Source organism: Ornithodoros turicata, chromosome 5, assembly GCF_037126465.1.
Source record: "Ornithodoros turicata isolate Travis chromosome 5, ASM3712646v1, whole genome shotgun sequence".
Classification (NCBI taxonomy): domain Eukaryota; kingdom Metazoa; phylum Arthropoda; class Arachnida; order Ixodida; family Argasidae; genus Ornithodoros; species Ornithodoros turicata.
The window spans coordinates 45913459-46057637 of NC_088205.1; the positions used below are offsets into that span (position 1 = coordinate 45913459).

At 47.0% G+C, this 144179-nt stretch overlaps 3 protein-coding genes and 1 long non-coding RNA gene across 4 annotated transcripts; all 4 read left to right on the forward strand.

The window, feature by feature from the left end:
* Positions 1-16898: 16898 nt before the first annotated feature.
* LOC135395974 (caspase-7-like) lies at positions 16899-80708 on the forward strand. Its single transcript, XM_064627054.1, has 7 exons — positions 16899-16939; positions 17135-17163; positions 46837-46925; positions 51595-51745; positions 68517-68686; positions 72838-72934; positions 80292-80708. Exons 2-7 carry the CDS (start codon positions 17160-17162, stop codon positions 80543-80545), a joined length of 765 nt encoding a protein of 254 aa, XP_064483124.1. The 5' UTR covers positions 16899-16939; positions 17135-17159; the 3' UTR covers positions 80546-80708.
* Positions 80709-89156: 8448 nt separating this feature from the next.
* LOC135395975 (uncharacterized) lies at positions 89157-94463 on the forward strand. Its single transcript, XR_010423227.1, has 3 exons — positions 89157-89297; positions 92676-92909; positions 94177-94463. It is a non-coding gene; the product is annotated as an uncharacterized LOC135395975 (long non-coding RNA).
* A 27993-nt stretch (positions 94464-122456) lies between these two features.
* On the forward strand, positions 122457-123367 carry LOC135395809 (uncharacterized). The gene is made up of 4 exons (XM_064626898.1): positions 122457-122824; positions 122911-123117; positions 123200-123292; positions 123352-123367. Exons 1-4 carry the CDS (start codon positions 122457-122459, stop codon positions 123365-123367), a joined length of 684 nt encoding a protein of 227 aa, XP_064482968.1.
* Positions 123326-124586, forward strand: LOC135395976 (uncharacterized). The gene is made up of 3 exons (XM_064627055.1): positions 123326-123653; positions 123736-123911; positions 124069-124586. Exons 1-3 carry the CDS (start codon positions 123369-123371, stop codon positions 124547-124549), a joined length of 942 nt encoding a protein of 313 aa, XP_064483125.1. The 5' UTR covers positions 123326-123368; the 3' UTR covers positions 124550-124586.
* Positions 124587-144179: the final 19593 nt, after the last annotated feature.

A 144179-nucleotide genomic window follows, 5' to 3' on the forward strand; every position in this document is an offset into this window, starting at 1 on the left:
AAAACAACGGGATTAGGCAGTGAGGCAACTGTAGCAAAGATAGAGAAAGAGGAGATGGAACACAGCCATTAGAAATTGGTAAATGCATATATTGTTTTTGATAACATCCGGCTCGAGCTGAACCGCATCACATCGTACGCCTGTCTCTTGGATAGCCGCAAGTGAATGTGTAATGATCTGTGGTAATCAGAAAAAAAGCAAAATTCACAAAAACCGGGCAATGCTCTCATGGGCAGAAATGAAATATCGAAGTGAGATACACAGCAGAAGAGAGCTGTTCCAAACCTAGAAAACACTGTCCATTCTCACGTACCATTTTACTCCTGTGCTGTACCTCAGACTATATTTGAAAAAAATCATCGGGGGAAAGTCGTAATACAGGTGCTTCTCAGTCTTGTCCCCAGAGTCAAGGCAATGATTCTAGACTAAGACCACTGATGCCTGAGACCATACAAGGGGGGCAACGACCACAGCTTCGATTGCCTACGGGGGAGAACAAATAAATAAGCGCAAGCGCACTGAACCAGTACAAAGTTACCAAGTTACAACTTACCGTTTCTCTCTCGCGAGCCGCCGACGCAGCTTACGGACCGATTTCCGACCGCAACTCCGCGGTTTCCGAGGATTCTTGCACGGCCGTGTCATTGCCGCGCGGTTCCAGTTTGTGCGAAGCAGCGGCAACAACGATACTATGAACAGGCAGCCTACCGCAATATCAACAGTTCAAAGCAGAACACGAGAGTCAGCAGCACTGCAGCAGTCAACACGGCGTGGATGAATCCGTCCGCCGCAGCACAGCAGTACCAGTGAGGTGAACGTGTAGTATATTTCTATTGTCGGGAAAAACTAACGTGACCTCTAGCGTTGGGCCAATCGTTGGACGACGGTTGAGTAGCTTTTTTGCTTTGCTTTTTTCTGTCTCCCTGGGTGACCTCTGGGGCTGGAGGTGCTTTCCCCTTTCCCTCTCTCATCTGTTCTCTACCCTCTCTCCCGCTTTGGCGTTTCTGGGTGGTTGTGGATTTTCGTTCGCTTCGAGTGAAATAAATAACAAAATGCGGAAGCGTTGGCCGTTTCTGTTACACAAACTGCTTTATTTTTCGAGGTAGATATTTCCAAATTACAAACTGCGGTCTGCTGTGGCTGTGCAAAACATGAACATGATATGAACATTGTTTCTCAAGTTCGAATGATATGCCGAAGCAACTTTGCATTCACTGATAGCTGATGTCTCACGTGAAAGATTTCACAGTTGACCAACAGTATATTGGCTGCTCATGCACACACATTCAGAGACCCGGCATCACAGAGAACATGTCCGTATCCCTTTGCTGCTTGTGTAGGCGCCTGGTTGACCCGTCACAAAGGAAATTTTGAAGCTGCCATGCCGAAAGATGATGTTCCAACCACTCTGAATGTCTTATCCATTCTACTGTATCCATGCAGATGCTATTCTGAAGCAGATATGAGGTGAGTGCTTATACCTGAACAAGAAAGATAGGGATCAGAAACGTGAAAACCAATAATTCTACCTGCCAAAATGATGCGTATATGCCACAGGTGCGGCGCTATGTTATGCTAAGCCGCAAAATGGAATAGGAACTGACTTGCCTGTCATCGAGTGAGTAGCGGAAAAACACAGTGTTCGTCCTTCTTGAATCGTTGTCGCACCAAGCAAGCGAAGCAGACCTGCATGCCCTCCCCTTATTTACCACTCAATTGACTTGCAGAAGTATCCATGAGGCACCCAGTTTTTCAGAGTCGGTATCGACAACATGTTAGGGAAGGACACTCAAAACCATTCAAAGCCGTACCGGCATAGATGCTTTGCTTGCGTCCCTGCTGCACCCAACACATTCCGAAACTTTGCGGCGAGTTGCTCTGGCACCGCCAACACGGTGTCCAGTGTCGTGTCGCCGGCTTGAGCGCGGCAAGAAAAGTTCATAATTTCAAACCAACCACTGAGCGCTCGCATACCGGGAGAGCGGCCTCAGGAGCCAATGGGCCCGTGACGGTTGAGAACTCGCGCTTCGACGTAAAGATTCTGACGTTTCATGACGTTTGATCACGCGAAAAGCTCGCAGCGCCTCACTTTAGTCCGCAAGTGAACTCGCGAGTTTCATCCCCTTGGCAGTACGCAATCAACGTGACATAACAAACAGAGGTGACGCAAGCACCACCTTCCGCAGAATACTGGAGTTGATCACACGGTAGTTGCATGCTCAGCCACGATGTGGCCACTGGAAATCTTGTATAGTTTCGGTTTGGTCTGAATATTTTGGAATGGCTTCGGAACAAAATAACCTGCTCTATGCTCTTCCAATCATGCTGAAATTTTAAACAATTGTTTTGCGCATAATTGTCCATGCACTGCCACTTTTAGGCTTGTGTGGTGACATTAGAACACATCGAAACAGGGCCAAAGAAAGGCATTTTTTCATGTTTTTCTGAAGGCGCTGTCGGATTATCGGCGTCATATACCAATAAGAGCGAGACGGTTCACCCTCCACGTATCATAGAACAACACAACGCAACAAATTGTGCGCCGCTATCTGCTCTCCCTTTTGCGCCAGATTCGTAAAAAGACCACCCATAATCGGATATATTTGCATGTTCCGGGACTTGTGGCGCCGCAACCGCATGCCTGGCCGCAAATCGGAAGACGGTTCCCCCAAGTCAAGGATCATAGCTTCCGAATGGCACACGTTTCACGACCAACAGATGAAAATGAGAGCTACAGGTCTGGTACAAAGTTGCCTCTTTTTAAGAGGGGAGTGAGGCCGTAGCCTTTGCAGGACCAAACAAGTTTTGAGCGCCCAAATTTTAACATCGTTGGACAAGGACACATGTGACTTACTTGTGAATATAGTCGATCATAGATTCACGCTGCCCACGGAGTTCAAAATATGCCACCTTCAGGACAGTCATATTGAAGCATAGAAGTTGGAAATCTTCTTGGGTTTTAATGCAGTCATTCGGCAGTGTTTTCGAGCTCCTTGCAGCACAAGCACTCTATCTCATTCGGCATTATGACACACCAGCCCCACCGGCACCATAAACAGCAAGTGCGCATTAAATATGAGGACACGAAATTTCAGAGAACGTGTCACACTGGCACACGTGTCATCACAGTGTGCGTTAAAAAGCTCATCGCTTACCTGTCTGTTGCAGACAGGCGACTGATGCTATTTGCTTCATCTGTGACTGATGTTCGTACAGCTTTGACTTCGGCTCGCATTCGCGGCATCGGCGACGCTTCGAATGCAAGGCTGGTCAGCACACAGAATTTCCTTCTCCATCGCAGAAAGGTCAGAAAAATGCTCTGGGCTCGAAGTCTCCACATTTCTTGCTTCGACGTCCATATTGAAGATCGCTTTCCGCGGACGGATGCCGCCGCTCTCACAAACTCACTAATAACAGAACTGAAATCCGTCTAATAAATCTCTCCCACACACACATAACAGAACTTCCGGTCCGGGCGCCCAATGAAACATGGACTTCGTGCTTTCGTCAGTCATACGGAAATTGGAGGATGCCCGCTACAAAGAGGCTACATTTCGGCGCCGATTGCGCGAGTTTAGGAGGAAAAGCGAAGCCGGTTTTCAGCTCCCCGTTTGGCAAACTTTGCTGCCGCGCACAGCCAAAATATTTCGCGTGTGGCTTGGAGGCATATTATAGCTTCGTAATAGATGCAAACGAAAGATTTGTCGAGCTTCTGGTCAGAGTCCCTTGAAAATTTGGGCGCTCAAAATTGGTTTGGTCCTGCATTAAAGTCGCTAAAAACTACAGTACAGGGTGCAGCACCTAAAAGACGACACAGTACAGAACTGTGAATTGGAGAAAAGCAATACAGGCAACTGTGTAATTGTCAGTGTGCTCTGAAAGCCATCTCAAAAATTTTCCGTTCCGAACACGTTGTGGAAGCAGGCAACTTAACTTGATGATTAACATGAAACTTTTCTCTGTACGCGATGTTGTTCGTAAAAAAGACAGTTGAACATTGCCGAGCGTGTTCCCACTCGACTCGCTCCTCCGGGTCAAACGAGGAGGAGAATGAAAAAAACGTCATTGGTGACGTAATAAAAGTTGAAAGCGGTGACCGCACTTCTATCGGGGTCAGTGCTGACTGGATTTCTTTTCTTTCTTTGGGTTTTCTTTCCCCCTGCTTTCTCCCTGTCAAGGGATGAATAAGGGAGGACCTCGATATTCCTGGCCGTGAAACCCCCGTTCTCGAAATTCATGTTCTGGAAACATGGAAAAACAGGGGAAATGCTGCTTCGTAAGATGATATGCCGCGATTAAGAAGATAACATTTCTATTTAACCACTCAAATTCAGGGGTTTTCTATATGTGCCCAAGTCGTCTTAGCGAACGAAAGACACATTTTAGCAGCCATTTGGCTTAGCAAGGCGGCATGTTGATTAGTTGTGTGCTTGCAATATTACGGCTGGGTTAGTCACAGTTTGCCGTTGGCAGTTTTCCGCGCGCGACATGTGCATTTTATAGTCAGCTAAAATTTACGCTAGTCACGTGTTGTTTCAGTGCATTTGTAGTCTGCGTCTGAATATTGATACAGTGACATAGCAAACTGAATTAGTGGTCATAGCGATGCAGCGATCATTTTGAGGCTTGAACTGAAGCAGCGCTTAGTGGTGCACTGTGTTTATGCGTATTGCCACCAACAACACAACAAGAAACAGTCACCACGATAACGAACAACATACACCGTACAATCGTACCGTTTCCGTTTTTTTGGGGGTAGCAGAATTCGCTTGCGCGAATTCAACCTCCCCTTGTTATTTTACCAACCACCAACCAACCAACCAGCATACAAAACACAGACACGGACAGAACAGCGTTAACTGGTACCTGAAGTTTATTTTTATAATCCACCTACTCCGGAAGGTCGCTTTAAGGAAAGCAAGGTCAAGCATGGAGAGGTTGACCGATTTTTGGTTGACTTCGCTCGAGGAGTTCAATGAGGATGGCGTCTACAATCTCACGGCCTAACCTTGAACAGTGTCTCTAGACCAATCTTCGTTTACTGTATCTGATAAACCAAAGAGAAAGCAAAAAGAAACCTCTTCCAGCGTTGCGGGGGGTTACGAGTGAAAAATAGCAGACGACATTCTTTGAAACCAATTAGCCGCTCCACTTTTCTGACGTCAAAATGACGCAAGCGGCTCGACGGCTCGTTTCGGGTATTGCCACCGTTGCGCACGGTCGCGATTTTCAAAATCGAATTCTGCGATATTTGTGCATCTGTTGATAGAATTACTTCGCATGGTGCATTTTAATAAGCTTACGAACCGCTTGGTTCAGAAAAATGGTAGTGATTAAAGTGCTTTCCGAGCTCCTTTAAGACACCATTTATGTATTGCCCTGTGCTTAGGTCTTTAGCGTAAGCTTTTAGCGATATTGAGTGTTCTTACTTTCGATTCACTGAAAAGTAAAAAAAAAAAAATGTTGGTTTCTAAGAGAATACAGCATGTGTTGTAATATGCAGGGTGTGTGCAGATAAATTGCAGTCGCTCTCAAGTACATGTGGAAATGGCACGACACACACCCTGTACGTGACCCGTTACCTATTTGCCTAAAATATATTTTATGTACAGTCTGTGTAGACGACACGGATATACTGCGTATCGCCAAGGTGCTTTTACCACAAGCTTTGGAAAGAAACAAGAGCATGGTCATCCCAGCCTCTGCAGTGAACATGATCTGGCAAGCCTTCCACACAGAAACTGCCACAGGCTTCAAGTACCCAACATCCTAACAAGAGGTACCTCTTCGTACAGCTCGTCTAGGCGCACTTAAAATTATTCAGCATCTGTATTTAGGATGATTTATAGCTCTCAGGAGGATGCATGGTACATGAGTTCAATATGTTGTGTTGAAAAATGTAATGTTCCTTCCCGAAGGAACCCAACACTAAAATTGTCCCATTTTGTGACACTCATGCCGTTCATAATTGTCACAAAAAAGGCGTACGCCTACCGTTTTCAACAAATCAGGGCAGATAACGATAGCATTCGAGATAGTGGTTGGCTAGGAGCGTGCTATGCGGTGAAGTTCATTTTTAAGAGTGTGGCTCGTGGACAGAGGTGCGGCACCCGGCCGCATAGGAAACAAGGGGAAGCGATCCTTAGCAGTCAGTGTGCTGATGTATTCCAACCGTGCTTCAGCGGTGTTCCTGTAGTCTTTAATGGTAATTGCTTTCTGTTTCTTCTCCGCTGCCTGTACTCCGAATGTGGAATTGTTAGTGTCGTGCACGGGAAGCATACGCATGAAGAAATTCGATAAATGCAAGCCTATAAAATTAATTAGTTGTTAAAGGGTTTACACTGTTTGTTCTTGCAGTTCCATTTTCCTTTTTTTCTTTTTTTTGTGTGTGCGGTTTTTGTCTGTTGTTCTGTTCACGTGCGGTGTTCTGCGTTTTTCGTTCGTTATGTGGTTTTCCTGTGGTGTTCTGTAGTTTTCGTTCATTATTGTGTGGTTTTCCTGTGGTGTCACGTGGTTTTCGTTCGATATTGTGTGGTTTTCGTTTGGTGCTGTGTGTTTCCCGTTTGTCTTTTTCCATAATCGTATGATGCTCTACGAGTGTATGTGTGTTCTACTGTAAGCACTTCGATATTTACTGTGAAGGGGATCATTATTGCATTCACCACATCACCACCAGCAATCGGGTAGAGATACCGCTCGTGGCGATGAAACTCGCCATCCCTCATCTTCGAATATGGTTGTTGTCACGAGTGCGTTGCAGCTGTTCAGCTGTCAGCGTATTTAGTTACAGAAATTCGAAGCGTTCTGCAAGAAGAGCATGCACACGCGTGACTTCTCACACACGCTGTAGGAGCGACTGCACATACGAGGTTAACACAGCAGTTTATTTACTTCCATCATACCTCACAAATTAAAAGAACACTGGAACAAATTGACATATTGGCGCAGGTTCTGCATCCGCTTCTTCGGCATGGCTGGGCGACTGTGAAGGGAACGTGTAAAGCACAAGTGCATTGTTGATAGAAAATACATGGTTTTGAGATTTATAGGAGCAGCCACACATACTTTCTTAGTACGTAATGGCGCCAGCGAAGTAGCAATGCAGCCAAGTCCGAGTTGCCAGATGCACGCGATACGAATAAACACGATTTTCCCTCAAAATGGAAAGCTTACCAGCGAAAAATTATCCTTCTTTCCGTGTCCGTGAGTGAAGTGTACTCAAAACTGAACAAACTGGCATGACATGCTCGTTAATTTTAAGGAAATTCAAACGAAAAAAAAAAAAAAGAGCAGGCAGCCCTCCTTGACCTAAACGCACACGACAGGATATGCGATGGGGCCACAGGTATGACCGCCGGCGACCACTCAGTGGCGCACCCCATGAGCGGTCCAGCCTATACTATATAGAGATCAGTGGTTTCGATGTCGTCTGACAGTGCCGCGCTCGTCCGTTTCGCCATCTGACGGGAAGGAGCTGAAGCAGAGGTATGGCCGATTAGCTGGGTGTAGTTTCTCTTTCCTTTCTCAATAATGCGTCCTGGAGTAGCCATCCCCGAGTAGCTCGAGACTAACATCTCAATTTTTTCCTTTTAAAAATCAAATCAAATAATGTTGGCTTTTTTTTCCATTTTCACCACATATCCGCAGATAAAGATACTACGTGGCATTATCGACATGAAATTTTGTGGCCTAACACGTCCTCTAACATCTACTGACAGTGTTCCTATTTGCTCTATCATTGTTACAAGTTTATCTTGGCGAACCCTGTAAAGGGAAAGAGATCCGCTTGTGCTGCGGGTCGGGGGATCCGCCTTGCTATGAGCTGTTGAGACGTCATCGCATTACCGTCAGCTGTTACCATGGCGACGTTTGTTTGGTTTTGCGGAGATTATGTAAGAGGTGTAGGCTAGCCGGCATCGCGAGGATGTACTGGTAAAGCAATGTTGAGTCCACAGTCCATGGCAAGGCGGACACACCAGCAAGACATGTGCAAAGAACTATTTCCCTGTAACCGCGGGTAGGGTGGTTCTCTCCCCGCTCCGCAGGTCCGAGGCGTGTTCAAGTTAACTCTGCTTCGAGCTGCACTGAAAGTCGGATGCGATGGTAGTGGTCGACGCGTAGGTGGAAGGCCATGAACGGGCTCTTGAAGCTAAAGAACACCGATAAGACGCATACCGTCCACTCCCATTGCACGCGACTTTTAGTACATGGCTCTTCCTGCGGATATTGCGTGTAAACAGGAATGGTCCTACTATCAGATACTTTATTGCTATATTGCTCGGGGGAGAGAGATAACAGAAGCTAGTGGTGCGGCCACATGGTACGTTTCATTTCATACATTTCATTATCTGACTCATGACTCACGCATCTACAGATGCAGCGTGTGTCTACACACGTTTTTTGTTCAATGTAGATGAGGAGACACAGTAAGGCATCCAGGTAGAGGTAATACATAAGATAACCAAGGGTGACCCTAGTAAAAATTCCAGCTGGAAATGCAGTGGGAATTCCAGCTGGATTATTGGCCTGCAATTTGACTGGATCTAGCCTGTAAACGGGCTTGTACCAGGCTAGAAACAGGCTGCATCCAGCCGGAGAAAGACTGATCTAGAACGTGTTACACAGTGGACGCAGGCTGGAACAAGGCTGGATATGCAGCATGTCTCCAGCTGGATTATCGGGTCCCGATGTAGGAGTGCTTCCACTTCAGCCTACCTTCTGCTGGAACCCATGTTCCAAGGCAGAAGGTTCCGCTCAAGTAGAAGTTGCTGCACAAAGCAAAGCTGGAAGCACGCTAACAAATGAATATAGTGACAATCAGCAATAAATTCAAATATTCATTTTAACAAGAATAACTAACACCCCAGTATGATAACAGATATACCAGAAGTAGTGTACAGGTCCCGAAAAAAGTTTACGGAACACGCGAGCGGTGTATTTTCTCCTCGGTACGACACCCTAGCGGCAAGCGGAAGATGGCGAAATCAGGCCAGTTCACTGCCTCAGAGGGGTGGACGACTGCGCTCTGAGCGACACACAGCGGTAGTTTCGGTATGATTTCTGTTGTATGTGCCCGCGAAGTGAGTTGGATTTTACTGTCGTGCTCGCCAACAACACGTGATTCAACGATTGTTGAGACAGGGAGTCGCCGCTATCATCGTGATAACAAGGATCAATCATAGTGGCAACACCTTACGGTGTATTGATTTTATTGGAAAGCCATGATATGTAGACAAGTGAAAGAAATGTATCTGGTAAACAGTTGCTTTATTATGCACGACGCGTGACGAGCTGATAAACAATTGACGCGACATTGATAACTGATTGATTGATAAACAACTGACTATGAGTCAAGAATTCTTGACGAGCACAACAGTTAAATCCAACTCGCTTCGCGGGCACATACAACAGTAATCATTCCGAAACTACCGCTGTGTGTCGCTAAGAGCGCAGTCGTCCACCCCTCTGAGGCAGTGAACTGGCCTGATTTCGGCAGCTTTTGCCAGCTACAGTGGCAACACTATGAGACGATAATGTGATATCACACAATTTGATGCATGTGCGAACTCACAAAGGTCACTTCTCAGTCGCTTGTTCTCATTTAACTGTCCGACAAAGTAAGTCCGCCCCGTGCAAGCCGGAGAATGACACATCATGTAGGCAGTTAAGATAACTATAGATAAGTATCGGGTCACTACTGCACCTCATGGTTCAGATTTCGGACTTGAGGATCAACCGTAGAGCACCCGCAACTTACCCTTTGTCGTAATGGAGCTCGTGCACGAGTTCAGGAACAAAATGCATAACAGAGCACACCACTACACAAATGCAAAGACGCTCACACTTCTATACTGTCGGCGAAGGTGAAACGCAGGAGGAAACATCTAAGTTACATGGCTGCGCCTTCGACGCCAACGCGACAACCGACGTTTCCCAGTTCGAAGCAGATTCCACTGATCTCTATAGTATAGGCTGGACCGCACATACACTCTTAAAACTGAACTTCACCGCATAGCACGTTCCTAGCCAACCATCATCTGGAATGATATCGTTATCTGCACTTTGTTGAAAACGGGAGGCGTACGCCTCTTTTGTGACAGTTATGAACAACATCGTTCAACAACGAGATGGCGCCTCAGGCGCCTCGGCTAGGCAAGTCTGTCCCAATAGTGACAAGCAAAGGGGTCTACTCAGCTGCCTAGTCAGGCGGCTTCGCGGGCGCGAGGTATTGGAACGCAGCCATAGGCGTTACGAGAACGAGCAATAGGCTGCGTTCCAATGTCTCGCGCCCGCGAAGCCGCCTGACAAGGCTGCTGAGTAGACCCCTTTGCTTGTCAGTATTGGAACAGGCTTGCATAGCCGAGGCGCCTCTGGCGCCATCTCGTTGCTCACGCAAGAAATGCGTACGGCGCAAGCGCAGCAGGACTCTAATGCGCTAAGTTTGTAGGACATCGTGCATAAAATGTCACCTTCACAACTAAACATGTGTTGCAACTCTCTAAGCAGTTTTAAAAAACATACACTATGTGCAACTTTACATTTAAAGCCAGCAGAAACAGCGGGCACGCTGGTACCGTCAACGCGAGTCTCCATCCCGGCTGTCAGATGGTCAGGCGTATAACTAGACTGCATCGACGAGCGTCAGACGGTAGCCGACTGAATAGCGGACTTGGCGAGATTTGGAACGAGACTTAAAGGCACTGTAAAGCAACACCGATCAAATGTCATTTAGTGTTGCCATTCGATAGTCCAAGCCACCAGGACAAAAACTGCGCAAGTTTCGTTCCAATCGACGGTGCAATTAATTAGAAAATTATAATTAAAGATTACGGGCAACACTGTACTAGGTATTCGAAATGAATCCGTACTCCTGACACATACGGCGGCAACCACATTGCATGCGTATAACACTGGGCCCGACATAACAATCCACCAGAATCCACCATAAAATCCGCCCCTGCAATCCACACAACGATCCACATCTGAGGATAAACGGATAAGCGAACTGAAATGAAATGCTGAGCAGTTGAAAAAACAATGTGTCAGACGTTCAAGAAGCCAGACAGCGTCGGGACTTGTTTGTTCAAAGAGGTTCACAGAGAGAGTTTGTTCGTTCGAAAGAGGCCGCGAACAGAAGGAGCGCGCAGGCGCAGCAGAGAAGTAGGGAGGTAGGGAGAGCCTCCATCGAACAGCGGCCAGCGCTGGGTTACTTCGCAAAAACAGGGGTTAACAGGTTAAACTGTTAACAGGGGTTTCCGAATGCATAGGTAAACAGGAAAACTAATAATATGGTTACAAATATAATGTAGTTTCGATGTAATAGTGTGTAATACCAATTTTCAGTGTTGCCCGCTGTACAGGGGGTTGTTTGACACCAGGCGTCGCACCGCTCCACTATGCCGCATCTTTCATGGCAAATTAAAAATATTTATAGCGCGTTGTCGGTCGTATGGTTCCGCATATGGTATTTAGAAGCAATAAAGTCTCTAGCCAGATCACCGGCATATCATGCCTGTCTACTGCTTTACAGTACCTTGAACATGGCGGCACTTCCGGTTAGACCGCTAGGCAGCCCTACAGTCGACTAACCTGGGTATTGGAACGCAGCCATAGAGATCAGTTGCAGATTCTGAGTTGATGCCGATGGCGGTTGGTCGCATGTTACGATGGGAGCATTGTGGCTATAGTTTCAGTATGACAGACCGGGAAAACTCATGTCTCGCAGCGTAAAGCCAATCAACAATACATATATATATATATATATATTCTTGAAGGTCTTGAAGATTCAGACGGCGCCGTATTAATACACAGAAGAAATAAGTTCGCACAGAGCACCACCAAAGGAATATTTTCAGATGACTTCATTTAATTCATTTTGAAATTACACAGACACGACGTTTCGAACGGTGGACCGTTCTTTTTCAAGTGAAAAGATATAATGAGTTGGTCAAACATGTGGGAAGCTGTCTTACATGATGCGTCGCTCGCCCTTCTCTCTATTGCATCACGCCACTGCGAAGATCAACTCATCGACCTACGAAAAAAGCAACACGAAATGACCTCACTTCTGACGTCTACGCGCTCTCGCTGATTTTCAGACAAAAAAATCCAATGCCTTGCGGACAGTAAAGGACAGAAAAATGGAACGCGATCTTCCGTCGGCACACCAGGGAACTGTGCAGTCGCCTCAGGACCCGACGAAGGTCATTATTGAACCACCTTTGGCAGGACGTTCTTACAGTCCCCCCAAATCCATGGTAAATCTCTCATCAGTAACGCTAACAGACATCGAGGAACGCCTTCTATCAAAAGGACTCTCCTAAAAGGACTGTCCAAGTACAACAGGATTGAACGAATTCCAACTGCACACAGATCTTGAAAACTTTGCCCGTAAACTGCGCCTGAGGGAATTTTTCCACGATAAAGAGAACTCCAGACAGACGGCTTCCCCTTTCAAAACAGGTTCCAGCTGGTCACCCCCTGAACACAGGGACCGCCATCTCGATGATTACATCCAAGCTGTGCAAAAGGATATCCTCAAAGTAACGTCCAAAAAAGGACCCCCACGACAAAATCTGTCAAGTGAAGAACGCAAAGCACTCAGCCATCTTGAGAAACGAAAGGACATTGTCATCAAACCCGCGGACAAGGGAGGTGCTATTGTGGTCATGGACACTGACGCATATATTCGCGAGGGAGCCCGCCAACTGGAAGACACAACGTTTTATGAGAGGCTTGATCGCGATCCCACACCAGACTATGCGTCAAAGATCGAGAGGACCCTAACCGACCTCCGTGATAACAAAAAAATCACGCCTGATACACATAACCAACTCCCTCCACAATCTCCGAAAGCTGGTCGCTTTTATCTGTTACCCAAGATTCACAAGCCGGGCAATCCAGGCAGACCCATCATATCTGGCAAAAACACAGTGACAGAGAACTTGTCAACGCTTGTGGACTACCTCATCAAGGACATCCCCCCACCCTTCAGTCATATGTGAAAGAAACCAACCATTTTCCAACCAAACCAACCAAACCAACCAACCAAGACCATTCGCAACCTCAAACTACCTGAGAACTGTTCCTTGTCACCCTTGATGTAGCGTCCCTCTACACTAATATTCCCCACTCTAACGGCATCGAGGCGGTCGTGGAAGCCTACACGAAATCACCGTCGGACAGTCCCTACCACGTGGACAGCGCCACACTGAAGGTACTATTGGAAATGATACTAACGCTGAACAACTTCGAATTTAATGGCCAACACTACGTCCAGATAAATGGCACAGCTATGGGTACAAACCCCAAGCTACGCGAACATCTTCATGGGTAAATTGGAAACATGTTTTCTGTCGCGGTGCCACATCAGACCATTTCTCTATAAGAGGTATATCGATGACATATTCATAATCTGGGACAACACTGAGAGTTCACTACTGGAATTCATTCGGGACTTCAACAACGCGCACCCCAGCATCAATTTCACCCACCACTATTCGACCACAACTACGAACTTTCTGGACGTCACAGTAAGAGTCAGGGACCAATCACTGGAAACTAAGGTGTGCCGAAAACCAACTGACAGTCAGCAATACTTACACTTTAATAGCTCACACCCCCGTCGCTGCAAACTCTCTCTACCTTATAGTCAAGCATGCAGATACCGGCGTATCTGCACAGAGGACAGCGACCTCGAGCAAAACCTAGGTGATCTACGGCACGCATTCACCGATCGCAACTACCCTCCCGATGTCGTTAATGACGCAATTGAAAAAGCTCGGCGTTTAGGTCCCAACCAGCCCACAGCTTCCTCAAAAACCGATGAGTACTGCGCGCCGAGCTTAACTTTAACCTACAATCAAAATGTAGCTGGCATCGGATCCATTCTGAAACGCCATCTCAATATTCTGCACCAATCTGAACATCTTCGGGAAGTCTTCCCAGAGGCTCCCAAGATTGTTTATAGACGACCGCGAAACCTACGGGACGTACTGGTGAACTCAAAAGTCACGAGGGAACAAAAAGAATTCCTTGGCTGCAGCCCTTGCAAAAAACCCCGCTGCAAAATTTGTCCCCTCATGTTGTCAGCACGGGATGTTACCAGCACCACCACAAACTTCAAATTCCATATCAATGGCACTTTTGACTGTGGGACTCAAAATGTAATATACCTTCTACATTGCACCATATGCCAAGCTCAATACATTGGACAAACCTGCACATCATTCAGAATTCGCTTCAACAACCACAAGTCCCACACCAAAACAAAACCGGAACTCCCGCTGTCTAGGCATATGGCCCTTCCAGAACATGCGATTGAGAAACTCTCTATTGCCATATTACAATCCAGATTCAAGAGCGATAGGGATCGTGAAATAAAGGAATCATTTTTAATACATAAATTCAATCCGGCACTAAACGAACGCCCGGGATCGCTGTCCACTGTGAAAAACATGAAGAAATAATAACGCCTACAACACAACAAAAAGCTACACCCGTTTACGCGACGCAAACGAGTCCTTTCCACACAAATGCGTCTTAGGGAAAGACCCCCCCCCCCCAAAAAAAAAAAAAACCTCCACCCACGTGCGAAACACACTCGACAGGACCCCGCCCACAGAATTTATGACCTCCCTTCGGCAACCTCAACGCACTGCGATTTCCCTTCCCCCACCACTGTCGAAGCACACGAAAGTCAGTGTTTTCTGTTTGACCAACTCATTACATCTTTTTACTTGAAAAAGAACGGTCCACCGTTCGAAAAGTCGTGTCTGTGTAATTTCAAAATGAATTAAATGAAGTCATCTGAAAATATTCCTTTGGTGGTGCTCTGTGCGAACTTATTTCTTCTGTGTGTATATATACATATATATATTGCAATCTACTCATGTATGTGGAGTTCTCTGCATAGCCTTCCACACTTTTGGGTATTTATTTATTTATTTTTCTTTTATTTATTAATTTTATTATTTTATTTATTTTTTATACGTGGGCATAAATTGTTTGCACACATTTTTAAAATTAATTTCGGCTTTTTTTTTTTTTTTCGTATATAAGCCAACATTATCTTCACAGCGTTCGCAGCGAAGAATCTCGCACAATCCAGCGTACTCGCTGGAGTATCCCATTTCCAGCTCGGCTCCAGCACGGAACCATCCTGGTTTCCGAATGGAAGTTGGATGGTTTCAGAATGGAAATTCGAACAGCACTAGACCCAGCATGGAAACAGCCTTTGCCAGCCCAGCTCCAGCCTGGGATGGCTTTTCAAGGCTGCTTCCACACTGGATACAGGCTGTTTTTTCTTTTTTTACTAGGGGAACACTTCTTTAATGAACACACCTGAAGGAATGTCGTCTGCTACATGAAAGCTGGGAGTGTTCGCCGTTGATTCTCTTATGTATTTTGTTCTTAAGCGAAATCTGTTACTGGAAGCCGCGGATTTTACGGGGATCCAAAATATATAATTCTTCCTAATTTCACGCGCGTGATGTTGCAACGCGGGAAAGCTGAATACTTCGCCAATGAAAAAGCAACATTGTGTGAAATTACGCCTCGTATATGCAGCCAGGGGCCCTATCCTCGTCAAAAGTAATCGACCTCGATTACTTTACGTCGCAAGCTGTAGGGCGGGGCTGCCACGAAATACTCCGCCCTTAAATCCCGCCCGTTTCAATTGAAATTTATACCTACACTCTTAAAAATGAACTTCACCGCATAGCACGCTCCTAGCCAACCATTGTCTCGAATGATATCGTTATCTGCCCTGATTTGTTGAAAACACGGGGCGTACGCCTTTTCTGTGACAATTATGAACAGCATAAGTGTCACAGAAATGGCGTACGCCCCCCGTTTTCAACAAATCAGGGCAGATAACGATATCATTCGAGATAATGGTTGGCTAGGAGCGTGCTATGAGGTGAAGTTCATTTTTAAGAGTGTAGTTTTCCTTCGCAGCCTCTCGGCCCTAATCTCGGACCGTGACCCTACGTCATTTTGACGTAACAATGACGTAAAAGATTATTTCAAAGCTGAAAAGTAGCGTAGCGAAAGAGGGTCGATTACTTTGAGCGGCGATGGGTTTCGTGATGGGTCCGCATGTGCATTTCCGTTTATTGTGTTGTATAAAGTCTGTATGCGTTCGCCACAACAAAAAATTCATATCTTTCTTCGTTTTTGTTTAATAATGATAGAAAAGCACCGCGTAACACCGTTTCTCTGCGCCGATCGCGGCATCGTATGCGTGAAAGTGGCGGGCTTTTCGAAGCGTTGTCCGAGCCGTACGTCGTACAATCAATGTTATTGCAACGTAGCGGTGTGCACACAAAAAAACTCATCGATCACAGTTCACTGTTTGTTGAGTAAAACTATCTCATTTGCGGTATCATTACCACCCCCACAGCTCACGAGCAAAAGAAGCATATTGAAATGCGAATTTCGCATATCGAGCACACGAACACACAGAAAAATATAAAGAAAAGCTCATAAATAAAGCTCAAGATTTGAAGCACGAACCGATTTCTCATAAACGCGTTAACGGCTCGCGCCACACTGTCCGTTCGACCCTTTGCAATGATACTTCGCGCTTTCATCGTTTTGTTGCCTGCCATCAGCGCCATCTCACGGGCACATACCGAATTATAAATGCAAAGTACAATCACGGTGTCACACAAACATTGCAGTCTTGCACACCTGTACGTCAAGAAAAATGACAAACAGCAAAAAAGGAAATTACGAGCGTGCTTTTCCGCGCATTTTCCACGCAATTCAGTTTTACGCCGGCAGAGTTTTCTGTTTCCGACACCTAAGAACCGAAGTACACCGAAGCAACAAGGCAGGGCGGGCAGATCACAGGTGTGGCCTTCGGATTCTCAGAAGGAAACACCGATAAGGCGGGTCGCTTTCCAAGGTAACACGTGGGGCGATTGGTTGATAGAAGGTGACAACCACTTTTAATATTCCCGCATTTTTCGATTGTGCACCAATGACAGAAAAAATTTCATGTAATCGAGGTAGATTACTTTGATCAGGATAGGGCCCCAGGAGTTTTTTTATCTGATGTTTTACTTATTGTCTGCTTTGTGTGCCATCTGCATCAGTGATAGAATACGATTTTTTTCCCTTTGCGTTACAGGAGCCAAAACGCAGTTCCAACCGAAATGAGTGAGTATAAAGTGTATTCTTTTTGTGAAAGTGAAAATGTGTGTGGCAAACACATTTGACTCCAACCAACAGTCATGCGAGACGTTTCAGTAGAAACCCTTTTGTGCTTTCAAACTTATCTGCATTTTCGAGTAAAGAGATATTTGTATCACGTTCTACATTATCTGGATTTTACACAAAGACTCGCGCACCCATCAATCGACCTTTTCCGAGTAGTAAGCATGTGCGGATACTCAGCTCCCAGCAGGCGACTGCCATATTTTGGGGTAGGTTATCGGTGTCAAGGTTTTGCGGATACTGGAGGCCGACACCTGACGCTTTGTAGTACAGGCCCCGACAAAAGTTTCTGGAACATGCGAGAGGTGTATTTTCTCCCCGGTACGATAACCTAGCGGCATGCGGAACCTGGCGAAATCGTGCCAGTTCACTGCCTCAGAGGCGTGGACGACTGCGCTCTTAGCATAGGTCGGCGAATTCATTCATGATGGCCTTCACCGACTTCATTCACCATCACCTCATAGAGAATGATGTGATGTTGAATGAAGGGCATGATGTGATGTGAAGTTGAAGTTGAATGAACCGCATGATGTGAAGTGAAGTTGAAGTTGAAGTTGAATGAAGGGCTATGATGGGATTTGAAGTTGAAGTCCGCGTGATGGGTTTTGAAGTTGAAGTCTGCGTGATGGGATTTGAAGTTGAAGTCTGTGTGATGGGATTTGAAGTTGAAGTCACCGTGATGGGTTTTGAAGTTGAAGACAGTGTGGTGGGATTTGAAGTTGAAGTCCGCGTTATGGGATTTGAAGTTCAAGTCCGCGTTATGGGATTTGAAGTTCAAGTCCGAGTGATGGGTTTTGAAGTTGAAGTCTGTGCGATGGATTTTGAAGATGACGGATAGGTTTCGGAGTCCTCATAATAGGTTTTGAAGTCAATAATGTTTAGTCGATGTCTGACGTTCTCGTGTCTTGACTGTTACTTGTGCGAACGCGTGCGGAGTGAATGGCAAATGTGTATTGAAATGCACCGAGCGAACATAAACGCTTCGCGTTTCGTGTCTGGTGTAGGCGTATGGGCCTGACACTGGAGATGCCTGCGGACTCCCCCCCCCCCCCCCTCTCCCGTCGTTGTGTATCGGCGGACGCAGAGAGGGAAAGTGTTTGGAACGCGGTACTCTTTCGCGTAGTGGGGCGCGGGGGGCAATGTCATGTAATCGGAGGCAACTGTATGTTGCAAGCGTAAGCGGTAGATTAGATCGAGAGGCGATTTGGCGTTCTGCGGTCGCGCGGTCTGCACGTTGCGGTTGTTCTGTTTGACTTATTTGCTCGCCTACAGCTATATAATGTGCGTATATATGTATATTGGATGGGTTTGGATTTGAGCCTTCGCCTTCGGTTGCGTATGCGCGTTTTGCTAGACGACAGTAGATTGTTGTCGTGCTGACGACGTGTGTTTTACTAGACTTATTTTGTGTTTTCTGAGATTGTTTTTTTTTCTTTGTGTGATTGGGATCCAAATAGGACAAGATCGGACTGGCATTGTTTTTGTGGAAACCTTTTATTTTAAATGTAATACACAGAGGTCACTATAGGTCTCTTATATACCTGAGGCGCATAGGTCATGTTTTGGGGAATTATCTGTTCCGCATGCGTGTAACATCCATCGGACACAAGTGTTCCATCAGAGGACGCAGCTGCTATTTCCTAGATATTCATCAGCAATAAAGTACATTTCAGCAGAGATGGGGAGGTTAATTACCACCCAAAAGTTGCTAGTTACGAGTTACGTGATTTACCTAAATATGTAATGAAGTTACAACCTTCAAGTTCTGAAAATGAAATTAAGTGAGAAATGGAAGTTCTTGCTACTGTGCCGAAATGAAGTTGGGAGCGGAGGTCCGAATATACCTTGTCAATTGGGCACCCCCCCAAAGTGAGAATTGGAATTCCAAGTTCTACGAGTTCCCATTTTCCGCGCACATTTCATAGAACATTGCCAAGTGTGGCCTTATCACCTTCCCCGTTAAAAAATGCACTCCACGAACTGCAAACGCTCTGCTGCGACAGAAGCACGTCGGAATTGTAGTAGCGTACATCCAGTACATCGTGCTGCAACAAGGCGGAGCAGACAGGGTGCTGGCGCCGCGCACGTGCAAGGGGCGGGGTTACTGTCGTCGGATTTTTCAGCAGCAAAATACAAAGAAAGGAGCCCGCGTCGCGCGTTCTGCCTGTTTGGACATGAAGCGGAACAGAAATTTTTAACTTTGCTCATAATACTTTGGCGAAGTTACTTCAAAAAGTGACTAACACTACAGTCAAGTGATTATGAAAAGAGGTTGTTTCAAACATCAAATAAAAACAGGCAAGAGTGGGAATTGTTGTAAACTGTGTCCACACATATTTATTCACAGATTGTGAGAGAGGAAAAGAAACTATTTCACGGACTGTAAATTGGTGGTCTTCCGGGCTCCTTGCACTCTTCACTTCAATTTGCGCCTCAAATTCTCTATGTATTACATGGGTCCAAATGTCTCGGTCGTTAAGAATTCACTTCGTCCGTATATACCCTCCTTGGAGGAAAAAGAGTACAATGGGTTACACTTTTCCGAGGGCGGATTCTCAGTTTTTGGTGTCAGTGATTTATCCAGACCCTCCTACATCCCTGTGACACCACCCACCCCAAAGAAAAAAAGTTTGGCGACACCCCCTGCAAAAAAGGGGGCTTGCTATTTCAGCTGTAATGACATATCGGTAATTATACCTGTAAAGCTGTTATCACGTAGCTGTAATAATGACCACGCCCCTGCTTGGGATTCCGGATAAACCACTGCAGTGGTGTATTGCATGAAAGAATGAGAGTAAAAACATATGTCCAGCGAAGGTGATCACAGGTCGCTGAATTCTTCATGGCGGCTATTTCCAGTGTCAGTATGCATCATGTCACAAGAACCCATGTAATGCTGAGTGACAGGTCACGATGTATTGCGATGTCGAAGCGAATACCCCCGCGTCACGAGTGAAAAATGGCACGGCGGAGAAGCCAGTCGTACGAAGCCACATGAACCTTGCAATGTACCGGCAGACACAGCGGTCGTACGAAGTCACATGAACGTGCAGTGTGCCGGCAGGCAAGGATGTCGTACAGCCACATGAACCTGCAATGTGCTATGCGCTCACTTAGCTGTCAACAACTGGCGCAACATTGTGCACCAACGCTACCGCGTACGCAACATACCTCCCACCGCCGTTCCCATGCGACAGCGGCGGTCAAACGTTGCACCCCTCCATTTCCTCCTTTCTTGGTGCACCCTGCTTCCAAACCCAACCTAGAGCAAGGCGACCGCACCTTCCAAACAGCATAGCCCTCCTCCGCTTACGCTTTCGCCGCCACTACCGGGAAATCCACGCTATCAGGGGCGAGGACGACGCCAACGTCGTAATCCTCCAGCAGCGGGCAGCCGGGCACACCAACGTAGGCCTTTGTTGGTATTCAACCGTCCCATCAGCCGTCTCCTGAAGCCACATGAACGCGCAATGTGCTATGCGCTCACATATCTGTCAACAACGGGCGCAGCATTGTGCAACAACCCTACCGCGCAAGCAACACACCTTCCGCCGTTCACATGCGACAGCGGAGGTCAAACGTGACAGCTATCCTTTTCCTCCTTCATTAGTACGCCCTGCTTCCATGTCCAACCGAGTGCAGAGTGACCGCACCCTCCAAACAGAATACCCCCCTTCGCTTACGCTTTTGCCGCCACTACCAGGAAACCCACGCAAACACAGGCGAGCAGGACGCTAGCGTCGTAATCCTGCAGCCGGGCACACCCCACGTAGGCCTTTGTTGGAGTTCAACTTCAAAACCCCATCACCGACTTCAGAACCCATCATAAGAATTCAACTTCAAAACCCCATCACAAACTTCAACTTCAAAATCCATCACCGACTTCAGAACCCATCATAGGAATTCAACTTCAAAACCGCGATGGGATCTGAAGTTGAATTCTGGTGATGGGCTCTGAAGTCGGTGATGGTTTCTGAAGTTGAAGTCGATGATGGGTTCTGAAGTTGAATGATGGGTTATGATGTGATGGATTCTGAATTTGAAGTTGAATGATGTGATGTGATGTGACGGGTTCTGAATTTGAAGTTGAATGATGGGTTATGACGTGATGAATTCTGAAGTTGAAGTTGAGTGATGGGCTCGTGATGTGATGGTTTATGACGGTGATGTGATGTGATGGGCTTAGCATAAAAATGACCATGATGTGATGTTGAATGAATTCTTAGGAAAATGCCGACCTATGGCTCTTAGCGACACACTGCGGTAGTTTCGGTATGATTACTTAATGATAATAATTGGGTATTTACAACAACTGTTGTAAATACCAAATGAGACAACTGAGATCATGAGCGACGCCACAGCGGCCTGTCTATGGATTGCTTTTGCCCACCTGAGGGTTCCCTAGAAACACATATTGTTGCCACAACGTTGCAGCAACGTTGCGAATGTTGTAAATAGTGGAGCAATGTTTTACAATATTCAACAATATTGTGGCAACATTGCTGGATGTTGGTCAACATTTTTCTACGCGCGGCAACGTCACCAAAACGCCTACGTCTACCGAATATTGCTGCCAGTAACATCGCAGCAACGTTGGAACAATGTTGAAAATATGTTGTCATTATGTGGCAGTATCATTGCAGCAACATTTTAAAGCTAATTTAAACATTGTGGCAATGTTGGAGCAATGTTCGCATGTAACGTTACTGGGATGTGGCTTCAAAAGGACATTAGCCACGTTTTGACAACGTTTGGGGGCAACCTTGCAATAATGTTCCGGCAACATTTTGTGTTACTATGGTTCTTTAACGTGCGATGAAAGCTCATCACACGGCACCCCGTATTTAACGTCCATCGCGGAAGACGGCGTGCCTAAGGCACTTGTACTCTGCCACCAAGTTGCTGGCGTCCTCGGAGGGGTTCGAACCCGCGATCTCGGGATCAGAAGGCGAAGTATGATTACTCTTGTATGTGCCCACGAAGTGAGTTGGATCTAACTGTTGCGCAGGCCAACAACACGTGACTCAACGTGAATTGTTTATCAATCAATCAATTATCAATGTCAGTGTCAGTTGTCCATGAGCTGGTCACCACTGAGTTCCATAATAAGGCTATTGTTTACAAGATATCTTTCTTTCTTTTGTCTACAGGGTGTCCCACAAAACGTGTCATTGAATTATAATAAAAAACTACACCACCTAGAGTCATGCGGTCAACGGCATTTGTTCTTACTGGGTTTTTGCCACCTCCTCATGTGAATGTCGTGTAACGTAAGTTTAATTATGTAAATTTTTGCGAACTGAACTCGGAAATTTGCCTAGTAAATGTCACTTTTTTACCCCACCAATGTGAAGAGCGTGTCTAATTTAGTCAAATTAATGATAATTGACAGGGATATTCAGGGGCTATCCCATCGGAAAAAATAGCCGAACATCATGCTCTACGGAGGTCGCACAGAATAGCGCACGATGAATTTTTCAGCGCAATCTTTGTCAGTCCGACGAAAGGAGGTTGGAAACCCAGCCCTCCCCGACATCGCAGAAAGAGATAAAACAGGCACGGCTTATCACGTCCGACTTTCGCTGGGATAATGCTTTCCCTCTCCCAATTTTAGGAACTGTTACTTTTTCTACTATCACTCTGTCGGCTGGCTTCGGAACCTCCTTTCGTCGCACTGAGAGCGATTGCGCTTAAAAAGTCATCGCGCGCTATGGTCCGGTGCTCTGAAAAGCATGATATTCGGCTATTTTTTCCGATGGGATAGCTCGTGAATATCACTGTGAATTATCATGAATTTGAGTGAATTCGGCACGCTCTTCATATTGGTGGGGTAAAAAAGTGACCTTTACTTGGCAAATTTCCGAGTTCAGTTCGCAAATATTTACATAATTAAACTTGGAGTACATGACATTCACATTAGGAGGTGGCAAAAACCTAATAAGAACAAATGCTGTTGACCGCATGATTCTAGGTGGCGTTGTTTTTTTTATTATAATTCAGTGACACGTTTTCTGGGACACCCTGTATATGTCAGGGCTTCCCAGTAAAACAATACACCATAAAGTGTTGCCACCATGATTCATCCTTGTTATCACTATGATAGCGACAAGCTCCACGTGAGTCAGTCATACCGAAACTACCGCGGTGCGTCGCCAGGAGCGCAGTCGTCCACCCCTCTGAGGCAGTGAACTGGCCTGATTTCGCCAGCTTCCGCTAGGGTGTCGTACCGAGGAGAAAACACACCGCTCGCGTGTTCCGTAAACTTTTGTCGGGACCTGTAGTCTTAATCAGAACAATATACAAGGTGTCCCAGAAAACGTGTCTTGAATAATAATAAGAAAACTACGCAACCTAGAATCATGCTGTTAACGGCATTTGTTATTAGGATTTTGACACCTCCTCATGTGATTGTCACGTATTGTAAGTTTAATTATGTAAATATTTGAGAACTGAACTCGGAAATTTGCCAAGTAAAGGTCACTTCTTTACCCCACCAATATGAAGAGCGAGCGGAATTCACTCAAATTCATGACAATTGACAGTAATATTCATGAGCTATCCCATCGAAAAAAATAGCCGAACATCATGCTTTTCTGAGTACCGGACCATAACGCGCGATAACTTTTTGAACGCAATCGCTCACAGTCGGACGAAAGGAGGTTTTCAAAGCCAGCCCACAAGTGATAGTAGAAAAAAAAAAAGCAGTTCCTAAACTCGGCAGAGGGCAAGCATTATCCCAGCGAAAGTCGGACGCGACAAGCCGTGCCTGCGTTATCTCTTTCTGCGATGCCGCGGTGGGCTGTGTTTCTCACCTCCTTTCGTCGGACCGACAAAGATTGCCCTGAAGAATTCGCTTTGCGCTATCGTGTGGGAGCTGCATAGAGCATGATGTTCGGCTATTTTTTCCGTTTGTATAGCTCCTGAATATCCCTGCCAATTATTATTAATTTGAGTGAATGAGACACGCTCTTCACATTGGTGAGGTAAAAAAGCGACCTTTATTTTGCAAATTTAAGACTTAAGCTCTCAAAAATTTACATAATTAAAATTAGGTTACGTGACATGCACATCATGGGGTGGCAAAAACCCAGTAAGAACAAATGCCGTTGACCGCATGACTCTAGGTGGTGTAGTTGTTTTATTATAATTCAATGACACGTTTTCTGGGACACCCTGTATACCTTCACTCTTTGCGTATACTGTTTTTTGCAATCTTCTCCGGCTCCTTTCCCACACGACGTACCTGTCTGAAAAGCACCCCTCGCTGGTTTGGGAATAAAATTACGACTTCCATTCCAACGCAAGGCGCGACACACGTACACGGAAATGGTTCATTCTGAACACCCCTTTTCTCTGCATATTTGGGTGTAAATCCTTTCGCACACTCCTGTTACGCCCTTCTGAGGGAAAAGTCCGATTGTAAGGGTGTATCGAGGCTCCTAGTGTGAAGGGGGGGGGGGGTATATTTATTAGATCAAAGGAAAAAGGACACGGTGGAAAGGTCAGCCAAACGGGACGTCGGCTTGCCATTCCCCAAAGGAAAAAAAATGACAGAAGAATAAAATTACTGAAAAAGACAAGGAAAGAATTAGGGGTGAGAGGGGTGTAACTGAGCAAAATGTTTAGCATTGTCTTGCAAAGAGTACATCGCATCAGTGTTTTTGTGTACCATACGCAAATTGCTGAGAAATTGCTTCGAGTATCAACTCACCACCAAGATACCGTCTCTGTTTCTTACTGGTTTTGGTATAACTGAAAATTAGTACTCAGTGTACAGGGCGTTCGTATTCTTTACAAGACTGTGCTAAACGTTTTGCTCATTTACACCCTTTTCACACCAGCGAAAACGAAGGCGCCTCTGTTTAATTCGACGAATACAGCATGTAATCGAATGTAAACTGAGGCACCTTGGTTTTCACTCGAAGGCGAGCAGGGCACTCGAATTTGCGGACGCTCGCATAACGAGCAATGCGCCCCATAGTATCTTTTTTCCCAGAGGAAGGAAATTCCACTGCCTTTCTAAGTGAGCTTTTGCTTCACTATCCAGTTTATGTTATGTTTCAAACCTGTTACTATATTTAAACGCGTAGGGCAATGTGGGGAAAGATGAGCAAATTTGCAGTTGAATATGCAATATTTATTTTTCTTGTTTTTTCAAAAAACGACTACCCATAGGCACATTCTCAATAATCTAGAGCTTCTGACCTGTAAATGTAGAACGGTTGTACCCGGTTTAAAATAAAGACAGAACCAGAAATTCAAACCACACAGAACCCGGTGCTGTTTTGCTCAGTCCCCCGCCCTTTGCAAACAAGGCACCGCCAGTCTCATGTGCCGCTGGTCGCTCCCTCTTGCGTGCGCTTCTACCTTGCTGGAAATATCTTAGGAAACAGATTGCTGGAAAATCTCAGACAACATCAAAGAAAGAAATCTGAGGAACAAGCATAGAGTCACGTAATAGCTGCCTTATGTAAGGTGTATGTCAACTAAGGTGTGAAGTAGCAGTTCTTATTCCGTTCTTCAGTTTAAATGAATTTTCCTTTAACAGCTGCCTTATCCGTTTCTAAATTACATTTAATTGTCACGCCTTGCCACGTGCATATAATCGGATGCTCTGTTTTTCCTGTTTAAGACTGGGTAACCAAGGGTGCCCGTATTTTGCATATATCTATATGAGTGAATAAATAAATAGGATATGGACAGAGAGACGAACCCAGCGAAACGCTGCTACACAGATGACAAAAAAAAAAGGACAACAGAAAGTCGCGCCTTTTTGATGGGTTCTTAAATTGCAGGCAGAAGTGACCGATTTTTTTTCTCTCTCTCTCCCTTGAACGCATTCAACAATCCGGAAAATTCTCACGTGCGATAAAGCCACAGGGGTGCCATCTAATGTATTGCTCCGTAGAGGAAAGCGTGCTGGGCGAACGCAGTGCATCCTGGACAGGTCCTGGTCGCACGTCACAGCAAACGTCAAGGCACACGTGACCTTAAAGATGGCGGCGCCCGTGATCGGCGGCCAAACCGTATGTAAACAATGCGGTTGTTGTTTCTGCATAACGTTTTGGATGTCTTTCAATCACGGTAGTTATTTTTATCCGATAATCTCGCACGAAAACGCGCAGTTTTGCACATAAGGCCTCGTATTGTTGATGACTTCCAAAGATGTGATGACGACCGCGCGTTAAGACTCACTGAGCCGATGCGATGCACTTAAACTAACTAGAAATGGGCTACCATGTTGCGGAAGAAGCACCGCATAGTTTACGCTGGCAAAATACGTTCATCTCTTCGCGTTATGATGACGGAAATATGTCGGTGAGCGGCAAAACGACATGTAAGCAAACTCACATGACCTCAAAATGACGTTTTTTATTACGTGCGACAAGGACAAGATGACAGTTTTGCAAAAAGCACCCGCTTGAGGGTAGTTACAACAACGGCGGGTTTGTGTCATCCCTGTGGATAAAGCGGACACGCAGAGCGGACAGAGCCGCAGTGACTTCCATCTTTCAACGCAGGGCCACCTAGGGGTAAAGTTTTAAGCACATATAGCAACGTCTCCCTCCCTCCCCTATGCTCTGGTCTCCCTTCAAATCCGCGTATTGATCTTTCGCCTTTGGGCCAGGATCTTTCGCGGTGGAGGGAGGCGAAAGGGAGCCGGTCCTTCATATTTGGAGAAGGGCACCTTGATAACGCGGTCCGCCCCTGGGTGGGCCGTGTCTTTGAACGCGCGGCCGATAACAAGGTCGTCGGGGCAGTACCGCTTGCGATGCTGTTCCGATAAGATCATTTCCTGATCTATAGCAACGTGTCTCTGAGACAGGTGGCGTCGAGCAAAAAATGTCGCGTCTTGCCCCAAGTGTCATCTTCCCCCACTCCTCACCCGATATCCTTATCCAGACGTATATCCCCATATGAGACCGCATATTAGTGAGCCCATCCTCTTTATCGTTTTAGCTAGAGATGGGACGAATCCAGGAATCTTACGAGTCTCGAATCTTTCGAATCCCTTCTTTAAAAACAGTTTGAAAAGCCAAGAAAAAAACGTCTACCGAAAACTGTTTTGAAGCAGAATATGACACATTTGTTTAATAAAAAAAACATAATAGTTCAGTTTCCTGAGAAAGTATACCCACATGATTCTTAATTCATTTAACATATTGTTCATCAACTACAAGAAATACAGAAATTCTCGAGTCTGAATTATTTCGATAAAGCTCAAGCAGCATTGAAAACTAAAACCACGTTACTTTTAAACTTGTAATGTAACAGTTCCCGCCTGAACTCTTTCAGTCCAGAGCAATGTAAACAAAGAAACAAACAAGAAAACACCCGTCGGCCAATGATGCTTTCGGCGGACTCCGGAGGCGCCAATTTGAAAAGAAACGAACAAACGTGGCCGGTGGACTCGAAAGATTCGATTCGCCGTTTTGGGCACTAGGATTCAGATTCCCGAATCTCGAATCCTTGCCTAGGATTCGTGGATTCCAGGATTCGCGGATTCGGTTGGCACATCCCTAGTTTTAGCTACAGTCACTAAATAAGCTTATTTAGTGACTCTAGTTTTAGCCTACCACTACCTATGTCCTTAATTTACTGCTTTGCTTTATTTTCCCCAACCAAGTCAACAAGTGATTTTATTGTTACGCATTTACTTTGTATTGTTGACTCTCTGAGATGAGCCACAGAAGATTGTGTACTCATCTTCCTAAACGTTCCCTACCATTCCAACTGTAGGATGGGACAAGCGTAAGCCATTTATTTTGACCATGTACTGTCATCACGCAGGAGAGCTACCATTACTTTGACTGACGGGCATAATATAAACACCGTGCAAACACCGCTACACACGTTGCGCCTGGATCATTGAGGGTATCATTGAATTACACCTCAGATGGTGTTGAACTATGACCCCTCCTGGAAAGCGTACTTCCATCTCAGGGTGTTGTCCTACACTGGAAGGTGAATCGAGTATAATTAGGGAGTGTCTTTTTCGTCTTGAATGCCTTTCTCAAATTCGGGGGGTAAAAATCGGGCGCTATTTTTAAATCTGTAATTAGGCGAGAAATCGGGCGATCACTTCGGGTGTCCTTTCCTAATCTCTTCTTTTTTTGCGAGATGGTGACCTTCCATGGGTAATCGCCGACGGCATAGACAGTGTAGACGCACCTGGGTGAGCTTGGAAAGTAAGGGATCCATTCTTACATGTGTTACACGAGACGATCTTTGTTCGTCTCTGATGGAAACGTAACTTGAGGATTTCATAGTGATTGGAATTCGGGGAGAAATCGGGTTTAACCCGAATTGGTCGGAGGTCATTTCGGGGGGAATAGCTGGGCGGAATCGGGTTTAACCCAAAAAACTCCTTCTCTAGGCATAATCCGATTACGACCAATAAGGTGTATGAAACGACGAGCTGATGTAGGAGGGCTAAAGTAGGACGTGTCTCTTCCACTGGTCTGACGTTGGATGCGGTTGACTGCGAAGATGACAGCCAATAGGAGGCCCCAAGGCCGCTTACCGGCTTCCGCTGGTCAGGTGATGGATGGAGATACCTTGGAAACGCCAGTGTGTCTCTCTCGACCATAGAAATCTTAAGGAGCATGCTAGTAGGAAACCTCCGAAACTGGGACGTACGGGCGAGGGCAGAGCCATATTGAATTAGCTAGCGTTGCGGCGGCGCATGCAATAAAAGAAAAAGAAACCGATAAGCATACACGAAACATAACGCAAAAAAGGTAAACTCCATGTAACCCTCAGATTTGAAAGAAAGAAAAAGACACGAAGAAACGGACACGACGAGGACGCGGTCTCCACTGTTGCACCGCTGCCCGACCAGCCTTGGATCCATCCCTAGTTACAGAAATGTCTTGGATCTAGCATGGCACGAGCTTGGTTGCCCAAGGTTACCTTGCTTGGCATGAGGTTGGCCAACAAGCTCGTTCAGTAGTGCGTATCTCTTCCTTGGCCATCCATTGGCCACCCAAGCGTACCTGTTGCCTCCCTCATGTTCATGCTCAATTGTCTCACTGCTTGGTAACGTTTTATGGACAATGGACAATGTGCACGGCGTTCAAAGTGCAAAACGTAAACAAACTAAAATGGAGAGGGCGAAGCATAAAAGCTCGCCAGATGCCCGAGGCCACCAGGACGGAACAGCTCGCAATTACATTTCTTTCCCGAGGAAGAACGGATACTGCACATAGGTTGTCTCGGGAGCGTCCACAAATTTGAGTGTCCTGCTCTCCTGTTAGTCAAAATGAAGGGTGGACGTGTCCAAGTTTAATTCGATGCGTGTACAAACAACACTCAAATGATAAATTGCTTGGCATATTAACTCACCATAAAGATAATGTATCTGTTTCTTGCTGCTTTTGGCCTCGGACTTCGAAAATCGAACTTATGGACTAGTACACCATACCAAGCGAACAATCCAAACACAGGGGGGGGGGGGGGGTCGCTGCGGAGGGCAATAGAGTCCTAGCGAGCTGGATAGAACATGATTTGCCACTCACCCTGGACGTGGCAGAAAAGACGAGTAGACGTCAGCCAGCGGCGAGAGCACTCCCCAAGACCGTACAGTGCTTCCTCATGAACAATGTGGTTACGCAGCCCTGCCCTGACAGCTTTTCTTCGAAGTCTGGGCCACCGAAAGCCAGCCGGCAACGACGGATCCAAATTTGAAAGGGTATGTCGGTAATGAGTAAAACCAATTGTTTATGTTGAGCGCGCGGAACAGGTAACGGTTCCAGGAACTGTACGGTGGACCAGGCGGCAGTCGACAGTTGAAATACCTGTGGGTTAATCTGCGCCACAGCAAAAGAGAAACACGACAGCGCCTGAAACAGTACTCTGCGGTTTCACACTATCACCCAAGACGGGCAACCGCCAGAGCGAGAGGTGTGAAATCGGACCCGTGAAACCGAATTCCACTTCCACTGATGCACGCGCGTCTAGCCATCCCGCAGTAATTCGACGCCAAGAAAGCTTCTTCGGCACCTAAGAAACTCCGGGATCGGACTGCAACTCCCTGGTAGCCGTATAAAAATCGCTTGCAGCTCACAACGGAATGTCAGCGTCAGGAAGCTGAAACCTCAAACGCCTCACAACATCAAGACAGCGTATTCATGAGGAAGGGATTCCGACCTAGATCGAAATGCGGGACTCTCAATGAAATAACTGGTGGTCAATCCTAGAAAGTACTGCACTAATGCCCTCGCTGTGTGACCGGGAGAGTGCAGTGCCTCGAAATAAACGCGCGATTGAAGTGCAAGGCACTTCTCTTCTCGAGCACTACTGACAGTGCTAAGCAGGAGCGGATTTAATGGGGGAGGGGGGGCGACCGCCCCCCATACGGCTGTATTCCCCATGTAAAAACCCAATCTTCTGGGTGCCACAAAGAACGAAATTTCCTTAAGACCGCCCCCCTCCCGTGCCATACCCTTAAATCCGCCCCTGCGGCTAAGCCACTCTGGTAACGCATACGCTGCAAGCGGAATCTTCCGACCCACTCCGCTGAACCGCTCCAGAGAAAACAGAACGCGTGTCTAGTGATGGCAATACGTATCAATAGTGGTGGCGTGTTAAAGACTCCTATAGGAACCACAAGCGACTGTAGTACAAGGCCACCAGCAGGTGCGTCCGAAAAATGACGGGCAATTCAGCGAACCTGAGCTTCTGGAAGACAACTGTGCAACGATTCAACACACGGGGTCAATTTACACTACGTAACCCAGTGCAATCGAAATCAGACCAAGAATATTGATCTCCGTAACCTCACTGGAAAACCCCGAAAGGAGTCTCGCAGGAAGGCCGGAGGTTCAAAAACACTGCTGCAGTTTCTGTCTGTTCAGTCTTGCCCCTGAAACAGCTCCGTAATCTTCAAACGCCTTCAGTATAATTCCTAGGGAACACTCTCGAGAAAGGATCACAAAGACGTCATCCGCGAACGCGAAACCAGGTGGTGGGCATCCATTGGGCAGTGCAAAGGTTACAAGTTACAAGTTACATCAAAGGGGGATGACAGGCCGCCAGCAACAGAGACAGCGCCTTCTAGAGCCCCTATACAAAGTTTCCACATACCTGACCCGAGCAACGGCGGGCCCAAGGGCCCTCAGCCTAGAGAACAGATATGCGTGTCGCACACGATCAAATGCCTTGGACTGATCGAAGGAGGCCAGCACAGCGCGGACATGGCCGCTGTTAATCCAGTGGATGGCATTGCGAACAGCTATTCTATGAAAGTCTGAGGACCTGCCGGGGACAAAAACATGCTTTGCAAGGATGTAGCACCTTCTCCAACAGAGGAAAAACACGCAATAGAAGAGTATTAGCCAAGATCATATAATCGCTCGTCAGTAAAGTAATGGGATGTTAGAAGAAGTCGAGATGCTAACCTCGTTGCGTGCGCACCCATTCTGGTGCACCTACCCCACTTTTCGGAATAAACCCGTCCCATTCACACGCACTGTTGCTGCCTCCGAGGTTTACTGCTTTCTCACAGGTTATGGGCCCAGAACACTAGAGCTGTGGATATGGGAGACAGCAGCAAGTTTACGGTTGCAAAGCTCACAGACGGCAATTATCAGGTCTGGAAGTTCAAAATGAAGATGTTGCTGACCCGGGAAGGAACGTGGACGTACGCGGACGGACCAACTCCACGGCCTACTCGTGTGATTGTCGACGAAAGCCTGATCATGGAAGCGTTCTGTGGAGAATCACCCGCTTTCCGGCGTCCGGGCACACAGCGTTCGGAGCGGTCGGCTTCTGGTGAAGTTAAAGTGGAGCTGCCTAGCTTTCGCCCTCCTAGCTTGCCCTTGCGCGGTGACAGCGTTGGAGATGTTCCGGTGACTGACAGAGTTGTACCAGAGTCCGGTGCGGATGTTCAGGTGGCAGATGGAGTTGCTCTCGCAGCTGATGGGGACGGTCCTGTTCAACCACGGCGCTCGAGTCGGAGCTACAAAGGAGTACCTCCGGATCGTCTTTCTTATATAGCCTGCGCGGCATCCGTGCCCGATCCGGTTAGCTGGAAGGACATGCAGAAGTTACCAGCTGCTGACAAGGACAAATGGATAAAGGCTACTGTCGATGAGATCGATTCGCTTCACCAGCTCAACACTTGGATTCTTGCAGAGTTACCGGAGGGCAAGCAGCCCTTCGGCTGCAAGTGAATTTTTAAAACTAAACGGGACACAGATGGCAACGTTGAGCGTTACAAGGCAAGACTGGTCGATCAGGGGTTCTCCTAGCAGTTTGGAGAGGACTATGATGCCACGTTTGCTCCAGTCGCGAAGCTCACCACACTGCAGATTCTTTTATCAGTGGCAGCTGCCGAGAACCTGAGGGCTCGTCATTTCGACGTAAAAACCTCATTTTTGAATGGCGAAATTGAAGAAGACATTTATATGAAGCAACCGGAAGGGTTTGTCGCTCTAGGGGAAGAACATCTCGTGCGTATATGCTTCCGAAGTCGTTGTATGGACTTAAGCAGGCTGCCAGGGCATGGAACATCAAAGCCAATCAAGTACTACTTGGAGCGGGCTTCACGCGGAACCAGGCAGACCCCTGTTTGCACACCCAAGTAGTGAACGGATCCCGGCTATACGTACTTGTATACGTGGACGACATGTTAATTTGCCATCGAGACAGTCCTACCGTAACGGGAATTTGGCGTCAGTTGAAGAGGCACTTTGAGCTGAAGGACCCTGGACATGTCTGCCACTACCTTCGTATCGAGATAGTGAGACCACGTCACGGCTATTTCCTGCTACATCAGAAGAACAAAATAGGTGCATTGCTCGAGAAATATGACCTCAGTACGCTGTAAACTTTTTCACACCTTTAAAGGTGTGCGCTATGCACATTCAACCTGGTTGCGTAACATTGCATCTCCAGGATGATATTTTACAAAATTCGGAAAGCATTACTAAAGATCAAGTGTCGGTGCAAATCTTGCTTTCATTATGTCTTGGATATCGTAGGTACGTGCTAATGCATATATGCATCGCTATCGATAATCGAGCACGCGCAAGTGTCTACAATACTGCTGAACAATGTTGAGATGTTGCAAGACTGAATTTTTGGAGGACAGACAACACTCGAGCAAAGAAAATTTGTGCGACACCGTGCTGCATTATGATGTTACCAAAATTACACCTAAAAAGGCGTGCGCCATGCAGTTTATTACACCTTTAAAGGTGTAAAAAGATTTAGAGTGTACTGCTAAGATCAGCTTCACACCAATGGACACAGACTATCTGAAGTTTACGGGGGAAGAAGATCTACTGCCCAGCAATGATCTGCATCGGAAAGCAGTCGGAGAGCTGCTGTATCTGAGCACGACGACACGGCCTGATATCGCCTGCGCAACTGGCATACTTTGTCGTCGAATGAGCAATCCGCGTCAACATGAATGGGGAGCCGTGAAGAAGCTGTTCAGGTACCTGATGCATACTCGGGACTTTAAGGTGACCCTCACAGAACGACAAAGCTTGGATTTGACAGGATACGTCGACGCAGACTGCGCCGGCAACGTCGCTGACCGCAAGTCAACAAGTGGCTACATCATCCTGCTTGGAGACAGCCCGGTCACTTGGTCTAGCAGAAAACAGTCATCTGTTGCTCTGTTGAGCACCGAAGCAGGGTACATTTCCGCGGCTTATGCTTCACAGGAAGTTTTGTGGCTGCGTCATTGTTGGAAGATTTCGGACTAGTCATTGGTCAACCAACACCTATGTTCGAGGATAACCAGGGCTGCATTAAGCTTGCCCTTAGTGAAGAGATCAACGCCAGGATAAAGCACATCGATGTCCGTCACCATCACTTACGTGATCTACTAGCACGCAACATCATCAACTTTCAGTACCGCGAGTCCGCTGACAACATCGCGGACGCTTTGACGAAACCTTTACCACGACCGAGACTGGAAGCGTTAAGGCAACAGATGGGGCACATCAAGGGATAACCTGTCGGGGGGGTGTTAGAAGAAGTCGACATGCTAACCTGGTTGCGTGCGCACCCATTCTGGTGGTCTGCCCCCCTTTTCGGAATGAACCCGTCCCGTGCACACGCACTGTTGCTGCCTTCGAGGTTTACTGCTTCCTCACATGGAACGTTAAGCATATGGGTCCAGTTTTCGAGACTTACCTTTGCACAGAACAACAACTCCATTCTGCATGCTGAGGCACAGCAACCCTGGGTTAAGCAAATGTTAAAAGGCCGAGTCAGGCAAGAAGCAATCACGCTCCTGAAGCGCTTGTGGGACTCAACTGGGAGGCCATCAACGACTGGGCACTTTCCACTGGTCTTTGAGGAGACAGACGCAAAAGCTTTATTTTACGTGAGTGGCCCTGAGTCAACGTGCTCTATTTCTTTCGACGACACTGGGCACTCTCGTCTGACAATAGGCTCGTCGTGAAGTGACTCATGATAAGAGGCCGCGCAAGGCTCACGCATTGCTTCCTGAATGCCACGGGGATCAGTCAGTCGCCCGTTTCAATACCTTCTAGCTCCTTCTGAGGGAAGATCTCGCGGGCTACTTTGGTGACGGGACCGTACTCAGTAGGAACGGCCTCCACGGCCACATCAGGGATGTCATCTGGCACCGAGATGACTGAAACTGTGACTCTAACGTTGCCCTTCACTGTGAGCGAGCCCAGGGGCTTGACCTCCTCAGCACCAGACCTGGTCATCACAATCAGGAAGCATGCTCCACCACCAATGTGGCACATGCTTTCTTTCCCTACCTTCTTCGCAAGAGGAAGTAGGAAGTCCACTCGTGAAATCCCCGGAGCTCTGTGCGAGACACGGATGAAAAGCGTGCTGCGCAGTTTCATGTCTAGAACAGAAAGGACATCGAGACGAGGCGAGACCATAACGATGCAAACGATCCCTGAGTGGCAGGACATCGGGCGGAAGCCTCCACTGCAAACTTGCACGACGAGAGTCCAACCATCCTGTAGTAGCGTAGCGCCAAGCGATCTGACACGGAACAGATAGCTCCGGTGCACTCGTGGGTGCCAGAAGTCAGCCCAGCAGCAATACATAGAAGCGCCTCATGGCCCACGTAGAAAGATCAGCGTCCACGAAACTCCCGCGGAGGCGACGGACTGATGGCACGTGCTCTGTGGAGTGGGAGCTGTAAACTCTGAGCGCGGCCTATTCTGCTGAAAGGAACAAAGGAAACCACCTCAATCTCCTGCCCTTTCACAATGACCGAACTGAGGGCCTTTATTGTTTGAGCCGCCCGCTTCGATTTCACTAGGGATTTCCCTACACCCCCCCTTCCTGCATTTTTGCAACCCCCCTGAAATTTCTCAGGTGGCCCCCTCCAGCTCGGCCACCAGCACATTCTAGCTGGTAGTGAGTCTGGCGCAGCGAATTACATCCTGTACTGTCAAACTTGGGCTAGGACCACAGTCACGCAGATGATCGTACCATGCATTTGTCCAAAATCATTTGAAAGTGACCGTTGAATGCATAGATTGCGCGCATATACGAGCAAAAATGCGTGCGGGCACGCAAACTGAATGTGGATCATCAAGAAACATTTGCGCCCAACCCAATCAAGCGAGGTATCCTGCTTTTTTCGTCGATGGTTTTCACCGTTGGTTGCTAAGCATTCATTGAGGTCCGTGCTAGGCTTTTTTCTTTGTCGTTCATGCATCTTAATGCATCTTAATGTTGAAATGTCGTTCATAATGAATCTGGATTCTAATGTACTGTGCTTCAACGTAATAACGTGTACAAATAAAACTCGGAAGCTGTGCAGATGTGTCACCATTGTGCCACGATTATTTCCGCGTCTAAGAAAAATTCCTTAAATGGAACGTTCACCAAGCATGACCCCCTCCTCCCCTCTCGAAAGCTTGGCACCCCCCAGCTGTGAATTTCTGGGGGGATCACTGGTGCAAAGGTCGTGTGTAGGATGGTTAGTCTCACTCAGGGCGTCAAAAATGGCCTTTGTACCTAAAGCAAGGCGCTTCACTCTTACATGTGGCACTCGCAAGCCACCAACCTCCCGCGACTGGTACACACACGCGCGTGACACCCATTCCGCACTGTTAATCCACATGAACTGAAAAGCTGCACGGGTCACGGTAAGAAAGATCTGACGTGGCGGTCTCATGGTACCAGTACTCGCTTGAGAATCACGACGCCTCTAGACGGGCCTTACTAAATAAGTGGAAGAACCGGACCCTTCAGTTGACGGAGAACAGGAATGCTACGCTATGCTAATGCAATTCGATGCAATATCGATGTGTGCATTGTCATCAAGCAGGAGAGCTACCTATGGAGCTTCAATGTCGATGCGTGTATTGGCATCGAGGCGGAAGACCAGTCGCGAAGACTGGCTACCATATAACTATCTCAACAAGCTAGGATATAAACTAGAACTAGTGCATTACCAACTCCTGCTTGTGAAATCACGTCACGTTAAGGATTGCTGTTCGTGCTTGACTATGGAGCTAGGGAGTTTGTATTGCCAACTGTAGGATGGGACAAGCTGTGGAGTTACCATATCGATGCGGACGAACAGTTAGTTATACATTCTGTACATGTTCACAGCAGCATGGATGATTCATCCTTCCCCTCAAATGAACGCATGCAGCACCAAAGCGATGGTGTCTTACGAATCCTGTGTTTTGAAGATAGTCTCATTGATGGAGGAAGACGGGGGATGGGGGGGGGGGGGGTGCGACGAACCGAGCTCGCGCTGAGCAATAAACGAGGCATTCTCTGTCTGCTTCTCAACCTGAACGGGGGCTAGTTTAATTTCTTCTTACTCAACATAATTTTGGTGCCGAAACCCGGGAGTAAACTGGCCTCCACAACTGGAATGGAGAAGCTGCGTAGGAACCGCTCTTTCGTACGCAGCGTAACGATCCGACGGGTCTCATCTGCAACCGACGCCCTGAAACAAGAGATACATTCTACCGAAGAGTTGCAAGTGGACCTCCATGACCTTTTGGACAAAAACGCGACGCTTGTGGGCTTAACCGAAAATATTGCAGACCTCGTCGACGACGACAGTTAGGGCGGGTTACATGGAGCGAATATGCGACGAACAGTCGGCGAACTTCGCCCGGCGTCGTTCGCTCGACGTCAAAAATATGCCGCCGGCAGTCAATCTAGACAGGCCAGAAAATTCCGCTGGACGTCCGACGCTCCTGGAAGCGGCCAGCTGGAAGTGCCGGGAAAACAGCTAATGGGCGCGTTAGGTAGGCTCCCGAGCGCTATATCCCGGGTTCTCAGGGGAACGTACCCTTGGTGTGTCCACCAATGGTGTTTGTCAGGCTATCCGGAAGCCGAATTCCCGAGGCGCTGAGCGCGCGCCACCTATCGAGCTTTCTTCTGTCGTCTGCTTCAAAGTAAACATAGCAGTAAACCATATAAGTCCTCTGGAATCGTATCACTACGTACCGCCGACATCCGACGATTCCGGAAACACAAAAAGCGGGCGGTTTCAACGTGTTGCAACCGTTACGCCATTTCGAAAGGCGGCACACCGGAACATGCGTCACGTCCCGGAACTGGCTCCGCTCTTCCCCAGTGTTCTCCGGCTCCGAAGAAGGGGTGCGCAGGGTGCACCGGAAGTCACTTTGGAGGTGTTAAGTGACCCCCTGAAAGAGGGAACGTTCCCGGAGCACAAACCTAACGCGCCCAATTAGGGCTCCATACTGCTCCGGACTTCCGTCTTCTGCTCGCCGTACGTAGACGTCATCGTCTTCGCGCGTTCTTCACCCGTTGTACCAGGCCCAGCTCCAACAAGGGGCGCGTTAGGTTCGTGCTCCGGGAACATTCCCTCTTTCAGGGGATCACTTAACACCTCCAAAGTGACTTCCGGTGCACGTTACCGGGTGCACCCTGCGCACCCCTTCTTCGGAGCCGGGGAGCCGGAGAACGCTGGGGAACGCTGGGGGCCAGTTCCGGAGCGTGACGCATGTTCCGGCGTACTGCCTTTCGAAATGGCGCAACCGTTGGAACACGTTGCAACCGCCTGATAATCCTGCACCTGGGAGGGTCCCACGAACCTCGACCTTCCGAAGTGACAGGTGCACGTCTTCCCCAAAGACCTCTGTAAGCGGCACGGATTTTGGGAGCGCTTTGAAGCTACGATCGATACGCATCCTGACCTCCCGGCAATCGAGAAGTTCAATGACCTACGGTCCGATTTGACCGGACTAGCAAAGCACGCCGTGGAATGAATCAGGCTTACTGAAGACAATTAAAGCAACTGCAGTCAGTGTCCTAATCCAGCGCTTCGGTCGTCCGGACGCCCTTGCAGACGAGCACATGCACAGTCTGCTCGCGATCACGCCGATCCAGAGCTCTTCCCAACTGGCACGACTCCGCGAGCTCTATGAGCAGATTCTCTTGCGTACCAGTTGCCGCAAAACCCTCGCCTCCGCCCTTAACGTCGCCTACATTCCGTCACTCCTGCACACGATGGGCAGACGCGGCAACGCAAACTGCGATGCCTGCGGCGCCATCGCTGACGTAGCCCACCTCCTGCTAACGTGCCCGACGTTCTCGGCGCCCCGTGCCGCCCTCGCCCGGGCCTTGGGCCACCACCCCCTCTCGCTCGCTGCACTCCTCGGGCCTGTCCCGCGCCCTGGGCAACGGAATGTTACCAAGGCACTCTTCGAGTACGTCAAGGCCACCGTAGTGATGACCGCCCTCTGAAGCACAAGCGGCAAGCCTCGCCGCCCGCAGCACATCGTTGCCATCGCGGCTTCTCCCGCACCTGTTTTTTTCTTTCTTTATTTTTTTAAGGAGTAGCAAGCCGGCACTTGCCTGGCTGACATCTCCTTTTGTGTGGATAAACATATACCCCCCCCCCTCGGCGTGTCCTCCGCAGAGCATGCTGTCGTGCTGCATAGGGTGCTCATGCGCCCTTTGCCGGAGGATATATAGCAGTGCTCTACCGTCAGCGCCTGAAGGAAGACGTTACAGCTGCTGAACCTGCTGCGCCCCGGGTGGAGCAGGTGAAGACCATCATGAAATTCTTATGACTACACGTTCATGGTTCATGGTACACTCTAAACCAAGTAACGCACATGTAACGGGTAAGTACCGCTTGGCCAAGAGGTACATTTTTTAAAAAATGTACCTCTTAAATTTAAGAGGTACACGCGCCTTCACATGCGGTACATGTAACGGATATCGCGCAGCGATTTAGGCCTACCCGTCGGGGTGGTTCCCCTCTTCTACGATATATTAACAGCCCCAGGAAGCTACGCTGTACACATAAATATCACAAACAAATACCTTTATTCGAAAATTACATCCATTTCAGGGGTGATGCTTGTCCATCGCGAGCGTGCATTGTCATGATGCACAAGCGCCGAACACACGGGGCACAACGTACATGGATGAACGCTGACCACTGCATCTCTCCTTTACCATTGCAGCTGCTCCGTGGTCACGCTTCTTTATCTCTTCCACACCTTTGGATGGCTGTTCTTCTCCAACTTCCGTTTCTTCCGCAGAACGTAACACCAATCACAGGATGATGATTGACTCACCCATTTACGACATCGCCTGGACGTGAAGGAGAAAATACAATGTAAAAAATCCAACAACCGAAATACCTTGCCTGAAAAACATGCCTAGTTGCTTGTGTAATCCAGGTATAAAGTGCAATCTAGGCTTCTCTAATTCACGCATCAACATTCGTGCATGAAGCGCAAAGTTCGTTGTCTCCGTCCCTCAGTCGTTGTGTCCAGCAAGCCGGTGATCAGGACCACTGGGAATCAGAGCGAAGATGAACGAAAAAGCGTCGTGCGGACGAATAATTACTTCATAGATATAATTAGGGCCTGACTTTTTAGGGTTAAACCCGTATTCGCCCGATATTTACCCCCCGAACGAAATCTGTAAAATTCGGGTTTAACCTGAATCTACCCGAAAACATCCGGGTCGCGTGGCACACTCATAAGCGTGCATTAAAATAAAGTTTGAAAACATTTCTAAACATTAGTTCCATGTTAAGACAAATTTTTATTAAACAAAAAAAATCACCCGAATACACCCGAATTCCAGACGACAGAATATGCCGTAACGGGATTTAACCCGAATACACCCGAATTTTGGAATGAAAAGTATCACCCGATATTTACCCCCGAATTTGGCCAAAAATAAAACCCGAAAAAGTCAGGCCCTAGATATAATACGCACCTTATATGACTCCAATCTTGAAAGCGTCGAACGAATTTCTTCGAAGACCGAGCAGACTCGTCCTCGCTCCCCGACGTTTCAAAACAAACTGATTTGCCAGCGCTTGCAAGAAACGCATTCTTCGCAAACGTGCGATCCCTCACGGGTTCTAGTTATTGCACTTCTTTGATGGAATGATAGTGCTGATCCATTACGGCACTGCTGCATAAGGGAATTTATTGACTGGTATTCGGAATCACGCGAAATATGTTTGCAGCGCATGGAGATCGTGAGAAGGCGTTCGTACTCATGCGCCGGAAACACGCGGTACACATGAGGTACAGCTGTTATAGGCCGCGCGTGAAAGGTACCTAGCCGGTACGGATGGGTCTCGGAGCCCTTGTACCGCTTGAAATCCGCAGCGGTCGCGAACTGTACCTGCTGGTTGAGGACTGTACCTCATGTGTACCGCTTGGCCCAGGTGCGGGTCTTCTTTCACGCGGTACATATCGGGTGCCGGATTTAGAGTGTAGGGAAGAGACACACGCGGGTCGTGCAACGCATGCTTGGAAGGCTACTCCTACTATGGATCCTTCCTCCCGAGCTCCCGGAGCATCGTTCAGCCTATACTGACAGCACTGCCTTTGGCCACATCATCGCAGCAGCGCCCCTCTTCTCTGCTCCGCGTCTAGACAAGTCACACTGTTCGGGAATTCAATGCTGCCATTTCATCGAATGATAAGAGGACAAAACTGGCGGCCGAGAACGGTTGTTGAAAGTGCGGCAAGCACGGTCACGTCGCTCGCTGCGTGCTGCTTGGTTGATGCGCCGCCACTGTTGAGGACGTCACCTCTCTGCGATGACCACCCGAATTCCACATTACACACACCGCCAGCTGTTGTCTAAGTGCAACCTGCACAAGTAGTTCAAAATGCCTTTGAGAATAACTTAGAGGAAAGGTTTTTGAACAATAGAGTCCTTGTTTTGTGCCATTTTGGAAAGTAAATGTGAAATAACTCAGTTACTTATACAGTAACTTAACTTATATTGTTATATAAGTTGTTATAGCGAACGGACGTGCCTTCACTGCTCTCTTCTACGATTAAGAATTTCCTGGGGCTCGACTTCCTACTGTGTGGGTCTGCCCCCGGTCCGTTTCACGATGTCAGCTGAGGCGACGCCCACCGCTCCCACGGCTACTGTCTCGGCAGCTCTTTGTACCGTAAGGTATCCTAAAGACCATGCCTTCGATTTCACTGTGCCCGACGGGGCTTCCGTAGGTGGTGTCCTCGACGCTATCTGTCAGCAGGTCGACGACCAGGTTCATTCCATTCAGCATCGGGGTGGCTTGAACTTCCAAGTTGTTGTTTCGAATAAGAGAGCACGCGATCTGGTCTTCGGAGTTGGAAAGGTAACCTTTGAGGAGGTTGACGTTCTTCTTACCCCAGTTTCTTCGACAAGAACTGCCTATTTCACTATCAAGCGACTTCCGGAGTATGTTCCCGATGACGTCCTGGTGCGTGCCTTGGCGCCTTACGGCACTGTACTGGCGTTTTCGTTTCCGGTATACAAGGACCGCCCTACCATCCGCAACGGGACTCGCATAGTCAAGTTCGAGATGAAGAAGCCGGTACCCAACTTCCTCACTGTTGGGTCTGATCGTGCATTGGTAGACTATAAGGGCATCAAGAAGGTTTGCGGAAGGTGCGGGTCGGAGGGGCACATCCGCGGTGACTGCAAGGCACTTCGCTGTGAAAGATGCGCCGTATTTGGTCACCACACCGTCGGCTGCAGATCCCCATGTCTCCGCTGCGGCCAAGGTCACGCTACGGTGGATTGTGTCATGCGCAGGTCATACTCGTCAGCTGCAAAGGGAGAGCGTCACGGATCGAGGACGGCTGCTTTTCCTGTGTCTGCTGCTGCACCCACTCAGCAAGTAGTCCCCGTGAATTCTGATGCGGAATTTCCCGCCTTGAGTGAACCCGCTAGCAATGAGCCTATTTCTTCCGAGGCGACATCGCCTGCTGAGGCCGCGCCGGCAATGGACGCCGTGGAGAAGGTTCTGTTTTCTTCGTGTGACGAACCAGCAAGTGAACTTCCATACGGGTCTAATAACTTGGAGGGCCCCGATGGTCTGCACGAGCTCAGTCATGTGCAGGGAGCTGGCCTTGCCACCAGCGGTGATGAAGTGAGCCCTTTAGTTTCATCTCCTGGTTCATCAACGTCACTCTACTCTCTGGCGGGATCTCATGGTGAAGCCGCAGAGTTGTGTGATCTAGTCGTTGACGACCCTGCTGTTGGAGTCTCCGGGAAACACTGCCGCCACTCTTCACCCAGTGATAGCGACCCCGCTGCGCGGAAGACAATGCCCACACACAAAAAAGCCAAAACCGTTTCGTGTGGCGACGACGTGGACATGTTTGATATCTAGCCTACCATGGGAACTGGAACACAGTGGTTTGCCCTAATCTCTTACATGGTGCTACGCATACTGACTCTTAATGTGCAGGGGTTTCGAACTGCAGCAAAGCAGGAAGAAGTAATACAGTTCGCTCGTAGCGTAAGGTGTGATCTGCTCCTTCTGCAGGAGGTTCACTTTACCTGCTTCTCCGACGTAGTCAAGTTCACAGAGCATTGCAATGTTCGCGGCTTCTTTAGTTTTGGTACTACTCGTCAGTGTGGAGTGGGTGTGGTAGTGCTCAACAGTGCCTTACTGCCACACTGCACAGCGCGACATGATACAGATGGCAGAGCACTGTGCTTTGAATTTTTCGTCGGCCGCACAAAATTCCGAATTGTGAACATTTATGCCCCGGCACGAGCTTCCGCAGCCAACGGTTTCTTCCAAGATTTGAATACGAGCTTCATACCCCTCTCCGGGGCTATTCTCGGTGGGGACTTCAACTGTGTGCTGGATTCTAACCGCGACGTACGTGGACCCGGCCGGGGAAGACCAACGTGGAGTGCCCGCGAGTTGAGACGTCTCCTGGTGCACCATAACCTTAGCGACGCTTGGACAGCCCTGCGCGGGTCTCAATACTCGGCGACTTGGTCACGGGCGGGGTCGTCGAGCAGGATCGACCGCTTTTATATACCCTCAAGTCTTCGCTCTTGTCTTGTGGACTGTGTTGTTGTCCCCACCAACCAGCTCGGTGTTCATGTGAGCGACCACAGCGCGGTCCTGCTATCCCTGGACATGGCGCACTTTGAAGCTGCCCAGGGCACGCGCTGGAGACTGGACACTTCGCTTCTCTACGATGACGCCATTGTGGCTGAGGCCCGATCCAGAATAGCTGACTACCTCTCTCGTCATTCTCCTTCCCCGGAGTCGTGGGAAGCTTTCAAGATATGGACACGGCGCCTGTTTCAGTCGCTGGGCCAACAGCGGGCCAGGAGGCGGAACGCTCTTCTGAGACGGCTTGCTATAAAGATACGTGCAGTGCGCAGGGGGCGCCCGTTAACCCCTTTGATGGAGGAATACCTTCAGAGTCTCCAGGAGCGATATAGGCTCCTCCTTCGGTCGTCAGCTGGGGCTGCTCGTATGCGTCACACCCAGTCTGAGGCGCTTGCTGGTCCCGGTGTCGTGCGCTACCTTCACTATGCTCGCCGTTCGCACAGCAGCCAGCCGCCACCTAACAGCTTTCGTGACGCCGCCGGCACTATTACTGAGGACCCACAAGAGGTAGTAGGCGGCTTTGAAGCTTTCTTCCGCTCTCTTTACACCAGCACACAAGTTGCGAGTACCGAGGACAGTGAATTTCTTGACGCGTTGCCGTCCCTTTCACCTGCAGATCAACGTTCCGTTGAGGCTCCGCTGACTATTGAAGAACTGAACTACGCTGTATCCAGGGCAGCTTCTGGTACTAGCCCGGGCCCTGATGGCCTGCCTTTTACGCAGCTTTCTGGCCTACCATCCGCCTTTTCGTCTTTGAGCTTATGCGACTTTGCCTGGGTGGGGTGGCATTCCCTGAGTCCTTTGGCTTCGGGCACATTATTGTGCTCCCCAAGAACAGCGGTGACCTTGCGTACCCAGAAAACTGGCGTCCTGTTACGCTTTTGAATTGTGATTATAAACTTTTGTCATATATATTAGCCCAGCGCATCCAGAGTGTCCTGCCGGAAATAATACATCCCTCCCAAACGTGCAGCGTTCCGGGCCGGAACATGTACGACACGCTCAATGGATTACGCGATGCCCTGCATTACGCTGCCGCCACCGGAGTTGACGGTTGCCTCTTGTCTCTCGATCAAGCAAAGGCCTTCGATCGTGTGGAACACTCATACCTGCTTGCTGTACTACGAGCGTATCAGTTCCCTCAGTGGATTCGAGACATCATCGCTCGGCTGTATAGCAACCACCGTAGCTGCCTGTACATGCTGCGTCACTTTTCTGGGGAGTTCCGGGTCTCCAGGGGAGTCCGGCAAGGATGTCCGCTGTCACCTGCTCTGTTTGTATTGTCCATCGACCCTTTTCTGTGGAGCATTGATACGGCCACCAGTATACGCGGACTGCCCCTTCCTTCGTCTGGATCTTGGAAAGTCGCAGCTTATGCAGATGACGTCACCCTTCTTCTGCGAGACCCGTCTTCGGTGTCTGAGGTGCGTCGCGTTTACGACATCTACGCTGCTTACTCAGGTGGAGCTCTAAACCTCCGGAAGACCCATCTGCTGCCGCTGGGTCACCGTATGTCCACCGCGTGTCTACCCTTCTCGTGCACTACTTCCTTAAAAATTCTCGGCGTCTTCTTTGACAGCACCGGGCCCACGCCTGCGAACTGGTCGAGCGCTTTGCAAGAACTTTGCGCGAACTGCGAGGCTGCCAGCGCATTCAACTTGACGTACCTCGAGCGCGCATATCTCGTGCGGAGCGTCTTCTGTGGACGCGTGTGGCATCTGAGTCATGTGCTGATCGCACCGCGCTCAGTTGTCTCGCGGATCCACACTACCATCTTAGCCTTCATTTGGCAGAAGAGGCGCAATAGGCCTGTGGCCCGCATTTTCCTTAGTCTTCCAGTGTTTCGAGGGGGCCTAGCCCTTCCGGAAGTGGGCCTCATGAATCGTGGAATCGCACTCAAGACCCTTCTGCGAATCATCTGTGGAGAGCCATCGCCCACGCAAGTTCTTCTAATGTACTGGATGGGGCCTCTGGTGCGCACTCTTTCACCGGAGTCGTTTGCACCGTCACGCCCGGCAGCGCGATCACCACGGCGGTTCCATGCTGTCATTCACGCTTACCATCGCATGCTAGCTCAGATCACTCCCCCTGTGAACCCGAACTCCACCAGCCCCGCTCATATGTCGCAGGCAGTTTTGTGGGACGAGGCGTGCAGCAGCACAATCTGGGCCCACCGTCGTCGGCAAGTGGACACCATCGCGTGGAGCAGGGTTGTGTGCTCGTGGCTCCCTCCTTCCTTGTTCGACACACTGTGGAGTTTTGCGTGGAGCATACAGCCGACGCGTGATCGCCTCCACGTGTGGAACATCACTCCGACGAATATCTGCCCGTACTGCGCCAGTGTAGAGACCAACTGTCATGTGCTCTTCGAATGCCGCACAGCCCGCATATTCTGGCAGCTAGTCAGGCGGCATACAAACATTATGTGCCCAATACCCCTTGACCGGAGATGTGCCAGCCAGCGGTACAGTGTGCTTGTGACGGCTTGTGGGGCCCAGGTCTTGTGGGGTGCCAGATGTAAGGCTGTGGCGCAGCGTAGGCGCGACGTCCCGATCTTCCTGCTTGTGAGATCTTTGCGGGTTCGCGTCGTCAGCGTCCTCCAGAGGGAACTGTTTGCGCTAGGGGAGGATGGTTTTGTGCGCTGTTGGGGCCATCACCCTTCTGTTCGCGCTGTCGGCGGTCTCGTCACCATCGCCGGCGTCCCGTCATAAGCGAATTCATATTTTGTACATATTTTTTTCACCATCCATATTTTTTCCCATCCATGATCATTTATCATTCATTGACTCTCATATGTTAATATCCGCAATTTGCATCGCCCTGTATCGTTGATCTTGTGTTGTGTATGTTACGTGTGTGTTGTGCTTGTTGTATAGTACCATGTGAAATCCGTCTAGTAAATCTCTCCCACACAACTTAACTCGTTACTATTTGTGCAGGCAGACTAATTGTACCTGTAACTAGAAGTAACTCTAAGTAACTCGGTTACTTTTTGAAGTAACTTTTCCCGAGATTGGTGACAGCTTGCTTCATCGTAACATTTTCGTAAACTGTTAAACGGTATACTAATGTGTCCTAATTGGCGGATTACCTTAAAGTTGGACGGATAGTAAACAAAGGAAAACTGAAAAAAAAAAAAGAAACGAGGCATAATATGGTAAAGCCATGCACCGTGGCGCGCTAATATTCACTGCCTTATTTATACTTTTTCCGCGCACATTGCGCGTTTCGTTCTAGCGCTGTTATAAAATATGATGTGTCTTTGTATCCCTTACGTGTAGCCGATGCAGATGGCCGTTCTTCCCAGTGCAGTGTAGACGGATCCAGAAGAAAAAATTGCGTCATATTCAACGTTGTGGACATAAAAGATGTAAGTACAGCGCCAAATTTATTATTTCATAGGGTAACACGCATGTTTGAAACGGTACTAGAAATATCTGGAAGACTATACCGTACAGATTCTGTACTGTACTGTGGCGTGTTTGTGGTCAACAACATTTTAATCAGAGGGCAGTACTGATGTCCTATTTGCGGGCGTGTTGCGCGGCCAGACAGACATTGTGTATTAGGGAAGGGCATGTAACGACTGGACTAGCAATTACCTACATTTATTACATTATTTAACCTTTAATTATATGTTTTGACGGGAAATGCGAGACAACCGGAATTTTAGGCGTTCAGCATTAATTGAATCTCTTTCTCATAGATCTTGAAACTAGTACACGTACTTTGAGATGTAAATCGCCAAACTTTGGCATTCCAATCAGGAGAGATCACAACTACGTGCTTCTCGAGCGCAGAAACAAGGAAAGGGCGTTCGCGTCGGAAGGTCACGTGTTTTGTAGCGATCGAGCTTTATTGGAATAAAAACTGATTTGTTGCCCAGATACGCCGAAGCGATGTCGCTTCTGCGCTCGAGAAGTGGTATATTTGTCGTTCGTCCAAAGTACGGTTGGGGACACGGTTGTCTAAAATCTCCAGCCCGTGGCCGAGCAGTCCCTATTGGCGATGTCGCGCGCGAAGGAACTATACCATTACAGTCTCTGAGGTAAGGCCACGCAGCGTCGCCTGAAGGGGAGAGAGTACCATCGCATTCTCAGCGTCGTCTGCTAGGGAGAGCAGTTCAGCCCGGCCTCCCCTCGGGGAGGGTATTGGTGTAGTCCCTTCGTGCGACGACATCGCCACTTGTCTGTCAACGACACATTGCCTGTCAACAGAGCGACAGACATTTTCGCGAGAACGAACGGCAACGAATCAGTGCCGCGGCTGCCTCCAAATCAGCGGGGGATACAACTGGACCTGGGTTCCGCCTGACTTGACGGTCCCTGTCGTCGAAATATACATGCTCTTCTTTGGTGTCAGCTGGGTAGATGTATTGGGAGGTGGGGGGACTTAGACCCTATGGTACAAGACAGATCTAAGGTAGTCGACATGCTTCTCTCAGAACAGGTTGGGATCAAGGATGACACCCAGAAATCTGTGGTGTTTAACTTGTCTGAGCGGCGTATGACCAATGGAAAGCTGCCACTGGCGCATATCCTTCTTAGTAAAGGCCAGCGCTGCTGCTTTTTCAGTTGAGCAGGCATGAAGCTCAGTGAACTACCGCCAAATCTTGTCCACCGAAAGCTGAAGACGACGGTGTATGGATGGCTTCAATTTCCCAATAGTCGAAACACAAATGACATTGGCATAGATGGAAATTTTCACTCTTCGGCTAACGCAGGACCTTAGGCCTGCCATTACCAGATTGAAGAAAATTAGGCTTGAGACACTCCCTTGTGGTACATCATGAGCTAAACCAATCTTCGCTGTGGACCCCTTATGCGTGCGCACATAGAGTGCTCTGTCGCACGGAAAATCCGCCAGCCACAAGAACATTCTGTCAGAGGCCTGGGCTTGCAGCAGTGCGTGCAGCACAAATGGGTAACTGACCGTATCGTAAGCTATTTTGACGTCCAGGAAAACTGCCACGACAGTTTTATTCTGGTTCTTGGCTTGTTCGCCGGAGGTGACAAGGTCGAGGACCTAATCCATGGCGCTGACGGAAACCTGTCATCTCTCCAGGAGAAATCTCCGTCCCCCTCAAGACACCATTCTAGCCTATGCAGCACGATTCGCTCCAAAACTTTACCGAGGCAGCTTGTGAGTGACCATCAGAGGCTGACAGGACGCAATGAGGAGAGATCAAGAGGTTGCTCGCTCGGCTTTAATAGAGGGACAACTAAAGCATCTTTCCAGCTCGCCGGCACTTCCCCGCATGAGGTGTTCTTGTAGACATGGAGCAGAGAGGGAATACCCGCATCGTTAAGATTCCGGATGACCGTATAAGTGATGCCGTCTGCACCTGGCGAGGAGTTTGCACGTGAGAGGCGCACTGAAGCCCAGAATTCGGCAACTGAAAAATCCATGTCCATCACGTCGTTGATCACCGGCTTTCAACCAGCAATGGCTTCTTGGATCGCAGAAGTATGGTCATGAAATATTTCAGTGTGCGCAGTCTGCGACCTTGCAGAGATGCTCTTGCCAAAGTCGTGTGCCATGTCGCCCTCAGATTTCTTCAGAGACAAAGCGAGCGCACCCAAATGATATCTAGGTAAAAGGGTCCCTTTCAGACTTCCGCCCACATGCCAAACCTTGGAGACACGAGCAAAAGACGAGAGACCGGCGTAGAACTTGCACCAGCGCCCTCTATACACAGCCAGTAGTCCCTTCTGGACAAGTCGTGCTATACGCCGTGCTGCTGAAATGTCTTGAAGCAGACCTGTTCGCCGGGCTTTGCGTTCCGCCCTCCTCCTAGACGCCCTCCTCAGCTGTTCAACGCTAGGATTGGTGCTCATATTACCCGTCGGGACCTTCACAGTTCGGGATGAGGATCGAGGGAAGCACTGGGCACATCAGTGAGTTGTTCAGCTGATACGTATATGACATTATGGTCTCTGGTAAGCTGAACTGGGCGAGGCACAGACTCCTGGATGCACTGTATCACAATACTCGTATACGAGCAATAAGAATGCAACAGAACGCGAGGGCCACCGCAGTTAGCGCACTTCGGTTGCCGCCGAGTCGTGCAGTCTCTCAAGTTCTGTGGACCGGCACAAATTCTGCTGCGTTGAGGCCCGCGGCAGCTACGCGCAAGATGATCAAACTGTTGGCAATGAAAACATTGCACTGGGTCGCCCACGTACTCGTTGACCTTGTAGCAAAAAGGACACTTCTCAAGAGCATGTGGTGATCCGAGCAGTGATTGTGGGATATCGTGGGATATCGTACTTGTCGACGAGCCGAAACGATACCCCTCACATTTCAAATAAGAAGCCAGGTCCTCGTTGGTATAGGCGAGAGGAATGACGTTAACTTTCACCCGGACTACGACGGACCCATGCAGTCGACGCCCGCGACCGTGCGAAGGAACGAAAAGTTGGACACTAGCTGCACTCTCCGTCTTCGCGAAAATGCACAAGGATCCGTCGTCGTTCACACCCAATTTTGACGTTGGTCGAAGACTGTGACTTTCATACGTTCGCAGATCTGAGATGCAGGATGTATTCTTTTGACCACTTGCTCCAAAATAAATCCGTAAACCGCTCCCGGTAATTCCAACGTCTCCTGCGCTGATCTCAAGTTGATCGCAACTCGGCGGAAGGTTCACCTAATGGAAGAGCCGTTATCCGTTTCCCAACGAGAAAGTGGGCTGGTGTGAGCGCGTAATTGTCATTTGGGTCCTCAGAAACAAAGGTTAAAGGCCGGGAGTTCAAAACGGCTTCCACTTCTGTGACCACAGTGAATAGCTCGTCGAATGTGAGTGTGGTTGTGCCGAATATCTTCCTCAAGCAAGGCTTGACGCTGCGGACGAGCCGCTCCCAAAAGCCACCCCACCAGGCGGCACGTTCCGCAATGAATTTCCATACGATGCGATGTGACGCAAGGGACCCGTGTACAGATGAATCCTGCGATAGCTGCGCGAGAGAGAGATCACGAGACACAGGCTTGAGAGTGCGAAAATTGTCCTAATAAATGGTTCCCGGCACACGTCGCCTCGATATGAACCGCTTGAAAGCTTTTAAGAAATCTTCGACTGTCATAGAGTCGGTGAGCTCTAGATGTATGTATGAGCCCTCTCCGTCTTCGCCAAAATGCACAAGGGTCCGTCGTTGTTCACACGGCGGTGCACGACTTGCTCTCGTTCAACAGACCGTATGTCTTTTGCAACCACGTTTGGATTCAACTTCCAAAAATACCTCTCGGGTTCTATGGGTTTGGACGGCACTGGAATACCTTGCGGCTTGTTCTTCCCTTAGTTTAAAAGGGTAAAGGGATCTCCGACGACCGGGACTTGCTCACGATGCTTCCCGGAAGAGACGACGCCATTAATTAAGACAGATTTCAGCTTCCTAGGACCAACCATGATGCAAAGAGTGCTCATCTAAGGCCATCATGCTGCATAGCCGTTCTTCACCAGAGTTCTGAAGGTCCTTTGTCAATCTCACCATAATTCATCCTCTCATATTAACCACTGTGAAGTGGGGTAGTGTCCTGTGGCTACCACGAGGAAACATCCCATGTCATCATCACTTCTTCATTATTGTTGTCGTTGTTGTTGTCAATAGGGGAGCGGCTACGGTGACTTAAAGGCGGCTGGTGAATTTTGTGGCAGTCGGAGACCGGTGTCCGGCCGTTCCGTCCTCGCTCCATTCGAACGAAGCCAGCACAGAGCTCAGCCGACAGGATACCGCCAACAAAATTTACCAACAATGGATTTAGGTTTCGCAGGAACAGCAGAACAAACGACCGTGCTGGGCAAGTGCGTGGAAAGAATCCGTATGCACGTATGAGGTATGCGTACGGCCCCTTTTTGTGTGAAAAAGGAATTTGGAAAGGCGACAAAAGAAACAAAAACTTGAAAACGAAGTCAAAAGTAAACGTGTCCTCTTGAACGGGTTTGCGTTACAACTTCTGACGTTACAACATCATAACCATGTGTCTCACTGTACAGCCGACCTTTTCTACGAACGAAGATGCACTTTCACTTAATCGTGCAGGCGTCCAGCGATGCATCTGTCACCAACCAAATGGAAGGTTCGACAAGAGACGTGGAGAAGATCAAAGCTGTCTTCGGCAGTCTGCTAGAGTTCGACGTACGCAACCACTCCGACCCGCGTGCATCAGAAATTCTCAGCGTCCTCGAGCAAGGTATTACTTTCTCGTTTTCAAGCTATATGATGGTTGCAATCAGCGAAGGCACGTGTATTAAAACACTCAGATCCTTGTCGAAAGGAGGAAGTTCTACACAGGACGACTTAAACTGCCACTTCGAACTGAACCTTGTGTCTTCAGGAGCCTGCCAAATTTATCTCACATTCATCTAGGTCTCTCTCAGTGTATTCTCGAAAAATAATACTGGCACCGGTGCCTCACTCGATGACAATACACACATTTGCGATTATATGGGGAAGGGGGGGGGGGGGAATCTGCACTACCTTTCGGTGAACACCTGTGCTTTGCGCGTGCGACCTTGCGCACGAAGTTTGCATATTTGTAATCACGATTGATTTTTGTTTACGTCTTTCACCGGTCTCGCCCTCACCCGCCTTTCAAGACTCTAGTGCTGAGTGCCTTAAACGCATAGTCGAGGCATACGGTTTTAGGGACGCTGCTGAGTTCAGTACACACGCAACGATCAAGTACACACACATTCAAGGCAGCTCACATGCAAGGTTGGATCGGATATATTTTTCCCCAGGCCAAAATCAGCGCAAAGATGTGTCTTGGTATGAAGTTCATCAGGTGTACTTTACTGATCACTGCCTCGTGATCGTCACCGTCGGAAATCGAGCTCGCGGCATAGGCGATTCATGGTCTTGGAAGTTGTGGAAAATGAATGCAAAGCTCCTTGATGACGTGCCGTTTGTGGAATATGTTGTGGATAGGCTCGCCGATATCAGCTCTGACACGAGATGTGGGGCGGCGCAGTGGGAGTACTTTAAGCAGGAGGTCAGAAAGATCATTTGCAGTTGATCGAAGTAACGTTGCAACAAGAAGAGAGGCCGTCTGCTCAAGGGAACTGCAAAACGTTTAATGAATATGAAGATGGCGGAAGAATCTCAAGTCACGAGATCCGTGTCCTTAATTTTACGTGTTATGATGTCATCTTTCGTTACACTCCTACGCCCCAATTGGGGACTTTGTCTTGAACGAATGAGCATTGAAGGATGGTTACTTGGTGAAATCAAGCTTCATCTGCTTCTAGTTTAAACATGAGCTGAATCGATCTCTGAATCACCTTTCCTCCTGCTATCTTGATCTGGCAGGATCGTACACAGCCACCGCGCTTGCCTTAGTCTTCTCTACGCGTCCCAGCGGCCGAGATAACAGAGGCAAATTTTCCTTGCGGATGAGTACAGTGTCCCCAATTTTGACGTTGGTCGAAGACTGTGGCTTTCGTACGTTCGCAGATCTGAGATGCAGGATGTATTCGTTTGACCACTTGCTCCAAAATAAATCCGTCAACCGCTCCCGGTAATTCCAACGTCTCCCGCGCTGATCTGAAGTTGATCGCAACTCGGCGGAAGGTTCACTTAATGGAAGAGCCGTTATCCGTTTCCCAACGAGAAAGTGGGCTGGTGTGAGCGCGTAATTGTCATTTGGGTCCTCAGAAACAAAGGTTAAAGGCCGGGAGTTCAAAACGGCTTCCACTTCTGTGACCACAGTGAATAGCTCGTCGAATGTGAGTGTGGTTGTGCCGAATATCTTCCTCAAGCAAGGCTTGACGCTGCGGACGAGCCGCTCCCAAAAGCCACCCCACCAGGCGGCATGTTCTGCAATGAACTTCCATACGATGCGATGTGACGCAAGGAACCCGTGTACAGATGAATCCTGCGATAGCTGTGCGAGAAAGAGATCGCGAGACACAGGCTTGAGAGTGCGAAAATTGTCCGAATAAACGGTTCCCGGCACGCGTCGCCTCGATATGAACCGCTTGAAAGCTTTTCAGAAATCTTCGACTGTCATAGAGTCGGTGAGCTCTAGATGTATAGCTCTGGTGGCAGCACACGTGAAGATGAGGATATAACATTTCTTATTCGTCCGGGCTCCTTCTGAAGATGGCCTGTAATACGAAGGTCCGGCATAATCTGTTCCTGTAACCTCGAATGGTGGAGCTGGGGATATCCGATCTAGTGGTAAAGGAGCAGTAATTTCTGTACAGGCTCGTGCTTTGGCGTGGCGACAAGCTCTGCACTGATGCAAAACACTCTTGACCACCTGACGCCCTCGAATAACCCAATCCTCCTCTTGTAAGTCTCCCAAGGTATCCTGAACGCCAGCGTGTAGCAACCGTACATGCGAACGCATAACAAGCAGATTCGTTACTGGATGGTCTGGTGGCATAACAAGTTGTTTTATCGAGTCCCGAAAAGGGTCATATGTTAGCGACTCTGCGTGTGAAGAATTCCTTCATCATCGTAAAACAGGGAGGTGTTCTGAATGGACTTGTGAGCTGTCGGATGCGAGCCAAAAGACTGCCGGTGCAACTGTTATCCAACAGCATTCCGCTGCCTTCATCTCATCTGAAGTCGGCATCCCTGTGATCTTCTGCAAGGCGTTCCTGCTGTTGTGCACAAACCGCTTCACCCATGCGGTTTCCCTGAGCAGCCGCGAAAACGAGCTGAAATGGCTGAACTGCAGTATGGGAGCTTCGCTGATAGACAAAGCGGAGAGAACATGCGGTGGTGTCCTCTCTAAGCAGACCTCTTGCGGCAACATTTCTGTAGCATGCCATTCTGGAGGCCAAGAGTCCGGATTGCGGATTGCGTCTAATAGGCGGGCACATGACATCCCTCTTGTCAGAAAGTCGGCTGGATTGTCTGTTCCTGGACAATGACTCCAATGGTACGCCTGTGGGGTGGTTCGAATCTCAGTCACGCGGTTCTGCACGAACGGTTTCCAACCCATAGGAGATCCGTGAATCCAATACAAGGCAATAGTTGAATCAGTCCACAAAATCGTCTTCACATGCATCAGGGACAACTTCGTCCTAACGAACTTGACTAATCGTGAAGCCAGAACGGCAGCCATCAGCTCGAGGCGTGGCAAGGACAAGGTCCCCAAGGGGGCGACTCTGGTTTTTACCAAACCAAGACTTATTTCAATGTTCCCGTTGTCACTCTGCAAGACTAAATAAACAGCAGCTCCATAAGCATTGGTGCTTGCATCGCTGAAGACATGCAAACTCTGTGTACTCTCCTGGAGAGGAGCTGAAGCGCCAGAGAGTCTTCGAGGTTCGCGGAAGTCGGAAAGCGACACCTCTTGACACCACCTATGCCATGTGCCCATCAGACCCAGGCAGAAATCAGGACTGGTTCCCAAATGGTCCCCAAGTGGTTCCATTTCCAGTTGAATGGTCCCAGATAGGTCCCCAAGTGGTATTAATGGTCCCACTCTGGCTTTAAGCGGGTTCCATTCTGGTCCCAGATGGGTCCCCAAGTGGCGTTAGTGGTCCCATTCTGGCTTTAACCGGGTTCCATTCTGGGCCCAGATGGGTCCCAAAGTGGTGCAGTGTTCCCACTCTGGCTTTAAGCGGGTTCCATTCTGGGCCCAGATGGGTGCCAAAGTGGTGTGTGGTTCCCACTCTGGCTTTAAGTGGGTTCCATTCTGGGCCCAGAAGGGTGCCAAAGTGGTGTGTGGTTCCCACTCTGGCTTTAAGCGGGTTCCATTTTGGGCTCAGATGGTTCCAGCACTTCCAGCTGGAGCCTCACAGGTACCATTTTGTTCCCAGAATGGTCACTTGAGACTCCAAGTTGGGCAGCTTCCCAGCTTTCCCCTTTGAGATTTCATCTTGTCCACACTCGCCATATATCCTTCTGGTTTTGTTTGGTCTATTACTCTGATCTATTTTAGCACATGCATGATCTCTTTTTATTGCTGTTTATCCAGGTGCGTGCGTCTGCGATCAAATATATGCTGTATCCCTGTAACTCCAATTCGAGCACATATTCTCATCTGAAGGTGCATATCATAACACATTAAGTACCAGAGAAAGGTAAAAAATACATCTCAACAACAACAAAAATTAAGCTAAATAACTAGAAGAAAGACAACGAAAAAAAAAAAGAAGAGGTAACTGCAGAGGCTGATGCAATGTGGAGACGCTACGGCGGCTACAAATTAAAACTTCAAACAGCGAGAGCCGAGAGGGAGAGGAGAGGGCGAGAGAGGCGAGAGTGGCAGGTGGCATGGCAGTTGGAGAGCTTGAACGCTTGAACGCGTCGCAGCAAGTTGGTTTAGTCTTCAGTTGCCGTCGCAAGGATGGTGTATCTCCTGTGCAGTATTTACGTGTGTTTTAGTGGGCTTTGTAAGAGAATGCGATGACAATGGTTCCTGTGCAACACATTGTCGATTTCCCGGAAGAGTTTTGACGCCAAGAAGACCTAAACGGCGTAGGGGCAAAACGCACTGTGAAACGCCAGTCGGACTGCACGTCGCGAATGTTTGCAGGTATGAGTGATGACCGTGATGTTTTGATTGCTATTAAATACATGTTTCATTTTAGAAACTTAGGTGGAACTTGGAAGAGAAACAGGATAAGAAGATTCCGAACGTACGGTGAAGAGGAAGGGGGTGTCGCGACCTGCATGGAAAACAGGAGTGTCATGTGTCATCTTCTCTAAGAAAATACAAGATGTGAGGTGGCCAACGAACGAAAGCTCCCTGTGGTCCGTGAGTGCATCGCACAGTCAGGCATATGCTTTGTCAAGACACAGTGAGTGATCAGACTTATACTACGTGGTATGTACATGTAGAGATGTATTGATTATTTCTTTCTGCTCAGTGTATGCTTTTAGCAGAATAAACGGTATTTAATTGAGCACATTTCTACGCATTATTTTCAGTCATGCATTCAGTGGCCCCTGCTGCGAAGTGGTCGGATCCCGGACCACTTAGCAGAGGGGACCACTGGATCAATTCCACTGGTTCCAGTTCAAGTGGGACCATCGTGAAGCTGGTTCCACTTTCAAGTGGTCCCAGTCAGTAAGTGGGACACACTCAAAGTGGGACCTGTCCAATAAACCACTTTGAAGTGGTCCCACTCCAGAGTGGTCCCATTCTGAAGTGGTTTAACGAACTGGTCCCCCATGGGACCACTTGGCAAGTGGGACCAGAGTGGGACCATTACTAGGGTGGGACCAGAGTGGGACCATTACCAGAGTGGGACCAGTTCGTTAAACCATTTTGAAATGGTCCCATTCCAGATTTCTGCCTGGGGAGCTTCAGGCAGCTGGTCGTCCCATTGCAACTTAGCCAACCAGATGCGTTGCAGTAATATCTTAGCCGTTATGACGTATGGCGCTATGTAGCCCAGCGGATGGTAAATGCGCGAAACAGCTTGCAGTACGTAGCGTTTCGTGTCGACTCGTCGTCAGCGACTTCACCGACAGTTGAATCTCATCGGAGTCGATATTCCAATTAAGTCCGGGCACTTTCCTCACAAGAGTAGTAGACGTCGAAGCCGTAACTGTGGGACTTCCTTCTGTGGTCATTGAAATCCTACAAGTATACAAGAAAGAAAGCTCACATGGCCACTATGTCGTCTTCCAGTGGGTCGCTGGTCATGTTGGTTCACATCAACCGAAAAGAGCACGCAGATTGAACAGCAACAGGCGCGCACCAGTACACCCGCCGTCTCCCCATCATCTTGTCTCGGGGGGGGGGGGAGGTCGCCATTACCTCGTCTGAAGCCTCACTGACCCAATGATGCAGTCTCAATGGCAACATGACATCACCACCCACTCTTTGCTTTACTCCGTTGACCCCGCATTGTCCCTTACTCTCCCCTGCCGAATGCCTCGTTCATTTACCACAGTTTTCCACCGCATTAGACTTAATGTGGCTTTTACACCGGCTTTCCAACACCTCCTTCGTGTCGGCGCGTCCAGCCTATGTTCCACGTGTGGTGTGCGCAGTGACCTTCATGACGTCCTCCTGGTACCACACAGTATGATAGTTAAGTGGACGCAATCTCTCATCCCCAGGTGGCACAGATAACTAGAAAAAAAAATTCCTTTCAGTTATTCGGCGCTCCTCCACGAAAGAGTGGTCTAGCAACACTGGGCTTCACTGGTAACCTTCATATGCACCATTCAGCAGGCTCTGTTATACCAGTGGCGAGTACTTTACAACGAAATCGAGAAATCGAAAGACTCGTCATCCATGTCGCACGAAGAAGTTACCAAGCGCGTGCCGGAAACCGGGCCATCACTACGTGCCACTTCCTCTTGGCACTCACTCACCTTGGGCGTGCTTCTTATTCAACCCGAGTAACCCGCGAGTTGGGTGTGATGTTATATCACGTGACCACACATATCCACGTGACGTTATATCACGTGTATCACGTGAGCAGCCACCCTTCCGTGGAAATGTTCGAAATAATAATGATATTACACTGGTAATTAGACTAATAATAACAATAGACTTACCAGCATGCTGCGCAGGCGTGTCCGGCCTGCTAAGCGTAACGGCCTCTAAAATGTGGATGTCTTTCACTAAAGCGACTTCGACAGATATCGAAGACTCTCGATGCTATGAGGTTAGTCAACGATAACTGCGTCCTAAACAGGGAATAGCATATTACAAAGCAATCGAGCATTACCTTTGTTTAAAGGCCGTAAATTTCAGTAAGCCTAGGAATTTCGAAACCAGGAATATCGAGGCCCTCTCAAGTGATCATGAATAATATCCACGTGCTGTACAACGCAGCCTGCAGTGTTACAAAATGCTTACTATCCCAGTTGAATAAAAAAAACACGCCCTATTTAATGCAGACGCGGGTACTCTGTGCACGTCCCGCACGACACTACCTGTGACGTCACGCAAGGTCCAGGAGGTTGTAAAAAGAGGAACCTCCAGCAGTCTCTGTCTCGATATAAACATCCCAGCTCTTTTAGCAATTAACGAGTTCCCGATCGTCAAACCAACATTGTTTCTCATTTTTTGAAGAATCTAGCGAACACATTTACACAATCATTATATGAAACTCCGTACTCCACACACATAGCAAGATAACCGTTCTTCGAAAGTTCTTCATACTGCAAGAACCTTTCTCTGAACCTTTCCTATCTTCTAAGACGAAAGAATGGTTAATAATCTCCGAGGGTCCTGTTTCTGAAGAACCTTTTCAAGGCGAAAAATATGAACATGCCGAAGAACTTTAAAAAGTTCTTCCTGGAACGGTTATTTTTCTGTGTCAAGACGCTTTAGTTCTTTTATGTGTTTTCAACAGTAGTATGGGATCAGCTCAAGAAGCCGGCAAGTCACACAGTCACCTGGACGCCATTAATTAGCAATTAGAGCAATTTGGAACCCTCCACAGTAATTAGAATCATTCAGGGAGTCATTACACTAATTGGGGAGCATCTAAGACGTGTCCAGACCACTGTGTGAGTTGCCGGCTATTTGAGCTGATAAAAAATAAAAAATAGGTAGAAAATAACATAAAAAAGATAGAGATAGAGTGGAGAGAAGGAGTTTAGTTGTAGATCAACGACGCCATCTTGAAGAAAGCGGTCCGGAACGGCCGCTGACCGTCGCTGGGCGAAGGAGCACAGAGGCAGGTTGCAAATCATCGCAGCTATGACCACCAGTTCCGGACATCCTGTGACGTCAGCTGTGACGTCATCATGGCATGTCTGGGCAAGTTAGGACAGCTCTGGACATGCAAGGAGAAAAACACTCGTAATACAGAGGCTGGGAAAGCAAGAGTAAATATGCAAACCATCAATAGCTAACAAGAAAATAGAACTAGTTACACAACAAATGATCCCACCGCAACAGGAGCGCAGAACGATGCGACTGCTCTATTCGACAGCCAGGCAGAGAACTGACTCGTAATTGTTTTTTTCTCCTGTATAAAGCCCCACAGCTGCACCCCCTAGTGGTTACTTTCTCAACTAATCTCACAACAAAATTACTAAGAATCACGCCAGCGCTACTCCCGTTCCCAAGGCAGAAGAAGATAGAAAATGGCGGGGATGCCCGGACAACAGCAACCAGCACCCGACGTGCAGTGGCACGAAAATCGCAAACAAAGCGGGAACAAAGTTGACGAAAGCATTAGTTACACAACAAATCAGCTCACCACAGCAGGAGCGCAGACCGATGCGACTGCTCTCCGCGACAGCCAGCGAGAAACTGACTGGGATGCCGCTCCGCGGCCGCTACGCATGTGCGCTCCTAGCGCCCTCTGGGGCGACCACCTCCGAGAGGCTAAGAGAGAAGAGCATTCCTGCGCCCTCTGCTGGCCGTTCTCATTGGTCGTGACGTCGTCCTATTGTGTCAGGGCTACCCTGTTTTTTTCCACTAATGCTCCTCTAGACAAGGTCAATCTGCAATGAAGCCACAGTATGACGTCATCATCCACCTGCGTGGCTCAAGGACGTGTGTGCTCTAGACAGGGAACCTATTATTTATTGAATCACTATCCCAAGATTATTTCCTTTATTCTTCTATAACGATTGAATAGGAAACTATTGCAGAAGAGCACCATGCATGAAAGGTGATCGTAGGAATTCCAAAGTCTTACTAAATGAGACTTGCAAAAGAACAAAATATCCTAACACGTAACTCCATCAATGGCAAATAAGAGGACTAGGCACTCAACAAATCAACACAGAGTACGGGTAACCAGGAGCGCAGAACTGAGGGCAGCACTATCGTCAAGACAACAATGTTCCTTGTCAAAAGAGAAAAAATACAAAGCGTCAACAAAGGAAAGCATGCATATCGGGGCATGTCAGGACACATCAGGACAAATCGTACGACTACTGGGCAACAGAGAAAAACAAACAAACACTTGAACAGAGTGAAAAAGACACTCACCATCATTTTTCCCATTCACAGCATTCCCTCATTGTAAATCCGCTCGTCACAAAATCCACCTGCATCGTCGAACACCATTCACCAGTGACGAACCACACATCCGCACCCCATCAGAGGCAGACAGAACCCCGCCGAAGCTACGCTCTTCCACTGACGGCCAACACAATTACCAGGAGCACAATTTGCGTGTCCAGACCCGTCAGTGTCCAAGAGAGAAGTGAATCCTTGCGCCCCCTGCAGGCCGTTCTCATTGGCCGTGACGTCATCCTATTGTCTCAGGGCTAGACTGTTTTTTTCCCACTAATGCTCCTCTAGACAAGGTCAACCTGAAACAATAGTCTCGCGGTATGACGTCATCATGCAGGTGCGTGGCTCAAGGACGCGTACGCTCTAGACAGGGGACCTGTTATTTATTGAATCACTATCCCTAGATTATTTCCTTTATTCTACTATAATGATTGCATAGGGAACTATTGCAGAAAAACACCATAGACAAGAGGAGATTGTAGCATTCCATTCCCAAAGTCTTACTGTACACGAAAAAAAAATGGTTCAGCAAGACATGTCCATCCAAGCCAAGAGCCATGCACCTAACTGAATAATGACGCTTTGTTCCTCCTGAATAAAGTCACACACCTGTCCCCCTCGCGGTTACTCTCTGAACTAAATGAATCGCAAAATTATTAAGAATAGCTCTACTCCCATTCAAGGCAGCACTATCGTCATCATCAAGAATATTCCTTGTACAAAAAGAAAAAAACTACATGTAGAAGGAAAGCATGTCAGAACAGGTCGGAGCATGTCAGCGCATGTTTGTCAGACAACAAGGGGGGAAAAAGCGAAAAGAAACAAAGAAGAAAACCAGCATCAAACTATTTCTAAGCACACGCACTCCTCTTATTCAAAAACAGTGCTCATCATAAATCCGTCCAGGACAATACACACCATTTTTCTATTGCTACACTTTTTTCCAGTAACGGTCAATGCATTGCTACAGACTGCGTGACGTCATCACATCCTGTCTGAAGAAGACAGCGGCAAAGGCTCCTAATATTTATTGAAACAAGATTATTTCCTTTGTCCTACTCTTAATGACATTCATTCTGTCATTAAAATTCAACAAAAAAGCACCCTGCATATTAACGATTTTCACCCCAAAGGCTCATCATGGTCATTAGAACTACAGTAAACTACTACTGCTCTTTAAAATAATAAGTGAGTCCACTTCACATCACCTCCAGGCTTATGTAATACATGCCCCTTTCTATGCTCATACATTCGCTGTCTGAGGCTACACCTGCGAGCAAAAAGGCGCAAAAGCCGAGTGGGCAAAGTTCCTTCGCGCATTGCGAGCAAAAAGGCGTGAAAGCCGGGGAGCAAAGTTCCATTCGCGCACGCCCAAAGCACAAGACAGAACGCCTTGACGGGAACATGGTGGCATTCCCACCATATTAATGATATTCTACCTTGCATTGCATTCCACGCAATAGTGCATAAATGCATCACTCGTGTCACATGAAAAGGCACACACAAAGAACTTACTTGTCAAGTGGGATCCCTGGTTCAGAAAAGCCCGCACGCACACACAGACACGCACTTACATTTTCACACTCACGAACACAAAGTCTATTCTCACAACCACATAAATCCATATTATTCCTCAGGTCAATAATTATCCTATCATCGTCAAAAGATGCCTCACTCTTGTATGCGATCGCAAAGCGATAGGTCCTCGTTCCGGATGTAATAGGATATCGCCACTCGACCGACGCAAACCAAAAAAGAAAGAAAGGAATGCACGTTCGCTATACCTCGACGAAGAAAGAATGTATTCAGAAAAGGCTTCGGGTGTGTAAGGTCAGCCCAAGGTGTGTTGATAGGTGCGCACTGCTCTGTTGGCTCTCTATAGTATTCTTGCAAAATATATGGGTGCAAGAAAATAAAAGGAAAACGAAGAAGACAATTCACTCCTGTATGATGATCGCTGCGTAGAAGCACGGCACCGTTTTCTTCGTCGAGGTATAGCAAACGTGCATTCCTTTCTTTCTTTTTTGGTTCGCGTCGGTCGAGTGGCGATATCCTATTACATCCGGAACGAGGACCTATCGCTTTGCGATCGCATACAAGAGTGAGCCATCTTTTGACGATGGTAGGATAATTATTGACCTGAGGAATAATATGGATTTATGTGGTTGTGAGAATAGACTTTGTGTTCGTGAGTGTGAAAATGTAAGTGCGTGTCTGTGTGTGCGCGCGGGCTTTTCTGAACCAGGGATCCCACTTGACAAGTAAGTTCTTTGTGTGTGCCTTTTCATGTGACACGAGTGATACATTTATGCACTATTGCGTGGAATAGTGGTTTAAAAAATAAGGGTAGCAGCGCTTGCATTGCTATCTGTAGGATAGACCGAGAGCGTTTTTAATGGAATTGCCTCGCGAACCTGGTGAAGTCTTCGTTTTGGGCAGGCTATTTTATGAGAGCCGGTCCTGTTGCGATGCATTTGATACCCTTTCCTGAAGCAGTGTGCTTTGTTCTTGTAGTGTGGTTTACACCTTTATCAATAGAAATGAATAGAAGTGTTTGTTTGTTTGTTGGTTAGTATGTGTCTGTCACCTTCGTAGCGCTGTTCAAGCTTTATTTTCTTTGCAAAAATTCATACTTTATGGTATTAAGCTGTTCGAGTAGAAGTGACTTTCCCTGCTCGCTTAAGATAAGTTGTGTATCCCTGTCCTGTGCTTTCTTCACGCAGGGACAATGCAAATGAGTATTTAGCATTAAGCAATAATTATCTGATAGCAGAAATGGGTGTCTTTGTCACAGTTTATTAGCGTGTGCGTCGATATTTTATTTTATTTTTTCTCTCTTATAGCTATGCGACCAAAAGTGCGTGTAATTTTTCGCTGCTCTTTTCTTATTTTCTCTATTTTTATGTAGAAGAAAGCCTCCTGCGTAAAAGCTGAATAGTGTTCTATCGGTGGAAGTGGGGTTGTTTGTTTGATTTTGTTGGGTGTTCGATATCTTGACGAAGTAAGCAGTGCTTAATTTTGCAGGTTTTTGAGCAGAAATGCTGGTATCTGAGCACGGAGTAGAAATTTCTATATTTCTCTGCTCTCTAAGAAAATTTGTACGTCGTTTTCCAAGCAGACCGCGCTTAGTTTACGCAAAATAGAAAAAATGAAGTTGTGTATGCTCTATGATGATCCGCCGCAGGCTTAGCCCTTTCCCCGATGAGCAGTGTTTTGTATGCAATGTCGCATGACTGGACTTGTTCGGTAGTGTTGCAATTTTTACCCTTCGCTAATATCTTGTTGCTGTCGTCTTGTGTTAGACGTTGAGCTTCGTAGCGATGTGCGGTAACGCTACGATTATTCCTGAGCGCTCCGTGTGTTTAATGCGTTGTCCTGTGTGCGTGCGTGCGTGTGCTTTTTTCCTGATTTGTGACGTCATCATGGCATGTCTGGTCTTGTTTAGCAGTGTTGCAGTTCTCCACGCTGGTAGTATCTTGTTGGTGTCATGTTGTGCTAGCCGCGTGGCGATGTGTGGTGACCTGAGGTCTTAAGCCTTTTCCCTGCTCACCTAAGGAAATTTGTGTATCCCTGTCCTGTGCCTTCTTTGCGCAAGGGCAATGCGTCTGTGTATGTGGCACTATCAGATACCAGACATGAGTGTCTTTCTCTTAGTTTATTAGCATATGCTTCAAGTTTTTTAAGTCAAGCACAAGTGCGCGCAATTTTTCGCTGCTCTCTTCCTCAAATCACCGATTTTACGCAGAAGAAAGTCGCATGGTGCAGCTGAGAAGAGGGTTTCTGTAATTGTTTGTTAGATGTTGTTAGGAGCTCGGTATGTTGAGGAAGTCAGCTGTTAGAGGTATCCGTGAAGAAATGCTTGCATTTGAGCGCAGGATAGGAATTCCTGAAGCACGGCACCCTCAGTGTAAATTAATTATTTTGGATGTCAGTCTGCTTCACTGCATGACAAGGCTGAAATGGGAGGAGAGAAAAAATTGGAGCGCTTCATTAATAGCGATCCAAGTAATAGGGCAATTATAGTTTCCATAGAAAGTAGAATTTTAATGCGCTCCTAAAATTATAGTTTTGTAGTAGTTTTTCTAAACTGCAATGCAAGGTAGAAAATCATTAATATGGTGGGAATGCCATCATGTTCCCGTAAAGGCGTTCTGTCTTGTGCTTTGGGCGTGCGCGAATGGAACTTTGCTCCCCGGCTTTCACGCCTTTTTGCTCGCAATGCGCGAAGGAACTTTGCCCACTCGGCTTTTGCCCCTTTTTGCTCGCAGGTGTAGCCTCAGACAGCGAGTGTATGAGCATAGAAAGGGTCATGTATTACATAAGCCTGGAGGTGATGTGAAGTGGACTCACTTATTATTTTAAAGAGCAGTGGTAGTCTACTGTAATTCTAATGACCATGATGAGCCTTTGGGGTGAAAATCGTTAATATGCAGGGTGCTTTTTTGTTGAATTTTAATGACAGAATGAATGTCATTAAGAGTAGGACAAAGGAAATAATCTTGCGATTCAATAAATATTAGGAGTCTTTGCCGCTGTCTTCTTCAGACAGGATGTGATGACGTCACGCAGTCTGTAGCAATGCATTGACCGTTACTGGAAAAAAGTGTAGCAATAGAAAAGTGGTCTGTATTGTCCTGGACGGATTTATTATGAGCACTGTTTTTGAATAAGAGGAGTGCGTGTGCTTAGAAATAGTTTGATGCTGGTTTTCTTCTTTGTTTCTTTTCGCTTTTCCCCCCCTTGTTGTCTGACAAACATGCGCTGACATGCTCCGACCTGTTCTGACATGCTTTCCTTCTACATGTAGTTTTTTCTTTTTGTACAAGGAATATTCTTGACGATGACGATAGTGCTGCCTTGAATGGGAGTAGAGCTATTCTTAATAATTTTGCGATTCATTTAGTTCAGAGAGTAACCGCTAGGGGGACAGGTGTGTGACTTTATTCAGGAGGAACAAAGCGTCATTATTCAGTTAGGTGCATGGCTCTTGGCTGGGATGGACATGTCTTGCTGAACCATTTTTTTTTTCGTGTACAGTAAGACTTTGGGAATGGAATGCTACAGTCTCCTCTTGTCTATGGTGTTTTTCTGCAATAGTTCCCTATGCAATCATTATAGTAGAATAAAGGAAATAATCTAGGGATAGTGATTCAATAAATAACAGGTCCCCTGTCTAGAGCGTACGCGTCCTTGAGCCACGCACCTGCATGATGACGTCATACCGCGAGACTATTGTTTCAGGTTGACCTTGTCTAGAGGAGCATTAGTGGAAAAAAACAGTGTAGCCCTGAGACAATAGGATGACGTCACGGCCAATGAGAACGGGCGCAAGGATTCACTTCTCTCTTGGACACTGACAGGTCTGGACACGCAAATTCTGCTCCTGGTAATTGCGTTGGCCGTCAGTGGAAGAGCGTAGCTTCGGTGGGGTTCTGTCTGCCTCTGATGGGGTGCGGATGTGTGGTTCGTCACTGGTGAATGGTGTTCGACGATGCAGGTGGATTTTGTGACGAGCGGATTTACAATGAGGGAATGCTCTGAACGGGAAAAATGATGGTGAGTGTCTTTGTCACTCTGTTCAAGTGTTTGTTTGTTTTCGTCTGTTGCCCAGCAGTCGTACGATTTGTCCTGACGTGTCCTGACATGCCCCGATATGCATGCTTTCCTTTGTTGACGCTTTGTATTTTTTCTCTTTTGACAAGGAACATTGTTGTCTTGACGATAGTGCTGCCCTCAGTTCTGCGCTCCTGGTTACCTGTACTCTGTGTTGATTTGTTGAGTGCCTTGTCCTCTTATTTGCCGTTGATGGAGTTACGTATTAGGATATTTTGTTCTTTTGCAAGTCTCATTTAGTAAGACTTTGGAATTCCTACGATCAGCTTTCATGCATGGTGCTCTTCTGCAATAGTTTCCTATTCAATTGTTATAGAAGAATAAAGGAAATAATCTTGGGATAGTGATTCAATAAATATTAGGTCCCCTGTCTAGAGCACACACGTCCTTGAGCCACGCAGGTGCATGATGACGTCATACCGTGGCTTCATTGCAGATTGACCTTGTCTAGAGTAGCATTAGTGAAAAAAAAAAAGGGTAGCCCTGAGACAATAGGATGACGTCACGACCAATGAGAACGGCCAGCAGGAGGCGCAGGAATGCTCTTCTCTCTTAGCCTCTCGGAGGTGGTCGCCCCAGAGGGCGCTAGGAGCGCGCATTCGTAGCGGCCGCGGAGCGGCGTCCCAGTCAGTTTCTCTCTGGCTGTCGCGGAGAGCAGTCGCATCGGTCTGCGCTCCTGCTGTGGTGAGCTGATTTGTTGTGTAACTAATGCTTTCGTTAACTTTGTTCCCGCTTTGTTTGCGATTTTCGTTCCAGTGCACGTCAGGTGCTGGTTGCTGTTGTCCGGGCATCCCCGCCATTTTCTATCTTCTTCTGCCTTGGGAACGGGTGTAGTGCTGGTGTGATTCTTAATAATTTTGTTGTGAGATTAGTTGAGAAAGTAACCGCTAGGGGGTGCAGCTGTGGGGCTTTATACAGGAGAAAAAAAACATTACGAGTCAGTGCCTGGCTGTCGGATAGAGCAGTCGCATCGTTCTGCGCTCCTGTTGTGGTGAGATCATTTGTTATGTGGCTAGTTCTATTTTCTTTTTAGCTATTCATGGTTTGCATATTTACTCTTGCTTTCCCAGCCTCTGTATTACGAGTGTTTTTCTCCTTGCATGTCCGGAGCTGTCCTAACTTGCCCAGACATGCCATGATGGCGTCACAGCTGACGTCACAGGATGCCCGGAACTGGTGGTCATAGCTGCGATGATTTGCAACCTGCCTCTGTGCTCCGTCGCCCAGCGACGGTCAGCGGCCGTTCCGGACCGCTTTCTTCAAGATGGCGTCGTTGATCTTCAACTAAACTCCTTCTCTCCACTCTATCTCTATCTTTTTTATTTTATTTTCTACCTATTTTTTATGTTTTATCAGCTCAAGTAGCCGGCAACTCACACAGTGGTCTGGACACGTCTTAGATGCTCCCCAATTAGTGTAATGACTCCCTGAATGATTCTAATTACTGTGGCGGGTTCGAAATTGCTCTAATTGCTAATTAATGGCGTCCAGATGACTGTGTGACTTGCCGGCTTCTTGAGCTGATCCCATACTACTTTCAACCCTCCTTCATCTTCACATAACGTTCGACGTGCAATTGGGTAGGGTACCGCACCACCGCGGTTAAACACCCCATCTCATTGTCATTTATTGATTGTTGTTGTTGGCCCTATTCGTCATCTCACAATAAAGTTGTTGTTCTCGTTGTCGTATGAGACTGTTCTGCGCGCACGAGGTGTAAGTGAAAAGCTGAGTGGCTGTGCGAAAGGCTGAACTGCTTGCATTTAGGGTTGGCACCAGGCCGGTATTATACCGGCACGGCCGGTTATTTGTTCGCTCTACCGGTTGCCGGTAGGAAGGTAATACCGGCAGCCTTTTGCCGGTATTTGTGGCTCAAGACGTTTCATAGGGGCTTTTGCGGGGTTTTCCCTTCAACCATTCCACTACAGCTTGAATAAATCTGGAGCACAGACCCAACTCCGCAGTCGCCAGTAGTTTTCTTAGTTATTCATTATTATTATTTTTATCAGTGTTATTCATTAAGTCTTGTGTTCGGAGGGGACAGATCAGTGATTGTGCAAAGCTGTTGGTGGTTGTGTCGAGCCAGCAAGAACTTAGGCCATATACAACCATCATGAAATCTCCGCCCGCAAAGAAGGGTTTGTCTGCGTCGATGTGTTTTTCAAAGTAAGTGGCAGTCCAATCCGGTTGCTCCAATACGATCCAGTGTAGCGTTCATGCCTGTTTATAGCAATTTCTAGCATCAATGTTACAGCCAGACCAAGGAACATATGTTTCCTCGTATTTTCTTTAGCGATCTGTGAGAGTCCACCCCTCACCCACTTCCCTCTCCCGCGAGCCTTCCCTCCTTTCTCTCTATTCCTCCTCCTCTCCCTCAGCCGGTATCTTTCACTACGAAAGGTGGCAACCCTACTTGCATTGCGTATTCATTCATCTCACTATCTATACCCAGAAGCAAATGAAAGTGAAAGAGACATCAGCTGCTTGGTGTGCTGGATCATGACCCACGGCGGCAACGGAGCTATCAAAGGAGCTGACGGAAACGAAATCAACCTAAATCAGTTACCAGGCGTGCTGAATACTTCTCGCCTCAAGGGGAAGCCCAAACTTTTCTTCATACAGGTAAGCGTGCACTACTCGTATGTCTCCTTTGTATCTGCTCGTTTGTATCTGTCTCCGCTTACATGTGCTTTATTATTCTTTCTTTGTCGCTGTAAGTCCATTATCCGATCATTCTAATTAGAGAGAAATGAGGAAAAAAATCAAAGTGCCATTCATTACGTCATTCTCCGTATATCGATGCATGAAATGAAGCACGAATCCACAGGAATGCACTTTGTAAAGTCATTTAATAATTCGCTTCGCTCATAACTATTTTTTTTTATGATTCAGTAGCAGTATCACTCTAGTGTCGCCGAAAGCTGCCACCATGGAGGAAGGAAACACAGGAGCGGCCGTTTCCAACAGATTTCCGTGGGACACCTCTGGGCCGTCGCTAATATCAAAACCGCCATTACTTCCTGTCCACCACGTGATCCTCTCTAAAGGTTTTTATTTAGCAACACTTTGTTGCTCGCGCTGCTTTCCGGGCTTTTATGCTTTTCCAAGGTCATTTACTCTAAAGATGTGAGCACCATTGCGGAAATAACGTTTTGTTAACGTGTTCTTAGAGCGCTTGCGGCTGTCGTTCAACAGAAAGCTCTGTCACGGGAACAACGTTTCATTCGTAAGCATGTAACTTGATCGGTTCTTTCGTGCCCCTGTGTGTGAGAAAGTCATCCTGGATCATTCGTTTGCAAGCTGTAGCTGTGTTGCAGCTGCAGATTCATTCGATTTCCTCCACTGTTGTACAAGTTTGATTAGTGGCATGCTTTACCACTTCAGCAACACACAAAACGTGGCCACGTCGTATCGCAAAGGTCGTTGCCAATGATGTGTCTGGTCCTGCGTGCTTGTCCTGCAGGACGTCACCGGTCTTGTAGTAGAAGGGTAAACCGAGTGTAAGCTCCCGAGCACACACAAATAAAACTGGACGCGCGGCGTTTATCACAGTACAGATATCTGAAATGCAAGACAATCAGGACTCCCGTCGTCTGCTTTGGCAGCTGGCCTGCGCCAAACAACTTGTGTCGCACCGACACAGAATCCTGTCTCCGTTGTGACTGCGTCTGAAAATGCGACGGCGCTCAAAAGTGTTCCTGAGGCGTCAGCTCATCACTACATTCCAGAGCCCAGGCGCAGCTGAGGTGTTCTGTGGTGAGACTTGTGGACAAACATCAGGTCATTCCCAAGAAATCAGTGACAGGGGTTGTGACAACATCATCCCACATATACATAAAAGAAGCTTCGTCGCACCAATGTGTGTCACCAATGTTCGAATAGAAGAAGTAGAAAATGGAGAAAGTAGAAAACTCATGCAGCTCTGACGTCACACCCCTTACGGCAATCGATGGAATTTGCTGTAATGCTGAGGTCTGTGACACTTGGGCAGACCTTTTATATCTCTTATGACACATGAAAAATATTTTTGGTCAGTATTATGGTGTGGAGTGCCTGATGCACCCATCATGTAACTAACCACATCTATGAAAGCGCCCCAGCCACTTTAATTTCTCCCTGACGCTTCATGTAGTTCAAATGGCTATAAACCTGGAGTAGCATTTACTCTGCGCACAGAAAAGCTCGTGTTGGTTTCCGCATCCCTACACTTCTACAGAAACCACCGCGATTTATGATGAATGAAACACCGGAAACCGAATGTTCTCACAGTAGTATAAGGCCTAGGTCAGTTGCGCGCAACCCCGTCAGGGCTGCGCCACCGTCGTGTCTTTTTTATACGCGCGCGGTGGGTGGTGCGTGAGTGGAAGCCTGTCCACGCGCTTACCGGTGGGCGACATGTGGGCGGAGGGCTACTGTCCGCTTATCGTCGCATATTTTCCCGCATGGGCCGACTTCGTTCGCAAATTTTCTCGCTGCGCCGTGGGTTGCGCGTGGGCAGTCTATATGCAAGTATGCACATACACGCTGGCAACCCTGCTAGGGCAGGGACACCATCGCGTCTGGGCCGATTTCTCTTCGAATTTTTTCCATGCGCGGTGGGTGGCGCGTGAGCGGAGGGCTGGCATAAAGCAGTTGTTAATTTAGGAACTTTGGGAATCGACACGCCGACAGCGCCACAGAAGCAGCTCTCTCGTCTCGGAGACTGACGCATATTACGCTGCTGAGAGGACATCGTCGTTCCGTGCTTCGTGAGCACCTCGTGAGTTTCCTTCACTTCGTGACCTCTCTGGCTTCCCGCCATTGGACACCCTGACATTCTCCCTCCTGCCATGCTGAGTACAGTTGATCCAGCGCTCACTTTCCGCATGCCTAGACATATCTCTTGTCAAGATGTCACATTAGTTCATCGTATGCGCCTCAATGTGGTTTTTGCAGGGCAGTGGCGTTACTGCTTGAGGCAAGTTCACTCTCCCCAAAGCAGTCACTGTAGCGCTGTAGAGGATCCAGAGCACATTCTTCTTTGTTATCCGAACTGTCAACCTTCCCGAACCGTACTCTCCGGATCTCTCAACAAGCTAGACTCTTCTCCTTTTGACAACAAGCTAGACTCTTCTCTTCTACTTTTGTCTGGCCATTCAGCTTGGCCGAATACGACATCGCACACAGCAGTCTGTGACCAGAGCAGTTTTGACTTTCTTCAGCGATTCAGGTCTTATGAGCAGCTTGTGAACTCCAGTCGTGCAATATCATTCTTCAGTGCCCCACTCTCACGCTCAATGCATTAACCTCATGCTTTTCTTGTAAATTCGTCATCTGTAATCCACCTCATCATTCTTTCACCGTTTGTTACACTTTTTTGTCATCTTTGTCTTTAATCTACCTCATCCTTCTTTCATTGTATTGTTAGTTTATCGTTTATTTCCGAATTCTTTCCTTTTCTTTTTTCTATATCTTATTCTTCTTTCATTTATTTTCTTTCTTTGTGGAATAGCAAGCCTGCGTCCCGTTTGGCTGAACCTTCCCTCGTCTTTTCTTTTTCTTTGGTCTAATAAATATATAACTCCCTTTCTATCATTGCACCTCTACTGTTTCACAGTAGCATTAATGGGCGTTATGGGGGGAAGAACATGGAGGTTAATTCCCCCAGGCTGCGACCTCTTACTCCTGCATGGATGACAAGACCCTTCGGGCTTCGTCATTTACTTCAGACGTCACCGTGAAGAACTTTACAGGTACCATTATCACTCTGAAAGTGATCTGGAAATTGCACTTGACAGGGCGTATTCAGAGAGAACCGTTGCAGCAGTCCCTCTTCTAATAAACGTATGGTGCTTATGGAAACGGGACGACAGGTGTTTTCTATACGAACACTGTGTTCTCCATAAGCTTGCTCTCTGTGCTCCTTGTAGAAACAGCGTATAGTATACTCTATCTTAAAGGGAGACTTCGGATGGATTCGAAAAAGATTAGGTTAGCATAATACCGAACACGGATCGCTCCCTTGATACGAAATACAACATTCGCATTCATTTTTTGCGAGCAGTTAATTCGTAAATGATGACAATACCAAACCGAAACCAATATGCAAAGCGCAGAGCAAGTTCGCCTGGAGGAAGATACTGTGACGTCACCCGGCATTGTCGTCTGCTACGAAGCTTGCATTCTTCCATGCAGAATGACGTCGGAAGTGTTGCTTTCAGCGCCCTCTTGCTTCACAGGGGCGCTTACTTCGCAAAAATTCGTTCGAATGAAATCTGCGCACTCTGGGAATGGGATATTTCGTATGTACGTTCCTGACACGCCCCGAGGGTGCTAGGGTGTCATATATCTTCTCATTTTTCGAAGATTTCCTTTCTTTGACTTTTTCAGATAATTTCCCTTTTGTTGCAGTGCGATGTCATGTGTTTCTCACATTACAATGTGCGTGTGCTCTTTTCTCGTTTTCAGTTCAAGTTATGTATTTTTTTTTCTTTGCTTCATGTACAGTCTCTTTTGCTTTTGTTTTTGTGTGTGACCACGTAGATCGAGTCTTGTTGTTAGTGCATATTGTATTACCGTGTATGTATGTTAATTGTGTCTATTTGTAGTGCATTGTATTGTATTTGTGTGCGCCAACATTAGGGTAGTCACGACCGTTCTTGGGCACCAATAAAACATTATTATTATTATTATTATGAAGATGGTGATGTCAGAATCGTTGTGATGCTTTTGTTGCGGACTCCCACCTTAAAATACTGTGCATGATCCTTACATCTTGTTCATCTATTCCGAAGGCGTGTCAAGCGGACGAGAGTGAAACGTTTACGAGGAACTGGGGTTGCTATATACCAACCTATCCGGACTTCTTATTCAGCTTTGCGACAACTCCAGGTAAGGAAAAATAAACTTCAGTTAAGCAGGGCAGAATTTTGTCGGCATTTATTTGGTTGCGTGTTAAAGGCTACTGCCAAACATCACATGATTAGATAATACACAATGCCTCATTTCAACGTTCTGTCCCTTCTCTGGGCAATTCGGAAAGGAAGTAACAAAAGGAAGAGCAGACGCCAGGCGATCATTGCTCGGGAGTCTCTAAACGAAGGCGTCCAGCATTCTGCCGGATAAATCACTGCCGCCTGCAAGGTTTTGAAATTTTTCAACCTTGAGTCAGATTAGCGACTTTATCTGACGATCGTGGTGCCGAAATTTGGGCAATCTCGACTTGGGCGTCCTCTGGCTAACTTTTGTGGATACTGTGTGTGAATACCGTACCTGGTAAGCACGCCTTATGTAAGCCGCGATACGAACATGGAGTTGCACCTATAGAAAGGACACGTAACTCTACGAAAGGCCGGTTCATATTGCTGCATTTATGCTTGTATGCTGTAGACTGCGTTCACGTTTGTTTGCTCACAGAACCGTCTGTCGTTTTCGGCCGTTTTTAGCACACGTCGACCGGTTCACATTTCTTCCCGTCCTGGTCATGGCATTACTCCTTTTTGCTAGCGCGTTAGAGCGCATTTCTCGGATGCGATTGAGCTATGAGCCCTGTGTAGGGACACTATCTTCCTTTTCCTGCGTCCCATCCCTACGCCGGGCTGAACAGACCTAAGCAGGACGGAACGGCCGCCCTCAGCTGGGAGTGTACGATCAACTTGTAAGCATACGTATTCCCCACGTGACGCCACAGAGCTTCGGTTAGTTTTCCTTTGTATATGAACTTTCTGGCTTGAACTGCGGCGTCCACAGGTGGCGCTGTCATCGTGGAACACTGATGTCTCGCTGAGACGCACTGTTTGTGGCGACCGCAGATCGTGTAACTTCCCTGCTTCCAGGCGGATGCGTCCCAAGTCGGACGCAATGGCCGCCCCCGGGTGGGAGTGTATGATGAACTCATAGACATATTCTCCACCATGCCACAAACTTTCCCTTTCCTATACTACTATCCCTTTGTACACGCCGTGTGTTTGCAGGAAGGTTCCCTGGCTCAGTAATTTGCGAACAGGTGGCGGCATCAAAGAAACTTTCTTTTTGGTAAAGATCCTTGGGACATCGTCAACGAACTGATTAATGAGCAGCTCTTTTACATATGCTGACTAATTAGGTAAATATCCTGACTTAAATTTTACCAGTCGGGAATACCAAAACATCTCTTGCGGCTGTTCCGCTTCATCAAAATGGCAGAATGGGCCTGTTGGTACATGACTGAATGAAACCGGAGCACAAAACACGGACAAGAACACACAAGACGACACTTGCTCCACTATCAACAGATTCTGTAATGGCAGCAATCCTTAAATAGGGGTTTCCGAGGGGAAAGGGGGAAAAGAAAATAAGTCACTTTTCATGTTCTACATCTGCCTTCTAGATATTTAAATTCTTCACGCGTCAGTGCCACAGACGCTTCGCTGACACAATTACCTTTGCCCAATCTCTCGATTAGAAAGGCTTCAAACACTTCCCTTTCAGTTTTTGTTTTGAACCTACCCTTTATCTGTGTTTGTGTGAAATCGGGTGAGCAACCACACTTCATTACATGCACCCCAAGTGTACCACTATCTGTGCGTTTGGTGTTGTAGCCATGCTCTTTAAGACGTTGATTGATGCATCTTCCCGATTGTCCTATACACACTTTTTTACAAGATAAGGGAATTTCATACACCACTGAAGAGTCACACTTTACATACTGGTTCTTGTGACTCACATCACACAGCTGCAATGGTTTTTCATTTGTCATGGGAATTAATGATGACAACTTGGGCAATGAACTGAAAACTACTGGTACGCCGAACCTGCCTGCCATTTTTTTTATATGGGGAGATGTTTTGTGTATATATGGCACAACTACTGGCAGTACTGAGGGCCTATTCCGGTCTTTTTGAACACCTTTCATCTCTTTTTGTAACCTAAGCAATATTGAAGCTATCACATGATGAGGAAACGCAGCCTCAGTCAAGCGGGACACCTGGGTTAAAACACTTTCCTGGACCTGATGAAGGCATGATTTCATTATAGCTTTTCTGATGCAGGATATGCCTATTCCATTCTTTACGGTTTTCGAATGGTTTGAACAGAATGGGCATTAAATAAATTAGTTGTTAACTTTCGTGTAATCTGTCGCCCACGTCTTATTATTTTACCTTTATACAGGGTGTCCCAGAAAACGTGTCATTGAATTATAATAAAAAAACTACGCCACCTAGAATCATGCGGTCAACGGCATTTGTTCTTATTACGTTTTTGCCACCTTGTAAGGTTAATGTCACGTACCCCACACTCTTAAAAATGAACTGCACCGCATAGCACGCTGTTAGCCAACCATCATCTCGAATGATATCATTATCTGCTCTGATTTGTTGAAAACGGGAGGCATACGCCTTTTTGTGACAATTATGCTGTTCATAATTGTCACAAAAAGGCGTGCAAGTTTTAATTATGTAAATATTTGCAAATTAAACTTGGAAATTTGCCAAGGAAAGGTCACTTTTTTACCCCACCAATATGAAGTGCCGAATTCACTCATATTCATCATAATTGATGTGATATTCACGATCTATCCTATCGGAAAAAATAGCCGAATATCATGCTTTTCGGAGCACCGGATCATAACGCGCGATGTCTTTTTCAGCGCAATCGCTCGCAGTCCGACCAAGGGAAGTTCCGAAGCCAGCCCACAGAGTGATAGTAGAAAAAGTAACAGTTCCTAAAATTGGGAGAGGGAAGGCATTATCCCAGTCGGACGTGATAACCCATGCCTGCGTTATCTCTTTCTGCGATGCTGGGGTGGGCTGGGTTTCCAACCTCCTTTCGTCGGACTGACAAAGATTGCGCTGAAAAATTCATCGTGCGCTACTCTGCGCTAGAGTACTGCAGGGGCCCGGGCTTACCCGAAAGCCCGCGCCCGAACCCGGCTTGTGGGCCGTGCCGGGCCAGGCTTGGCGTTTTTTAGGCGGGCCTGGGCCCTGCTTCAGCTACCGGGCCCGGGCCGGGTACGAGCTTGACAACGCCAGACATCGCCGGGCATGTACGCGAACATATTTCACTTCACGGCACCGGACAGCTGAATTTTCACGTTACTTTTTTTCCCCATTGGGTATGGGATATCATGGTATTCTCATCTGAGAACTATAACTTTTTTACATGTGATCATGCTTATTTCGTGAATGGGTCTGGAGTTCACGCGTGCACTCACACACATTTGGGGACGATTGGTGTGGGGTCCTGCACGAGCGTCAGTTAGGTTAGGTGTTGGGACATATTTCGTTCTAGTGGGGGTCTGGCACGAGGGTCTGTTAGGTTAGGTGTTCTGACATATATTTCGTTCGCGTGAGAGTTCAAGAAAGAGGAACTAACACCGGAGCATGTGCAATAGCGTGACGATGAGTCTCTCTTGAACCGCAATGTACATACGCCCACGCACCGCTGCACCGTGCGTTCCGAAGCAAGCAACCACCAAGCACAGAGCGGCTTGCCGGCAGAGAAACACAGCCGCTGCTGCGTGCGTCTGTACCTCCTGACTCTCCACCAATTAGCTGCGTCCTTTTCCTTGCTGCGTTGTGCTCTTTAGTAAATCTAAATACGCCTCCGAACCTCGAGAACAAATAGAGCAGGGGCGGCCTTGGACCGGGCCTGAGCAGGGAAACAGTCGGGTATGGGCTGGGCCCGGGCTGGTGAAGTCGACCTCGGGCAGGGCCCGGGCTGGAAATATATAGAAGACGTCGGGCCCGGGCCGTAGCAGCCGGGCCTGGGCCGGGCCTGAAAATTAGGCCCGTGCAGTGCTCTACTCTGTGCCACCTCCGCAAAGCATGACGTTCGACTATTTTTTCCGATGGGACAGCTCCTGAATATCCCTGTCAATTATCATTAATTTGAGTACATTAGACACGCTCTTCACATTGGTGGGGTAAAAATGTGACCTTTACCAGGCAAATTTGCGACCTAAGCTCGTAAAAATTTACATAATTAAACTTAGGTTACACGACATTCGCATCAGGAGGTGGCAAAAACCCAGTAAGAACAAATGCTATTGACCGCATGACTCTAGGTGGTGTAGTTTTTTTTTATTATAATTCAGTGACACGTTTTCTGGTCCACCCTGTATACAGGGTGGTCCACCAACCATGATAGAAATTCATAGTAAAAAACGTAGGCCCCAGAGAGACATGCGGTCAAGGGATTTTTTCAGCCAATAACTTTTGCCACATATTGGTAACATTTTTATTTCATTTCAATTGACGGAAAGTTAATTTCTTGAATTGAACTCCGAAATCTCCCCAGGCACCCTAACGTTTTCTTTGCGGAAATGGGTTCCCCGTGGTACCCAGTATAGCACTTAATCCCACTCGTAATGCAATGGCAATTGCCGAAATAAATTCGCCGAAAATCCGTGGACATGAGCCCTTGGCTCCGCCTCTTTACGGCTGGTAGTTTGAGCGCAAAGCTGGGAAGAAAGGAGATCCCATTAACACGCCACACGAAGGGGGAAAGGGTTACAAGCCGTCGGGTGACCTCATTTTTGATAAGATAGCTCCGATTCCCGTACTCACTGCCCGTCTTTGGTCCGTGGGTAAGGCTTGTATACCTTTCCCCTCTCGTGTGGCGTGTCAATGTAAACCCCTCTCTTCGCAGTTTTGCGCTCAAACTACGAGCCGTCAAAAAAGAGGCGGAGCCAAGGGCTCATTTCCACGGATTTTCGGCGAATTTATTTCGGCAATTGCCATTGCATTACGAGTGGGATTATCGGCTATACTGAGTAAAATGACCACGGGGAACCCATTTCCGCAAAGAAAACATTACGTTGCCTTGGGAAATTTCCAAGTTCAATTCAAGAAATTAACTTTCCGTGAATTGAAATGAAATAAAAATGTTAACAATATGTGGCAAAAGTTATTGGCAGAAAAAAATCCCTTGATCACATGTCTCTCCAGGGCCTACGTTTTTTACTATGAATTTCTATCATGGTTGGTGGACCACCCTGTATGTAGGAACATGTTTTCAGTCTTCAGTCGCTCAGGGTCCACCAAGATGGGCGTAACTTTCATACAATGTCGCATTCATAAGCGGACGCTCTCAATAGTAAATAATACTGCCATGGCCACAGTGAAAAGAAAAAAAAATGTACAAAATAAGTAACTAAAAATCATAGGCTGGCATACTCGTGCTATGGTAGAGTATAGTCATGCGTTGATGTCATGGAGTTATGAGGACTGAGGCATGGTAAATGAGGGATGCACCCTCGAGATCCAATTAGCGCTTTCTTTCTATGCTCTCGTGTAGTATATAGGGCATCACAGGGAATGGAGTCATCAAAATACAATACAAACAGACGTCGCGCGCACGCCGTGGCATTGCACGCGCAGCTGAAAAGCGTCCACGGGACGACCACCAGAAACGCACGGGGCGCGTTCAGAGCGAGTGACGCGCTGCAGTGCTGACATGTTCGTCGACCGCAGGCGTTTGTTAGAGTGTGCCAATACATTGTACTCTATGTTTCTGCGTTAATTCGTTCAAGGTAGCGTTGAAATGCAGAATAGCATTCGGGTGTAGATACTGTCACAACATTTTGTGCGGGCTACTCATATGGCGCGGTTGCCATTCACTGTGTCCACTCGTCGGAAAATCCGTCCAACGTGCGCGATATCTGTTACAAAGTCCTGTGTACACTCGCTGCACGCGTTGGAAAACTGTTTTTGACTCGTGAGCTCGTCGGCAAAATGCTCCATGCATTTCGCTTTTAGGTACGGTGAGCTTACTAACTAAAAACAAATCACTTACTTGTCACACCAATTACTAAGATCTTAGTAACCGAAGGTAGTAAAAGTGACGGTAGTAACATTTACTAACTGGGTACTTACTATATAGCTGTGATGTACGATGATGCCCAAACAGTTGAGATGTGCGTACAAGAGAAGTACTTTGTAAGTCACGGGAGTTGCCTCAGGACAGAAGCCGCCGGCGGCTTCTGTCCTGCTCCTGTCCTTCCTACATCTCTACCGGTTCGCTGGATTTCTACCCATCTACTTTGTAAGTCACGGTTGCTATCAGTTTCGATACCGGATAAATAAACCATTGCCGGGCATTCCTCTCGTGTACAAAGCTATGATACTGCGTTATTCAGGTCAGTTCAGTTCATTCATGGTCATCTTGCATATACGGGGGGATGGTTCTTTCAGAGAAACGAGGGCGAGCTACGAGGACATGCACATTTACACTGCTAGTGTACTGGGGTAGCCAGGTTGACTTCGTCGAAACTCACATTCACATATACTGCTCGCCATGTGAGGACACCTTAGTGGGTAAGCAAGATCTTAAAAATGACTTGAGGGAGGCGTCGGGGGGGGGGATATGTTTAATGCAAAGTAAGAAAAAAGGGAAGGGAAAGGTTAGCCACGGACTTTTTGCCTTGTTCCTTTATAGCATGATCACTGCCATGAAACAACGGTAACGATGGATTAAGTTAGCGGTTTTTCTTTTTCCTTTTTTTTTAGTGTGTGTGTTGAACTGCGAAAGTCAAGATCTAAGCGATGTCACGGCCATAGCTTTGTACATAACAGAAATACCCGGAAATAGCTTATCGTGCATGGAAAGTGATAGCCACCCGTGACTTAGAATATATTTTTTTCTCTTATACGTACATCTCAACTGTTTGCGCATCATCCTACGTCACAGCTATTAAGTAAGCTTACAGTTACAGTTTTAGGAGGTAATAGTTGTCGCTTATGTTATGACCCCAGCAGCGCCCTCAGACATTCCCACACTCACGATCACGTCCAGCAGCGTCATCACCACTTCGATCATTCCCGTCATCTCTCATCGTCATCACTCATCATTGTCATCACTCATATTAGACCCCTAGCTATGGGGTAGCGTTCCACTCCGAGAGTGGAAAACCTCCCCACTTCATCATCACAATATATATGTTGTTGTTGTTGTTATGTTGTGCCTAAAAGGTTACAAAGTTCCATGCCTGCTGTACCTCTCTCAAAACAGAACATCACCGCATAGCACGTTGTCCGCCAACCATTGCCACAAATGTCAGGGTTGTCGCTTTTAATTTGGTGAGCGAGGGGGGCGTACACCTTTCTGTATCAATTTATATATAAGATCATCATTTTTACCACCATTTTACACCCTCGATCAGGCGTTATGTTGACCTAGGTGGTAACTATAGATGTTACCACCTTTAAACACCCTTTTTTTTTCTTAGAGTGTGACGTATGACACCGGTATGTTTTTGTGCTTGTTTCAGGATACATGGCTTGGAGGTCAACAGAGAAGGGGTCAATCTACGTGGAAGCCATTTGTAACGCCTTCGAAAAGAGCTTCAATGCTGTCGACAAGGTGGACGTGACAAAAGTTTTAAATAATGCAGCTCGGCAAGTAGCGATAGAATTTGAGACGCAGTCCAGCGATGCGGTATTCACCAGATGCAAACAAGCTTTATGTTACTTTTCCACTCTGACACAATCATTGTACATCACTCCACCGAAGCAGGGACCATAAACTGAACGAGCGTAGAAATGCGGGGTACGGAACACACGGAACGCAGCAGTTGGTTTGTACACTTCCTCGTCCGTGTCCCTGGCTACGTTCCGCGTATCATTATGTACAGGGACCATAGTTTGGAGAACATTAAAACGGAATTTTGCTCGAAATAAAAATGTACACAATACAACGCCTCGAAATGATCGGGTTCCTCCCACATGCGGTTGTCTGAGGTGCAATGAAAAGAAGTCTTCAGGTCGCTGGCGTGACCGAGGCCGGATTGCTCGTTGTCACTGAAACGTCCAAGCCTGTAAGTAGGCCTAACTGGAGTATTTTTTGAGGATTCGAACCCACCACCTCCCAGTCTTCAGCACGACCTTAGCTACCACCAATGAGTGGGACGCCGTAGCTTAAGTGACCTGTGCGATCACCCCGTGTGGATCGTCATACCGGTCAGCGAAGGAGGCTGCAAGGGACTTCGCCACTTTACTAATGATGTGGGTTTGCCTTAGCACTAGGTCTGGAGAGACTGTTGCAGTCCAGTGACGGCAAGATTATCGCGTACAGAACGGAAACAGTCGAGGGTATTTCGCAAATATGCTCTGTATACTTTGCGTCGTGAGAAAATGCTTGACAGGGTGGGAGAAGACCTATGGTAAAAAAAAAATGCGTTTGCTTTGGCTCAAAAACACAATGAACAGCTTAAAATGAATAAAACGTAGGCGTTTCAGAACCTATACAGGCGTCATTCTCTGTAAACGATGGGCAAACCCTGAAAATCAACCTACTTATCTATGAAACCTTTGTAGGTATCCTGCAGTGGGCCGCTGTTCTTGTTGCACGCTGATGCATCACGTTTGACAAACTTTCTGGCACCCCATCGTTGATCACGAGCCAACGTTATCCCATTGTCATAGTCAAACTCATGTCCTTCCGACTTACTGTGTCGACCAGTTCGTTATTTGCTTATGTGCCATGAGTCGCACGGGCCACATCCCGTTCATTCACGTGTCACTCGTCCACAGGCTTCACCAGTATAACTCTCGTCGCAACTAATCTTCTGCACCGCGCGCTTCTATTCGTCAGCAGAGCCCTGAGCCCGCTGGACATTAAGTCAGTTTTAAAACCTATACACTCTGACGCATGTGTTCCCAAGGACCGCACCCCGGCTCACAAAACTGAATTGTGTAGTGTACAAGATTGCTTACCAGGATTTTGACGCAAGCACAATTGGTGAAACCGGCTGACGACGAGTGACACGTGTGAATGGCGGCCGTGAAAAGACGGGAATGTGTGTGAATAGACCCGGTGAATAGACGGGACGTGGCCAGGGCGGCCCATGTCACAGAAACTGAACAGGTCGACCACCATTCGTCGGAAGAACATGAATTTGATTACGACAATGCGATAACCTTAGCTCATGAGCAACGATGGGGTCGTAGAGAGTTTCTAAAATCACGGTTCATCAAACGCGATTCATGAGCCTACAAAAAGAACCGTGGCCTCCTGTTTGATATACAAAACGCTTTGGCAAATAAGTGGTTGACTTCTTGCCTTTAGCCCATTGTGTACTAAGGATGCCCATATGTACTGGTAGTGAAACGTGTACGCCTTATTGTTTCTGGGCTGTCGTGTGAAACCGAAGTAAACGCAGTTCTTACATGCTTAACGATCACCTGAGTTGCGTTCTCAGTAACAGCAGCATGTTCACAAGGGGAAATACCACTTCTGATAGCGATATAGGTTGGTGAACACCCTATACCAGTTTCCAGTTGAACCAGTGGCAAAATCAAGCTCGGTAAAACGGGTATCCCAATTGTTATGCATATCCCGAACAAAACCGAATATCCTCTGGATGTACAAATAACGTCCTAACAGACTCGTACGTCCGATGGACATCAGATATCAATAGAACGTGCGAATCCGCTAGGACGTTGTTCGTGACATTTTCGGTTTAAACCCGATTCCTCCCGGTTATTCCCCCCCGAACTGACGTCCGACCAATTCGGGTTAAACCCGATTTCTCCCCGAATTCCAGTCACTATGAAATCCTGAAGTGACGTTTCCACTGAAGACGAACAAAGGTCGCCACGTGTAACACACGTAAGAATGGGTCACTTACTTTCCAAGCAATACACCCAGGCGTCTGTCTATGCCTTCAGGGATTACCACTGGAATGTCACGATCTCGCAAAAAAAAAACATAAAAAAACCGAAAAAAAAGACATTAGTAAAGGACTTAAATAGACAAGAGGAGAGACAAAAACACCCGATAACACCCGAAGGCACAATTATCGCCGGATTTCTCCCCGAATTACAGATTTAAAAATAGCGTCAGATTTTTACCCCCAAATCTGAAAAAAGGCATTTAACCCGAAAAAGTCACACCCTAGGTATAGTACAGCAGAAACATCATCTGGCCACGTGAATTCCTATAGTTCAGCGCACCCTCCAAATCGGCAAGATGGAGAAATCAGCTGTGTCCTGTCGTTGCTGTTGCCTTTTTCGATGTGGTCGAGCAGGTATATCAGGTATTTACAGCATCCACGCGTAGACGCGATGCGCTGAACGACATCAATGCAACGGTCTCCGGCGGCAGCTCACTCTAGCGTTGCCAAGCGGTATCACAAATTTAAAAAAAAAGTAAATGTCCCACCGTGTCCTCAACTCTGCGTTGCCAGAAAGCGAGTGGCAGCAGCCCCTGAGGTTTCTCATACATAGTCCTCTACCCGGAAAACGTCATCATGACTTTGGTAGAGAGGCTGAAACCGAAACTCATCGGAAGGGGAGAGCTGTGTCCCACGAATGTGCAGTTTCGCTGCCTCCTATTGAAAGAAAAGTAGGGCCAAAGGTAGCGTCCCATTCAGAGACCACCGTAATCCCCTGAAGACCGTGGCTTTCGGGTACGACCTCGTAGCTTTGACCATAGCTCAACTATGGTTGTTTACAAACAAGAAGAGGTCTGTTCCCTTACATGCGGGGTACGCGACGCTTTCGATGCATCGTACAACCTCGCTTTCACGCTTGCTATCATTCGTGCACGAGGGCCAAAATCTACGTCGAGACGTCCACTCACTCTTGCTATAAGGCCACAGCGCCTGCGTCTATCGCGTCATATGCACGGACGCCCAGCTTCCATGGTGACCCGCCCAGTTCCGTCTTCTCGAATTGGAGCGGACGCTAAAGCCATTAGAGAACCATTTAGAAAAACCATAGAAAGCGCTTTTAACCTGTTTTTTATTAGGAAACCATTTCGCGTACTTTGTCGGTGAGCGAAGCACGCAGTAATTAGCCGCAAATCACGGCACCGTATACTTACTCAGGATTAGGCGTTCGTTCGTGTTTGTGGTTGCAGAATCTTGTGTGAGTTCGGCTGTTTAATATAGCAGAACCCTTTCTGACCGCTGTCATACGAGAATCATCTCTGTAGACCGAAATCACAAGCGCTCCTACCGCTGTGCAAGATTTTTGGCCTGTCACTGAGTGAAAATGTCACTGTGTCGTTTTGGCTAACATTCATGCGCTGAGATCGGAGGACGTCCGGCATCACGACGAAGGTAACGGCAGGGGGTGGAGGTCACGGTAAGGCGGCCGCGGGGTGGCGCGAAATTTGGGAACCACTGGGTTACGGGAAAGGTTAGTTAGCTATTTCTAATAACCAGGTTCCCTGCTAGAAATGGTCCCATTGAAGATTCCCCGAAAAACTCGTTGAATTCACTTGGATGTCTTTCAGACAAACACCATTAAAAAATTCACTGAAATTCCAATTTACAATAGATTATTTGGAACAAATATTATATGGGACACAACTGGTGTTTTAATTGGTCTCAATGAAAATTCTCTGTAGAAATCAACGGAGCCCAAATTCGAGACACATTGAATAGCACCCATACAAACTTATTCGAGGTCAGTCTTGCGTCCCATTCAGCCAACGAGCTGAACTAAGGAATTCCCTACTGAAGTCACCCTGATATTCTCCCTGCCAATGCACTTTTTTAATGAGTAGTAACATTCAATACCGTTGCTGCTAGTAGTAATGACTGGACACAGACTGTCCGCAACTCTACAAGGCTTCTGGACACATTTAATTAGCAATTAGAGCTAATTGGGACCCCCACATTAATCAGCACCCTCCAGGGAGTCATTACACTAATTGGGGTGCATCTAAGACGTGTCCAGACCACCCTGTGCGTTGCGGACGATCTGTCTCCATAAAAAATAAAAAAATAGATAGAGATAGAGTGGAGAGAAGGAGTTTAGTTGAAGATCAACGACACCATCTTGAAGGAAGCGGCCTTTCCGGGCCGCTGACCATCGCCGGGCGACGGAGCACAGAGGCAGGTTGCAAAGCATCGCAGCTATGACCACAAGTTCCGGACATCCTGTGACGTCAGCTGTGACGTCATCATGACATGTCTGGGCAGGTTAGGACAGCTCTGGACATGCAAGGAGAAAAACACTCATAATACAGAGGCTGGGAAAGCAAGAGTATGCAAACCATCAATAGCTAACAAGAAAATAGAATTAGTTACACCACAAATGATCCCACCACAACAGGAGCGCAGAATGATGTGACTGCTCCATCCGAGAGGCAGGCAGAGAACTGACTCGTAATGGTTTTTTTCTCCTGTATAAAGCCCCGCAGCTGCATCCCCTAGTGGGTACTTACTCAACTAATCTCACAACAAAATTATTAAGAATCACGCCAACGCTACTCCCGTTCCCAAGGCAGAAGAAGATAGAAAATGGCGGGGATGCCCGGACAATGCAACCAGCACCCGACGTGCACTGGCACGAAAATCGCAAACAAAGCGGGAAGAAAGTTGGCGAAAGCATTAGTTACACAACAAATCAGCTCACCACAGCAGGAGCGCAGACCGATGCGACTGCTCTCCGCGACAGCCAGCGAGAAACTGACTGGGACGCCGCTCCGCGGCCACTACGCATGCGCGTTCCTAGCGCCCTCTGGGGCGACCACCTCCGAGAGGCTAAGAAAGAAGAGCATTCCTGCGCCCCCTGCTGGCCATTCTCATTGGTCGTGACGTCATCCTATTGTCTCAGGGCTACCCTGTTTTTTTTCCACTAATGCTGCTCTAGACAAGGTCAATCTGCAGTGAAGCCACGGTATGACGTCATCATGCACCTGCGTGGCTCAAGGACGCGTGTGCTCTAGACAGGGGACCTATTATTTATTGAATCACTTTCCCAAGATTATTTCCTTTATTCTTCTACAACGCTTGAATAGGAAACTATTGCAGAAGAGCACCATGCATGAAAGCTGATCATAGGAATTCCAAAGTCTTACTAAATGAGACTTGCAAAAGAACAAAATATCCTAACGCGTAACTCTATCAACAGCAAAAAAGAGGACTAGGCACTCAACAAATCAACGCAGAGTACGGGTAACCAGGAGCGCAGAACTCAGGGCAGCACTATCGTCAAGACAACAATGTTCCCTGTCAAAAAAGAAAAAAATACAAAGCGCCAACAAAGGAAAGCATGCATGTCAGGGCATGTCAGAACACGTCAGGACAAATTGCACGACTGCTGGGCAACAGAGGAAAACAAACACTTGAACAGAGTGAAAAGACACTCACCATCATTTTTCACGTTCACAGCATTCCCCCATTGTAAATCCGCTCGTCACAAAATCCACCTGCATCGTCGAATACCATTCATCAGTGACGAACCACACATCCGCACCCCATCAGAGGCAGACAGAACCCCACCTAAGCTACGCTCTTCCACTGACAGCCAACGCAATTACCAGGAGCAGAATTTGTGTGTCCAGACCCATCAGTGTTCAAGAGAGAAGTGAATCCTTGCGCCCCCTGCAGGCCGTTCTCATTGGTCGCGACTTCATCCTATTGTCTCAGGGCTACACTGTTTTTTTCCACTAATGCTCCTCTAGACAAGGTCAACCTGAAACAATACTGTTGCGGTATGACGTCATCATGCAGGTGCGTGGCTCAAGGACGCGTACGCTCTAGCCAGGGGACCTGTTATTTATTGAATCACTATCCCTAGATTATTTCCTTTATTCTACTATAATGATTGCATAGGGAACTATTGCAGAAAAACACCATAGACACGAGGCGATTGTAGCATTTCATTCCCAAAGTCCTGCTGTACAGGGGGAAAAAATGGTTCAGCAAGACATGTCCATCCCAGCCGAGAGCCATGCACCTAACTGAATAATGACGCTTTGTTCCTCCTGAATAAAGTCACACACCTGTCCCCCTCGCGGTTACTCTCTGAACTAAATGAATCGCAAAATTATTAAGAATAGCTCTACTCCCATTCAAGGCAGCACTATCCTCATCGTCAAGAATATTCCTTGTACAAAAAGAAAAAAACTACATGTAGAAGGAAAGCATGTCAGAACAGGCCCAGGCATGTCAGCGCATGTTTGTCAGACAACAAGGGGGGGAAAAGCGAAAAGAAACAAAGAAGAAAACCAGCATCAAACTATTTCTAAGCACACGCACTCCTCTTATTCAAAAACAGTGCTCATCATAAATCCCTCCAGGACAATACACACCATTTTTCTATTGCTACACTTTTTTCCAGTAACGGTCAATGCATTGCTACAGACTGTGTGACGTCATCACATCCTGTCTGAAGAAGAAGAAGACAGCGGCAAAGACTCCTATTATTTATTGAATCGCAAGATTATTTCCTTTGTCGTACTCTTAATGACATTCATTCTCTCATTAAAATTCAACAAAAAAGCACCCTTCATATTAACGATTTTAGCCCCAAAGGCTCATCATGGTCATTAGAATTACAGTAAACTACCACTGCTCCTTAAAATAATAAGTGAGTCCACTCCACATCACCTCCAGGCTTATGTAATACATGACCCTTTCTATGCTCATACATTCGTTGTCTGAGGCTACACCTGCGAGCAAAAAGGCGCAGAAGCCGGGGGGCAAAGTTCTATTCGCGCATTGCGAGCAACAAGGCGGGAAAGCCGGGGAGCAAAGTTCCATTCGCGCACGCCAAAGCACAAGACACAGAACGCCTTTACGGGAACATGATGGCATTACCACCATATTAATGATTTTCTACCTTGCATTGCAGTTTAGAAGAACTACTACAAAACTATAATTTTACGAGCCCATTAAAATTCTACTTTCTATGGAAACTATAATTGCCCTATTACTTGGATCGCTATTAATGCTTAAGCTTATGCTTATCGCTTAACACCTCAGGTCACCACACATCGTCACGTGGCCAGCACAACATGACACCAACACGATACTAGCAGCGGGAAGAACTGCAACACTGCTAAACAAGTCCAGATATACCATGATGACGTTACAAATCAGGAAAAAGCACACGCATGAACGCAAAGAGGACAATGCATTAAACACACGGAGCGCTCAGGAATAATCGTAGCGTTACCGCACATCGCTACAAAGCTCAACGTCTAACACAAGACGGCAGCAACAAGATATTAGCGAAGGGTAACAATTGCAATACAACTGAACAAGTCCAGACATGCGACATCGCATACAAAACACTGCTCATCGGGGAAAAGGCCTAAGCCCGCGGCGGATCATCATAGAGCATACACAACTTCATTTTTCTATTTCGCGTAAACTAAACGCGGTCTGCTTGGAAAACGACGTACAAATTTTCTTAAGGAGCAGAGAAATATAGAAATTTCTACTCCGTGCTCAGATACCAGCATTTCTGCTCAAAAACCTGAAAAATTAAGCACTGCTTACTTCGTCAAGATATCGAACACCCAACAAAATCAAACAAACAACCCCACTTCCACTGGTAGAACACTATTCAGCTTTTACGCAGAAGGCTTTCTTCTACATAAAAGTAGACAAAATAAGAAAAAGAGCAGCGAAACATTACACGCACTTTTGCTCGCATAGCTATAAGAGAAAAAATAAATAAAATAACGACACACACGCTAATAAACTGTGACAAAGACACCCATTTCTGCTATCAGATAATTATTGCATAATGCCAAATACTGATTTGCATTGTCCCTGCGTGAAGAAAGCACAGGACAGGGATACACAATTTATCTTAAGCGAGCAGGGAAAGTCACTTCTACTCGGACAGCTTAACACCATAAAGTCTGAATTTTTGCAAAGAAAATAAAGCTTGAACAGCGCTTCGAAGGTGACAAACACATACTAACAAACAAACAAACACTTCTATTCATTTCTATTGATAAAGGCGTAAACCACACTACAAGAACAAAGCACACTGCTTCAGGAAAGCGCATCAAATGCAACGCAACAGGACCGGCTCTCATAAAATAGCCTGCCCAAAACAAAGACTTCACCAGGTTCGCGAGGCAATTCCATTAAAAACGCTCTCGGTCTATCCTACAGATAAGAATGCAAGCGCTGCTACCCTTATTTTTTAAACCACTATTCCACGCAATAGTAGATAAATGCATCACTCGTGTCACATGAAAAGGCACACACAAAGAACTTACTTGTCAAGTGGGATCCCTGGTTCAGAAAAGCGCGCGCACACACATTTTCACACTCACAAACACAAAGTCTATTCTCACAACCACATAAATCCACATTATTCCTCAGGTCAATAATTATCCTACCATCGTCAAAAGATGGCTCACTCTTGTATGCGATCGCAAAGCGATAGGACCTCGTTCCGGATGTAATAGGATATCGCCACTCGACCGACGCGAACCAAAAAAGAAAGAAAGGAATGCACGTTCGCTATACCTCCATGAAGAAAACGGTGCCGTGCTTCTACGCAGCGATCATCATACAGGAGTGAGTTGTCTTCTTCGTTTTCCTTTTATTTTCTTGCACCCATATATTTTGCAAGAATACTATAGAGACCCAACAGAGCAGTGCGCTCCCATCAACACACCTTGGGCTGACCTTACACACCCGAAGCCTTTTCTGAATACATTCTGCTGGCGCTGGAATAAAAAGATTTATCGCCAGGGTACAACAATGTCAGCTCTTTGTCTTAGTCTCTTAGTCTGTCTAGTTGTCTTTGTCACAGTTTATTAGCGTGTGCGTCGTTATTTTATTAATTTTTTTCTCTTATAGCTATGCGAGCAAAAGTGCGTGTAATATTTCGCTGCTCTATTCTTATTTTCTCTACTTTTTATGTAGAAGAAAGCCTCCTGCGTAAAAGCTGAATAGTGTTCTACCAGTGGAAGTGGGGTTGTTTGTTTGATTTTGTTGGGTGTTCGATATCTTGACGAAGTAAGCAGCGCTTAATTTGGAAGGTTTTTGAGCAGAAACGCTGGTATCTGAGCACGGAGTACAAATTTCTATATTTCTCTGCTCCCTAAGAAACTTTGTACGTCGTTTTCCAAGCAGACCGCGTTTAGTTTACGCAAAATAGAAAAATGAAGTTGTGTATGCTCTATGATGATCCGCCGCAGGCTTAGGCCTTTTCCCCGATGAGCAGTGTGTTGTATGCGATGTCGCATGTCTGGACTTGTTCAGTAGTGTTGCAATTTTTACTCTTCGCTAATATCTTGTTGCTGTCGTCTTGTGTTAGACGTTGAGCTTCGTAGCGATGTGCGGTAACGCTGCGATTATTCCTCAGCGCTCCGTGTGTTTAATGCGTTGTCCTCTGTGCGTGCGTGCGTGTGCGTTTTTCCTGATTTGTGACGTCATCGTGGCATGTCTGGACTTGATTAGCAGTGTTGCAATTCTTCCCGCTGCTAGTATGTTGTTGGTGTCATGTTGTGCTAGCCGCGTGGCGATGTGAGGTGACCTGAGGTCTTAAGCCTTTTCCCTGCTCACCTAAGGAAATTTGTGTATCCCTGTCCTGTGCTTTCTTTACGCAAGGGCAATGCGTCTGTGTATGTGGCACTATCAGATACCAGACATGAGTGTCTTTTTCTTGGTTTATTGGCATATGCTTCAGTTTTTTTAAGGTAAGCACAAGTGCGCGCAATTTTTCGCTGCTCTCTTCCTCAGATCACCGATTTTACGAAGAAGACAGTCGCATGGTACAGCTGAGAAGAGGGTTTCTCTGATTGTTTGTTAGATGTTGTTAGGAGCTCGGTATGTTGAGGAAGTCAGCTGTTAAAGGTATCCGTGAAGAAATGCTTGCATCTGAGCGCAGGATAGGAATTTCTGAAGCACGGCACCCTCAGTGTAAATTAATTATTTTGGATGTGAGTCTGCTTCCCTGCATGACAAGGCTGAAATGGGAAGAGAGAAAAAATTGGAGCGCTTCATTAATAGCGATCCAAGTAATAGGGCAATTATAGTTTCCATAGGAAGTAGAATTTTAATGGGCTCCTAAAATTATAGTTTTGGAGTAGTTTTTCTAAACTGCAATGCAATAATCATTAATATAGTATACGAATGCCATCGTGTCCCCGTAAAGGCGTTCTGTCTTGTGCGTTGGCGTGCGCGAATGGAACTTTGCTCCCGGCTTTCGCGCCTTTTTGCTCGCAATGCGCGAATGGAACTTTGCCCCCCGGCTTCCGTGCCTTTTTGCTCGCAGGTGTAGCCTCAGACAACGAATGTATGAGCATAGAAAGGGTCATGTATTACATAAGCCTGGAGGTGATGTTGAGTGGTCTCACTTATTATTTTAAAAGAGCAGTGGTAGTTTACTGTATTTCTAATGACCATGATGAGCCTTTTGGGTGAAAATCGTTAATATGTAGGGTGCTTTTTTGTTGAATTTTAATGAGAGAATCAATGTCATTAAGAGTAGGACAAAGGAAATAATCTTGTGATTCAATGAATGATAGGAGTCTTTGCCGCTGTCTTCTTCTTCAGACAGGATGTGATGACGTCACGGAGTCTGTAGCAATGCATTGACCGTCACTGGAAAAAAAGTGTAGCAATAGACAAATGGTGTGTATTGCCCTGGACGGATTTATGATGAGCACTGTTTTTGAATAATGTTGAATTCCAATGGCAGAGTCGGAGCAAGTGGCAGGCTCCGCGGTGGAGCGGCTTGATCTGGCCTAGAGCAAGTGATCCGAATCTGCGACTGGAACACTTCCGCTCAACTTGGAGTTAGCGCTGGGTAACCTCCCTTGGTGGATGGCGGCCAGAGACGGAGGAAGAAGAAGAAGAAGAAGATGCTCATGTTCCATTATAACGCCATGTTTTGCAACATCAAGGTCCTCCTAATCTCCTAACGTTGCCCTGGTAATGTCTGATTCTCGCTTCCTTCATGAAACAAAATCGCCAACGTACGACGCGAAATACTAGTCACGGCGAAGACGCGTTGCAAAGCAGCCATGTTGGCGAAATAGAGACAGGAAATAGGAAGCACGAGCGGCAAGTAACACGTCACGTAGAGTTCCGGTTGAATCTGCCTATTTTGGCGGAGCGGTCTGGGTTGCTCCCTGGAGCGACCTTGGCTCGAATGCCGCTCCGAAGCTCCCATTGGAAGACTCCAGAACTGTTCTCAATCTGCCATTCGAACAGACTTGCTCTCGGCGGAGCAACAAAAGTTGCTCCGGAGGCGCTCCGAATCTGCCATTGGAATTCAACATAAGAGGAGTGCGTATGCTTAGAAATAGTTTGATGCTGGTTTCCTTCTTTGTTTCTTTTTGCTTTTTCCCCCTTGTTGTCTGACAAACATGCACTGACATGCCTGTGCTTGTTCTGACACGCTTTCCTTCTACATGTAGCTTTTTCTTTTTGTACAAGAAATATTCTTGACGATAGTGCTGCCTTGAATGGGAGTAGAGCTATTCTTAATAATATTGCAATTCATTTAGTTCAGAGAGTAACCGCGAGGGGGACAGGTGTGTGACTTTATTCAGGAGGAACAAAGCGTCACTATTCACTTAGCTGCATGGCTCTCGGCTGGGACGGACATGTCTTGCTGAACCATTATTTTTTCCCGTAAGTTTTCAGTTCCCGTTTTCAGTAAGACTTTGGGAATGAAATGCTACAATCTCCTCTTGTCTATGGTGCTCTTCTGCAATAGTTCCCTATGCAATCATTATAGTAGTATAAAGGAAATGATCTTGGGATAGTGATTCAATAAATAACAGGTCCCATGTCTAGAGCGTACGCGTCCTTGAGCCACGCACCTGCATGATGACGTCATACCGCGAGACCATTGTTTCAGGTTGACCTTGTCTAGAGGAGCATTAGTGGAAAAAACAGGGTAGCCCTGATGACGTCACGACCAATGACAACGGCTTGCAGGGGGCGCGAGGATTCACTTCTCTCTTGGACACTGACGGGTCTGGACACGCAAATTCTGCTCCTGGTAATTGCATTGGCCGTCAGTGGAAGAGCGTAGCTTCGGTGGGGTTCTGTCTGCCTCTGATGGGGTGCGGATGTGTGGTTCGTCACTGGTGAATGGTGTTCGACGATGCAGGTGGATTTTGTGACGAGCGGATTTACAATGAGGGAATGCTGTGAACGGGAAAAATGATGGTGAGTGTCTTTTTCACTCTGTTCAAGTGTTTGTTTGTTTTCCTCTGTTACCCAGTAGTCGTACGATTTGTCCTGACGTGTCCTGACATGATCTGATATGCATGCTTTCCTTTGTTGACGCTTTGTATTTTTTCTCTTTTGACAAGGAACATTGTTGTCTTGACGATAGTGCTGCCCTGAGTTCTGCGCTCCTGGTTACCCGTACTCTGTGTTGATTTGTTGAGTGCCTAGTCCTCTTATTTGCCGTTGATGGAGTTACGTGTTAGGATATTTTGTTCTTTTGCAAGTCTCATTTAGTAAGACTTTGGAATTCCTACGATCAGCTTTCATGCATGGTGCTCTTCTGCAATAGTTTCCTATTCAATCGTTATAGAAGAATAAAGGTAATAATCATGGGATAGTGATTCAATAAATAATAGGTCCCCTGTCTAGAGCGTACGCGTCCTTGAGCCACGCAGGTGCATGATGGCGTCATACTGTGGCTTCATTGTAGATTGACCAAAGGAGCATTAGTGGAAAAAAACAGGGTAGCCCTGAGACAATAGGATGACGTCACGACCAATGAGAATGGCCAGCAGGGGGCGCAGGAATGCTCTTCTCTCTTAGCCTCACGACCAATGAGAACGGCCAGCAGGGGGCGCAGGAATGCTCTTCACTCTTAGCCTCTCGGAGGTGGTCGCCCCAGAGGGCGCTAGGAGCGCGTATGCGTAGCGGCCGTGGAGCGGCGCCCCAGTCAGTTTCTCTCCGGCTGTCGCGGAAAGCAGACGTGCGCTCCCCGCGCTCGCTCAGTTTCTGGCTGGCTGTCACGGAGACCAGTCGCATCGGTCTGCGCTCCTGCTGTGATGAGGTGATTTGTTGTGTAACTAATGCTTTCGCCAACTTTCTTCCCGCTCTGTTTGCGATTTTCGTGCCAGTGCACGTCGGGTGCTGAATGCTGTTGTCCAGGCATCCCCGGCATTTTCTATCATCTTCTGCCTTGGGAACGGGAGTAGCGCTGGCGTGATTCTTAATAATTTTGTTGTGAGATTAGTTGAGTAAGTACCCGCTAGGGGATGCAGCTGCGGGGCTTTATACAGGAGAAAAAAACCATTACGAGTCAGTTCTCTGCCTGCCTCTCGGATGGAGCAGTCACATCATTCTGCGCTCCTGTTGTGGTGGGATCATTTGTTGTGTAACTAATTCTATTTTCTTGTTAGCTATTGATGGTTTGCATACTCTTGCTTTCCCAGCCTCTGTATTACGAGTGTTTTTCTCCTTGCATGTCCAGAGCTGTCCTAACCTGCCCAGACATGCCATGATGACGTCACAGCTGACGTCACAGGATGTCCGGAACTTGTGGTCATAGCTGCGATGCTTTGCAACCTGCCTCTGTGCTCCGTCGCCCAGCGACGGTCAGCGGCCGTTTCGGGCCGCTTTCTTCACGATGACGTCGTTGATCTTCAACTAAACTCCTTCTCTGCACTCTATCTCTATCTATTTTTTTATTTTTTATGGACACAACGCTCGGGTGGTCTGGACACGAGTTAGACGTTTCCCAATTAGTGTGGTGGCTCCCTGGAGGGTGCTGATTAATGTGGGGGGTCCCAATTAGCTCTAATTGCTAATTAATGGCGTCCAGCAGTCTTGTAGCGTTGTGCACTGTGAGAGTCCAGTACTTACTACTTGTGCAGCAGTGTCGACGATGGTATGTAACGACGAGAGACGTAAAACGAAATACAAATCATATTTTAAACTTTTTGTGGGATTCTCTGCATTTTCCAGAAGCTTTCTTTGAATCACACACTCCCATGTCACGCTGCGCTGTGTGGCGCGCTACAAACTACTGCGTTTTATGTCTAACATCTGGATATTGTTTGTAATGAGCACCGTTGCACAAAAACATGCACACGAAAGCTCCATGTGGTTGCACACTATACAGACGCAAAAGAAGTACCAGAGCACATATTGCCACTTAGAAATGGTGTTTCTAGAAATGCGGGGCCTGAAGAGTTAGGGCATAGCATAGATACCAGAAATCAGGTGCACCTTATCCTTCTGTAGAGTGCTTTTTCAATTCACAACTCAGCCCATGGGATGTAAAAGTGTTAGAGGCAATTATGTGACTTGTCGTCCTGGGTGACATCACTGGCCAGCCTCGGAATTAATTTCGTGCTCAGGAATTATTGTACAAATCGCTTTGTATGTAGGACATGATAAGCAATAACTTTAGTTGCAACCTTGTCTGCAGCATTCTCGATTGCCTCTTACCTTTACAGTTAGAGACACGTTACCAAACTATTTGCAAAGGACACTCTTACAGGGGCCGTGTAACTTGAGTTTTTAATTTATAAAATTTATAAAAGTATAAGTATACAATATGTGATATGAAATGTGTATAAAATAAAAAATAATATTTATAAAAGAGTTTATAAACAATAAATAAAAAGGCTTCACGGAAGCAATCCGTTAGCATACCCATTGCACATGAAGCACAATTATATATGCTTGGACATCACATAATTAATCTTCTGAACCATATGTGTGGCAACATACGAAATTTTTTATGCGCATGCTCTACCTTCCTATTCCTACATGTGCACACGAATAACAGTGAATATATGTGAAGTGGCAAAAAGCAACGCTAGACTCTACCATCACTGTGCCCCTTGAACTTTTCCACATTTGTGTCTGGTGAACAGGAAATATCTCACTAGAAAAGAAGACATTTGTGCATTGTTTGGAAAGCAAATAAATATAAGTACAGTACAGTTTCAAAATTAACAAACTGCACACCATCAGCAGTCTTAAAGTATCTCAAGAGGGTAATCACATAAAGCTCCAATAATAGACTGTGCAAACAAAACTACTTCAAGAAAAATCTGAATAATCGGTTGCCGTTGTGATATGTACTACTATGCACAGTTCATGAATGGAACATGTTACCTCATTGCATGCCTCCATGTGAGCACTAGAACAGGCAGCTTTTTAGGTTGCTCTTTTCGTGTTTTTCTATTTTTTTTCCGTTTTTGCAATATCAAGCATGGCCATAGTGAAACACAAGCAGCCAAGGACAGGATGAGACATCTACAAGGCGACTGCTAGCTCTAAACTGATATATTTATTAGGAGACTCTGGAATACACACATATATACTGCTAAGCAAATGACAATTTAACCAATAGAATAACAGAGAGAATAACAGAAAAAATGGTTATATATCTCCCTCTCTCCTCATTCTATTTTACAGGCAGCCCTAGTATGATTTTGAGTGTGTCCGTGCGTTCCCTTTGAGATAACGTATCTCGGACAGAAGCAAATCCAACAGCGGACTGCTTACAAATGCAACTGTCTTGGATTTCTCTAACCACTTGTTATTTAACCGCTGCCTTGAGCTGTGTGTTCTGGAAATTTAGGCAGCATCCAGAGTCCCTGCAATGTGTTGCTATGTTTCTCGAGGGCATCAAAAGTCTGTCCTTGGCTGCCTGTGTTTCACTATGGCTCTCAGATACAAACTACCCCATTTCAACACAGTAGAAAACACAGATTTGTAAATAGCATCTGTTGATGGCACTGTACATACCCCCTATATAAAGGATCATAGTGGATACTACATCTCGTGCGATGATGTCAGGAACACAAAAAAGCTAGATTTAAAACCACTCTTACGTCGTAGTAGTAGTATTTGTGTCAAGCTACGCAATTCCTGTCCTGCAAATATTTTAAACCATATGTTTCATCTGCCAGCGTGAAAGGCAATCCCCTGAAAAGCAATTGCAGGTGATCCCCTGAAAAGCAATTCACACTTGGCCGGAACTACCGGTTCTGAAACCTATCCCTGACATGTGTAGACATCAGGGAGGAAACCCAAGGGCTGCGGTGGAAAAGACAAACACACACGGGCTATGTTCTCACTGTGTATCATCTGCTCTGGCTACTAAGAAGAACCTGTTCCAAATTAATATAACATGGCTTGACATGATATATATGTCATATGTAAAACCCCGAGACTAGGGAAAACAAAGGGACGTGTTTGTGTCTGTTCCTTCGTGTTCCCTAGTCTTGGGGTTTTACATCATGCATAATGTGCAGTTTTCCATTCAAGCTTAATGGCCGTAGCAGTAACAAGGGCCCGAAACTCGCCAGTTCCTTTGCGTGATAAAGTGAGGCGCTTCATGCCTTTCACGTCATCAGTCGTCAGAAAACGTCATAAATTGAACGTCATGGAGACATCCGGTGGCTAGTGATTACTGATTGGTTCCCATGAGGATGAATTCGTTTTCTGAGCGATGATTGGCCGTTTTCAAATTTGTTCGCGAGCGCTCAAACAGGCGACATAGCGGCGGCTGTGCCGGCTGGAACTGGCGTCCACGGAGTCGCCGGCGTCCGTCTCGGACGGCTCGTGTTGTGTAGCGGTTGGGCTGGACTATGAGTTTCGATTTTTTTCTGTTTAAAAACTCAAGCTGTATCATGTGAGTGTGCTCGAACAGTCACAGCTGCCAGGGAAGATGCCTGCGCAACATTTCTGCTGTACTTCTTGGTCTACAAACTGTTCGAGCGTCCGAACGCCTCGTACCCGATACCTGCCGACGACTGCCAACAGGTAGGTCATTTGTCATTGATTGTTGCCTTACAAAACCGCATTCACTTCGTGTATTGTGAATAAGTTGCTTGACAGTTACCGTAAATCGGGACCGGAATACGCTGTGACCAAGACAGACAGCGTAGCTTTGCAGATACGATGGTAGACTATATTCAATTTCGTGAAACAATATCATCTAAATGTTATGATTAAATACCCGCTTACGTCGTACCGTATAAAGTTATGACGTTACTGTAAGTTTGATTCTCGGTTATTTCGCTCGACAAGTTTCATCCGACGTTAGTAGCTGTTCTGTACGTAGCGCTAAAGCCAAGTTTGTCAGGCTATTCGGCCTGAATATATCATTGTGAAGTAGCGCAATTAAAGGTACTTTTTGTACTAAGGTCGCTCATCACACCCCATGGCTGCGAGCTTCTCACAACCCTACCACCGTTCTCATATTGCGCCTTCAATAGCACCTTTATTCTTTCCATTTACATTGCAACTTTCACATGCATAGATGTGTATCTGATACCAATTTTCTTCATCTTGCAGCCACTGAGCTCCAGCCCCAGTAGCAGCCCTTGCCAGAGGCAGTCCGACATTATCAGGCTTCTTCAAGAAAATTCCGGAGCAATAATAATGTCATGTTGTTTTCGTTACCACAGTCATGCTGTGTGCGTCTTGCTTGCATAACTGTATGTCGCACAATAAAATACTTATAAAAATACTATAAAAACAACCAAGGCTCCGTCGTATTCCTGTAACTCCCACTGCATTCCGACAAACGCGTACCAAAAAACAGTGAATGGAATAAAAAAAGGAACAACAAAAGAAGACGGGAAGCAGTGCAGAGAGGAGCAAAATAGTGCGAAAACGGATAACACGTCATTTACGTCATTCGCGACATAATCAAAAAAGAAAAAAAATCGGGTGGCCAGTCCTTAGTCATTGATCCAGCTCCGGAGGTCACGTGAGTTTTCAGCTACAATAGAATTCTACTACAGCTTCGCGCCCCTGGCAGTAATGCATGAAAGCCACTGCTAAGTTGTGTTGAGAAACACCACTTTATGTTTGCCATGTCTAAATGAAACGTACCTGACCTGATCCAAATTAACCGTTCTGAGTCTCGAACACACAAAGAGAAAAACGCAACACACGCCACAACATTAACAGGTAGGCAAATGAGCTGTGGTGAGCTCCACCTTGGGACAAAGTCAACAAGTAATTCACCAAAAGTCAATGAGTGCCTGAAATGTAACATCTCTGACAGGTAGTAGGACGGTCCACGTTCAATTCCACTGACTGGCTTTTTCATGAATTATTTGTTGAAGCTTCGATGTGCTTGAGAACCATTCGTCAACCATTGTGTCCTCACGATGAAGTGATGAGGGTTTGTCATCCCAAAGAGACTCCCTTCTGGCATGTGTCCTTATGGCTGCTCATCACTGCAGAAAAAAAAGAAAAAGCATTTAATGACAAGAAATGGATAGTCGTATTTACTGTATAATGATTGTGCACAACAGAAAGAACACTTTCGCACAGAAGGCTGTACTTCAGCCTTGATTCCGTGCCACTACATCAAACGTGCCATTACGTCTAACGTGCCGTTACATCCAAAAACGAGCCGTTACGTCCAACATGTTGTCACATCCATTGTGCCGTTACATCCAACGAGACGTTACATCCATTTTTGGCCACTACATCCACGGGTCATTACATTCAACGAGCCTGTACATCCAACGAGTCATCACATCCATCGGGCCGGTACGTCCAACGAGCCATTACATCCAGGGACACATAACACTCGGTCAATGTTCTTGTCGGTGTTCTGTGCTTCTTACGCGGCTGCTTCCTTCGGCCATCTCAAACGCGGTTCATTCAAACATCGCTGTTCTGTACATTTTTGTCACACCTACGTCAGTGGCCAGCAAGTGTTGAGGTCGTTAATTCCTTAGTTCTTTTCAAACTTAGGAGGAGAGCCTATAGGGTGAGTGGTCCTTAGGCGAATGCCACTGTTCTGCGCTTTATTGCCAATGACCTCCTTCACCTATGAGATAGCGTCCTGTGCGTGAATCACGTGGTGTGAATGCCAGATAGGGTTGGGAAGGTGCACACACGTGGTCACCTGAATCCGGGGAAAACCACGGGTTGACCATGAAACGGGTTATTGTTGCTGCCTGGACGATTCGACGGAGAAGAATTCCTCCGATTCAGAGACTCCACCCCGGGCAGCGAAATGATTGTTTTGTGCGGAGATAGCGACTTGGAAGCGCTTTTGTCGGCCGAGTAAGTGTTTTGGGACGGAAACTTTAAGCATAACTCTCTAGAATTCATGAATCCCGTTGTACACCCTTCATGTGTCGATACGAGAAGAGTGTCACCCTGTGGTGTTTGCGGTCACCAGGCGACGTGACACAGCCGCCCATGAATAAACCCTTGGTGTAATTCGTGACACACTCCTAGTCTCCTACACTGTTTCAGCCACTTGGGAACACTACAAAGCTCAGGTTTACTTCGAAGTTGCAGCTATGAATGCAGCAGTGAGTGTTCAGCGGTGTACGTGTGAATCAGCCCATAAAAATAAGTGGCAGCGCCTTTCGGTGGCAGCGCCTTTCATTATGCGAAGGCGATAAATAAAAAGCGAGACGAGCTTTGCTTGAGAACCGTCTGCAGGACAATGAAGAAGTACGAGAGTGGTTCAGGGTGGTTAGGCCTTTCCTCCCCGAATATTTCCGTCTCCCGTTCAGCGAGGATTTCATTTCAAATCCACCTCAGCAAGTATCACCTCTTCAGAGCGCTCTGCTGCAGCACTTGATATCCTACTTCTGCAATTTTGGCTGACATCCGTTCCCGTCCGTGACGTATAGGACTACTTTGGCAACTCTGGAGCACGCATCACGAATGTTGTTTAGGGTTGGCACAATGAATTCTATGACCAACTCCCGAACAAGCACCCAAGTCTCGCGGAACTGCTTGTATTTTTCCAGAAGGTGCAGCACGCCGCAAAGAACCAGCTGCGGCTTCTACTATGTGACCCTGCAGCGCTACCGCAGCGTGTAGCGCTGTTTGTACCTACTAAAATATAGTATGCACTTTGATATTATCAATTATAGCCGCGTTGCTCAAGAAACTGTGTTCTTTTGCTGTTAAGTCACTGCTATACCTTTGGTGATGGTACCGTTGCGCAACTATATAGCGAGAGCAGCACACAGATAAGATCACTAAAGACGCGTTCATGCTCAACTTGCTAAAAGGTTTATTGAAAAAAAGGTTAGTCAGGCATAGGCCGACTTGCTATTCCTTCCATAAAAAGAAAACGAAAAAAGAAAGAAAATGAAAGAAACACACACACAGCAATCGCCTGCGAGTTTTCGTCGTCTTGAACACAGACAGGTCACCGGTTCACTCCTGCTATTCCTAATCTGGGCTTCTCCTCGCGTCGACTTTCTTACCTCCCATCGCCTCCATGGCGACGCAGATCTCTTGGCCGTTACGTACATTGTGTCGTTACATCCACCGTGTCATTACATCCATCATGCTGTTACGTCCAACGCGTCGTTACATCCATACCGTGCTATTACATCCAGTCAGCTGTTACATCCATCGTGCCATTACGTCCATCGATGGATGTAACAGCCCGTTGAATGTAATGACCCCGTACCTGTACTTCTTGAGGTCTAACATCAAGTTACAAAATTCAAGAATATATAAGACATGTTGTAAGGTAGAGCACAAGTAGAATTATTGAGTTGTCGAGTTGAGTTGAGGGCGGAGTTGTAACCCCCCCTTTTTTTATTATATATGATTGTATAATTATTTTTCTGTCTGTACCAACTCTCGCTCTCTACATTACAACATGTTTTATATATTCTGGGATTTTGTAACTTCATGTTAGGCATTAACAAAAGCAGCCTTGTCCACGAAAGTCTCGTCTCATTACAATTTAGATGCTCTCAACAGTCTTCTTTCTGTTGTGAACCTCTATCGCAGCCAGAGTTGTACCTAACGCGTTACTAGTAATCAATTACTTTTCTCAGTGATTCTTTAACGTAATCAATTAATTTTGTGAGCAAGTAATTTTCCAAGTAATCTGATTACAATTTCGGTCATCAATTACTGAGTAATCGATTACTTTTTTAACCTTCTGTTACATCGTTCCTTCTGTCAACAATGGCAACCTTTTTCAGCAAGCCAATCTGTTCTTCTGTTCCACTACGGGTTTGACTGAAGCAATGACGCAGAAGTCACTGTGACGGCCGTCTCTAGTCCACACGTATTCCATGCACGCCACAGTAATATAATCCCTTACAACCGCGACCTACTGGAGCAACAGTAAAATAGGTGACTGTATTGATAAATTGTGCGGGCTGAACATAATAGTAACAAAACGAAGCGGATGTGTCGACGCCTATACGGGCGTCCGTGTTGTGTACATATATATGTAAACGTGTATATAAATCTGTAATAAGCGCGTGTATGTGTTTTATATGTTGCTTTCGAATGTATTTGTGAATTTCACTTATCATATATGTTGGTGTCTCATACCAGAATTTGCAACAAGAGCTGCATGATTGCATGCACTGCAGGCTTGTTGGGGGGAGGGGATATATTTTTATTAGAGGGAAAGGTCCGATGGCTTTGGTATGGCCCACAATATAATAGTAACGGGAAAAGTAACGCGTTACATTTTGAATCAGTAACGTATTACATTTTTGATGAAGTAATTTGTAACGGTAAAGAATTACTTTTCGCGCAGTAGTAACCGTAATTGTAATCAATTACTTTTTCGAGTAACGTGTACAACTCTGACCGCAGCATACCTGCACATTGCTGTTCTACGTACTGTAACTTTGCAGTAAGAGTATGGACTTTGGGTAAAAAGACTACACAGCACTGCTGAAGTATTTTTGCCTATCCAACAGTATGTATGTATGCAGTATGCACAGAGTATTTGTGCACCGGACACACTAAAAATGTAATGAATGTGGCATTGCCCACGGTAATGCACCAAGTTCAACACAATTACTGTAGAATCCAGGTATTTTAGCTTACATGTTAATCCAGTACCACATCCAGTGTGAAGTTGTGACAAATAGTTTCCATTTTTCTTAGCTCTCAGAACACAGACAGTGAATTAATAAGAGTAGACAATGTTAACGTGAATTCTGGGCTATTCTTCAGTTAAAGATTCACAGATAGTAAGGGCACCTTCCTCAATGGACGTTGATGACACTGAAAATTCTGAAACGTTATCAGAGGCGACATCAGCTTCTGTGTGTCAAAGGATTGTATGTCCAACAGTAATCCAGCTAACAGTAACAAAAACGTGCAAAAGACAAATTAACTGAACTAATGTAACGTTCCTTCTATATCAGACAGTGAAGCTTGTAACACCCCATCCACAGGAACCAGAGTCCAGACAGCAAAAGTGCTTGAACTGGGAGATAGCACCTAATCGGAATGGCGACCTTTGTTTTCCACCCTGAAAGCACAGGTTGTAACTTTGCGGGCAGATTTAAAAGTGGTGTCAAGATGTCTGCATGCGAGCGCACATGAAAAGTTGAACACAGGTGAATACTCAAATTATAACATCACATTGTCATAGCTGTTGGTGGAGGTAGACTGCAACTAACGTGTCAGCAATTTCTTTGTGCACCAAATGCAAGCCAGATCCTGCTTCATTTCCGCCTTCAGCGTGCACCTGTGATAAGTTAGATTATCAATACTATTGTGTTGCTAGTTGTGGTTATATCAGAGTAAGCGTAGTAGGACAGCTGCACAAGCGATTCATTAAGCTTGCTATTTTTGATATCTGAACCTCGACTTACCTTTTTTTGCTCTCTTTTTTTTTTTTTTTTTTGCTTTGATCCTCCGTGGCACGTTCAAAATATTGTGAGTCGGGCACCTCAAATTTTAATCAGACGATTTCATGCCGAGATTCGAAATTGCCTCTGGAGTCGCGCGTAACCTATGATAACATTCGTGGACGAAATCCTTGCAGTGGAAATTAGCAGGCACCACTGTCAGCCAAGAGCTTCGCATTGGTTGGTCTTTTGGCAGCATAGAATAGGTAACACTTGAATGCTCCGATGAATTGTTCTAACAGCGTAGCACCGTCGCAACTTCGACAACTTGGCCGTGGCATATCACGTATCATATCGCTCCAGCCCATAAAAGGCAAGGTCAGAACTGTTGAGCTGTACCTATGCTTCGGTCTACCGCAGCTGGTGCCCTGGCATTCCAACACGCGAGAGTGCAGAACAACCACGTCCACTTCGTCGCTTAGTGGTGACAAAAAGGATCGCGCTGCCGCACCTGCAGCTCGGTTTTATTTCCCCCCATAGAAAACGAAGTTATGTACAGGGTTGCCAACGTGGCTACCAACACCCCCCCCCCCCCGTTCACGTTGGTAATCAGGTGTATTGCATCCAGCCAGACTAGTCACCTCCGTAGGTCTCAAGGTTCGACTGAGACTGTCCAAGCTGTAACCCGCATCCTGTTGCACACACCAGGTTCTTTATGCCGCGAACCGCCTTAGTCAGGTAGTCTGCTGTCATTCGGTCTGTTGGGAGGTATGTCATGACGAAGTTCCCGTTCTCTACTTCTCGTCTTGCAAAGATATATTTCAGGTTAATATGTTTTGAACGCTGGTGCTTGACAGGATTTTCCATCAGGCATATCGCGGACTGAGTGTCCCTCCTAATTTCCATTCATTTAGTGCCGTATTTGTTGAACCCAAGTTCATGAAGTAGCATTTGTAGCCATTTGCCTTCCTTGATTGCCTCCGTAGCGGCGATGTACTCAGCCTCGCACACCGAGAGCGCGACCACTTCCTGCTTGGTCGATCTCCAACTTACGGCTCCCTTCGACAGCGTAAAGACGTATCCACTCCGTGAATGACCCGTTCCTGTATCATACGACCAGCTTGCGTCGCAATGTCCGACGACAGGTTCACCACATGCCCGATACGTAATACCAGCGTCCTTTGTGCCCTGTAGGTACCGTAGCACCCTTTTCGCCATCTTCCAGTGTGTGATGGTGAAGTTGGTATTGTACTGGATCAAAATATGAGTCGGAAAGCAATGTCTGGGCGAGTCCCTTGGACGAGGCACATTAAATTCCCATAGCGTGCAACAATTCCAGTGTAGAATCCCCTGGCACGGCTCCTGACTACCTGAAGGGTGCTCTGTTTTTCTTTGCTACGATGCAGTCCTTGCAGGAGCGGCGTTCACCTCGCAGAATTGGCAAACCTTGAACGCTGCCCTTCTTACCCATTTCAGCCAGCGAGTCGAAGTTCACGTGGCACAGGCGTCGATGCCAAAGCATCAAATCGTCGCTCTTCACATGCTGTGCAACGGCAGGGACATCAACGTCCGCCTGCAGTCGGTAGATCCCTCCTTCCTTGAAGCCTGAGAATACAAACTTGCTCCCCTTGTACGCAGTACAATTATCGTCGCTGAAGGTTACCACTACGCCACTGTCAGTAGATGGTAGACCGATAGTAGATTGTCCGCCATTCCGGGGACGTACAAGACTGCTTCGGCAGTTAACGTGTTCAGGACGCTTCCTTTCGGGACCTTAAAGGTCACGGTCCCGGTTCCGCAAGACTACATGGTCTTCCCATCTGCAAGCGTCACCCTCCTCGGAGCCTCCGCCTTGAAGTTTCTCAGAAGATCTCTTCTTCCGGTCATATGGGTACTCGCGCCGGAATCAAGGGACCAGTCAATCCCTGTCTGCACCATGCTATCCATGTCTGCGCCGAAAGCGACGTACTCTTCTGTGACCTCAGGGTTCTGAGATGATTGCGCGAACATCGCTCCTTGCTTCAGCCCTTCTTGCCTCAGGTCCCGCTGTCGATACCGGTTACCTCTGCTGCTTCCGGCAGTTTCTATGGTCTCTCTTGGCATAGCAGTCCCGAGCTATGTGTTCCGGTTTTCCGCATTGATAGCACTTGCAGGAGCGTCCTTTTCGGTCCAGCGGCTTGTTCGGAGCAAGTCTCACTTTCAATGCCGCATCTTGCGCCGAACTTCATGGCGCGCCTCTTCCTGTAGCAGGACATACTTCACCCTTTCCGGGGCAATACCCGACATGGGGCAGGCATCGAAACTTCTTGCCACTCCATGGTACGGCCGCGGCAAGCCTTGCAGGGCAATAGAAGCAACTTCAACATCCTCGAAAGTGTCTCCCAGGGTTCGCAACTCCTCAGCTGTTCACTCCAGCCGATGCATATACTGAGTGACAGTCTCTCCAGCTTCCTACATCAATCCGCTCACTTTGCGCCTCAACGTAAGCCTTCTCTCCAGGATTCGTCCCTGACTGACCTCCTCTAGTCTTGTCCAAACGCCCTTGGCTGTAGCCTGGTTGATGACATATGCTGTCTGAGAACTTGACAGAGTCTGCACAATTGCGCTGAGAGCTGTGTCCCGCTTGTCCCAAAGGGCTCTCGCTTCTGTTGCTTCCGGTGGGTTGTCTTGAATGACCGTCCAAAGTCCCCGCGCCTTCAAGAACGAGATCATTTTGAACTTCCACGTCGGATAGTTTGTCCCGTCCAACTTCTCGGTGAAGGTCTGCACTGCAGCCGCCATTCCCTTCCGACGACATTTCTGACGGTGACTTCTCACGTTCTCTTCAGCGAAGAGGCCCTCTTTCCTGGACAGGTCCGAAACGAGCGCTTCCTGGGCCCATAACCTATGTTGAGCTGTACCTATGTGTCGGTCTACCACAGCTGGTGCCCTGGCATTCCAACACGCGAGAGTGCATAACAACCACGTCCACTTCGTCGCTTAGCGGTGCCAAAAAGGATCGCGCTGCCGCACCTGCAGCTCGGTTTTATTTCCCCCCATAGAAAACGAAGTTATGTACAATATATACAGGGTCGCCAACGTGGCTACCAACAAGAACAAGGAAGTGCACTTTCCAAACGACGCCGTGTCAAAAAAATGCACATGCTTTGTTTCCGGCTTAGCAATAACATAACAGCTGTTCGCTTATGTATGATGCACAGAGGACGAACCGAAAGAAGCCAAGCGGCCAAGCCAAGGGTTCATGCCAAGCCAAAGGCAGATAAACCGAGAGCAGTGACGTCGGTGCGCCAGTGTGCAGGGTATGCCGACGGTCCGACGGGGGGGCTTGAGAACTACAAAAAATGTTTTCTAAAAAAACTACGAACGGTTGGACCAAGATATTTCGCACACATATTCAGTATTCGCTAACGAACACACAGCGCGAGTATCGCTCAGTTGTGCGGCACTTCAAAATTGGCATATCTGACCTTTAACTCTGTGCTGGTCACAGTATTAAATTTGTAATGTTTACTGTTTTGATAGTTTGTTTCGCTATTATTTTCCTGCATGCGTCCGTTGTTTACACGTTGGCGGGCGCGCCGCTTAGAGTGTTTCTCTGCTATTCAGTGTTATCTCCGTGCTAGTCACAGTACTAAATTTGTAAGTTTCTCCTTTTGATAGATTGTTTTTCAATTATTTTCCTGTGTGTATCTATCTTTTACATGTTGGATGACGCATGGGTTTGGCTCTCTATTAGATGTTGATCGAGTTTCTCGTTATTTCCTTGCATGTGTGTTATTGACTTCATAAGAAAGTGATTCATTGTGTCGTGCTGGAATATTCAACTTACGTTCCCATATTCTTTATTATGTGCATTGTGTTTCTTCCATTGACGCCCACTGCGGGGGGGCGCGAGGCCCTTGCCCCCCCGGAACATGAACTAGGGGGGGGGGGGGGCGCCGCCTCCCCCGGGAAGTCTCGCTAAGAGACTGACGCCAACCTTTGGGACTCGGCGCGCCCGGGTCAAAAGAGCGAAGAGGCACCAACCCAAAAATGCATCTAGCAATTTGTAAGATATGTATCCGTCCACCATACTCATTATCACAGTAGAAGGTGAGGGCCCAGACTTGTACGTATTTGGGGTATTGTATTTAAAATACTGTATTTTAAACACAATTTGCGGTATTTTGGTACTCTACTCAATACTTTTTGTTTTGTGTATTTGTACTCTATTTAAAATACATTTTATTGTATTTTCTACTCAATACTCAAATTACATATTTTGGATCTCCCTCTCAAACGTTCTGTGTCTAGTTTTTCCATTATCTTGCTTGTTAAGTGGAAATTTCCCGAGAACCTCGGACTTGACCCGGACATCGGCCCCTCTTGGAAGTTTCCATTTAGGGATCTTGCATCGTGTGTACTACTACTCCTTGCCGAGTGAGAGTTATGATGTGAGCCCTGACGCCGTGACGCCGAATTCTGACCTCACCGAGCAGGGACCTGCTAAAGTTTGCTTTGTTCTGGGTCACATATACTTAGTGAAGATATGTGGTATCTCTTTGTCATCTTTTGGGGACTTGTGTTTAGATGGCTCCTATCACACTGGGACGGCTTGCATAGTACGCGCGGTTTAGGTGATTCATATCACATAGCAGCGACTCGCCGCATTAACCAATGACTTTAGTGACTTTTTGCGTTCAAGGATAAACAGTATCTTAATTGTATTTTTGAAGTATTTCGTACTTTACCTTAATTACTTTAGTTTTCATGTATTTATACTCTATCTTAATAACATGCTAACGTCAGTATTTATTAGCTTATCTTAAATACATTTTTGAGTATCTTGTACATGTCTGTGTGAGGCGAAGAAACACATAGGATGACACAACATATAGCCTGAATTTCACCGAAAGCAATCATATTAATGAAACGAAGCAGTCGAAAAGGTATCAGCAGCTGCAAGTGAGGTGTAACGGTAGGATCTTCGGAACGCATATTCGTTGGGAGCGGGTTCAACTCCCGCTGCTCCATTTCATTGACCATATTCATTATATTGCGCGCATTTCGGGTCAAACACCGATGATTCAATACATTTTGTTCTTTTTTTAATCAGTTTTCAAAGGCGTAATGCCTTCAGTTGTGCATATGTTCACTGTTTACGTTCTCTCTGTTTTTTCGTTTGTGTTGTTTGTTCTGTTCTTCCTCCCTCTTATTTCTATACCAATATCCCCCCGTCAGAGTACTTACTTCGCGGTGCGCTCTTGCCCCTCCGGGAAAATGAAAACTCTCGGCCTGTGGTTTCTTCTGTTTCGTTCATAACATAATGCCTGCCATTATTGGCTTTAATAAATATACTTCATCTTGTACTTTTGTGTATGACTATCTTTTACAAGTCTATACTTAACCGCCTACCACACGGCTGTTGTAGAGCGGGAAAATATGAATAAGTCGGCCCAGGTTGAAGAATCGCGAATGAAGTCGGTACAGGTGTGACGGCACCATTGCTTGGTGTGGTTGCCGGTGTCCATATTGCTACTTGCGTGTAAAGTGCCCACGCACCACCACCGGAAAAAATGCGAACGAAGTTCGCCCAGGCAAAAACATCGCCAAAGAAGTCTGCCCAGGATGAAAAATGCACAACGATAAGGGCACGCTCAGTCGTTTGGCCCGCTGGTAAGCAGCCGGACAGCCCCTCACCTGCGCGCCACCCACCGCGCGCTGGAAAAAAATCGCGACTGAAGTCGGCCCAGGTTGAAAAATGCGCGACGGTAAACAAACGCACTTCCCTTCGCCAACGTGCCGACCACCGATCATTTCACAAGAATCTGTCGAATTAAATTTGCGCCATGTTGGAATATTCAACTTGGCTACTGTGCTTGAAGTTACGTTCATCTATCAGAACTTTGTAATATTATACTTTTTATAATAAAACTTGCAATTTTGATTGTAGTCTATAGCATCCTACCTAATAAGTATAACCTTTGTTAGGTGTATCATATTTCGTTTCTTCTGCTTCAAGTTTTTGGCTGGGTTCTTCTTCTTCACACAGAGTCAAAACATAATTCCCGGCACTAATGACTTTAATAAATATATTTTCATTTGTGCTTTTGTGTATGGCTATCCTTTGCATGTAAACCCCCTCCTACACACCTGTTGTATCGGGAAAAAAATTTTGCGAGTGAAGTCGGCCCAGGCTGAAAAATGTGCGAGGGTAAGCGCGCGAGCAGCCCTCCGACCACGCGCCGCCCACCGGCAAGCGTGCGATCAGCCCCAGAGCCGTATATTAAAAGCTTTTTCAGTTTCCCGACCAATAAAGTCTTGAAATATGGGGCCATTTGAGCAGCACCATTTTGGGTGGCAAGTGGATTGGAGGGATTGAAATGGATATCTCTCGAAATCTGCAAAAGTAGTGGATTTTTCGTGCAAATTTGATTAACGCCACCTAAGGAGCGTAATGCACGTCTGGAATTGTCGTCTGCTTCTGTCGTTGTACCGCTGCCGACAGAACCGCCTGCTGCGACACATTCTGTTGTCGGTATGATTTTTAAACACATTTACATGAATAGTTGGAATATAAGTTTATATTCATGAAATCCAGCTGGGATTGTACAGCACAGCGCCGTTTTTGGTAAGATTTCGTTGTGATCACCGTGTTCACTAGGTTTAACACCGGCGACAAAACGTATTATTTTCAGTTAGATATCGATGGATGAGCGTAAGTTAAAACTGATTTCCGGTAAACGTATATGAGGATGTACATTTGCAGCGTAAAATCAGGGCAGTTTGTGAAAATTTTGGTCACAAAATTCCCGCTTCACTGTGCTTGCTTTCGTCGCCAATTTGGGTGGCAGTAAGATCTCATGGCAACCTGATGGCGACCCACTTGGTAAAAAACAAACCAATCAGAGGAATAAAACTGTGATTGACAGGTCGAGCCTCTTTGTGACTCCTCCCAATGGCCAGACTCCCTTTTAATATACGGCTCTGATCAGCCCTCCACCCGAGCGCCACCCACCGCGCAGGGGAAAAAATACGTGACCGTCGGGCCATAAGTCGGCGGGCGGATAAGTCGGCCCAGGCGCCTATAGCTCTCATCACTGCTCCCGCCCAACATGAACTACAGAACAAATGATTCTGGGTGGCTCAGTTTTGTTTATTAGACGTCTTCAGGACCTGCCTTTCCGAGGCATACAGAATACTGAGACTAGTTTCCGATCGCCGTCCTCCAAGCAAGTCCTGCAATACTGCCGGATATGACTTCAACCTTCTTCCCGCTGAATACAGTTGTACCGCCTCTGCCAGATATACCCAATCCTGAAGCTAGTTTCCGATTGCCGTCTTCCGAGCAACTGCAATACTGCCGGTATGACTTCAACCTCCTTCCTTCTGAATACTGTTGTACCGCCTCTGCCAGATATGCACAATCCTGAAGCTAGTTTAGTTTCAGACCACCGTCTTCCAAGCTTCCATATTCCATATTTCAATGTTCCATATTCCAGCTGCGTCCATAATCCAAGTCCACTTCGCTCTGCAATCCTGTAAGAGGGACACTATCCTACAGTTCATTCGGTTCGGCATATTTCCCGGGAGACGAAGAATGTTCCTGCTGAAAAGACACAGAACATCAGTGCAACCCAGAAGTGCCCAGTGGAAAGCAAGAATCCGAAACCCTCAACATAGGTAAGGACAGGCATGGCCCAATAAGACGCCAAGATCACGCGCACGCAATCCCCTTCTAGAGAATGTGGGTTCGCAAGAGCACCTGAATGGTAGACCCTAAGAACTGCCCTGGGAATATTCCACCGAAGTATCGCGCAAAAGGCTCCCGTGAACAGCGCGAACACGAGAACTAGGTACAGGCGCCCCAAGACTGCGAAGCTGATTATTCCGGCCGCGAACACGAACGCCTGCGCGGTTTTTGCCATCAGGAGGCCTCCACGAAGCAATTGGTCTACTTGGAGCTTCATCGTACAAGGGAATGCGGTGCGCGAATGGGCACTAAGAGTAGGATAGAATAAGCGCGAGAGCGAGACGTTAGAAGTAGACGCGAGGGAAAGACGGGTAAAGCGAAGCGGTAGAAGCGAGAGACGGAAGATAGAAGAAGAAAAGCGGAAGAAGGAGAGAAAGGGAAGACGCGGAAGAAGAGACGGAATAAAAAGAAACGCGGGAAGAAGAGACGGAATAAGAAGAAACGCGGGAAGAAGAGACGGAATAAGAAGAAATGCGGGAAGAAGAAACGGGAGAAGAACTGAGGAAGCGGCTGGATCGAGAGACAGAAAGACAGGTTGTGGAATATATCCCGTTTTGCATTTCAAATACTCCTTCTCATTGTCTTTGGTGAAACGACAGTCCCTTTCATCACAGTTGGTGGCCGCCATTAACGAGATTTAGTACATCAAAATGTGTCCACGATAACGGTTTTGAAAGCATGATAAACCAGTGGCGCTGTTCAGTACTAACACGGCCTCGGTGATATCACATTGCTAAACTTAGATTTGATAACTTCCTCTACTGCATCGTTTTTGTGGAGTTCGTTGGATCTAAACTCCCAGGAAACAGAAGAAGACATTAGACAACAACTATCCTGTGGATGTCCCCACACTCCCGGAATATCCGAAATCGCAAAATGTCCCGTTCAAACTTTGTGTGGACTCCCATGGGATATCTTGACAGGATGGTTTTGGGAACGTCCGGTTGCGACTGGTTTGGATTATATTATATTTTGGAGGAACGACGCATGTATCCTTGCAACGGTTGCTTGCAACGCTATTATCTCGGCTATCTCCTTGGCCGTTCCTGTTTCGGAGTCGTATGGTTAGCGCGATGATGGTTATATAACGTTAATTGGCACTAGTATAAACAAAGGAAGCAAGCAAATACTAAGATAACTTTTAGAGAAGCACCACACAGCTTCATAAAATTGCTGAAATATACTGGACAAGCACAATCTATTCACCTAAACGTCTTCCCAGTAAAGTTCTGATGAGAGAGTATGGGGAAGTCACTTTCCGCCTCGTTCAACTGGCTTCAACGGCGGCACAGTGGCAACATTGGGAAAGGGCCACGACTGCAGTCGGAATTGTAGACACGCCAATCCAGAACTTCGATTCGAGGTAGGAAAATTGGCCGCAGCGCGCATGCTCCCGAAAGGGACTATCGCATCCGGGAACATATGTATGATACCTATAGGATAATGTTGGTCCCTGCTTCAGAGTCAATTTGACCAAATTTCTCTTCTAAAAACAGATTACATATTAAATAAACGAGTCTTATAAGTTCGCATTCCATCTGCAGCCAAAACGATGATGACGTAAGCCAGGCGCACGAATGGGAGCGCAGCGCAGACGGTTGTCTCCGAGGTCTCTGCTTGGCGTTCGCATTGCAATATACTAAATGAAAAGCCCTCGGTAAATACGTTGACTTTCGCTTACCAGTGAGAGTCCTGACGTAACCATGTTGCGTGACACACGGTGTTAGACTCCTGGCTTTACGAACACGTTGGGCGCTAACCAGAAACAACATTCCGCGATCAGATCACAGAGAAGACGCAAGACGGCGTCCCCTAGCCCCTAGCACTGCGGCTCGCCCTGCCACCTGTCCGTCGGTCGACAAGGCACAAGGCTGCCAAGCTGCCAAGTTCCCTCTGGCCACTCTATGATTGGTCTCCTCCGGCGTCAAAGGGCGCGCAGTGATTGGTCCGTGTGATGTTTCAGGAGAGGGAATCCCGTCTGCGGCGTCTGCTCTAGCCAAGATTTATATCAAACTGCACAGGAACAACGCCACCAATAGACCTCTACCTGTTTGTAAACAAATGACGTCATAATGTTCGACAGCGCCACGAGTTTGGTAGAGTTGAACTACGTTCAATGCTAGTGACGAACAAGGTCGCACCCGAAAGCCACCGTCTTGAGGGGATTACGATGGTCTCTGAAAAGGATGCGACCTTCGGTCCTACTTTTCTTTCAATAGGAGGCAGCGAACAATTGCCCATTCGTGGAACCCAGCTCTCCCCTTCCGATCTGTTTTGGTTTCGGTGTGTCTTCCAACGTCAGGATGACGTTTCTCGGGTAGAGGTTTAGTCGCGTCTGGTTTTCGGCGTTATTATCAGTGATGAACGCGTAGTAAAACGGCGCTACACTTTCAGAAACGACCGGGACGGATGCGATAGTCCCTTTAAGTGACGTCACGCATGCTGTCGTCTGCGTTAACCCTTTGTGGTGTCAGGACCACAATGAAGAGACAACTGATTCCAAGGAAGGTCGGGATGAGAATGAATGTTTAATTCCCGCGCTCTCGCGGTTGTCGAGCGGACGATACCGATGAGAATGCAGAGGATGCGCTACAGGTGTCCCCCCCCCCCCCCCCCGCCGTCATCGATGGAGCTGGTCCCCAGGAAACGCGCTTCGGGCTAGGGGAAGGCGAAATGTCGACGGTCTGGAGGGCAAGGGGTAAATCTTCGTTCTCCACGAAGGCCGGCTTGACGCGGTCGACCGAAACTGTGTCCTGGCGGCCGCCTAGGTCAAGTACCATGGTCTTGTCGGACCGGGAGATGACACGGAAGGGTCCTGTGTAGGGGGGTCTAGGAACTTGCGAGGGGTTGGAGCCCGGAGGAAAACGTGTGTGGCCTCGGCGAGAGCGGCTGGAACGTAAGAGTTCCGGCCAGAAGGGGACCGTGGAGAAGCAGGCCTAAGGGTCTTGAAGACGTCACGGAGGAGCGAGACGTACTCCGAGTGGCTTGTGGCTTGCGGCTGGTTTTCAGAGGAGGTGGGAGCTTGTTGGGTGACGAGGTCGGCCGGAAGGCGTAGGGGTGTGCCGAAAACGAGCTCGGCGGCGGAGTAACCTAAGTCCGGTTTGAGGCATGCTCGTACGTGCAGCAGAATGAGTGGGAGAGCGGTGGTCCACTTTTCGGGATGGCGAAGGGCACGGAAGCAGCTTTTCATCTGCCGGTGAAAACGTTCTACCAGACCATTGGCACAAGGATGGTAGGTGGTAGTGCGTGTGCGCGTCGTGCCAAGAAGACCGCAGAGCTCATGGAAGAGGGAAGACTCGAATTGAGCCCCGCGGTCGGTGACGATTTGGTCAGGGGTCCCGTATCGGCAGATCCAGGCGTCGAGAAGAGCGCGGGCCACGGTTTCGGCACGCATGTCGATGATGGGCACCGCTTCTGGCCACCTGGTGAAACGATCCACCATGGTGAGGATGTAGCGGAAACCCGATGAGTGAGGTAGAGGACCGACAAGGTCGATGTGGATGATCTGGAATCTGCGGTCCGGTGGAGGGAACTTGCAGGGCCGCGGGCGCGTGTGCCGGACGATCTTCGTTCGTTGGCAGGTGATACAGGCGTGGACGAGTGACTTATGGTCCGTATAAAGTATAAAAGATCGGCCTTCCAGAAAGTAGCGGAAGTACTTGAAGGCAGCGAACGCAGCAAGGAGTTCGCGGCCGAAGGCGCTGTAGCGTTGTTGGGCCGGCGAGAGTTTGACGGAAAAGAAGGAAATGGGTTGCCACTGCTGGTTGATGTGCTGCTGGAGCACGGCTCCGATCGCTGAGCCGGACGCATCCACCGCTAGGGATGTGGGCGCATCATGCTGGGGGTAGATGAGCATGACGGCGTTGGCGAGTGCCTCTTTGGCAGCCAAAAGCGTCCTCGGCATCCGCCGTCCAAGCAAAACCGGCCGCATGGGGAGACTTCTTGGGAGAACGCAGGAGGGCCTCGAGCGGCGCCAACACAGACGCGCAGTTCGAAATAAAGCGCCGGTAGAAATTGAGTAGCCCAAGGTAGCGTCGAAGCTGGCGCAGTGTAGCCGGTCTTGGAAATTCGCGGACGGCCTGTACCTTCGAAGGAAGCGGTCTGATGCCGTTGCAATCGAGGTGGTGGCCAAGGAATTCGAGGGACGCGGCTCCGAACTGGCACTTTTGCACATTGATTATGATGCCGTATTCTTCCAGGCGCGCGAAGAGCTGGCGTAAATGGAGGCGATGTTGTTCGGGGCTTTCGCTTGCGACGAGTAGATCATCCATATACGCAAACACGAAGGGTAGTCCCCTTACCACCGAATCAATAAAACGCTGAAATGTTTGGGCTGCGTTTTTCAATCCAAAAGGCATCCTAACGAACTCGAAGAGGCCGAATGGAGTCGTTACTGCTGTTTTATGGATGTCCTCTGGAGCCATGGGAATCTGATGGTAGGCCTTTGTTAAATCAATTTTGGAGAAGGTGGTGGAGCCCTGGAGGTTAACGGCGAAGTCCTGAATGTTGGGGAGTGGGTAGCGGTCAGATAGTGTTAAGGTTTAGCGCGCGGTAATCACCACACGGTCTCCAGTCCCCGGTCTTCTTGGGAACCATGTGTAACGGTGACGACCAGTTGCTCGTGGACGGTCTCACCACCCCGATGTCCATCATGTGTTGGAATTCCGCCTTGGCAATTACCAGCTTCTCAGGGGCTAAACGACGGAAACGAGACGAGACTGGTTGGCCGGAGGTTATGATGCGATTGACTATATCATGCTTTACGGGCTTGGACCAGTCGGTGGGCTGCGTGAGGGACGGGAAATCCTTCAGGAGCTCGCCATAAGGAGACTCGAGTGCGGAGAGAGACTCGGCTACGAAAAAGGGGGCTGAGTGAGCAGTAATCCCGTGCACCGCGAGGGAGGTAGTCGAGTGGACAAGTCGGCGCCGAGCGAGGTCCACTAAGAGGCCAAAGTGCTCCAAAAAGTCCGCGCCGAGGATGGGCTGGCTGACGGAGGCGATGGTGAAGAGCCATTTGAACTGCCGCCAGAGGCCAAGATCGATGGTAAGAGATTTTTGTCCGAACACCGGGATGCCCGTGTTGTTCACCGCGGTCAGGAACCAGATGGGGTTCTGATGACGCTGGGCAGCCGTTGCGGGAAGAACGCTGACCGCAGCACCGGTGTCGACAAGCATCTTGAGTTTGGAGTTCCAGTCGGTCATGTAGAAGAGGCGACTGGGTGAGGGCTTGGGGTTGTCGCCTGTCGCCGCTAACGACGCCCCGCGCCATTTACCGGCCACTGGCACGGCGGAGTGCACTTGCGAGCAGAGGCACCGAAGTTGTAGTGGTACCAGCAATATGGGCAGTCAGCGGGGGGTTGGACGGGCGCCTCGAGGCAGGGGATTGCGAGCGGGAGCGGCGAGAGCTCCTAAATCGAGGGCGGAAAGTTCGCTGAGCGGACGGGGGGCGATGGCGAGGATCTTGGGAAACCCCACATGTGTGACGTTCTTCGATGAGGTGACGCAGCTCTGGAACTTCCTCGCGAAGCTGTTTAACGGAATCCTGTCCCGAGGGGGGAACTTCCGGTACCACAGGGATGGGCGCAGGAGCAAGCGTAGAGGAAGTCATAGTCGAATTATGAGCAATACTGTCTCGCGATACCTCGGTTATTCTGTCTGCGACATCAGCGAGGGCCTCGAAAGCTTGTGCGCAAAATATTGTGATATTGGAGCCAGTGCCTGCGGGAATGAGCCAGCACATATTTTATTATCCGTATTGTTAGTAACTCTTTCATTGGGCATACTTGGCATAGGCGATCAATGCTTCCTGCGGTCCGCCGTTGTTGTTCCACGAGTCTCCTCCGTTCTTCAAGGAGTTGGTGGACATTGATGGTGTCACCTGCCTCTTCCTCCGTCGACATCTGCCTCCGCTCCGCACATTTTGAGCTTGGCTGCTTGCTGTAGCCGGCATTTCTCTGGAAGCCCCAGCAGACTGTGTAGTTCTGAGCTGTTACCCGAATCACTGCTTAGTTTAGTTGTAGAACTAAAAAGGAGGACGAGATCACTCGACAAGCTCAGCAAGCACACCGTAAGTCCACCAAATAACTTTATCCTCGTCAGTATAGCAATCTTCCACGCGGCGTATAGTGCACAGATCACCGTCCTCGTCTTCTACGAATGTGATGCTAAAATAAAATACGAAACTAATTCTCAACACATGTGTAGAGTGAAAAGAAAAAGAGACACCTCCGAGCGCCGAAAGATTCCCTTCGAGCCAGCGACGGCAGCAGACGATACCGCACTGCATTCGCATTGGCTGATTCGTGTATTACGTGCTCATCTAGCGAAGTATGTGCAAGAAGGTTTCTTTCCACGCGGTAACAAAATTTATATTTGTTAGAGGTAAATACAAAGTAAGTTAATGTCGTCAAATTTAGGCTTTTTGCTTGACAGATTTAAGTCTGCCACCGAGAGTAGCGTCATTGCTCCTCGCGCCGGCGAGGCTCGCCTATCCAGCGGACGACGGTGGCCTTACTGACCACTTCAGATCGTGCGTCGGCAGCGCGCGCTTGCCCGACGGTGGGCGTTGCCACGTTAGGCCGACGCACCGATGCAATGGCCAGTAATCCGCCCCTGGATTACGAAGTGGTACCCGAGGGCAGCGCTCCCTCTCGACAACCCCCGAGGACTGAAATAGATCACGTCGTTCGGCTCAAGCCGCACTGCAGCAGGTAGCGCTGTAGACTGGTCGGAACGAGACAACATGACGAAAAAAACAAAAAACAAACAAAAGCAACAAAAAATAAGAAACGGCATCGAGACGATGCCACGTCTACGGAGGGGGCAATGCCACGAATCATCATCGAGAAACTTCCAGGTCAGGCACGAAACGGATCTCATCCTGACGCGTGCTGAAGAAAAAGCAAGAAGATTCCAGACACACCGGCTGCTCTCTGGCAAACGCACGTGCTGTTTCTAGACTTTTCGGCGCGACGCTGAAATACTTGTGCGCTCCAGGCTGGTGCATTCATTCTTTGGACTCAGTTGTGTTCAGAGAGCTATCACTCTTGTCCTTTTGCTACAAAGTAGTTTAATAAACCGTTTGCTGTTTATTCGACGACTCACCGGCCCATTTCGCTTCGTGACAATATGGAGCTCGAAGAAGATAATTGTTTTTTTTTTTTTTTCTCTGTTTCTTTTCTTTTGTTTTTTTCGTTTCGTGACCGCATTTCTGGTGAAAGTTTAGCTTTTTTTATGAAAGATATACATAAAGCCATTTCAGCTTTTCTGTCTGTGGAGCGCTTTCAGTCCCGGTACGGTCGACCCCGACACCGTCTGGGTGATAGACCACTAAACCTCTGGACGGTATACAAGATACCTTGCGTGGTAGACTGAAGACTGGTGCGGTATCTGTCATCGCATTAACGAGGATACATCCGGGACGGTTTCCAATGTATTCGCTATGGGAGAAACCTTTGGATTATTGCTTAATAACTACTACACCGATTTTCATGAAACCGGTCTTGTTCGATAGATTTTGGAAAGCCTGTGTGAAAAATGGATGAGAAACTGCGTACTTATGCAGCGCTTTTTTTTTCAAAGACGTTTATGAAAAAGTGGAAAAATCCTCATCCCATTTGTGAAGCGCACATCACTTCGCAGGTAATGATAAGCGGACGATATGTTTCTCCCATTTTATCCTCGGACACCTTCCTCCAATATTTTCGCACCAGTATTACGTCTATCCACGGCTGTGTACTCTCTCACTACACTCACTCACGCTCACACATTCTCGCACCGTGATGACGCGTTCTTAACGCTAGCAACATATGCCATAATTCTTCATGATACAGATAACCATACACAAGTCGTTTATTATTGTTCCAGCCTCAGAACATCAGTTCTCTCATGTTCAAAAAAAGCTACTCTCGTAATCAACACCCCTTCCCGCAGGACTAAAATAAACATGAAACGTTTCCCAAAAAAAATAATAATAAAGAAAAAATAAACAGTATGAGTTGTCCTGGTATGAATTGTCCAGGTATGAGTGGTCCTGGTGTGAGTTGCCTTGGTAGGAGTCGTCTTGATATGAGTTGTCCTGGTATAAGTTGTCTTGGTATGAGTTGGGTGTGGTATGAGTTGTCTCGGTATGAGTTGGGTGTGGTATGAGTTGACCTGGTATGAGTTGTCTCGGAATGAGCTGGACTAGAGCCGATACACGATACACTTCGCACATCGCCTGACGATTTGGTTTGTAGAAGAACAAAATGGAGATGTTACACCCGAGCCACACGGAACTGGCTACTCCAGGACGCCCCTGCTTTCAGACACACACACAGGGGAAGCTTTCGTTTTTCGTGTAGCATACTACTCCTTAATGCATCGCACACTATCCCTTGCGTACGCGAAGGCAATGGCGTACGATGTACTAAAACACACTATTGTTTTGTAAAAATCACCGGTTTATTGCTGTCTCTACACGACATCTCTTGAAGCTTCGTTTCTTTTTGCGATGTCACGATGACACAATGCGATCAGGAGCGTGACTATGAGTCTATCTCTCTTACCCCTATTGAAAAATACTTCAGAAAATCTCATAGAAACATAGCATTCCTTCAGAATTTCTTACAGAAGCGTCTTCGTCTCGCAGAATTTCCTACAAAGGATGCAGATTCGTATACATATCCTCACAGGCACACCAACGTGAAAATATCCTGTGGGATAATTCACGGTCTAGCCTTGTGATTTCTATGAGAAAACAGCGTGATTCAGAAACAGCGTTTATTCCAACTGCCAGCAAGTTAGTTAGTCTGCTTTGAAACGATGAAGCGCATGGACGCAGCTACGCATCTCAAGCAAATATCGCCTGGAATTCAGGATTTTCGTCGCTTTTGAGGTATATAGCACGTGTGTGTGTGGTATATAATCGTCCGTACTATGCATTCTCGTTCTTTATGCGTCTTTACCCCTGTTCGCACGTATTCTGTGGATCGGAAGGTAGAATGCAGTGAGATGGTTATAACAACTCTGCTTTGGGCAAACGGTATGTTACATATTTCTATGCCTATCTCTCACGCACACACATGTTGTTTCAACCGTGCTTTTTAAAATGCTGTTTCTTCTAGGTTAAACTCGGAAGAAGCGGCAGCCAGCGCGAATTAATGTTGAATTCCAATGGCAGATTCGGAGCGCCTCCGGAGCAAGTTTTCAACCGCAGATTCAGTTCAAATTCAGAAGGCAGATTCAACCGGAACTCTATGTGACGTGTCACTTGGCGCTTGTGTTTCCTATTTCCTGCCTCTGCTTTGCCAACATGGCCGCTTCGCAACGCGTCTTCGCCATGACCAGTCTTTCGCGTTGTACGTTGGCGATTTTGTTTCATGAACGGAGCGATAAGTCAGACATTACAATAGCAACGTTAGGAGATTAGAAGGACCTTGATGTTGCAAAACATGGCGTTATAATGGAACATGAGTACCTTCTTCTTCTTCCTCCGTCTCTGGCCGTCATCCACCAAGGGAGATTGGCCAGGGCTAAACTCCAAGTTGGGCGAAAGTGTTCCAGTCGCAGATTCGGATGACTTGTTCTAGGCCAGATCAAGCCGCTCCATTGCAGAGTCTGCCACTTGCTCCGACTCTGCCATTGGAATTCAACATAACGCATTCGATCCGAGTTCGTGGTCGTAACCCTTTCTGGTCTCGAGAAAGTTGGATGATGCTTTTACGCAAGAAGGCCTACGCGTTCCCAATGTGCGAAACATAAACTTGTCATAAACTTGTCAAGAAATTTCTTGGTCGTCGCATTGGGCATTTCAAGTACGTGCACAATGCGTTGGGTCATGCCTTTCTGAACTTATTGGCTGGGCCATAAATGTTCTGCAACATTCCTTACAGTGACGACATGCGACTTACTCTCAATACTTCTCAGCAAGTAAGTATGGGATCCTTGAATTATCGTACGTGGCAGTGCAGCTTTTAAACAGAGTTGTACGTAACGCGTTACAAGTAACGCGTTACTTGGTAACGAGTTACTTTTTCTGGTAACGAAGTAACGACTTAGATACTTTTAAAAAAACGTAACGAGTAACGTACTTTTTCGTTACAAAAATTGGTAACTCAGGTAACTCAAGTTACTCGTTACTTTTAAAATTTTCGCCTGATATGAAGTCCTCACTTGAATAACCCTTCTGAAGACTTCTTTCTTTCATTCATGAACACGCACATTCAGCCAACGTAAATAGACAGGGGATTCCGGAACATACATTGCTTTCTTCATGTTAAGAATGGGAGGCTTTTCAGTTTTTTGCACAATACCACAGAGGTCAGGACATGACCTGAATGAGGTGCTGGCAGGGATTATCTTCTCTTGCGTCACTGAGCACGGTGCTGTTGCGCTTTCGACTCTGTCGGAAAAGAAGGCACACGAGAGATCTGTTCCGAAGACGACTTTATTGTCCGATTAGGAGGTGCGATAGGAGGTGCCTTCTTGAAAATGGACCCAGGGTTTTTCCGTGCGCTGTTCCCGTTTCATTTTAACCTCGTCGAATAGAACAACTCTTCAGATCCGAAACGTTCTCGTCAGCAACATGACCTGCCTTGCAACAGCGTCACCGTGGCCTTCGTTGGACCAAATTTTCACGTTCCACGAGGCAAAAAGCAACGGCAATATAGTGTTTTTGTGCTTGCTTTGTAGACCGAAGACGAAATGTATAAGCACATCCAAGTCATCTTACTCCAACTTGAAAAAGCACGTAATGGTAAGCTTCATTTGATATTTTTGTTCAGCATGCATGCAGAGCGTTGACTGTATACTGCGTTGATTAGTTCTTAATGATAAAACATCGTTTTAACGTAAGTAGGCTAGAGTAATCGAGGCGAATCCGTAAAAAGGTATATCTCGTATAGTTGACGGAAGTTTTCGCAATTTCCTGTGTTTTCACTTGCTCACTTACGAGCTATTTACGATTTCCGAGCTATCAAAAACGCCATCGCTCTAGACCTCGTCTAAGACATGAAGGCTATACATTTCAAAGTCAACGAGCCGAAGACGAAATTGAAGTTCAATCATGTTAAGTTTGGTAGAAGTATTACAAACGACCATACGTGTATATGCACTTGATCCAATCTTATATACACTGGTGGTGCCGCTGGCTATATCAGAGCTGTATGTCCGCCTTCGAGGTGTCATGTTGCTCGGTGCACGGTAGGAATGCGATTAATTTTCACCACCTGGGGTTGTATTAATTGCACGTGTAGCCCGGTAGCTCAGTGGTAAGGTGTTGCATATTCCCGGCATTCGTGAATAGTTTTCGCTACAGTCACTATATATAGTGACTGTAGTTTTCGCCTTACTGTAACGGGACGCGGCTATAAATAAACCCGCTAAGAAGCATTTGTGCTCTCTCCACACAACAATACGGGAGCTCGGTTACTCACGAAGTTTCATATTTTACAGAGCATGCACGCATCGAAGATGAGTGTATTTGACGCAGCAGTAAATAAAAAGAGAAATGCAAGTGCCGAACCTAAGGACGAATCTCCACTCAAACAGCTGCGCATCGACGAACCTGGTATGGGCCAGCGGAAGATATGTCAAGACAAGATGAACGACCTTGTTGTGGACTTTGTAGTGAATGGAGCGCATACGTTCTCTGTAGTCCAGGAACCATCTTTTGTAAAAATGTTACAATATCTCGCGCCTACGCAGAAGGTTTTGACGAGAAGAATGCTCGTTAAAAAAATTGACGAGAAGTTTCTGGAGATGAAGTGTCGTCTACAAGACACCTTCCAGCACCTGAACTACGTAACTGTTACTGCAGATTGCTGGTCCTCCCACCACAGGTATAGACTCGCCTACAGCATATTGTTTCGTAGTGCACTTGTGTTTCGTTTGGATGATTTTCTAATACGTACTCTATCTATTCTAGGCACTTTCTTGGAGTTACCGCTCTTTGGCTTGAACCAGACAGTCTGGACAGAAAGATTGCGACCTTGGCATGCCGTCGAATGGTCGGCAGCGTCACTTATGACAAACTCGCACTAGAGATGAGCAACATTTTTGAGGAGTATGGCATCCAAGGCAAGGTGACTAAGGTCATCACTGACAACGGGTCCAACTTTATCAAAGCATTCCAGTAAGTTTCTTATCCCATACGCTCGTTCATTGACATCACCACTATGGACACCCATTTCGTTTTTTTTTTTGTTTTTTTTCAGATGTTATGGAGGCAATGCTGAAGAAGCTGCAGATGAGCCCGACACATACCACAGAGACCTGTCCTCGCTTTTAGACGGGGAAGATTCCATGGTGTGCCTACCACCGCACCACCGTTGTGCCGCGCACACTTTAAACCTTATCGCAACCACAGATGCTGCACGAGCTAATATGGATCCCGAGTACTCCAAAGCGTCAACAAGTGTCTTCAAGAAATGTTCGGCAATTTGGAATAAGCAAGGACAGTCTGTACGTGCAGCCGATATTGTTAAAAGCTACTGTGGTATCTACTTAACACGACCTGTGGCGACGCGGTGGAACTCTTATCACGAAGCGCTCGAGTGTATTCTTCGATTAGTCAACGAGGGTAAAGACATCAATGGACTGTGCCGAGCCTTGAACGTCCCAGTGTTCCAACGAGGCGATGACTTCAAATTTATTGAAGAATACTGCACAGTAAGTACTCTCTCACAAGTATTTTATTCGTTGCATAGCAATTTCTCACGCCCCGAAATAAGCCGTGTACGTATCCCATTAGGTGATGAGCCCACTGTGTGCTGCACTGGATATTCTCCAGGGGGACAAGTACATATTCCTCGGATATCTCCTTCCGACCATAACAGTATTGATAAGAAGACTAGAATACGAGGGCATGAAGGGGCTCAAATTCTGCAGGCCTTTGGTGACTGCGGTCCTTGATGGGATTCAGAAAAGGTACCTAAGTATATAATGCTGCAATGCAGCCCATTTTGGAAATGATGAACTGTCAAGAAAGGCAGTGCCGCGTTAAACGGATTGTGACGGCTCCCTGCAGGGTATACGCAACACTTCTGATATTAATGTATTAACCGCCGACCGTATATTCTCGCAGGTTTGGCCATCTGATGGAGGACAAAGAGCTCCTCCTCGCTGCAGCCGTCCTTCCCCGTTTTAAACTCTCGTGGTTGAAGGACGTGACTCAGCACGCGGCTGTCATGGATATGCTAAGAAGGGAGATCGCAAATAATTCTGCAGCGAAACCCCGCCACACCCCCGTCGTAGTCACGAGACCTCGTGCTGACGATTTTTTTGCGTTCGGCGACGCAGTAAGTGCCTCAGAATCCACAGCATGTACGGAAGACGACGAGCTCACGGAGTACCTGCGGATTCCTGAGGATTACGACATTTCGAAGATGAAAACTGATTTTCCTCGTGTACAGGGGCTCTTCCTGCGAGTAAATACCGCGGTGCCCTCAAGCGCATCAGTTGAACGGCTGTTCAGCACAGCGGCAGATGTGTTCACAAGAAAGCGCACAAAGCTCACGGATGTCAACTTTGAAAAACAATTGCTACTAAAATGCAACGCAACCTGATACAATGCAGAAAATAAAATGTGCGTGTTTTTATGTAGTCTGATTTCGAGCCGTCACTGTAACGGAAAAGTAACGTGAACGTAACTCGCTACTTCCAAGTAACGGGAACGAGTTACTTTTAGTTCCTCAGTAACGGGTAACGTATTTAGTTACTTTTTTTGTCATGTAACGAGTAACGATAATCAGTTACATTTTTTCGGTAACGTGTACAAGTCTGCTTTTAAAGGATGTTTCTTGCAGGGTGGCCCATTACACTTTCTCACAGGCTTTCTTGCGGGTCTCGGGGCCTGTAAGAAATCCTGTGAGAAAGCCTCAGAGGCCACCCTGTAAGAAGCCCTGTAAGAAAGCTGCATTGCCACTGCCTGTAAGAAATCCTCCCTGGAATCCTACAGGATCCATGTAAGAAACTCTGAGAGAAATTTTGTAAGATTTAGTCTCATAACCTCATAGGAATTCCTTCAGCAGTCTGAGAGGTTTCTTTTGTAAGATTTTCTGAAGTATTTTTCAATAGGGACATTCCTCGAACACCAATCTTATCGATCGGAAAGTGTCTCCTGATCAATAGGTTCCCAAACAGCACAATGTCTTATCAATGTATGTTAGTTTCAAGAGTCTCTTAAAGACCTTCCACCTATCCGCCCGCCCCTACTGCACTCGACTTTCAGTACATTGTGTTGCTTGGGTTCAGGAAACAATAAACCGCCACCGCAAGTCTGAAATTTTTTTCTTGGAAGCATGTCGTATAGGGCCTGCTTTCGGTACAGTGGATGATCCATCTGTATGGACACTTCAGATATGGTATAAAAACCTTGGTAGTTTCGCACTCTGCAGTCGGACTCGTCAACGGGGTAGGTCAGGTTCTCCGTATGAGAGTCACAATGGTCGTTAGCCTGTGAGAGCCTGTGTTAGCCTAAGAGTTAATGGTCGTTAATACAGGGGCCGTTGGAACAGGCAGTTCGCGTAACGAACGTCCAGCATCGTGTACATTCCGTTTTTCCTGAAAAATTCCTTACAAACGGAGACATTCCTTGGGCGAAATGTCGTATATATGCGATTGAAACTTTCAGTTCAGCTTCAAGTCGACTTTCCTAACGCGAAAGCTACGTAAATTTAACTACTGCAGTGACCACCTTAGACGTCTAATTTCGGAGTGACCGACTTCCAGATAAATATCTGTCAAAAGAAGCTGGGTGATTTGTTCAATAATATGCTGCGCGTAATTTCGAATCACGATATTCGAACTATAAGTACTCGAGGGTTAAGCTGGGTTTCAAACGTCTAGGAAACTGATTTGATTCTACCAAACCGTGTTTGTTCCAGGTTACCGGTGATGTTGAAGTTTGCGGTGACTCTAAGCGCTTTGGCGGCCGTCGCCTGGTCACGTGCCGTCGTTCCCGATGGCCTCCATCCGACATCGGATGAGATGATCGATTTCATCAACAACCTCAACACGACTTGGAGGGTAAGTCAGCAAGGCCGGCATCGCACGAGACTTACAATCAGACTCATACACGTCGCTGACCAGCTAACGACGCAGTGAGGCAGGGCAGCCGTCAATGAGGACACGTGACACATCACGCTCGTCTCGTTTTGTCTTTTTGTTTCGAGTACTGATTCTTCGATCGAGGTTGATTCAGAACACGAAATAGCTTTTGTTCTTCTTTTTTTTTTTACATCCGTAGTGAAGCTTTAAGGGCCCTGTTACTTCTGTCCGACGTTCGTTTTCAGATCGCTTATAACAATATGAACTCACTGTCGATGTTGAGAAAGAATGATGATGATCATGATTTGGATTTTTGGCATATCAACAATAGTTGAGAAAGAATACGTAGCATATGTTCTGTTGTGCCTACTCGTTTGTTTCACTTTGTATCGTATAGGCTGGTCGCAACTTCGACAAGTCCATCAGTCTGGAATATCTCCGAGGTCTTATGGGCGTCCACCCGATGTCGCTCATGCACAGTCTGCCGGCTATCGAGCACGACGTCGACCCGGATGCTCTTCCCGATAGCAGAGGAGGCACAGTAAGCGGGTTTCGCCGCCGCGAAAATAGTGTCGCCGCTGGCATTTCCCGCCAAATTCCGGCTATTTACTTTTCATTGGCTCCGGTCCCCCACGTGACCTTTCTCGATCATGATTGGCTGAGGCTTATTTAACCGGTGGATTCGTCCGCATTCGTTTCTCCGAGGCGCCGACCCGTCTGACCGTTGTGTAGCTGGCGTCTATGTAGGATGACGGTGATTCGTTTCGTGGATTTCGAAGATGTTCGAGCCATGGACGAACGCCTGAATGAAAGGTAAGCAGACAAACGTATGATGCACGTCAGTGATCAGACGTTTAATACTGTCGCCTAACTGTGTACATGGAGGTACGCCTTGTCCCGTATTACATCACTTTCTGCCGGTTAACAGTCATGATATCGTTGATGATTCTGCGTGGCGTTACTTGTTGCGTTTTGTTCCGCTATTTGAATATCTCTGACGCTTAATACACTGGTGTGCATGTAAAGGAAAACAGCGTGTATCGCGTACGCAGGGCTCTTCGAATTTTGTCATTAGTCGACATTAGGCGCGTAACGATTGCATGTCTTACATAGCGTATACAGAATATTAACGTTGCCTGTGCTCGGGTTTACCATATCATTAAGAGGTTCATTTTATTTTTATTTTATTTTTTTCATTCGGACACCGACAGGTGTTCATGGCCCTGTGATCCGCGAACATGTGGCCCCTGTCACCTGAAGATTCTACAATTGTGCTGGGATGAAGTGGATGGCTTCTGCGACTCATCACGTGCTATATATGTGTATAGTAATATCTAATTTCTCCAAACCGAAAATAACAAAGACGGTTAAGAGCATCAGCTGTTTACTATATACATTAAAAACAAGAAAGAAAAACAAGAAAGAGTTCTCCAAACCGAATAGGTTCCCTTAAGGATTGTATAATATGATAGTCACGCTTTCTGTTGCTCGGCACTATTTATTCTTTATTTATTTTGTAATAATCGTGTAGATTTACTTGCATTCAAATGTTGCTTCTTGTTTATATGTTTACCGTGTCAATAAATTTGTACATGTGAATTCCTTCGTCTTCTGGATTTTCGTTTTCTGCTTCCCGATAATATTAGCAGACGGTCTGGCCGGCCTGGCGAGGCGCTCGGAACAGGGTGGGGGTGGGGGAGAGAATTCGAGTGAGAGGGTATGGAGAGGGCACGCAGCGCGCATGCGCAGTTCGATCAGCCAGCGCGCGCTTTTTGGCGCCGTTTTCCGGCTATTTTGTCGTGATTCGTTACGGATGATCACGTGGTCAAGAGGGGCGGTGGTTATCGTGGCGAAACTGTGGAAGCTACAGCTGCATCCACTGCCGATAGCTTCGACGCCCGCCAGAAATGGAGTCACTGTCATTCCATCGGAGTCATCAGGGACGAAGGTTCATGTGCATCTGGCTGGGTACGTCACACGCATTTTTTTTTTCTTTTCTTGATAAACAAAGAGAAACTACGGAATTGTTTCTTCTTTTTCACGAGTTGTTCTATATCATTTACCGTATATTCACTCGAGAGACATCCTCATGGAATATTCTAGTGGAAGAAAAGGCAAAAACGCTGCTTAGAGAGCCGAACTTCCGGCCCGTGCATTCACGCGGCGTTGAGCATACACACGGTGCGGAATATTGGGAGTGGAGTAATGCACATTTAGCAGACGCCACCGTCAGCGTGTTTTCCTGTCGTCTGCTACGGAATATCCTGTGGCTATGTACCAGGGTATTCCCAACGGTTAGCAGTGTACATGAAGACACGACGTTGAGCACTCGCGCTCACGTGACAGTAGAAAGTTATGGCGCATCTTCTTCTTCTGGTGGAATGTCGCCCGTATGAATCCATGGTTACGGAATGGTGTCTGATGAGAGTTTCTTTCTCGCTCAAAGGCGTTCGGTGCAGTGGAAGTCATGTCGGACCGTGTCTGCATTCACAGCCAAGGGAAGATCCAAGTGAACATTTCAGCAGAAGATCTGTTGGGCTGCTGCGCTCTGTGCGGCTATGGGTAGGTCGCCAGAGATTTGCTCGCCCTTTTTCTGACCTGTAGGTGGCGCACCTAAAATCCAACCTGGTGGCCGTATCCATGTTGTCGCTTGGTTTCCCTCTTCAGATTTCTGAACTGTGCAATGTTGAATCTCGATGCGTTGAAGGCGAACCAGTCTTAAGCTCTGCCCGTACCCCCAGCAACACCGTATGTCCTCTGCATGTACGACTAATGTCCTAACGAATTTGTACAACCGATGGATATCCCTCAGATATATGTCAATCTGACGTACGAGTCCGTTAGGATTACTTCTGGGATGGGGATGTCAGAGACATGCAAGCAGACCACAGCTGTGCTGCAGTACGGGTAAGATCTTCCAAGTGTGTAGCGCGTGTACGAATGTAGTTTAGAATTTTCAGGGTACTGTTGCGACACCCGTCATGCTGCCCGTTGCTGAAGTCATGGGTACGTCTCTGGGTGCCAGGATTTAAAACCGTCAAGTCAGCAAAAACTAAAGCAGTGATATGAGAAGTAATGAACTACACGCAGAAATTAAACAAAATATCTATAAATTTGTCCTTGGAGAGCGGAACGACGGGAGCGAGGTTTGGTCTCCCGCCTGCTTCGACCGCTATTTTACCGTCAACCACACCCGTAACAATTCTAAGATACTTAAACGAGCGTCATTACTAGAAACCAAGGTATAGCAGGAAGGAACACCACAGTTAACGCTATCATGAACTCCTTCATCTATAAGTCATTAAAGGTGATGAAAGTAACTGCAAACTATCTTCAATTAAAAATACCAGTGCAGCAGGTGATGGCGAAAACAAGGGAAGATACACAGAGACGACGACGACGAGTCGCCTGCTGCAATGGGTTTTTAATGGACCTTTCCGTGTATTCACACGAGCGACATGTCAGTGGAATATTCTAGTGGAAGCAAAAGCAAAAAAACTTCTTACGGCGCAGAAGTTCCCCGTGTCTTGTGTTGAGCCAATGCCTCCTATATTTAAAGATGCCTGTCACGTCGGCTGCTCTTTGCCATGCCCAGCCCTTTCCTGTTGCTCTCCTCCATTTGACAGAGTTCTCCGCTCGTGGCGCTGCTTTCCGACACATGACAGCGCGTCGTCGCAGCGGCCGTACTCGCAACATTTTCCACAGTTTTCCACTGGTAGAAGTGAAAATAAGTTGCTATACAAAAAAGTAAACAATATTTGACCTTCAACATTGCATTTCCTTGTGTTTTACCTTACTTGGGCACTGTTCTGCGGTACAGTCGTAGGAAACTCAATAGCAGACGACAGAAAAGAAACCCGTAACGGTGTTGTTCGACGCTACTTTCATTTGTGGCTTATCGTCTCTTTTAGCGTCGTGTGAAAGATAAGACGTGGTGGAATTTCTGCTCTTTTGTCGTCTTCAATATTCTTCCATTAATTTGGAGATATCCTGTATGTTACGGAGCACACGGCAGTGGCGCGAAAAGTGAAACTCTGATGCTAGCCCAACGCAATGTGTTTTGTTCACGAAGAATCCTTCGTATATGCCTGGTTCGATAGACATTGGTCAACATGCGTTACTGCTGCGTGCCGATATGCACGTCAAGTGCTAGAAAGGAAGAGCCTGGTGTTTCGTTTCACGAAATTCCTGCCGACCTAGAGTTGCGCCAGCAGTGGATAAAGGCGATCTCACGCAGAGACTGGGAGCCTAATGCTACATCAAACTATTCCGTTGTCTGCAGCAAGCACTTTGCCACTTCAGACTTCAAGGACAACACCAAAACACGTCAACTCAAAAAGGGAGCAGTTCCCAGCGTGTTCGAGGGATACCCCTCATACATGAAGCCCGCGCCTACTAATGTACGTCGGGATCCAAGCAGTCGCAAGCGTCCGCAGCTGCGTTGCGAAAAAGACGATGCTCCAAACAAAAGGCGAAAGAAAATTTCAGACACAGGCGACACGCAATCCGTCCGTGGCACTATGGAGTGTACTGACCCTTCAGCTGCCGAGGCGCATTCACAGCTAAGCGCCGCAGCCACTTGTGTCGGTCTACTCTTGGGTCAAACTGCAGACGAAGAACCAATCACGCTAGATACTGTAGCGGGTGACGACAACAACGCTATCTTCGATGAAGCGCCAGCCAGAGTGCCAGCATTAGCGAAGCGAGCATATGCTACGCAGACGGGTGGCACCAGGTCGTCTGCTACTGAATTTGTGAACCGCAGGAAGTGGAGAGCAAAAGAGAAGGCTCTGCGGTTGCAGGTCAAAAGAATGAAAGAAACAATTGACCAACAAGACAAGGAGTTTCGCCAGCTCAAAGATGACTGTAGTAGTTTCCTGCATGTTGTCGCCGATGCTGAGCAGAACAACGCAAAAGCTCCATTTATACACGATCAGGTGACTAACTACAAGAGAAAAAAACCAGCGTGGTCGGAAATCACGCTGAGGCATTGCGTTATCCTCAGGAATCTGTCAACTAAGGCGTATGAGTATATTCGCGCTGAACGCCTTCTGCGCCTCCCTTGCAGGAACACCTTGCAAAAGTATATAGGGACGTCCACTGGTGAAGTCGGTTTCACGTCTCTCGTGCGCTGTAGGCTAGAAACTGAGCTTCAAGGTCTAACTGCGCCTCAATCAAGGGCTTGCAGTATGGTCGTCGATGAAATGCGGATAAAACAAAAGTTGCAATACCAAAAACAGCGTGATGCTTTCATTGGCGACGTCGACATGAGCACCGATTTAAAGCACCTGGTGTCAACTGGCAACAACGACAACTTGGCAAATTCGTTGCTTTGCTTCCTCCTCTGTGGCTTGGCTAATCGCTTCAAAATTCCTGTGGGATATTTTTTTACAAAGGGCTGCACAGGAGTACAGCTTGCTGAGACAATAATACACGTAATAAAAAAGACGGAAGAGCTGGGGTTTGAGGTCATCAGGCTGGTGACAGATAACCACAAAACAAATGTTGCTGCTATGGAAGCACTTTGCAAAGGAAAAGTAGCAACGTCAGCCGCTCATCCAGTGGACCCTTGCCGGCGTCTTTTTCTTTCTTTTGACCAATGTCATGTGATCAAGAACGTACGGTCACAGTTTCTCGCAAAGGACATGGGTGGCGACAGAGAAATCTCATCGACTTCTTTGAAGGAGCTCTACAAAATGCAACAAGGTTCTACTGTAAAGCCCATAAGATTTCTCACACGAAAACACCTATATCCATCAAACATTGAGAAAATGAGTGTCAGACATGCTGTGCAACTTTTTTCTCCACCTGTCACTGCCGCCTTGCAGTACATGCAAGACCAAGCTGGCCACACATGCGACACGCGATTTGCGTTGGTTGGCCCAACTGTGGAGTTTATGACCATGATGTACAAGTGGTTTTCAGCTATGGATGTTAGCAACACGCAGCAACACATCCACAAAAACGACCCTGATAGCCGCCACTTCAGTGACGTTGAGGATCCGCGACTGGAGTGGCTGGAAACCACGTTTCTCGACTATGTCGCAAGAATCAAAAATGAAAGTCGCCCCGAGAACTTCATCAGCAAAGAGACGTACCACGCCCTGGTAATGACAACAATCTCGAATGTCCAGTGCATCCGTTTCCTGCTAAACGAAAAGAAGTTCATCTTCGTGTTAACACGAAAGTTTTCCAGCGACCCGATCGAGGCGTTGTTTGGGCTTCTCAGAAGAGCGGCAGGCTGTAATGATGCACTGGACGTAAAAAGCGTGCTTTGTGGACTCGAAAAAATGTTAAAAACAGGTGTTGTGTCTTCGTCAATGCAAAGCAATGTAAACTCGTCGTCGTCATTCTGCAGTGCCGCAGCAATATCGAATAAGAACTTCAATAAGGACAGCCGCCCCAATGAGGATTTTTTCCCGCCGGAAGCGCAACAAGAACTTCAACAATTCTGCACAGCGCGAAAGCAGTGGTTGCCCAACCCTGAAGTCGCAAGCATTGCTTTGGTTGGAGGATACTTGGCTCGAGTGGTAACAGAAAAACTAAGCTGCCAGAACTGCATTGCACTTGTCCAAAAACCGAAGGGTTATGCACCTGTAGACGGGCTCATTGCTCATCAGGATCGGGGGGGCCTCATGTATCCAACCAAAGAACTGGTTTCGGTGCTGATCGGCCTGAAAAGGTTTCTTGATATTGTGCTATGCCACAGAAAGAACATTGCCAATCCACTCAGAACGAGTGTAGAACATGCTGTTCGTACACTAATGGATATCCCAATCCTAGTTTGTGAAAACGAAGGACGAGACCATAGAAAAACATTCCTGGAACTTCTGTGCAAAAAGTTTATCAAGCCACTACTCAACAACCATGCGATGGACATAACTGATAAGAACTCTGTTGTAAAGATGTTCGGAAGGAAACCCCTATCGCGGAAAGTGTTAAAGTTGTAGAACATTGAGTTTTTATGTTGGTACTGCGTGTTGGCCATGGTAAACGTTTCCTTTCATAAATATATGCACTCATAGCTAATTTCATGTTTTTCTTGTTTTGAATTTTGTAACAAATAAATTTCAGAACCCAGTGTGTTCTAGAACACTGTAAATGTGTTGTTTTCGCGTTTTCCCGTCCAAGAAAGCACAAGGAATACACGCGAAAGGAGATATGGCTGTCTAGAAGTAGTGTCAGAACGTGGCGCCACGCCACGTAAGAAAGGAGAAACAAAGCGTCCTCCACAGTCCCATTGTGAAGCGTGCGACGTGACAGGCATCTTTAAATATAGGAGGCGTTGGTTGAGCATTCACACGGCGGTAGAATTTTGAGAGTGGCGATATTGCCACCTAGCGGACGATACGTGAGCAGACGACAAGCGAGCAGACGACACTCCAAACGCTTCAAGCGCTGTGAATGACACAACCACTGTTGGCGAAATAATGAACAGTACGAAAAGGAAACTGCTATGTCTTGCGCTACTTATTGATGATCTAGATGAAAACGATAGCTCAAAGAAAAAGAAAACGTGGACAAGGGACTGGTTGTACCCCAAACACAGGGGGATACAACAACAACTTATCCCCGAGCTAGAGCTGACCGATCCAAATGCATATCGCTGCGTGTTACGTATGGACACCGCTTCGTTTGAAGAGCTGTTACGTATTGTACGGCCAGATCTCCAGAAGCAGGACACAGTCATGCGAAGCGCAATTTCACCGTACGACAAACTTAGTGTAACACTAAGATATCTCGCTACAGGTACTATATCTGCTTTGTCTATTCTGACTAGCGTACCATTCGCCAACGAAAGTGGCAAACAATAAGACAATGTTTTGTGTGGTCAATTCACATTATCAAAAAATGCGCTTACTGCGAATGTCACGGCAAACGAAAAGGGGTCCGCATCCAAGTACTAAAGCGGAACTCTTTAATTGGGAGGGGGGTGATGCAGATTACACATCAGATGAGCCATCCATTCATGGCAGTGCTTGTTTTATAGCATACAGCACTGTTCCCTATACTCTCTTATTGTAACGACGGTATACAGCCCCATTAAAAAATAAAGAATATTTGGAAGTGCATGCAGCTACAGCTTCACGCAAAAGTACAAAACAAAGTTTATTTATTCAGCGTAGAAGGATGCCCACCAATATCACAACATATCACATTGCAACAGTACTTACAATGAACACGAGGTGCTCCATTTCTCCCGACAGGAGACAGCCAAAAGTCACTGAGCTTTCAGGCAAGAATGGGTCACAGCACTACTAACAACATGATATGGTGTACATGTACTGCAATCTGCAAACACCTCTCTGGTCTTATAGAACTGCCAAACACGGAAGCAGCATGGAAGCAGAAATATCAGGACTTCAGCATGAATTGGCAGTTTCCCAACTGTATAGGAGCAATGGACGGTAAACATGTAAAGATTGTTAAGCCAAAGAAGTCTGGTTCAGTGTTTTTCAATTATAAGAAGACACACAGCATTGTACTGTTTGCAGTCGTAGATGCCAGGTACAAGTTCATGTATGTCGATGCAAGTGCCCCAGGCTCTTCAAGTGATGGTGGTATCTGGTCTCGTACACCTCTACAAACTCTGTTGACAACTGGTAAGCTAGGGCTACCAAAATCAATACAGCTACCAAACAGCTTATTGCTAGTACCACCAGTGTTTCTTGGTGACAACGCTTTCCCTCTCAGTGAGAACATAATGAAGCCTTACCCTGGAAGTCATGGAAGTGAAATCTAACTCGCAGTTACTGATTTACTTAAAAAAAAAAGAACTTAGTTACGGTAACAAGTTACTTGTAACGAGTTACCTCAAACTCTGCATTAAGTTCTTGTAATGCAACTGTAATAATGTCCCCACCCCATCAAATTTTTAGCAGCAATCCCCGTGCTTGAGATACTTGATAAACCACTGATTACTGCATACAATGTCCAATGTAGCACATTCAATGTTTGTTGTGACATTTTTACTCAGTTGAATAATCAATGCACGCAAATAAATGACACCAAGAAATTGTGCACTGCTCTGCTTTATTGACGTGGCCCCAAGAGAGGGTTGCTAAGAACAATAACACAAGCAACACAAATGTTGAAAACAGACCAAAATCAAGGAGACATATTCACAACAAATATATTACACCGGCTCACATAACACAATAAAAGCGAAAATATAAGGACGCCCGTATAGGCGTCGAAATGTCCTTATATTTCTGCGTTTATTTTGTTATGTGAACCGGTGTAATATATTTGTTGTGAACGCAAATGTATTTTTGAATGATACCTGGGCATCAAGATTGGTGGTTCATGTCTTGTGTACTTTATTGCTCGGACAGGAATGTGTGCAACCTGCGTTGACTGTTTTATGCAGTAGCAAGAAAACACAAAGCATATGTTTATGCATGTATATTTAGCTGCCTATCTTACCATACCCTTGACACCGCTGGGCCTATTCTAGGCACTTACCTTGCAGGAACAAATATCGGTCATACGAAACATATCTCCCCCCCCCCCCCACATGCGTACTTACAACCAATGTGTTTGGATATATATATATATATATACAGAGAGAGAGAGGGTGAGCTAAAAGGATTATCAAACGGCCACGAAGTTTTACAGAAGTTCAAAAAAAGACGTGGAAACAGATTTTAGGGAAGTTACAAACACTAGTTTATTACATAGGGAGACGTTAAAAAGGGCAAGGGGTTCGACGTTTCGACAGTGGCACTGTCTTTGTCAGGACAACGCTACGCATCTTTTGTCCTGACGAAGACAGTGGCACTGTCGAAACTTCGACCCCTTGCCCTTATTAACGTCTCCCTATGTAATAAACTAGTGTTTGTAACTTCCCTAAAATCTGTTTCCACGTCTTTTTTGAACTTCTATATATATATAGATATATACATGCTAGCGCAGCAAAGCACCTGTGGCTATGAGCAGTGTACAGAAATGGACAGATTGGGAACAGCAGGAAGGATTGGGGGGGGGCAAGGGGGTTGGTATGGGCGTCCTGAGCGACGTGACTCAATGTACTATGAAGATTTAGTGTATGTGAAAGATGGTAAAGGATGCAAAATATTCCACACAAAATGGGAATGCGTGGTGGTCACTGTGTCCACTAAGTCAAATTTAAGCTACTGGAGAGTTTGGACTAGATGTCTGTACAAAACAATGTTTGCTGAAGCACTCACACACTTAGGTACCGAAGAATGACGAAGAAAAATATGGCACATTGCATCGTGAGGACAGTAGGTGGCCCTGAAAAGAAGGAAAAAGGATGCAAGAACTGTCAGCAGTAAATAAGCTTAATCTGCAAATGACCTACACTTTATATCAAAGCACTCGATGTTGCCTAGATTCTATGACATATTTTTACTATCATGCAGAATAGAAATTGCAGTCTGTTCCTTCAAACACGAGTCTCATGGTTGAAAAAGTAGATAATGTAGCAAATGATTTGTCGTCATGTCGTCAAGTGGCATGTATGGCTGGCTCATAATAATTTTGGTAACTTTCCTTCATCATGCAATGTTTACACACCTTTTCTGCACTATGGCTGACCTGGAATGCATCACGTTAACATTTGTTTTGTCCTGTTAATTCATTAACGCAGCTTAGAACCTGTACCTTAAGTTATGTGCTTCACATAATGTTCATAATACTTTAATGAATTTTGTGCAGCAAGTTCCATGACTAATGTCGATTACGCGTCGTATGTTACATGGATGTTGCTGGAAAGGGGGCCTTCTGCTATGTTTCTTTCACAATAAATAATAACAACAACAACATTTAGCTGTCACAGGAAAAGCCCTTGCATGTGAAGACCATTACTACAGGAATACCTCAGGTGAGCAGCCACTTTATGATTCGTCACTGGACATCAACTGTTCGAACTGGCTGACAGACTCCAGCACCTTAAGCTGGAATGCGGAGTAGCAGGAAGAGGGAAGTCGCCTCATTTTGCACTCAACAAGCTTGCCGAAAGCTTCACACTCATCAGCAGGCTTTGAAAGTGCGTCCGCTATTTTGGAAAGGGCAGCTAGCCTGTCAGATGGAGTGTTATGTTGTGCCCTCTGTTGCGAATGCCTACGGCGGCCTGATATTGTGGGCGCTGCTGCAGTGCTCGCTGTTGGTGTTTGCTGCACATCTGGTTCTATCTCTGTGTGATAGCTGTCCCTGCTGGGTGAGTGCTCTGGCGATGCATTTGCAATTGATAGAAGAATTTCGCTGGCATTTGTTGTACAGGACTCGACCTGGAATTTTCGGGAAAAAGCGTAGGTGCTTATCGTATTTACTTTCTTACGTCGCCCTCCATCGGAGATCAACATTGAAGAATCACGTGAAAATTAAGGTGGGCACAAATGCAGGTGAGCACAGACATATAAAACGAAAGTATAGGAAGAACGTACGATACGAAGCATTGTACTCAGAGGACTTACGCGATGGAGTCCCATCCCCAAGACTGAGTTGTCTTGCACTGCAGGACATCTTGTGTCGAGGAACGTAAGAGCAGAGAAGAATCTCCACTTCCCAATATACTTTGGAGGCTGGCCGCTTTCTATGACAAGTCTTCTCCGTTTTTCATCTTGGTATTGCTTCTTCTTGATGGTGAACACTTTCTTTAGGATATGTAAAAGAACGCAACCACGTATTGTCAACCATTTACGACTTCCTCGGTGTAATACTAGCGAGCAAAATTAAACGGTAAAACAGATAATTGACGCCCTCAGGACCACCAAAAATCGTATGACCAAGCAATATACTTATCTGCAGTGATGTTGCCGCCGTGGTTTGCCTGTAGCTGGGTAGCCAGGGTTCGCCAGATTTCATTTTTCAGTGCCACGTTCCTATAGTCTGGATGATCCAGCTTCCACAGACAGGGATAAGCTTCGATCACCGCGAGCAGATCAAAACAAACTGCGTCGTTGATCCCACCGTCTTGCGACGCCATCTTTTTCTGTCGTCTGCCACCACTTCCAAGGAGGAACATCTTGTAGCGGCGCAGCAGCATATTCCCCAAGGTTACCAGTACACGAGGAGACATGACGTTGGAGGCTCGCGCTCGCGCAACAACAGAAAGCTGTGACGTGTTTCGCATCTTCTCGTGGAGTACGCGGACAAATGTCGCTCGTGTGAATACACGGTTTGTCACATACGCGTCGTATCGTAGCGGCTCTGCAGCAAACCACGCTCGGAGCGCGTCAACACAAATCGAGGTTGGTAGCACAAAGGTCCAAAACTGGTCCGGAGTGGGACCGACGATTTCGCGCCGTTCGTACGGTCTCCCCCACTGGTCTCCACTTCTCTCTTCCCCATACTGAGCCATCTAATGAGGACGGAGATAACCCTCTCCGGCGCCTCAGGGTCAAACGCATAATTTGTTGTAAAAAAGGTTAATTGATTTTAGTATCTACTTGGTATGTCTAACCCACCCGAGTTTTATCTTTGTTTAAGCTTCCGTCCCGGGTGCAAAGGCGGGTTCCCTGCTACCGCCTGGGAGTACTGGAAAACTATAGGTCTCGTGACTGGCGGTCTCTATGGCACTCAATTCCTCCCTGCGAACACTTTGGCAGGGGCAAGCGTCCACCTTGTACGGAAGGCGTCCAAGCTCCGAGTTGCCAAAAGAAATGCCGCGATGGGTACCAGAAGACCTACAAAGATGACAAACATTATGGTATGCTTCACAGCACAAACGAGGAATTGATGGGCTAAAAGAGAGAAAGCGACGCGAATCGCACTAGGCGCAGTTGTCTAGCCTCTGTCATTACCGTTGGTCATCGTAAGCACTTGACCGCGCACTGGCGAAGACATATGCCGTAATGGCGGATGCGTTCTGGTAATTCCACAGGGTGTCGTCAGTCCAATCCCCAGGCTAAATAATTCGCCAACCGGTGCACAAGTCGAAGAACTTTATTTCTTACAAGTATTTGTCCGGTACCGCCTACAATCTGCGCACAGTGTAAATGAGTTGGTGCCGCTCATTATTTAAATAAAAATTCAAAAGAGTTTCGTGAAAAAAACGTAACTTCTAAGGCAGGACTCCGTCGGCATTAAAACAGGTACTAACCCTTATGTGACCTTCAGTGGACGCCTCTGACACCTAAACCGAAACCAATTAGAACCTGCAACAAACCACCCGCTTCGGTGGCGATTTTTCTCTAAAAGGTGTCGTCCACTGAAGGTCCCAATAGGGGTAGTACCCATTTTAATGCCGACGGCGTCTTGCTTTAGAAGTTACGTTTTTTCACGAAACTCCTTTGAATTTTTATTTAAATAACGAGCGGCACCAACTCATTTACACGGAGTGCAGGTTGAAGACAGCATCGAACAGGTACTTGTAAAAAGAAATTTCTTCGATTGGTGCACCTGTCTGCAAATTATTTACCCCGGGGATTTAACTGAAACACCCGGTATACATCGATCCGTCCTAACAGCATACTGTGACTCTACCGTACTTCAATCGTTCATGACTCATGACAATGAGAGAATAGGGAGTTTTAGTGCGCCGTACGCAACGGCCTTTGCGTGTGTAAGGGATAGCATTAGTGATTAGCATTAGCGATTATAGCATTACCTAGAGATAGCGCAAACCCTAAAGAGAGCTTCGCGCAGTGCGCTGAACTTCAGGAGGACTTCATTGAATGCCCAAACGAAAGAGTATGCAGGAAAATTATAAATCACAAAACGTCCCATCTACACTGTTAAAATAGAAATTCGCCACATAGCACGCTCCTAGCCAGCCACCATACCGAATGATATTATTCTGTGTCATGATTGGTTTCAAACAGGGGGAGGAATCTATCTGGGACAAGCATAATATGCCCCAGATAGGCACAGCCTGCCATTTTCAGCAAACAAGGTCACAAAATGATATCATTCGGAATGACGGTTGGCTAAGAGCGTGCTATGTGGTGAAGTTCTGCTTTAACATGTACCTTATTATATTCCTTCGAGCCTCTTAAAACTATTGATTCCCGCAGGCGCCATCTCTGGTTCATTTTGCGAAACTTCACCGTCCAGTTGACGTACGCATCGGTCGCGAACTTGTTCTATCAAACGTTTGCTACTGATCAGTAAATGTGGGACACTGTGAGACTCTGTTACTGTGAGATACACCATGCAAAATACTGAAATCGCTTATCACGCGGTTGGAAGCGCACAATATGCTGTACGGAAGAAAGCTGGACTACTTGAGACCATAGCGAAGAGAAACCAATCAGAAGACGTCCTTGTAAGGTTATCCCGATAGCTCATCCCGGTATTCTGCATAGCCTAAGACATATTTCCACAAACCGACTGGGAAGCTATGTGAGAGTGATTTTTCCTCCGGTGGTGTCTTCAGATCATTTGTACATCCCCCAGGGCAAACAGCTTACTACGTTGAAGCAGACCAAGACCAGATTAAGGCAGAGCTCTACATAAACGGACCAGTGGAAGCTACTTTCAGCGTCTATTCCGATTTCATGAGCTACAGTTTCGGTATGCTGTCGCTTGCTCTTCCGCCGACATTGAAGAGTTTTTAGCACTTCTAAAAATCATTTTTCGCAGGTGTGTACCAACACCACCGTGGCGAACTCCTTGGCGTGCATGCAATTAAAATCCTGGGATGGGGTACGGAAAAGGGTGTGCCCTACTGGCTGGTGGCCAACTCGTGGAACACCGACTGGGGAGACAAGGGTAGGTGTGGAAATGAAATACTGAAACTTTAAATATATGCACAAGTACATCGAAGGACCTCTCCCAAGAGCAAACATAAAGAAAGAGAGAGAGAGAGGAAAGACAGGAAGTCGAAATTCTGAAATACACAAGTGCGTGCTAATACTCCAGCTTTATACTACAATACTATACAATACAATACCACATCATCACAATCAATCACAACAATCATCTACAACCAGTCAATCATATACAATCAATCATCATCACCATCAACCATACAGGGTGCTCAAAATTAAGCTTTCACTAGCACTTTATAAATAAGCGAACAAAAGAAAACAGGTGCTATTTTTTCTGTTCCTTCAGTAAGAAACAGGTGCAACATAATTAGCAGCACCTGTTTCTTACACAAGTAGCGTAAAGTTATCATCCGGTTTCCTGTCATCGCTGGGTTTGCGTAGCGCTCGTGAAAGTTTCATTTTGAACACCCTGTTTATGCAGGGTGTCTTTTTTTTAGGCGATACCGATTTTTTCATTAAAAAACTATAAGGGCTATAGACATGCTGTTTTCATTTCTATCATCTCTGGGCCGGAGGACATTCTTAGACATACAGGGTGTCCCAGCAAAGTGTATACATATTTTTTAAAATATACATATAACACTTTTTCCAAGATGAAATCAATTGCAATATAGCATATGCTGAAGGGCACTCCCTAGGAAGGCATTAGCAAAGTCCAAAGGCAATGTCTTAGTTAACTTTCATTAATTAACTTGTTAACTATAAAAGCTACAAAGTTGTCCCAATGAGAACATTTGTTCCTTTCGGTCACCTGATATCGTAGCCGTTTTCAGAACAAAAATCCGTTCCATAGATCGCCCGCAAAAAATTAGTGTAGGAACGCCATTTCTTCTTTATTTTGTTCATTGTGCATGTTCGCAGACGCGTATTTCCTTCGTCCCCAACGTGAGAGGGGGAAGGAGCACAGTGCCGCCTCATGCGTCGAAGATGAGCTTTAACTTGCGGAAACAAAACAAAAACAAATGTATCGGGTGACTCCATCGGAACTGGCCTTATCTTGGGTTGCATGTTCTCTTTCCTTTTAATCTTTTTCCAGGAAGCGAGAGGCGATAGTGTGCTCTTTCTCCCACTCACATTGGGGATGAAGGAAAGACGCGTCTTCTAAGAAGCGCAATGAACAAAATAAAGAAAAAAAATGGCGTTCCTTCACGATTTTTTGCGGACGATCTATCGAACGGATTTTTGTTCTGGAAACGGCCACGGATATCAGGTGACCGAAAGGAACAGATGTTCCCATTGGGACAACTTTGTAGCTTTTATAATTAACAAGTTAATTAATGAAAGTTAATTAAGACATTGCCTTTGGACTTTGCTGATGCCCTCCTAGGGAGTGCCCTTCAGCATATGCTATGTAGAGGACTGTGCGAAGAACGGTTGGAGAAGAGGACAAGGAAGTGGAGAACGAACGACAGATTCCATAGCTAGATGGTTCCATAAAAGGATTATTACATGCTATATTGCAATTGATTTCATCTTGGAAAAAGTGTTACATATATATTTTTAAAAAAATCTGTATACACTTAGCTGGGACACTTGTTCAACCGTCAAATGAATAATTATCTAAAAATCGTTAATTAACTTTTTATTTATAAAAGCTACGAAATTGTCACCATGAGAACATCTATTCCTTTTGGTGAGTTGATATCGTAGCCGCTTGCAGAACAAAAGAGAGAACTTTTTCAGAACTTTTCCCTCCCCTGGGTGCACCGAGCCGCCACTTCAGAGCAGGCTGACCGTACCTTCCCCCTACATCACCCTCCCCCCCTCCCCCCGATGAAAGCACTTTTATTGCTTTTTCTATTTCAGGCTACTTCAAGATCCTGAGGGGCTCCGATGAATGCGGAATTGAAGACAGCATCTATGCTGGAATTCCGCGGACTGAATAAACCACTCGTGTATGTCTAGCTTTATCATGAAGACTCATGGCATGTTGCTAACATTAGGCACGCGTCATCACGATGCAAGCGTGTGTGAGCGTGAGTGAACAGAGCCGTGGATAGACATAATACTGGTGTGAACATATTAGAGAGAAAAAAAAACAACTTCATTACGGGCATATGACTGGGGAGTTTCATCGCCGGGGGCGATACTGTACCCTGTTGTTGGTGGTGATGCAGGGAATGAAATAATGAGCCCCTTCACAATAAGGATCCAAGTCCTGTAGTGTCCAGAAAGGTGAAGAGAGCCTTGAGGGCACAGCGTTGGTGTGCTGGACGTGGCCAGGGACCAAGCAATTTTTTTAGAGGGCGGGAGTCTAGCTCGTTGAGGGAGGCGCAGAGTACGGTTCGGGAAGGTTGGTAGTGTGTTGCGTAGGGGACATTGAAATTGCAATCGCAGACCGGGCGTTGGCCTTACTGGAGGGACACGGATCATCATTTCATCGGGGACTCAGTGAACAGAAAGGGAAAAAAAGTGCCAGAGATTGAGCTGGGATGGTGGTTTGGCAATTGGAATGACACTGGAACGTTCTTGATTCACGGGGAAGTATTGGAATGCTTCTGGGGACTACGTATCATGACACCCTACAGAGGGCAGGGGGTTCCATCGAAGTCATCTGTCATCGAACCTTCTGTGAAGGTCAAAGATATTGCCAATCTTTCTGCGATAAGTTTTAGCTTCTTCAAACGGCTCCTGCATAGAACCCCGCTCCAGGTCAGCTATCATACGAATGAGAAGGGGACTTAACACTATATTATAAAGTTTTTCCACCGGGTAGCCTGCATCTAAGTCCCCAAGGTTCCTTTAGGGTACATTGAATAAATAAATAAATACATTATTGAAGTTGCGTTGCGGAAAGTTGCTGAAAGGAGCTGAGAGTGTGGTCAAGTCGCGCACGGAAATAGTACACAGTAGGACGCAAGCAAGATGGTGTGAACTGGTGCATGGTGCGTGGTTGATAACACATGCTTGAGCATTGAGGAAAGACAAGCAAAGGAAGTCTCGTCCACTCCGTTGCGTGTTCGTCTCTTCGTTTACCTTTCATCAGACTGAAGAACCCTTTTCAAGGACCCTGTAGTCTGTCGGGGGACTGCGTGGTGTCCGCGCTCTACCTTACCCAAACTAAAAACTGTTCAACGTACTTTATGCATATCTTTCCGTCAAATGAGGCATCTTTCAACAACAAATGGCTGAGGATGGACGGCTTGAACACATTTTCTGGGCCACGTAGACTGCACGTCGCCGAGTGCCACTTGGGTCGATCTTGATTGAGTTGTGACTGCTAGAGATTCTCGGCCGGGAAGAGATTTCCCTCTCTTTACCTGTTGTGGTTCAGCTGCTAGAGTAGCTGGACTCGTTCGTTTCGTGGGTCCTGTTGTTAGACAATGGATAAAGGGAAATCACCCAGGCAGCACAGAGCGACGACCCAACCTCGGTGCGCCGCCGCCGACCGGCCCGACCGGGTCGGCTCCCG

What these genes read in the sequence shown, in the direction of transcription:
- LOC135395809 (XM_064626898.1), top strand. Translation starts at nt 122,457, where the DNA reads ATGAGTGTATTTGACGCAGCAGTAAATAAAAAGAGAAATGCAAGTGCC. An exon ending in TGCTGGTCCTCCCACCACAG is followed by an intron (nt 122,825 to 122,910) that starts GTATAGACTCGC and finishes TATCTATTCTAG; the next exon opens with GCACTTTCTTGGAGTTACCG. An exon ending in AACTTTATCAAAGCATTCCA is followed by an intron (nt 123,118 to 123,199) that starts GTAAGTTTCTTA and finishes GTTTTTTTTCAG; the next exon opens with ATGTTATGGAGGCAATGCTG.
- LOC135395974 (XM_064627054.1), top strand. An exon ending in ACGTTGTGGACATAAAAGAT is followed by an intron (nt 46,926 to 51,594) that starts GTAAGTACAGCG and finishes TTAATCGTGCAG; the next exon opens with GCGTCCAGCGATGCATCTGT. An exon ending in CCAAACTTTTCTTCATACAG is followed by an intron (nt 68,687 to 72,837) that starts GTAAGCGTGCAC and finishes TCTATTCCGAAG; the next exon opens with GCGTGTCAAGCGGACGAGAG.
- LOC135395976 (XM_064627055.1), top strand. Translation starts at nt 123,369, where the DNA reads ATGGATCCCGAGTACTCCAAAGCGTCAACAAGTGTCTTCAAGAAATGT. An exon ending in TTATTGAAGAATACTGCACA is followed by an intron (nt 123,654 to 123,735) that starts GTAAGTACTCTC and finishes GTATCCCATTAG; the next exon opens with GTGATGAGCCCACTGTGTGC. An exon ending in CTTGATGGGATTCAGAAAAG is followed by an intron (nt 123,912 to 124,068) that starts GTACCTAAGTAT and finishes ATATTCTCGCAG; the next exon opens with GTTTGGCCATCTGATGGAGG.